Source organism: Camelus dromedarius, chromosome 4 (genome assembly GCF_036321535.1).
Source record: "Camelus dromedarius isolate mCamDro1 chromosome 4, mCamDro1.pat, whole genome shotgun sequence".
Lineage (NCBI taxonomy): Eukaryota > Metazoa > Chordata > Mammalia > Artiodactyla > Camelidae > Camelus > Camelus dromedarius.
Window position 1 is genome coordinate 10,080,911 of NC_087439.1, and position 143,172 is coordinate 10,224,082.

The following is a 143,172-nucleotide window of genomic DNA, read 5'->3' on the forward strand; positions in this document are numbered from 1 at the left end:
CATTTGGCTAAGAGCTGAATTTCTTAAGAGATGCATTTGCATCCATATTTTCCCAAGGATTTTTTTTTTTTTGGAATATGTATACGTACTTTTAAATAAATAAGAGTAGACTCATCTTACACAAATTGTTTTTGCAACTTAGCTATTTCTCCTCACAACACGAAATCACAGTATTATTTACTGTTTATCATTGTTTTACTTTGTTTTTAATTATGACTCGTGAGACTGTTAGCATTTCTTCTGGGCGCACACTGTTCACATCCCTAGTCCATGCCACAGTTGGCTGGTTGTGGGTACTCTCTGCACAGTGTCAGTACCTGCGAAATGAAGGGCAAATAAAAGAGAAGGAGTATTTGGGGGCCTTTGACGAACTGAGGGTGGCAGGCATTCTGGGGTTGGGGAGCGGGGATGGTGGCAAAGGCTGGGACGAGCACAGGTGACAGGGGCACAGGTCTGGTTTGCAGGCCAAGAGATTGGATCTTGTTCTGCAGGAAGTGGAGGGTTCTGTGCATGGGACCGGCCCAAGTGGATGTGACTTCTAGAAAGATCTGTGCATCCTCTGGAGTAGGGTGATGCACAAACGGTGCCTTGGCCAGTGAAATGCTAGCTAGCTTAGGTACCAAACCAGGAGGCCAGCAGAGGCTTTCCAAAGCCCCTTTCATCTGAAGGAAGTTTGAGATGGTGGAAAGCAAAGTTCTGGAGAACTCCAGAAAACTGGCCATTGGCGACGGGGCTGGACTCCCGCCCTAATGGGCATCTTTCATTATCATTATCCCCATTAGCACTTCATTGTATTAGTTATAGCTAATTTCCATTTTACTGAAGCATTGAAAACAGATTGCAGATGTTTGGAAACAGATGTTATCCTAATGTTAAGGCAAAACCATGAATATTTATGATGATTATTGCCGGGACCGAATTACCTTGCTTAAAGAGGGAGGTGTGTTCGAACAACTTCAGCCGGGAACCTGGTGAGGGGAGACAGTAAAGCGCTGATGGACTCTCGGGCACACTTCAGTTTTCCTTCACGGGGGGTGCACTTTTTCTGCCTTCCTGTGGACCTGGGAACAGAGACTGGCTGTTATGGGATCCACTTAGGGATTTTCCTGCGGCTCATATTAATTGGCCAAGTCAGGATTTTCCATCTGGCTTTTTCCACCCTCTGCTTGGAGAAGGGTGTGCCAAGCCGTCTCCAATCTAAGCCGCAGTGGTTACTTCCCAGGCTGCAGTGGGGAGGCCTGGCTCCCTAGCCTTTCTTCCTAGCCACCTGCCACCAGGGGCCAGGCTGGCCCTCCAGAGCAAGTGGAGTTTGCAAGGGCTGGAGGCTGACTTGCTGTCCCAGCAGGACTCACTGGCCATCCTGGCAGAAATGCCAAAAACGGAGCCAGTCCTTGGCAGTCTTCAAGAGACTCCTTGAGACATAGTAAACAAACTTATGGTTAGTGGAGGGGGGAAGGGGAAGGGAGTTTGAGATTTGCAGATACTAACTGCTTTATATAAAACAGATAAACAACAAGTTTCTACTGTACAGCACAGGGAACTGTATTCAATGTCTTGCAGTAACCTATAACGAAAAAGAATACAAAAATGAATATATGTATATATATATGTATGTATGTGAAATACTATGCTGTACATCACAAATAATTGACATATTGTAAACTGATTATAATTCAATTAAAATATATAAGATAAAAATAAATAAAAATATCTGTTCAAGTGAAAAAAAAAATAAGAAGAGCCTCCGGGGGTGCCGGGGCCAGTACTGGGTGAGCCGATGGATACGTCTCTGTCCACATGGTGAGACTTGATGGGAAGACAGCTGTTAGTACAGATAATAAATATGGAAACACATCATAAATACTTAATTCCAAGCTGTGATAAATGGAAAGGCAGAGGATGCTGTGAGAGCCCCTGGTAGGGAAAGGCCTGGGGACGTGGTCCCTGGGCTGAGAGTGAAGGGAACCAGGAGTACCCAGTGAAGACGGTGGACTGGGAGCCCTCAGCAGAGGGGCAGCAGGTGCAGAGACCCCTGGGGGAAGGAGCTGGGTGTCCTGGAACTGGGAGCAGGATAGCAGGACTAGAGGAGGGGTGGGTGGGAAGCCGAAGGGGCTGCCCGGGGCCGGATCATGCAGGGCCTTATCATGGTGCCGCGAACTTGGTCTTATTCTGAGAACCACCAGAAGCCTTCAGATGGAGCTTCTCACACGGGGAGAGGCAGGCACAGGCTTGAACTCCAGAGCCTGAGCTCCGTTTACATTTTCATGCTTCTAAGGACAAGGCTCCGGGGGCAGATCCCTGGGTGAGGTCCCAAATAGGAAAGAAGGCCTGACTTGGGCTCAGCGTGACCCATTTCTCTGGACACTGGACAAAAATCAGCAGAGGACAGAACACCCAGGTTTACCAAGAACAGAAGTTTTCAAACTTGAGTTTCTGGGACTGGGCAGAGAATTTCCATGTCTAAGTCCCCAGGTGATGGTCTGGGAGCTGTGATCTGGAAGCTGTTGGTCTGGGAGTACAGTTTGAGAACCACTGTCCTGGGCCATCGCTGAGCCCACCCCAGGGAGCACCCGAGGTGCCCTTGGGAACCCAGTCTTACAACAGAGTCACGGGCACAGCAGCAGCCCCAGGGGAAGGCGGATGCTCTGCTGGGGCATCAGCCAAGGCTCAACCCAAAAGCATAATGGGGGGCGATATGGGTATATGTTAAGGGATTTATTACAAAGAGTTGGCTTACTCCATTTTGGGGACTATCTAAGCAAGTCGAAAGTCCTGAGGCCGGTGGTCAGGAAGGGCCCATGGGGAGCAGGCGGGACCCCACAGACACCAGCCGAGGCTCGTGGTCCCAGGCAGCAGCCAGGAGCGAGGGCTCAAAGGAAGGGAGAGCAAGTGCGGACCCCGCTGTGGTTTGGAGTCTCTGGGCCCAGGGATGCCTGAGCCCTCCTAAAAGGCATCTAACTGATTATGGCAGGCCCACCAAGGGAAAAAAGGGAAAAAACCCCAAAAACTTTTGATTAATTTAATATCAGCTGACTATGGACTTTATCCCATCTGCAGGATTCCTTCACGCAGCCCCTAAATGAGTGTGTGGTTGAACAATTGGGAGAAGATGTGTATATGTTACCAAGTGGCCATGCCCTCTTCTGTGCTTGGAGAGAATATTCCTTACGGCCCGGGGTGATGAGAAGCAAACCATAAAAGGCATTCTGGGAACTGTGGCCCAGCCTGGCCAGGCAGGGCTGGCACAAAGCCTGCATGGTGGGGGCTGGGTGTCCCAGCCCTCAGAGACTTAGCTCAGGCCCTACCTGAGGCACGGCTTCTAAGACCTGCACCATCGCTTGCATAGTTCCCCATCCTTTGGGATGTGCCTACTTCCCTGGCCTCGTGTTTTGTAAGATAGCTTCCAAGGTGGCAAGACTTTGTCCACAAGGGTGGAGCCCATCCTGCAAAATGCTAGCAGGTGAGACTGAGGCATGAAGATGGAGGGTCAGGCTGGCTTAGAGCACGTGGGGGGAGGAGCGCCCTTCCAAGCTGGGGCACCGCCAAGGGTGAGGATTTCCCTCTGGGCCCCGGGGTTTTCACCTGGACACTGAAGTGTGGGAATCCATGATCCTTAAGGACAAGAGAGAAGATTCTTGGAGCTTCTGAATTTAAAACACCCGATCAGGTCCCCAGGAGTGAGAATTTTGGTGACATTCGACAGCTCTGTGTAGCACTTGGTGCCAGAAGGAAATGGAGCGGTGGCGTCAGCTTGCTGGAGCAAATTTACCTTCAATCTAGAATTCTTTACCCAGCCAAATGGTAGCTTAAATGTGAGGGCAGAACAGAATTATTATCAGCCTTGAAAACCTCAGAAAATCCAGTTCGCATCCACCCTCTCCAAGGACACTATTAGAGGATGTACTTAAGCAAAAGAAAGTTCTCGACTGATAATGAGGAGGCCATGGGGGAGGGGTCTTGAAGCAGGGGAGCGGGGCAGAGGGGACCCAGCTGGCAAGACACCTGGGGATGCCCGGTCCAGGTACAAAGGTGCTGTTAGAACTGGGCTTGAGTTTGAAAAAAACTATCGACCAGCGCGAGTGACAGGCCTGTGGAGCATGTGAAAAGGGAAAGAGCAATAAGCCCTCAAAAAATGAAGCCACTGAAGAAGCACGTCAGTTATTAAAGAAGAAAAGATGTTCAAAGAAAGAAACAAAATCACGCTCTGCCGCAAATAATATTTATATGATTATAATGATGTGAATAAACACCGTTGACTTAACTCGGAGTAACGATATAATTACATGAAGGAGGTGGGGAAACGAAACGCTTCAGGGTGGAAGGGAGCTAAAGACTCAGCCGTCCTAATAGGAAATCAGCACGTAATGCTGAGATGGATCAATCAAGAACCTAGATCGAAGCATCTCATTAACAATTAGGTTGTCAGCACCATAAGAAGCAGCTAAGAGAGTCAAAAGCAGTTGCCTTGTGAGGGGAAGGGCTGGAGGTTAAGGGACTTTTGTGTAAGCCTTTCAGTAACAGTTGATTTCAAAACCGTATGCATATATAATTTTGGTGAAAGATAAAATTAATTCTAAAACAATGAAATTAATCAAAATTTTAAAAGTTGAGGAAATGAAAAATGATGAACTCCATATTGTGGGAGGTTGGCCATGACAATACCCGGTCAGGCCATCCCTCAACCTCCCCATCCTAGTACCATTCTGCCAACCTCCCCTTCTAGTGTCTGGGGAAACAGACACACAGCAGACTAGAGCTCTCTGGGAGGGGCTTTTTGATGTTTTGATTGTTTTGGGCAAACAGTTGATCTGAAAGAAAAGAAAAAACTTTTCAAGAGATAAATAAATGCTTTAGTGGATGATCCCTTCCAAACACTTAAAATAATGACTCTTTGGTTAAACAGTCCTGCCAGGGACTCGGATAGGTGAGAATCTGGTAGCAGATGGCTGTGTAATGTAAGTAGCAGCAACTTGTGAAGTGCCTCAGTGCATGGCTTAAAAAAAAAGCAAGCAGCTCTGTTTACAGATCAACACAGCGATGGGACTGAGTTCAGGAACTTCACATCATACAGGTACTAAATGGGCAGGCAAATGTGCTGCCGTGGGCTCAGTAACTGTCAGCGCTGTGCGTACACAGCTAGCTGCCATCGTCACAGAGCAAGTAAAGGTTGCCGGTTGCTAGCTATGCAAACAGTTATCCTTGCGAGAGGCTGTTTGCTGGTGTTCTGTGTTTGTCTAGCTGGCCCCTCTATTTTCATAGCAGGGGCGTCTCTGAAAAGTAAACATAACATGAGGATGCTTGAAACCAGCAGAGGTAGCTCTCAAACACAGCCGCTAAGGAAGTTCTGCAGGTACAGTCCATCCTCATTCTTTGCAGAGTCTATATTTGTGAATTTGATGACTTGCTAAAATTAACCTGTAACCCCCTAAATCAATAGTCACAGTGCTTGCTTTTGGGGTCATTTGCAGACACGAGGAGAGTGGCATAAATCTGAGTTTCCTGATGCGCAAGTTCCCAGCTGGAGTTGAGCAAGGTGAGGCGCTGCATTCCTGTTTCAGCTCATACCAGAAGCAAATGTGCTTTTCATGATCTGCCTAATGCCGTGATGTTCACATTTGTGTGCTTTGTGTGGGTGATTGCACTGTTTAAAGCAGCCTGCCAGCATAGTGCTGAAGTGCTGTCTAGTGTTCCTAAGCACAGGAAGGCTACGTGTGCCTCACGGAGAAAATATGTGTGTTAGATAAGCTTCATTCAGCCGCGAGTTACAGTGCTGTTGGCCATGAGTTGAATGTGAATGAATCAACAGTATATATTAGATGAGGTGTCTTTAAACAGAAAGACTCAAGGTTCTGTATTTATTGGCTGACAAAATTGTGGTAACTAGAGGCTCACAGGAACCTAGTCCTGTATCTTCTCCTAGGAGCGATGGTTCAGTGTTCAATAACTCAAGCGTTTACCGTGGCACTCTAGATTGTAACCACCTAGAAGAATTAGAACCAACTCTAGTCAGTTATATTTAGTAACAGTCCTTGTGGTTGCCTCCCTCCCCCATGTGGAGCAAGCAACCCTGAAGTTGGGTGGACTTAATATCACCCCTAGATCCTGGGCTGGATCCTGACTGGTCTAAGCAAACCCTTGTTACCCCATTCCTCCTGCGGTAGTGATTTGGTTCAAGAACAAGATCATGTTCTAAGTTGATCCAACCAGAGCCAAGTTTGTCTTAAATTAGGTTCCCCAAAAGTAGGGTTGCCAAACACAGGACACACAATTACATTGGAATTTCAGATAAACAATAAATATTTTTTAACGTAAGTACGTCCCAAATATTTCATGGGACATACACTAAAAATTAACTTGTCGTTTATGTGACTTTAAAATTTCACTGAGCTTTTATTTATTTTTATTTTGCTTTATTATTACTAATATTTATTTACATTCTAATTATTATCTGTATCTTTATTTGCTGAATCTGGCAACCCTGTCCAGACGCAGACCCTGAAACAAGGATTCCCTTCCAAGGGCCTTATTAAGGGAGTGCTCCTAGAAGGGTTCGGGGGGGAATGGGGGAAGCTAAGCCAGGGTGTGACTTTAGGTAAGGCCCTGCAGAAGGTAGCTGGTTCTGCAGGGAAGCTCACGTGTATGTTACACTTCACCTGAAGCAAGGGAGATGGGCTTTCTGAAACTCACATTAGGCAACTCCTGGTAAAGGACTGCTCCCTAGGAATGCAAACTCTCATGTACCTCCAGTTCTTCACATGAGCCTCTCCAGTGACCCAGGGGAAGCCTCTACAAAGAGTGTTAGGTGCAGGCAGTTAAAGGCAGAGGCACATAGAATCAGTGAAAAGGATCTGGGAGGTCTGAGGAGACCACCGACAGTTCTCTCCCTAGAGCTTTTGTTGTATAGTTGGGAAGACAGCTGCAGTCCACCAGGACCTGTATCCTCATTTTTTACTACAGCTTTCCTGTATCTGAAATGGCAGGCAACTGGAGTGGGGTGAAGTGTTCCCCAAATTCACCTGGCACCTCAGAATGTTGTTAAGAAATATTGGGAAAGAGGGTCTCTGTAGATGTAATAAGTTAAGATGAGGTCATACTAATGGAAACAACCTAAATGTCCATCGACAAAGGACTGGATAAAGAAGTTGTGGTATATTTATGCAATGGAAAACTACACAGCCATAAAAAAGAAAAATCATGCCATTTGCAGCAAACATGGATGGACCTGGAGATCGTCATTCTAAGTGCAGTAAGCCAGAAAGAAAAAGAAAAATACCATATGATATCACTCACATGTGGAATATAAAAAAAGAAAAAAGAAGACATTAATGAACTCATCTACAAAACAGAAACAGACTCACAGACATAGTAAACAATTTTATGGTTATTGGGGGGAAAAGTGGTGGGAAGGGATAAATTTGGGACTTTAAGATTTAAAAATACTAACTACTATATACAAAAATAGATAAACAACAAATTTGTTCTGTAGAGCACAGGGAACTATATTCAATATCTTGTAATAACCTTTGATGAAACAATATGAAAATGAATATATGTATGTATATGTATGGTTGGGACATTATGCTGTAAACCAGAAATTCACACATTGTAACTGACTATATACTTCAATTAAAAATTTGTTTTACTTTTAAATAAAATTATGAAGAACTAAAAAAGAGATGGGGTCATACTGGGTTAGGGTAGGCCCTAAATCCGATGATTCTGACATCCTGATAAGAAGAGAGTACATAGAGGGAAGATGGAGGCAGAGGTTGGAGGGGTGCAGCTACAAGCCAAGGAACCGCAAGGGTTGCTGGGAGCCACCAGAAGCTAGAAGAGGCAAGGAAGGATTTGACCCAGAGTCTAAGGGAGCACAGCCCTGCCGACAGCTGCATTTCAGACTTCTAGCCTCGAGGGGGCGTATAGTTCAATGGTAGAGTGCATGCCTAGTATGCACAAGGTCCTAGGATCAATCCCCAGTGCCTCCATGAGAAAAATAAATAAATATTACTTCCCCCCGCATAAATAAATAAATAAATAAATAAATAAATAAATAAATAAATAAATAAATATCTCTATATCTATATATATGTATATTTATATCTGGGAGAGAATAAATCTCTGTTAATTGAAGCCACTCAGCTTGTGGTCATTTGTCACAGTAGCCCTAGAACACAGACATAGCAGCCAAGGATGAAGCCACATGAAATGGAAAGCATCGTCGTGGAAATGCCTGCGCTCTCCAAGCCTGGACCAACCCTCATCTGAAGTCAGCCCTGCTGGGCCTTTCCAGTTGTAGGAGCCAATGAATTTCACTTGGTTGTTTCAGCCTGGTGGAGTTGGAGATTCTCTTAGAGCTGAAAGTACCCTGACACTTTTTCTCCCAAGTACCATCTTGGGGAAGGTGCTAGAGCCAAGCACAGGAGGCACGTGCCAAGCTGCTGGTGCCAGATTCCGCGTGAGCACCAAATCAGCTCCACCGACCCAGCGGGGGCCACTCGCTGGGGCCTCCACCTGCCCAGGCCGGTCACGTGGGGCAAAACTCATCTTCTATCCGCTGTGAGAATCTGAGCTCACCAAGTGGTTCTGGTGCTTCCATCGGGAGAGGGACATCTTTGAGGCCTAGTTTTTTCGAGTTAAGTGGGTGACACTATGAGAAACTGAAGAGTGGTTCTGCTGTTTCATTGTTTGAAACTACAGCTGTTTCCCTGTATAACTGGCCAAAGTGACAGATCTGGGTGACCCTGGGAGACACCAGACTTGCAGAGTCCCCCAGCTTGGTGCTTCCCTCCACGCCCCCACCCCCGGCCCAGTGCTCACAGCTCCTGGTGGATCTGCAGCTTGACCAGCGGTGGCTCCATTTGATGGGGGGTGGGGGGGCAGTGGCAGGCGGGGCAGGCTCAGAACCCTTGGCCCCCACGACCCCCGTGGCCGGCCCAGGGCTCTCTGCATCAGACTCCCATGGGCACTACTTTCTGGAGTCTACTGCTTCTTTGCCTCCCAAATTCATAAGCAACATTTATCCAGAGTCTTCAGCTCACAGAGCCCTCAGCGAACATTGCATTTTAAATGGCATCACTAAGTAGCAGCCACAAAGCGTCTTAGCAGGTAAGTAAGCCAGCGGGGTTCAGCCCTGACAGACTGCATGGACGGTGGATGAGCTGCCCCGGGAGACAGAGCAGGAGGCCCAGATCAGTCGCCTGAGACTCTTCTCTTGCCTGCAGTGCGTGCCAGGCGAGAAGTCCCCAGTGCCACATCCACGACGTCCCAGAACTTGCTCAGGGAAATACATGACGCGGGGCTCTTTTCCTTTTCCTTCTGCAGACCCGAATGTTCTGAAATATTTATACAGGACCAAGAGCAGGATATTTCTGGGGAGGGAAGGTAAAGAGAGCTGGATTCCTGGTGTTGCAGAAATATGCCGAAACAACCACCTGTTTGCCTGTTCCCAATTGAGGCTTTATCGGCGCTGATTTACACACAGAATTCTCTTTGAAGTCCACAGAATGTAATCAAGAGATTTTCAAACTTTGAGTTTCTTAAAGTTTTCCTCTTGGAATAAAAGTGGTTTAAAGAGGCCTGGAATGTTTGGGAAGGGCAGGAGGGATGGGATTTCCTTTTGATTCTGCCGCTTAGCAACTGCACGACCTTAGGCAGGTTAATTACTCTCGTTGAATCGGTTTCCCTGTCTGTAAAGTCAGCATGATAACTCCAGGAATCACTGGACTGTCGTGGAGCTTGCAGGAGCTAATTAAGGAACAGCACCACTTCTGCGATGCTGATCTCTGCAGGGGCTCAGGGTCCCGAGGTGATTTCAAATTTTTCATATTTGTAACTGAGGGTGCTCGGGGTCTGGCCTTGGATTTTATTCACTCTTTTCCTCTAGAGCTGCGTGAGCTCAGTGCAGGCTGTTGTCCACCTCTAAGTTAGCGAGAACCCAGAGATCTTTTCGCCCACCTAATGGGGTGCTGCCCCTCACACAGGGTCATCCATCCCTGGGTAGACCACCCACCCCAGGCGGAGAGCACAGTGGTCAGGGAACCCTTTTCTCTCAGCCTGAGTTGAAAATGGCTCCCCCACCCCCATCACTAACACCTCGATCCTCTGAAGAGGCGGTGCCAATCCCCTCTGCCACCTGCCAACTCTTCACCCCTTTGAAGACAGTCATGTGCCTCTGTGGAGAGTTCTCCCAAGTGCTGGAGTCCCCTTATCCCCTTATCCTCCTGGGAGGCCTGTGAAATGCTGGTTCCAGGCGCTAAATTTCATGCTGACAGATGCAAGTAGACAAGGGCAATTCTCCGTTTGAAGCGTCATTTAATTTCATTTCTGATGCTGAGCCGCGTTCTGTCTGATGGGTCCTAGTTTCCTTGCAAGTAAACTGGGTCAAAATCAGTGATTTCTTAGCCATTGTGGGTTTAAAACTTCATCAGTTTAGAATCCTCCCCCGCCCCCACCCTCAACCCCTTGGGACAAGGATGAGTTGGGGCAGGGAGAAAATATTAAATATCATGGGCTGCATCCAAGAATTGCTACACTCCTCTGCTCCCTTCTCTTCCCCAGTTCAGAGGACTCTATCATGATCCGCCCCCCAAATGTCTCTTTGTTGACAGTCTTATTTTTATTTAAAAAAATGCTCAGTCAACCCCCTCTTTTTGGTCACTTTTGGAGCACCTATTATGCACCAGGACTGGGCTGATGTTTCGTACACACTATTCTTACCTTTTCACAGCTCCTGCAAGACAGATGTTAGGTCCACCTTGCAGGTGACAGCACTGAAGCTCAGAGAGGGGTGGCACCCTGCACCACGGCTGGGAATGCTGTGTGGTACTCATTATGCATCTTGCGCTGGATGATGCATTCATGGAGACAGAGACCTTGCCCTGAATCCAGGGCTTGGCACAGAATAGAAGCCTGTCACTGTCTCCTTGCAAGAGGATGTACTGAGCAAATGCAGAGGCAAGCTCAGATGGTCAAGAACAGGAAACCAAGGACAGCTGATGTGTCAGAGAACTGGAGCCGGGGAGTCAAGGGTAAATCCCTCTCTCTCTCTTTCTCTCCCACTTCTACCCAGCTCTGCAAGGTCACTTTATCCTCTCTACGGACCAACTTCCCCATAGTATGCGTGGTGTCTGGCTGACCACGTAGGAAGTGCTGTTCAAACCCCTCCACGTCATTCATTCAGCCCAGGTGCTCAGGGCCTCCATGCCCAGCTGACTGGCCACACTGACCTTGATTTCACCCTTGGTCAAGCTGGTTGTAGCCAAGAGATGGGGACCTGGCAAGGGGTGTGGGCAGGCAGGAAGCAGTGGGCATTCCTACCCCCTTGCTCAGGAAAGAGCAGTTGTGTGAATCCCACTCAAGGTCGCTCACCAGTAACTAGCGGACTGGGGACAAGTGCCAGTGCTCACACCTTTCCCTGCAACACCAGACAGCTGCCCCATGATTGCTTTTGCTGTTTGCCAGGCAGATCAGCTCTATTGGCAAATGGCCGTCTCCATATCTGGACCTGTTGACCAAGTCCACACCTTCCCTGTCCCCTTTGCAATGACACTTCCCTCCAAGCCCCAGGATGAAGCCCCTGTCAGGTTAAAAGTTGTTCATATGCAAATCGTTGTCTTGAAATGGCAGAATGTCGCACTCCAAGGGCTTCCAGAAAGGACAGTTCCGGGGGCTGAGTGGCAGGTTAATTCTGATCCACAAATTAATTTTGTCTCTTTGTATATCAAGGGTGTGTGAGACTTATTTAATTTGAAATAAATGTAATTATAGAAATGAATGAGCTATCAAAATTTTAAACATATGATCCATCAATATTGGCATGATGTGAGTGGCTGGTTATTATAAATAAAACGGGTCTTTGGCAATATGGAATCCAATTTCCCCCACAGTGTGTCTCATTATGTCTTGACATCTGGGTTAATGCTAAATTACAATCCTTAATTTCTAAATCGGAGCTTAATTTCTAACTAGGAGGTTAACAGAAATAACCTCTCTAGCTGTGGGGCTTCTGGGGGCTTAGAAGAGAAACTTTAAGGCAGAACTGAATGTGGTTTTGTGCAGTTATCTGCCCCACCAAATTCTCTCCCAGAAGTCAAGGGCTAGACTAGAAGCAGAGGCAGAAACCGTGGTGGCAGCATTTTCTGGCTGCCAGGAGTCTCTGTGGGATCCATCTGTTCGGTGTGATTGCCCGAGGCAGTGGAGAGTCTCTAGACAGAGCTGCCCTGGTGCCTGTGCTCTTGTTGCAGCAAACTGTGTTACGGCTCAGTGTTCTCAGTGTTACAGCTCAGTTGTGACAGAAAACTTGATCCAGGCAAGAGACCAAGCAGCACTCGGAGAGTTGGAGAACTCAGGTTTATTATGCCAGTGGGCCCCGAGGAATTAACACGCCAAGCTCTTGACCCTGTCTGCAGGTTTACACAGGCTTTTATAGGCTACCAGTCTAGACTTTGCAACATTTTGTAACATCATATGCAAATAAGGTATAACAAAGGTGACTAATTAGGAACAAGCTTTGTAGAAATGGACCAATCAGGAGTGAAGGAAATGGACCAATCAGGAGTTAGCTCAGGGAACCAATAGAATCTTAGGGGTAAGTTCAGCTTTCCTAGAAGTAAGCCGTTTCAGAGTTTAAAAAGCGAGATAATGCCGCAGGGCCAGGGGACCGGATGGTGCCGGCAGGAGAGTCATGGTCCTGCCTGCGGGTCCTGCTGGTCTTTTTCATGGGGCTTCCCACCTCAGTCTCAGGGCTGGAACTGGGACTATGTCCATCAGTCTGCACCAACCTGTCATCCAAGTGGGATTTATCCAGTCCTGCAGCCCACGGGACACAGTGGGAGAGGACAACACATCCACCCTGCCCACTGAACGTCACTGAAGGGGATGGAGAGGGACTTCATAACCCACATCCAAGGGTGAGGTGAGAAAAGTGGACTTTCTATATGAGATCTGGGGGACAAGACTGCAGAGTGAGAGAAAGCCAAAATCATTCTGACAGCTCAGAGGAAAAATGCTCCTAAAAATGGTTCACTGCAGGAATAAGGATAAAACCTCAGCAAACTGTTTGGCAGCTTCAAGAAGATACAAGGGACTGTTGCCGCAAAATTGAATTGATAGCAAGATTGAGACTTGGAGGCAGAATTTTTGGGAGAATCAGAAAAGAACAGCTTTATTGCTTTGCCAGGCAAAGGGAGTCACAGCAGGCTAGTGCCTTCAGGACGGCAAATCCATCTTGGGCTTGGGGTCTTGAGGCTTTTATAGAAAAACTAGATGGAACAGAAAAGGTGGTAACAATCAGGGCATTTTACAGGGTGCTACATTCCTCTTAACCTCAGTGAATCCTCCTGGCATACTGGAGGAACTCCGGAGAGTCTATCCACTCTTCTGAGATTGTCCACCCACTACCTCCTTCTTGGAGCATAGCCTCTGGGTTAAAGCTATTCTCGGTAAAGAATGTATAGGGAGAGGAGAGTGTAAGGGAAAAAGTTTAGGGGTTGTTTAGCACAAAAGCAGTAAGGAGAAAAAGCAAGTTGCAGGATTGCTTAGTCAGAATCAATCAGCAAATAGTTTTAGCATCAGGCAACCAGTTTGTAAGTTTGTTTTCTACTCTTTCAGGACCATGGCCTTGACAAAACAAGAACCGGAACCTGGAGGTGGCGAGAAGCTATGCTGAAGGTGCAAAGGAACCAGCATGCACAAGGAAAATTAAAGTCCCCACCAGAGGCAGAAAAGAGCACAAGGGACTGGGAAAAACTGAATTGATGGCACAGTGGAAAGATTAGGCAAGTTCTCCCAGATTGCTGGAAAAAGGGGGAAAAAATAGAAGCAAATGATAAAAATTTAAAAGCTACATATTGAGGGCAGGAAATAGATCCACTTTCACTATGAACTAGAATAGATATTCCTAAGGAAGGAAGAGGCTGCTGCTGAAATTCCACCCCAGCCCCCTCACCCCCCAAGCCAGGCCTTCCCCGCCCACCACATTCTCCACCCCCTCATGCTGTTTTATTATACTCCCAAACCCTGCCTGCTGCTGCCAGGAGCTCTTGTTTATCATTTTCACTCGTTTATTGACTGTTTCTCTCATAATATGCAAGCTCCCCGAGGGCAAGGATTTTATCTTCTTCACTGCTGTATTCCCAGTGCCTGGACCTAGGTCCTCAATAAATAGTTTTTGAATCAATGAACATGTGGATCAAAAAAGGATCAAGAAAGATGTTTATACCCATATCTCACAAAACTTTTGGAACTAATTTTGAAGGAAAAAAGAACTACTTAAGCCACTAGGTGGGAACATAAGAGCTGTATCTCAAGGAAAGAGAACGGAGCTCACCACAGAGTTCTGTTCTGCTGTTTCACATGGCAGAAGGCACCTGAGCAATGGACAGGCAGTTCTCAAGGTGAAAGTTCACAGCCTGAGATGTTACACCCAGAAAGATAACCTGGCACCTGTGAAGACAACTGAAAAATTTGCAAGAGCTCAGACCTCTAATCCATGTGCCCTATAGAAGGTAATCAGTCAAAGACATGCCATCTAGGTCACCCCAAAACTGGGAAATCGAAGAACTTAAGAATGAAAAAGTTGTGTTTAAACACCAGGTGAGGTGTCCCCAGAAGGCTGGTCAGCTCAGCAAACCTCACTTTGCAGCAGGCACATCCCTGTGGTTACAAGAATATGGCAGGGCTGGTGCCTCCTTCCACAATAGCCTCTGGGTAAAATGTAAAGCATGAAATTTAGTTATGAGGGTGATAATCATCATGGTGAGGATAATTCTGTAACTGACTGTAAAATAATCCACTGGAAACTCCCCTGGGGGCGTCTTTTAATAGCAATCTCAGAAGTTCAATTAAAGATGATTACAGCTACTAATAGTAACAATCATTGCTACAAACAAACAACATAATCATTATGGTCAAAACAGTAATAATAACAATGAGAAGAAGGAGGAGGAGGAAACAGAACAACTAACACTGAATGAGCCTTCAATGTGCTAAGTAAGAGCTTTTTATTTTATTCTCACCATACCCTTTTTAGATCAGTGGTATCATCATTTATTCCCATTTTATATTTGGAGAAACTGAGGTTCCAGAGAATTTATATTTATGGCTTAAGTCACATGACTAGTAAGTCACAGATGTGGATTCAACTCTGAGTAGTCTGCAAAATACAAGTTCTTCCTGAGTGTGTTAGCAGATAGCGAGACCCCTAAATTAGGAGGCCCACCAAAGTGGGGCTCCTTGCCTCTGGCTGTGAAAGATTTCACAGCAGAGGCAGAGGAACAAAGTGAAAAAGCAGCTTTATTTCTCAAAAGAAGAAAAGAAAAGAAAGTGCTCCAGCAGGGAGAAGGGAAGAAATGTGTTTAAGCAGGGAAAGGAAGCACTTGAGTGGGAAGCCATCAGCCAAGATAGCTGGTAGAAAGAGTTTCAGCCCAGGTGAGGCCACATGGACTTCTATGAGAGGATTCTACCATCATGTCCTCGTTCCAGGTGTGATGGAGCCAATCAGTCCTTGTACGGTCTTTTCAGTCCTTGTATGGGCTTTTCTGGTTGTTGTCATGGCAATTATCAACTGTCCTGGTGGGTGTGTCATTTAGCATGCTAATGAATTGCAGTGAGTGCATAATGAGGATCAGAGTCCGCTGGAAGTCAAATCTTCCGCCATTTTGGACTCTGCTGGTTCTAACCAGTTCTTGTTTCTTCTCATTGCAACTGCCTCCTGACACTTGGGAGAGAGTAATTGGTTTCTATTCAGGGGAGGAGGAGGGGTATGATCCTGGGGGCAACAGCCTTAGTAACAAATAGGAAAATTGCTTTTAATCAAAATGCCTACAATCTGGTGGATCCAGCATCCCCCGCCAAAAAACTTTTCCAAAGATTCTGTTCAGCCACGAAAGTTTTAAAGGGAAATGAGGGAGTAATCTCAGTTAATCATTGAGAGAACTGGTCAAAGCCATTGCCATCCCCCAATGCCTGTAGGCTTGTCCTAACTGCTTAAGCCTGATCCTCTATGACGTAGGGAGGGTAGGGAGACTTCAGTTTTTCTGTAAACAAGAGGCAGAGGTTGACAGGGGGGACCCACAGAGTCCTGCTCAGTATCGAGTGCATATGAAATGTTCACAAAGATAGACCAATTTGGTAGATCATAACATAATTCTCAATTAATTTCCAAAGATTGCAATCTTATAGAATGTGTGTTTGACAACAGTAGAATTTAATTAGGAAGCAAAAAAAAAAAAAAAAATTTAGGAAATTCCAAATTTGTATATTAACACATTTATAAATAACAAATAGCTTACACTTCAAAAAATCACAAGGGCAATCTAAAAAAATTTTAACTGGATGATAATGAACACATAGCATCAAAATTTGTAGCATGGAGCTAAACTGACACTTAAAGGTAATTTTCTATAAGAGACCTATATTTGAAAAGAAGAAAGGTTTAAAATCAATTATCTAAGTTTTCATCTAAAGGAGCTAGGAAAAAAAGTTGATTATTTGATCAGGTAAATGAAATTGATAAGCCTCCAGCAGGAATGATCAAGGGGAAAAAAATGAGCAAGTAGAAATTACCACTGTGAAATATAAAAAATGAGCAATACTGCATAATCCACAGACATTAAAAAATAAAAAGTGAAATATTATGAACAACTTTATGCCAATAAATTTGACAACTTGGAGGAAATGGACAAATTCTTTGAAAAACATGCCTTACTAAAACTGACTCATTAAGAAATAGAAAATTTAAATAGCCCTCTATCTATCAAAGAAATTACATTTATAATTTAAAAATCTCTTAACAAAGAAAATTTCAGAATGGTTTCATGGTGGATTCTATCCAACAGGTAAAAAGAGATAATACTATTTTGAAACAAACTCTTTTAGAAAACAGAGGAACAGAAAATATTTTCTAACTCATTTTATGAAGCCAAACTAATCCTGATCTAAAACTGGACAAAGGCATGAAGGGAAAAGAAAATTACAGACCAACATTCCTTGTGAATTTAGACAGAGAAATGTCTCTATTTGCCTTGTTCATAATTTGCCCTATTTGCCTTGTCAACATATCCACATAGATTAGTAGATTTTTTTGCAATGTTTAAAATATTTGTTTGTTAATTAATAGTTGATTCTCCCACCCGGTTCCACAAGAGATTTGGAATAGCTGGCAATAAAAAAATATCTCTTATACTTTGTATAAGTAAGTGTTGTATAATTATATAAAGAGGTTTCATTTTATTGTGGCTATAAAGTAGAGTTGTTTCTTATGCTTTTTCCTCTTTTTTAAATTGAAGTATAGTTGATTTACAACGTTGTGTTAATTTCAAGTGTACAGCAAAGTGACTCAGATATATATATATATATATTTTTTTTTCAAATTCTTTTCCATTATAGGTTATTACAAGATACTGAATGTAGTTCCCTGTGCTGTACAGTAGGACCTTGTTGTTTATCTATTTTATATATAGTAGTTTGTATCTGCTAATCTCAAACTCCTGGTTTAGCCCTCCCACCCTACTCTTTCCCCTTTGGTAACCATAAGTTTGTTTTCTATGTCAATAGTTTTTTTTAATGACCATTTGAAAGTAAGAGCTGCAGACGTCATGACATTTCTTACTTAAATACTTAGCATGTGTCTCCTAAGAATAAAGACATTCTTCTACAAAACCATTCATTTATCACACCTAAAAATTTAACAGTTTTCTAATATCTTCTAATACCTGGTCCATATTCAAATTTCATCAAAATTCCAAAGTCCTTTATAGCTTTTAAAAAAAATGATTTCGGAATCAGAATTCAATCAAGGTTGACACTTGGTTGCTGAATCTCTTCGGACTCTTTTAACTAAGAACCCTATGGATTAAAGACTTTGAATGAAAGACCAGAAAGCATAAAACTCCTAGAAGAAGACGTCAGTGGTAAGCTCCCCTACATAGGTCTTGGCAATGATGTTTTTAAATCTGACACCAAAAGCAAAAGCAACAAAAGAAAAACAAATGGAACTACTTCGAACTACTGCACAGGAAAGAAAACCATCAACAAAATGAAAAGGCAGCCAACTGAATGGGAGAAAATATTTGCAAATCCTATATCTGCTAAAGGTTAATATCCAAAATATGTAAAGAGCTCATCCAACTCAATAGTAAAAGCAAAACAAAACCAAAAAACCTGAACAATTTGGTTTAAAAGTGGGCAGAAGTTCTGAGTAGACATTTTTCTAAAGAAGACATACAGATGGTCAGCAGGTAAATAAAAAGATGCTCAACATCACTAATCATCAGGGAAATGCAGTCAAAACCATAAATAGCTATCACTTCACACTTGTCAAAATGGGTATCATTAGAATATAAGAAATGAGTGCTGGCGAGCATGTGGAGAAAAGGGAGCCCTTGTGCACTGTTGGTGGAAAAGTAAATTGATGGAAAACAGTACGGAGAGTCCTCAAAAAACTAAAAATAGAACTACATATGATCCAGCAATCCCACTTCTGGGTATTTATCTGGAAAAAATTAAAACACTAACTCAGAAAGGTATCTGCACCCCCATATTCATTGCAACATTACTTACAATAGCCAAGATATGGAAATAATTGAAGTGTCCATTGATGGATGAATGGATAAAGAAGATATAATGAAATATTACTGGCCATAATACATAATAAATTTTAGCATTTGCAACAAAATGGATGGACCTAGAGGGGATTATGCTAAGTGAAATTAAGTCAGACTGAGAAATATTTGTATATTGTGCAATCTCACTTATATGTGGAATCTAAAAGAACCACCCCTCCAAACAAAAATAAAACACCCTAGTCATAGATACTGAGAAGACATTTGTGTGATTGCCAGAAGCCAAGGTGGGTGGCACAGAGAAATGGGTAAAGGGAAAAACTTCCAGTTATAAAATAAATATGTCCTACGTTGTAACGTATAGCATGGTGACTACAGTTACTAATATTGTATTGCGTATTTGGAAGTTAAGAGAATAGATCTTAAAAATTCTCATCACAAGAAAATCAATTTTTTGTAACTCCGTAAGATGACATATGTTAACTAGATTTATGTAGTGATTATTTTGCAATGTTTACAAATATTGAATCATTTTGTTGTATGCCTGAAACTAGTAAGTTATATGTCAATTAGACTTCGTAAAACCAAACTTAAAAAAAGTCTCCCCTTTTTCTCATGGTATCAGTTTCCTAAAGAGCCAGGCCAGTTGTCCTGCAGGTGGACACTGTCCTCTGTGCCCTGGGACGGGCACAGGCTGGGCAGTGAGGGGGCTGAGGAGCTGGCAGGCAGCCTCGAGGGGCAGGGGTGGGCCGCCCAGCTTGACGCAGCCCTGGGTCCTCATTCCCACCCACTTCGCCTTCTCGCCCCTCGGCAACGCAGGTTGATGATTCGCACTCATTCTTTGGGAGGTTTAATCTGTTTTTATTGAATTTTCAGATTCTCAGATCAATATCCATAATAATGCCCAGCAGAAATAAAATCCCACTCCAGGTAGTTTGCCAAACAGAGTTGATATTTACACGTAGCTGGGTTCCCTGGACGGCTTCGAATGGCTCAATAAGTCTCAGCACAAGGCAGTTTATCACCTGTAGCTGCCTGGCACGGGAGACCAGGAAGCTGCTCGCTGCTGCGTTCCAGGGGCCTCACTCCAGGGGAAGGCAGGGTGGGGACCACAGGAGCACGGGCCTGGACTTGAGTCTCCAGGAGCCACCTTCAGTGGGTCCGCATGTAAGTTTTGAAACTCTTTACAATCTCCTCGGTTGTAAAAAGAGGTACCTAATAATAATAGCATCTCCCTGCATTAGGACAGTTATGTTCCAACCTGGCCCTTAGACCCCACCAGGGCGACTGCTTGACCACAGTGGGGTGGATCAAGGAGAGACAACTGGGTTGAGGCACAGGGAACACTGTCATCCTCTGTTTTTCTCTCTGGGATTTTGAAGCAGGAGAAGTTGCCACTCAGCAGAGGACCTGGAGATGGAGAAGGTCTTGCAGGTGGGGACTTGCAGGGGATGCGGCAGGCTGATGAGGAGGCAGGGGACTAGGCCTGGAGAGAAGCGGGAGAGGGGAGCTGATCAGCTTAAGAGGAGGCAGGAGGCCCAGAGGCTCTCGAAACACACCATTGTGAGTTCCAGGCTCTTTGAGGCGCAGCCTCTTGTCCACTTGTCCTTGGAGAGCCTTCTAGCCCTTACAAGGGCTTCCTTAGTACCTGGCTGGTGGGGGAAGGTGAGGACCCCTCTAAATGAGAGGACTGGCCCTCCTGGAAGATTGTTGTGAGTCTGAAATGAGGAGATACATACACAGTGCCCAGCACGGGGTTTGGCATGTAGAGGGCAGAGAGTGCTAATGCGGCCCCACATCCTACCAGCAGGGCCTGCTTGGATGTGCAGGTTTGCAGCAAGGTTCACATGCCTGGGAGGACTGGAGGGCAACCCCCAGGCTTCCAGATGTCTAGCCATTTTGTGGTTCTCCATTCCTTGGCTGAGGTCCCCTCATGAAGGACTGGTCACCCTTCCCCCTGCCCTCCCCTCTCATCCAACAGTAATTGGTACTGGGTGAGGTTGGAACAGAGTGAACACCAGGCACCAGCTAAGATACACCTCAGGGTGACTTGGTGCTGGACAAGCAAGGACCCTGGCAGAGCCCAGTGTGACCTGCAGGTGTAGGTTGGCTAGCGTCTTATGTGCCCACATTGTAGAGAAGGATGAGCTCAGGCAAGTGTCTTAGAGGAAAGGGGGATGTGAACTGGGCCTTAAAAACAAGGAAGGCACGTGACTGAGCTGAGGGCTCTGGGGTCCTGAGAATGGCTTGTTGGTGCTTCTGGAAGGCCAGGAAGGGGCTCTCCATTTATCTTCTCCCCTTAGCAGAAGATGCTGTGAAGTTAAGTGAGGCCTCCTTAGGACCAAGGGCAGGGGGTGGAAGGGGTCCACTCTGGGTGCAGGCAGCATGGGGCTGCGTGGTCTATGAAAAGTATAAAAGCAATAACAAAACAGATTGAGTTGGTCTGCTTTTTACTGTCACCCTGCACTAGTGATCGAAACAATGTCAGTGATAGCGTATTTTTTCCAGAAAAAACAAAACAAAACACTTTGTTGGTTTAAGTTCTAAATAATTGCTCTGGTTGAGTTTTCATAATATATTTGTAAGCTTCAAATGAGCACAATTTTATTAGTTACCCTTTAATAAACATTGGCTTCTACATGGATGATCATTTGAGAACTCTCCTTCATACAGTCAGCCCCTGACACACACGAAATTAGCGGCACGTGTTACAAGGGTGAGTTCCTTGATTTAGAATCATTCAAGCTCCTTTCAGGCTCAGTACATGTTTCCAACCCCCACTGGAATAAACTGCTCAAGTCCAGTGATTAAAGTGAGAATTCCAGAACTTTAAGTGCTCATTAGCATTCAAAATTGAATGCAGTGGAGCCGTGCAAACTGTGAGGTGTAACGTTTTTGTTAAGTAAGTGCAGATTTTAGCTCACGTATGAACTATTTGGCAGAATTTGAATAGTCCCTTTAAAATCTAAATTTATATTTTTTACATGTTCATTGGTTATTTTAGAAAGAAATAATAAATCAAGAAAATAAAACATTACCTCATTGCACGATTCAGTAATTGCCTAAATTGTACCCTTTGCAGAGGTTTTTGCTTTATTAAAAGTCACTGGCTAGTTACAAGATAATTATTTATATAAAATATTGTTACCTCAGCTTGTAAGTAGAGGATCAAAGTGCAAATTGCTAGGTAGATATGAAAAGTATTGAAAAAACAGTTGAAGTTTTTCCTTTGAAGTACTATAATATTTGATTTCTTTTCCTTTTCTTTCAAGTTTTTCTGAATTTTGTGTGTGTGTGTGTGTGTGTGTGTGTAGTGCTAGCAAGAGAGATATTTCACTATCAGTGTACTTTTTCTGATCATTAATATTTTTCTGAAACTTATGGTTACCAGGGGGCAAGGAGGTGGGAAGGGATAAATTGGGAGTTCAAGATTTGCAAATATTAACTACTATATATAAAAGTAGAGAAAAAACAAACTTCTTCTGTATAGCACAGAGAACTGTATGTAATTATATCCAATAACTTGTATAACCTATAATGAAAAAGAATATGAAAATGAATATATGTATGTGTACGTATGGCTGAAAAAATATTTTTCTGTGACAAGATTATTACTGAAAATGGTTTTGTCATCTAGAGGAGGGGCTGGTACAGATGACCCACTAGGGTGTCGGACCACTCCGTCCGTCACAGGGAGGCCCTCAGAAGCCAGCACCCTGCCTTGCCAGACAGGCAGTGCTCACTGTGTGACCTTGGGCAGACAGGAGACCTCTCTGTGCCTCAGTTTCTCTGTCTGGAAATGAAGATAACCACCCTCTCAAGGTGACTGGGAGCCCCCAGGTGATGTGTCTCCAAACCCGAGCTGGCGGAGGTGTGAGAAAAGCCCCGTGGGAGCCCTGTGGTGTGAGGCCTTGGGCTCCAGCATTTTTGCAGAAGAAACATAAAAAAGATAAACCAGAACTAAAGAGATTGTTAGGGGGTGGAAAGAAGGGGTTTAAAAAGGAGCATAAAGAGGGATGAAATGGGAACAACTACACCTCAATAAAAAAACAAACAAAAAAGAATATCTTGATTGAATATTGTAAGGCTAAAGACCAAAAAATAGCGTACACCAGTACTGAAACCTGGTTATTAATGGGTTTCTTTCCAGGGTATGATTCGCAATTCTGAAACACTTTATGTGTACGCTAGAATTGAACAAATAAGTAAATAAATTGCAGATAATGAAAGCTGGGTTTCTCACTGTTGGAGAAGCTACAAATAAGGAAAGGCGGAAGTCTAAAATAAACCCTGTAGTGTTAAAGTTTGAGATAGTAATTTGAACTTATGGCATTTAATAAAAATGCAGAAATAAATACACACGTGTGTGTGCATGAGCAAGTATTATACACATATTTCCTGGCTCTATCTGATGGGAGGATCTAGAAGCAATGGCACCCAGTAGCAGTAAGCACATGTAGGGGCCCAGATCTTGGCTTGGAAGCACCATTCTCCAATTAGAAGAACCAAGGATCCACGGAGAAATGGCTGATTCCAGGGCTGAGGCAGGAAAAATACAAGGAAAGTCTGGTAGTGCCAGAAAAGAAGTCCTTAAAACAAACAAACAAAACATGGGGGAGGGCATATGAAAAGAACATAGGAGCCTACCGCCAAGAGCTCCCGATGGTCAAAACTAGAATCATTTGAACAACAAAATGAATGATAGTGTCAAATTTTAACGCAAAGGATGAAATAAATATTCACCTGCCTATACTGATACAAGTTTAAATAACCAGATAAACACATAAATGGGAGAGAAGAGGCAGCTCTTCCTTACAGTAGAATTCCATTAATAAATGTAGGAGAAAAAAAGAGAAATTAGACGTCTCTATCTATCACTAGCTCCATCTCTATCTCTGTATCTATATCTATCTAAGAAATCCCAAGATTTGCAGTCAGCAAGCTGGAGACCCAGCAGAGCTGACCGTGTGGTTATAGTCTAAGTCCAAGTCCAAAAGCAGGAGATGACCAATGTCCCAGCTTGAAGGTAGGCAGAGAAAGCAAATTCTCCCTTACTCTGCCTTTGTGTTCTTTTCAAACCTTCAGTTGATGAGACGTGGCCCATCACATTGGGAAGGGCACTCTGCTTTACTCAGTCTGTTGACTCCAAAGTTAATCTCATCCAGAAACACTCTCATATACACACCAGATTAACATTTAATCAAATATCTGGTGTTCCATGGCCCAGTCAATTTGATGCACAACGTTAATCAACTCAGAAGGCTCTTGGGTTCTTGCCTTAGTCAACTGGTGAATGGTGGTGCCATTTACTGAGATGAGGAAGACTAGGGGAGACAAAAGTTTGGGGATAAATATTAAATTGACAATGCTTATAAGACCTCCAGATAAGTTGTTAAATATTAGAGCCTAGAGTTCGTGGGCGAGGTACACATTTGAGAGTCATCAGCACGTAGATGGGGTTTAAAGCCTTGAGGTGGTGTGAGCACACCTGGGGAGAGACAATAGAAGGAAGGGATGATGATTGAGCCTGGGACCCTCCACCACTCAGAGGTCAGTGGGATGAGGAAGGGAGAGCAAAGAGACCAAGAAGGAACAGCCCTGAAGCCATCCACCCACTCTTGTTTTCAGCACTGTCTGGGATGGCGGTTCACCAGTGGCAAATGTACTTAAGTGGACAGTCATCCGACCCACAGTTCTCTGGTTTGTTCAGCTCATCCCACTCCAGTAACATTCCCAGGTGCCTCCTATGTGTCAGGGCCCGAGCTGACACAGATGGGGACCTGCCAACAAGAGGCTCACTGTCTAAAGGGGAGGCTGGCGCTTGGCGGATGGCTTCAGCACCTGGGGAGACAGTCCTCACTTACTGAAGCATGAATTCAATGACCACTGACCGAGTCCTGGCTTTGGGCCAGTTGCAACTTAAAAGAACCAAGAATGTGAAGTCAAATGAGACATGGCCCTGCTTTCTAGGAGGAACTCACCGGCTAGCGGGAAGACAGACCTGAACCGAAATTTCAGTAAAAGATGGCAAATTCTCTCATGGGAGACTTTATCAGATGCTATGCTAAAAGCTAGACCTAACTAGAGGGAAAGGAATCCAGGTTGATTTGGCAGGAAATCGACCACCATCTGCGTCCCTGCCTCTCTCCCCAAAATCTCATGGTCAGTGTGTGATGCAAAGGCCATCTCCAGGAGGAAATGAGTCATTTTATTTCATTTTATTTTTATAACCAGCGTATTTAACGGAGCTGTTCCCATTTTCCAATACCTGGTAAGTCAGGCAGACGAAGTTGAGCAGATGCAGACATAGCTACACAGGCAACACACACACACACACACACACACACACACACACACACACACACACACACACACACACACACGTACACACACACGCGCGCGCGCGCCTGTTTTCTGGCTTCCAAATTTCTTAAGTGTTAGGTCATTTTCTTCCTTTGCCAAATGGCTGTCTGCCGAGTGCTGGGGAGGCCCATAAATCGTCCCGCCCGTAATATAAAACACAGCCCTTATTGACAGCAGGCCTGCTCGTAGAAGCCGTGCTGCCAGCTCATAAAGCGGGGCCCAGTGTCATTCCCACCGAGCCGAGGCAATAAAGGACACGGGGGAATTACCTCGCACTCCGGCAGCTGGCCGCGCTGCAGGGACGATGGCAGTGGGCCTAATGGGTCTTCCCTCCCCCGCCCCTCCGCCACCTTGTAAAGCATTACAGTTCGACATCCTTCCTCCCCTGCCCCAGAGCAGTTTCTTTCAGGGAGAGAGGCAGTTCCCTGAAAGAGGCTCTGTCCCCAAATCCCAAGCTGGCACTGGAATCCAAAATGCCCCCACAGGAGGGAAGTGACATCTTTGGCTCCCTGGCCACAGTGGCCTACAATGTGTGGCTAGGGCTTGTTTCCAGAAGGCTCGCTGCTGCCACAACCCCATGCCCCTCCGCCCCACCATCAGACCTTCCCAACCAGTGCCAAGGTGGGTGACCCCAGCTCAACTTGCTCTTTTCAGATCGCTGAGTGGCACAGCCCTGCCAGAACAAGACCCCCCTGGGGCGGACGGTTCCCCCATCAATTGGTGATCACCCTCAGAGGGTCCTCAGGGACAACTCACTCCCCAGTGACTGACTATCCCAAATCTTCTTCACTTTTCTTGAGCTCCTCTGCCAGCAGACCACCTCAACTCCTATGTCAAGAGAAAGAATAGAAGCTCTGTTTTCTTCTTAGTGCCAAACCTACAAGCCCACCTCCATCTGTTAGCCTCCTGTTCCCTTTCCTCTTGTTCCAACAGAGATGCCAGCCCTCCTGCCATCTCAGGCTAGTCCTCCCTCCTTGCTGCTGCCCAGGTTTGGCCCCCACCATGCACACTAGTTAGCCCCACTCCCCCCTTGTCTATTGGGCTCTCCCTCTCAGCTGGATCCCTCTTGATGACTCTCCAACATTCTTAAATCTCCTATTTAAAAAAAAAAATCACATGGGGGGCATGGATATAGCTTAGTGGTAGAGTCCAGGCTTGGCATGCACAAGGTCCTGGGTTCAATCCCCAGTACCTCCATCCAAAAAGAAAGAAAGAAAGAAAATGGCAGAAAAAAAAAAAGTATGCTTCTAAAAAAAAAGCTAAAAATAAATTTAAAACAAAGAGCAGGATGTTAAAAAAAAAATCACATATAAACCCTCTCCAGCTATTGTTCTCTCTTTCTCTCTCCCCCTCTCCCCTTAGCTGGCACACTTCTTGAAAGAGTTGTCTCTCATCGTCTGTCTTCACTTCCCACCTCCCACTCTCCTTGCCCGCCTCACACACCGACACAGCTCCTGCTCCCGGGGCCAATGAGCTCATTCAGCTGGTGTAAATTACACTGTGAGCGTGATGCTCACTTGTGCTGCAGGGGAAAGACTCCAGCAAGTGAGGCGATAACAACCGGGGAGGGGGGCGTGTATAATTTTAAATAGGGTGGTCAGGTCAGCAAAGATCTGCAAATGTGAGTCATGTGTATATCTGCGGAAGAACATTTCTGGCAACTGGGAACAGCCAGTGCAAAGGTCTGGAGGCAGCATGTGCTGGGGGTGGGTGTACGTGGGACAGCAAACAGGCCAGGGTGGGTGAAGCAAAGTGATGGAGGGAGGAAAGACAATGAGGTCTTAGAGAGCCAGGTGGGCCATAGGACTCAGGCTGTGTGGGAGAGGGGCACAGGGTCAGTGCTAAGGAGAGAAATGACGTGATGTGAAATACCGCCTCAGCTGGAGAATGAGAACAGCTGGTAGGAGACAAGCGTGGAAGCAGGTGGACCAGTAAGGAGGCTTGAAATAAGGGGTGGATAAAAGGCAGATGCAGCGGGGAAGGAGACTGCTGGTAAACCAGCTCTCCTTGAGGGAACAAAGCAAGCCCTGATGCGGTCATTCTTGGTGAACCACTTCCACCATAGCAGAGTCACTACAAGTGGCTGGTACTAAGGGACTCCAGCACATCACAGGGACCCTGGGGATTGTGGTGAAAAGTGAACAGTTTCTGGATATTCTCTGATGTTAGAGCCAGAAGGAGTTCCTGATATGAGAGGTGAATGAAAGGCCTAGGATGATCGCAAGGCTGCCCGGTTTAACGGTTATCAGGAGTGCTCACCGCTGTTGCCACCCCTCCCTCCTGGAAAAGCTCTTCCCTGCATTCTGGAGCATCATCCCTCCCTCTGCCCTGGCTCTTGTGGTCCATCTCTTGCCATTCTCTCTAGACTCCCTGGCAGCCTCAGCCTCCTGGTTCTTACCCTTGATCGCTGGGGTTTTGTAAGTCTCCTTTCCGGGACCCCACCTCTCTGAGGATCCACTGCTCCAGGTAATCTCAACCACAGCGCCCGTGACCACCTACGTAGTTTTGACTCACAAGCTGGCATCATGGCCCTGGCTCTCCTCTTAGCTCCAGACCCATAAATCCTCACACCTCTTGGGCCTCTTTCTTGGATGTCTCAAAAACACATCAAATTCAACATGTGCAAATATGAACTCACTGTGCCCCCACGCCACCCCCACCCTGCCCCACATTGTCCCATGCCGTCACATTGGCCCTCACCCAGTTCTCCCCATCTCAGGGCCAGATGAGTCAGAAACCCGCAACTGCTTCCGAATGCCTCCCTCTCTTACTTCTCACCTGGAACCATCCCTGCACCGAGTTCTCTGGATTTCACCTCCCAGGTTGTCTGGAAGCCACCCCCCCTTTGTCCATTTCTACCATCAACCCTCCCTGGTCATCTCTAATGGCCCGGTGCCTGGGCTCCTGGCATTCCATTGTGTGTCCTGCCAAGCCCCTCCTCATCCTGCCGATAGAGTTTCCAACATGCAAGTCTCATCATGTCACGCCCTTGCAAAAACCTCTCTAACGCTTTCTGATGCTTTTAGGAGGGTCACCCTGGCCTACAAGGGCTTGTATTGTCCGCCTCTTCCAGCCCTCACCGTGTGCCCTTGCCCTCCGCCAGCCACACCAGCTTTCTGTTACTCTCTGTACCTCAGGGCCTTTACATATGCTCTCGCCTTTGCCTGGAGTACCCTTCCCTACCTTTTTTTGTGAGTTAGCCTTCAGATCGAGGCTCAGACACTGCTTTCTCAGAGATGTCTTCCCCCACCTCTCTGGCCGGGTCAAATCCTGCTCATTATTATCTTTTCTCATAGCACCATGTGCCTCTCCTTCATGATTTGAAAGCTGTAGTTGTCTGCTTTTTTTGTGCAGCTACTTGACTCGGGCAGGTTTCCCCCACGTGTCTTGTAGCCCCATTTTGCCTGCCACTGTCTCATCACAGTGAAGGGAGGGCACTGGTATTACACTGAGTTTGAATCCTGATCTGGCAATGAGTGGCAATGTGTTCTTGGGTAGGTTATGTCACTTGACTGGAGATAATAGTAAACCTGTCTTACAGGGTTGTTGTGGAGACGACAGGGCTCAATGTCAACGACCTAACACACTGCCTGTCACAGAGGAAACACTGGGGGTGGGACATCTTTGGTTCCAACTCTTAATCCGTGCCTGGCCTTGGCCTCTTTGTGGGCAAAATGAATTTCATTGCCCTTTTGATTCCAAGTCTGGCCATGTGACTTGCTCTGGCCTGGAATGGGATGGAAGTGACGGCATGCCAGTTCCGAGTCTAGGCCTTAAGACACCTTGCAAATTCCCATTTGTCCTCTTGATTTTCTGCCATTGCCACAAGATAAGTAAGTCTCCGAGCCAGAAACCCCAGGGAAAGGGAAGTGTTAAGCCCAGTTAAGATGACACATCAAAGCTGCCACACCTGAAAAGCCCCCCTCAGACTGATTTTTAGGGCAGAAGCAACTGATTAGATGAGTTCTTGCAAAGGAGGGACTGAGTGTAATCGTTTCCAAGGGTGTGTGTGTTTTGAGTCTATTCGCTACATGACTGTTATGGGACATGGATGTCTGGGAGGCGTGAAGGAAGTCAGTTTTGTTCAACACCTACTAAGGGTCAGGTAACTTACATATTTGGTCTCATTTCATCCTTAGAACAATTTTTGAGGTGGGTAATTGATCAAACCTAGCAGACAGATGAGGAAATTGAGGTTCATAGCCTCATCCTTCCCCCTAGACAGGCCGAAGCTTCAAAGGAAAGTGAAGGTTTATCTTCGCTGTATGGAGAAGAGGCAGATGAAAAGCAGAAGGCTGTTTCCTGGTTTGGAAGGAGGCCCGGCAGGGGGTGAGTCTCAGGACACTCTCTGAGCTGGGAGAGGAGGACGGCACTGTGAAGATGCAGCAGGAACACGGAGGCCCAACACAATCGGGGTTCTGTTAGACGGGAAAGAGGTAATGGCTTGGGAAGGCAGCCAGCAGGCTGTGTTACCAGCACAGGTAGTGGGGTGAGGAGCCGTGACATTTAAGTGGTTCTGTTTGGCAGTCAGATAAGTGGGGGCATCGGGTAGAAAAGGTGGAGGAGAGGGAGGATGGTCTGCAAGATGGTGATATGTCCTCTGTCTGCATAAGGGGCTTTACTTCCTCTAAATGAGGGCCAGCAAGAAGCCAGCTGGGACCAGACGGCTGCAACTGCATGGTATCAACAAGGGATACCTAACCGGACATGACTCAGTGCTCAGTGTGATGTAATCAGCATTGCGGTTTAGGCCCCCTCTCATGGGTTTTCCTGTGCATCATAGGTAAGGACGTGCACAAAAGAGGGTGGGCAGGACTAAGCGCTCCAAGGGCAAGAGCTGTCAAGAGACCACCCCTAAGCAAGGGTATAGGACAGGAGGGTCAAAGAGACCACTGCCATCCTCCCTTGGGTCAGCCCATCTTCTGCTCCTGGAGGTGTACTTTTGCTTTGCTAATAAAATCTTTTGCTACACAATGCTTTTGTCTCTCGTCTGGATTCTTCTCTTTTGGGCAAGACAAGAACTGAGGCATTCCCCTTTTGGGGTAATCGTTCTTTCCGTTGAGTAGCTAAGGTAGAGGATCCAGAGGCCTCAGTTGCTGGAAAGGCATCCATGGGCACTGTCTACACCAACAGGTCTGGACACCCAGGCTGGGCAGATGGGTAGGAAGGTTTGGAACCCAGCCGGGCTCTGGGTTTCTTTAGAACCATGTGCTCTGAGCCTGCTGCCAAGAATAGGTCATACTGTTGCATGACACGTGGATCACTGGGGCTGGAAGCCCTCAGAGACAGGAAGACCATCAGTTCGTTCCATAGGGGAGGAACCAGGAGTGGAACTGGCCTGAATTCAGCATTGCAAGGATGGAGGTGTGTGTCTCCCAGCCCTGCAGGGGCTCAGAGCACTTAATGTCCGTGGCTCCTGTTGAGCACCTGGCTAGGCTGCCAGAATGGTTGTTTTGGTCATTATTTGTACATTTGTTCTGCCAACTGGATGGATTTCCCCTACAAGGGTACCAACTCTTTGAGGGCAGGGTTTTTCTCTTCCACCTTTATTTCCCTGCCTGGATCTGTCCCACCTTCCTTATTCCATCTCCATGACCAGAGCCTCCAAGCTGGCTTCTGGCTTTAGTCTAACAAACTCCTTCAGATCTAGTCCAGGAATGGAATGTAAAGTAGTGGTTCCCAACTTTTTAAACTTTTTTTTCCTCCCTTCCTACTTTCCTTCCTCCCTATTGCCAAAACACAGCCTCCATACCCTGCTTACTGAATTGAGACTTGAGGACGAGTTTTGGACGAAGTAGAAAAGGCAACTTTATTTCTTTGCCAGGTAAAGGAGGCCACAGTGGGCTAATGCCTCTAAGACTATGAGCCTGCTGGGGAGAGAAGTCAGGGGGTTTTATAGTAAAAGATCAAGAGTTCAAGGGGCAGAGCTAGTTTCCATAGAGATCACATACAGGGTAATGGATTGTTGGCAAGTTTTTCTTGTTTTTGCAGATGCAGTTGTCCCTACTGGGTATGAAGTTCATCTCCAGCTTTGGGACTATTAATATTCTCGTACCTAGAACAAAGGATGTGCAAGAAGGGGCTCCATGGAAAAGAGCTCTAGAGAAAAACTTGTGCAGTTTAAAGTCAGGTTGATAAATGCTTTTAGCCTTTTAAGCAGGTTGAGGCCTAGAACATCCTGCTGCAATTGGAGGCCTGCAGCTCGAACAACAGGATACAAGGAAACCACTGAGGCAAAGAGGGAGGCACTGGGGTCAGGAGCAGGGCACTGAGCATAAACCCTGCATGAAGCACCAGCACCACAAGGGAGGTGGGCAGCTCACCCAAGCCTCCCTCCTCTCCAGCCTAATCCTAGTCAGCAAGAGCATGAGGAAAACCCTTTAAACCATAATACACTTAAGCAGTTACAAGCACCATTACAGATATCAGATGGTCACCAATGATGACAATAGGGTTCTGCTAGGTCACACTTCCTTCCTTCCTTTCTTCCTCCCCACTCTCCTCCCCTCTCTCCTCCTTCTTCTTCTCCCCTTACATCCTCCCTCCTTTCCTCCTTTTCTTTCTGATGTACAGTTATATGAATTTTAATAGCTGTAGATACTTGAGTAATCACCACCACAATCAAAACAGCTCTCTCATTCCAAAAAAACTCCTTGTGTTACCTCTTATAATAATACTGTTTCCCCACTCGCACCCCTGATAACTACTGGTCTGTTCTCCATCATGATTGCTTTATTCTTTCAAGAATGTCATATAAAACAAACCATTCAGTATTTAACCTTTTGAGACTCAGCATAATGCCCTTGAGATTCACTTAGGTTGTTAAAATGTATCAATATCCTTACCTTTTCACTGCCGAGTCATTCCATTGTATGGACGTACCACAGTTTGTTCATGCATTCATTTGCTTCTGGACATCTGGATTGTTTCCAGCTTTTGATGATTATAAATGAAACTTCTGTAAATATTCATGAATAGAGTTTCGCCTTAAACGTACATTTTCATTTCTCTAGAGTAAATACCCAGGAGTGGGAATCCTGGGTCATATGGTAACTCTATGTCTAACTTTATAAGAAAGTGCCAAGCTGTTTCTGAGTGTTTTCCAGTGGCTGTGCCATTTTGCATTCCCACCAGCAGTGCATTAGCCCCCCAATGCACAGCATCTTTGCCAGCACTTGATATTTTTACATTTTAGCATTCTAATAGTTGAGTGGTTGTATTTAATTGTATTTAAATTTGTATTGCACTAACGGCTAATGATGTTGGACATCTTTTTGTATGCCTATTTACCATCCATATATCCTTTTAGTGACACATCTATTGGAGTCTTTTGCCCACTTTTAAATTGGATTATTTGTTTTTTACTATTGAGTTTTGAGAGTACTTTATATATTCTGGATACAAATCCTTTGTTGGATATGTGATGAAAAAAATTTCTCTCAGCCTGTGGCTTGTCTTTCATTCTCTTAACAGTGAATCTTGCAGAGAACACAATTTTCATTTTGATGAAGTCCAGTTTCTCAGTTTTTTCTTTTATGAGTCATGTTTTTGATGTCATGTATAAGAACTGTTTGCCTAAACTCAGATCACAAAGATTTTTCCCTAAAACTCTTACGGTTTTACATAAGTTATTAGATCTATGGTCTATTTTTGTATGAGCTTTAGATGGAGGTCTTTTTTTTTTTTTTAGTCTATGAATATTCAATAGTTTTAAAACCATTGGTTGAAAAAATTACCCTTTCTCCATTGATTTGTCCTTGCACCTTTGTCAAAAATCAATTGGTCATATTTGTGTGGGTCTATTTCTAGACTCTCTTTTCCAGGGATTGGCAAACATTTTCTGTGAAGGGCCATATAATAAATATTTCAGGATATCTTGGCCATATGGTCTTTGCCTCATTTTTTTTTTTAAAAAACAATCCTTTAAAAATGTAAAAATTAGTCTTAGCTCATAGGTCATATAAAAATAAACCTCAGGGCAGCTTTGGTTGGGCTCTATTTTGCAGACTCCTGCTCTGTTCCATTCCATTGATCTGTGTCTCCCTGTCACCAATACCACACTGGATTGTCACAGCTTTATAGTAAGTGTTAAAATCAGGTAGGTTGAGTGCTCCAACTTTATCTCTGTCTTTTAATTGGCGCTTTTAGACCATTTTCATTTTATGTAATTATTGATATGTTTGGACTCAGTTCTACCGTCTTATGCTTTGCTCTCTCTGTTTTATTGTTCCTTTTTTCCCTTTCCTGTCTTCCTTTGGGCTGTTTGAACATTCTTTTTGGCATTCTATTTTGATTTATCTGTTATGTTTTTGCATACATACCTTTATTTGTTGATTGCACCGAGGAATACAATATACGTGCAGAACTTTCCTCCATCTCCTTGTATTCAATATTTTACCACTTAAAGTAGAATGTTGTTTTCTAGCCCTTTAAGTCCCTTGGCCATCCCCCTCTTTAAGATACATCTGTCTTATGACATTTACACACACTGAAAGCCCCATCAGACAATGTTATATTTTCCTTTTTTTTTAAAACTTTTTTAAATTGAAGTATAGTCAGTTGACAATGTTGTGTCAATTTCTGGTGTACAGCACAATGCTTCAGTCATACATGAGTATATATATATTCATTTTCATGTTTGTTTTACCATAAGCTACTACAAGATATTAAATATAGTTCCTTGTGCTGCACAGTATAAACTTGTTTATCTATTTTATATATATCAGTCAGTATCTGCAAACCTCGAACTCCCAATTTATCCCTTCTTACCCTCTTCCCCCATGGTAACCATAAGTTTGTTTTCTATGCCTGTGAGTCTGTTTCTGTTTTATAAATAAGTTCATTTGTCTTTTTATTTTAGATTCCACATATGAATGATATCATATGGTATTGTTCTTTCTTTTTCTGGCTTAGATTCACTTAGAATGACCATCTCCAGAGCCATCCATATTGCTGCAAATAGCATTTGATTCTTCTTTATGGCTGAGTAGTATTCCATTGTATAAATACACCACAACTTCTTTATCCAGTCATCTGTATTATACTTTCTGCTTCAACTGTTAAATGTATTTTAAAGAACTCAAGAAAGAAGAATGTTCTAATATTTACCTACATACCATTTCTGTTGCTATTCCTTCCTTCCTGAGAGCCATTCTCTTCTGGTATCATTTCCTTCTTGCCTTCAGACCAGTTCTGCTGACAGTGAATTCTCTTCATTTTCCTTCATCTAAGAGTGTCTATTTTCACTTCATCACTGCAGGATATTTTCATGGATGCAGAGTTCTGGGTTGACAGTTCTTTTCCTTCAGCATTTAAAAAAATATTCTCCTTACTTCTGGCTTCCATGGTTTCTGATGATAATCTCCAGTCCCCTCAGACAACCTCCTATTCATCTCCAAAACCTAGATCAGGTCTTATTTCTCATTCAAACTATGCTGATTTTATGCAGCTTCTCTCTGCCCCAGGATACAAGCCAATCACTCCTTCCGTTACACGAAGGCATGGTACACATCATTGTACGCTGCAGTGATCCAATCACATGTTGGGCACACCCACTTGTTCTTTGTCGTGTTCACCGAGGGATGGGAGAGAAAGAAAGGAAGGAAGGAAGGAAAGAGGAAGAAGATGAAAGAATAGAGAAGATGACGAGAAGGAAGAGAAGGAGGAGATTAAAAAGAAGAAGCTGAAGACTGATCATCTCCCAGGAACCTCAGATGACCTCTGAGTTCAGAGAATGTTTCTGAAATTGAACTAGTTTGTAAATGGGAGCGCCCTGTCTGGAAGAAAACCAGTGTGCAACCACATCGTGGGTCTTCCGTGCCTACCCAGCTGCGGGAAATTCCCAGGTGGTTCAGGAAGCAGTTGATGAGGGCTTGCAATGTTCCTGTGGACTCCTCCGTGCGTTCCTTCATTGTTTGACTATCCTGGGCCACACTGGCATCGTTTTCAGCAGACTTCAATGCTTACACCCAGGGGAAACCTGATTCAGTAATCAATTTTCTTGAACCGAGGCAGGCCAGTGGAGAGCATTTTGGAGATGGCAGGGCCCATCAGAGATGCTCAGCTCACAGTAAAAAGACCGTTATTGATTCTACAAGACTCTGGACCAAGGCCTTTGGTCTCTGCTCAGCCCCTGGGCCTGCTAGATCACAGCTTTCTTCCTCTTCCTCTTCTTCCTTTTTCTTCTTCCTCCCTTCTCCTCAACCCCTATCCATTTAAAAAACAAACTCCAATATCGCTGAAGCACAACCTCCAAGTTTCTATAGCTTCATCTCTGTGTTTAGAATTCTATGTAAGCATATGTGAATGGGGCCTCATGTCCAATTAATTCTGAAGGGCCACTCACAAGGTCCACTTTCCACCCATCTCTCAAAGCTTTGTTCATTTCCCCCTCTTCTATGAAGCTTTTTAGAACCTCCTGATTTGGAACTAAACTTGGCAGAATGAATCAAAACCACTGGTGGGTTCTCATGTGCTGGACACAAGAGACCACGTAGATCAGGCACAGCTCACTGACTCCCAGGGCCAGGAAGAAGACCAAGGACTGAATTGTACATATGGCCTGTGCTTGTGTTATCAGAGTCCTGGGGGAGCCACCTTGCTTCTGGAATTCTAGAAACAGCAGTCCTAACTCTTTCATAACTCACTCGCTTTTCCCAGGCCTCAGTTCATTTGGTGCTGAAGCAGAGATTTGGTTTTCAAGCTCCATTCTGTGGACCCAAGTCTGTGCTGCTTTGGCTGGGTGCAGGGGTGGCCAGGGGTGGGGGGGGGGTATGGAATGTGTGTGGGTTCTGGGTCTCCTGCTCCCAACTTTAGCCAGATCAGCTCCACTTTTATCTGCGTCCTTTACCTTATATAACCAATTTCATTTGAACAACAGATTGCTCAACTTTTAAAGTTTGAAAGTCACTAAACTAGGTGACCAAAGTAGCCATGGCACTCTGGACTCACAGGTTTGCCACAAGATGTGGACACAGAAACTTAGAAAAGATCTCTGGGCATATTAGGCTATTGGCAACGCACAGTGCTTGAGTATACTCTTAGATACACTGGCAACTGTTTAACAACCAGTTTTCTGGGATTGAGAGGAGGAAGCCCTGATTGGCAGTGTTTGCTGATTTCCACGGTGTAAATTCTCCAACATGGCCAATTTCAAGTTATCAATGTGAAACTCTTTGAATGCAAGAGATGCATGTAATAGGCTCACGGGCTGACTTTGGTACATCACTGGTTACAGAGCAACAATTAAAGACCCACCTGTCCCCCCTTTTGGGTTTAGAGCCAACTAAGATACAGACTCCAGAGACAGGTGGAGGCTCCAACTCAGTCTCATTACAAGCAAAGCTGGTCAGATGTGGTAGGTTGGATTATTGGCCAGGTACCCGCCGGCACTAGTTCTGGAGGAGGTGTGCTTCCTTCTTCCGTATATTTTGGGCTCAGGCATGTGACTTGCCTCCTGTTCCAAGCCTGAGCCTTAAATGGCCGCGTGTGTTTTTACTTGCCCTTTTGAACTTGCGCCATCCACATGAGATGTCCAAATAATGCTTTGCGTCCAGGGGAGGAGGCTCCAGAGCAGCGCGGACCCCCTCAGCTGACTTGCGGATTCCTGAGCTAAATAAATGCTTGGTGTTTTGCGCTTCAGGGCTTTTGTGGTTTTCATCAGACGGCATTTCTGGTGCTTATTCAGAAATTGGTACCTAGGATGGGAGGCTGCTATAACAAGTCTTAAAATATGTAGCCTAGGTTTGGAATTGGGTGGTGAGGAAATTTAGAGGAGGTTGGAAAAAATGGCAAAAAAAAAAAAAAAAGGGTGACCTGGGCTATGTGGTGAAGAAATATTTGGTAAAATTATTGCCTATGGTAATTTGGGAGGGAGAAAACATTCCTATGAATTTGTGGAATTTGGCAGGCTGGTTTCCAGGCAGAATATTGTAAACAGGAGCTTCTTTTAGATATAAATGATAAAGTGCGATGGTGAGATGAGTTCAGAAAGGAACCAGCCAGTTTACAGCAGAATTTAGAAAATAAAATGATTCCTCATCGCCAGTCTCTTCAGCCACTGAAAGATTTTTTTAAAGCTTTTTTTTTTAAGTTTATTTTTTAGTTTAAATTTTTTTTTCTTTTTTTGAGGAGTAGGTAGCTAGGTTTATTTATTTAGTTAGTTTAATGGAAATACTGGGGACTGAACCCAGGACCTCTGGCTTCCAACTTCCTTCAGCCAGGAAGAGGGTGGAGAGGTTGCTGTCCAGGTGGGCATCCTTTCCAGTGCCCTCTTCAGAAGCTGGGAGGTTGATGGAAAAGGAAGAAACCCTGCCCCCTACTGCAAAGTGGAAGCCAGAGCCACGGAGCACAATAAACTGGGGAGTCGCTTAAGGACCATTCCACCCCAGAGCAGGGCCACCGGCAACATTTGCCCAGCAGGTCTTCAGATGCTGTGGACCAGTGGCTGAGAGGAGTGGCAACTGCAGTGATTCTAGCCCAGTTCCACACTGTGTGCCTGGTGGGGTGGGTGTGCCTGGGGGACAGAGAACTCTTTTTAATTCGTGAGTCTCGAGGTCAAGAAAAGCCACATCCAGAAGAGACGTAGACCATGTGATTGTAGATTTTGAACCTGAAGATTGATTGGATAGACTGTTGGGAGTCTTGGGTGAATACACTGTGCATGTGGGAGGCACATGCATCACTGTCTCTGTGAGGGCAGACTGTGGGAGATTGTATTATTGTTGAGAAATCTTCACTCCATCCCTCTCGCTCCCATGGAAGGAGTACACTTCCCACAATGACTGAGGATGGGTTTGGCCACATGACTTGCTTTTGCAAGAATGAGGTGAAACTGAAGGTGCACTGGGTTTGAGCAGAGACTTAAAGAGGACTCGCATTCTTCTGCTTGCTCTCTTGTGCTTATACCATCACCACAAGAAGGCAGTGCCCAGGCCAGCATCCCGCTCTGGGGAGGAAGATGAGTCACACGGAGCAGATCCAACCTGTTCCAGCCAAGCTGGCTAGATTAGAGGCTCCCAGCTGAACTGCAGAGCTGCCCAGCCCAGCCCAACCTGAATCAGTCAATTCTCAGTGAACCTGGATTCATAAGCAAAAGACGCTGTTAATACGATGCTGAGGCTTCACAGTATTATTATGCAGTGTGATCAAGGCCTTAGTTAACCAGCACAGAGTATGTGGCTGAGTTGAATGGCTTCATTGGGCTTCTTAACACTTTGCACATCTGGTCTCAGGCAGCACCAGACAACTCTAGGCCTCCCCTTGGCCCCAAAGCAGGGCAGAGCTGCTTCTGGAGACTTAACGTGATGAAACCGAGGAGGTGCGATGCTTGAAGATGGGCTTGGAGAGGCAGAGGAAAGGGCCCAGCCAGGCATGGACAATTCCTCCTCTCAATCAGTGGAATGGGTCCTCCCCAGGGAGGGGCTCCCCGGGGTATGATGCTCTGTAGTCTTTCCACCAGGAAGATACGGCCAGAGAAGGGACGGTTCCCCTAACACACAGCAAAGACTCTGGGACGCCTTCAGAAAGGAAACCCGCTGAATTCTGTTTGCCTCGGGGGGTTCCTACACGTATTTCCCAGAGAACGCCTCTTCGGATCCCTCGGTGACATCCCACGGAACTGGTTTCGAGCTGAATGCCCTCCACGTGGCTTTGGCTTCCTATCCCCAAGCTGGGCCACAAGGTTTGGCTCACGGAGAGGGGGGAGCTCAGGGGCCCAGCATACCTGGCCCTAGAGAAGGTGCCTTCTACCTCTCCAAACTGGTCCTGGCCTCTCCTCTCCAGTACTTTGTTCCAGTTCCAGAATTCATCCCAGACCTCATGCCCCCCTCACTGGTCCCCCTGAGATTCACAGCAATAGCCTGATCCCTGTTATCACAGGCAGGCCACTGGCCTCGAGACCTGGGCCCTCCCTGTGCACCTGCCAGGGCCGCTTCCGAGGGCTCAGGCCCTGCATGTGGCTGCTCCCCATGGGCCCCTTCGCACAAGGCTGGCTGCTGGGTATCCTGGGGCTCCACCTGCCTGTCCTGACTCTCCTTCTGCCCCAGAGCACAGGGGTCCACCTGTCTTCTTTCCCTCCCCCGCACCACGACTCAAACACCCTCATCAGACTGCCTCTCAGACAGGAAATTTGGACATGAGGCGGGCTTGGGATGACAGCTGCATCTGGTTCTCAGCAAATCCACTTGGATCTGCCCACCAGCTGGCTGGAAGAACAGCCAGATACCCACTGTAACACATCAAACCCTGCCCACCCCCACTCCCCCTCCCAGCTCCCAAGGCAGCAAACAAACAGCCACTAAATGCCTCAGCATTAAACATTTCTTGGTGAAGGCGGGATAGTCCATTTTAAGGCTGCTTAGAAAAAATACAGCCTAATTTCCGTTCAAATGCACCAAATTTACTGCCCTGGTTTTCATTAACTACTGTCAAGGAAGAAGCAGACAGACAAAATAAATTATGAAAAAATTACTTTTTTAATGTACAAAAAGACTTATTTACAAGTTGAGCATGTCATCTCAATTCATAGCATGTAGAAAAAGCTAAAAATGTTTGGGAGATATAAATTTGACTGGGTGATTCACCTACAGTGTTTGCTGGGATGATGGCTTTTGTACAGACTACATACAGGCGGGGGGTGGCTAGTGAACTCCTAGCTCAGGGAGTGAGCACGCACCACACAGAGCCCAGACCTTCGGGGGTGTCCCAGGGCTGTTATGTGAAGTTGCCCTTGTCTTTGGACCTGGACCAACCATCTGATGTTCTGGGATGTAGAGGCCCAAGTGAGGTTTTGGCCCTGTCCTGGCTGAAGCCAGGGTCACAGTCCATATCAAGTTCCTAGTGGTGCAGCTGGTTTGGGTAAGGCTGCCACAAATGCAACACGGGAAAGGTGCTGGGTGTTTGTATATGTATGTGGTGGGGAGAATACATCAACTCACGCTACTGTACGTTCAGGAACAATGCCTTCTGACACCAGTTCCAAATTCCATTCCCGGGTGGGGCTTGGTCACACCGAATAGGAAAATTCAGTGACGGTCCCTCAGAGTTCCAAGAATCAAGCCCTTCACCCTCCCACCCCCACCCCTACCCAAAACATCATGCATGCCATTGTTCTCTGTGAAATGAACAGGAGGGCAGAGGCAAAGGAATCCAGAAGATACGAGGCCTGCATGTTGTGGCTTGGGGTAGACCGCTGGGCTGCCGATGAGCAGACAGCATGGCCTGGAGGAACTTGGGTAGAAGCTGCCATCAAGCCCCAGGGTTTTCCAAGGTTGAGTGGGTGGAGAGTGCAGGGTTGGGTAAACATGCAACTTCCTCTTCCTACTGGGAGACTTCTAGGGAGGCCGGAGGCTGGAACCTAGATGCCCAACTCACTTTATTAAGGCCCCAGCCCACGCCGATTCAGCTCACCTGGGTCCATCCCTAACCCACAGCAGCTCCAGCAGCCCCGAGGTATTTAGAAACGTGTTCTTTTCAGGAAGGGCTACATTCTACACGCATGAATACTGTAAACATGGTCTGGATAGGCCAGGGCAACTTCTGGGCTTGCCCTGAGGATGATACACTTTTTTCTTTCCTTTTTGGGGCAATACTTCCATACTTTCTTCCTTCACATACACTTGGACAGTCTGCAAACTTGGCTTTGCGGGGTAGAGATGCCAGCTCTACCAAACCTGGAATCAGGATGTCCTCTTCCAAATCATCCAGGGAAAATCTTTTTTTCCCCCCTCCATGGCAAGAGAAGTGTTAAAGGCCTCAAGAATTAAGCTTCATAGAAGAAATTCCAGTGGGCCAGGAATTCCTTTAACTCGCAGGCTCCAGAATAAGAAGCTTCTCTTCCTGGATTAGCATCTCCAGTATGGCTTTCAGATTCAAACCCATATGTGGTTCCTCTCCCCTCTTTCTTCATGGACTTGGAAGGCCCTTGGCCAATGCAGTCCTTCATTAGCCAAATGACAGCGGTGACGAAGCCAGAACAGAGTGGTCCTATAAACATCAAAGGCTGGGAAGCACTGTGTAAACGAGTTTTTCATTCCTGCCTTGACTTTCCCATTGAGACTTTTTCCAGTATTCTGAAAAATAATCTACAAGAAGACCAGATAGGAGGCACATGAACATGCCTTTAAAGCATCTGTGGCCTGAACCAGCCACTGGCCAAACTCCCTCAGACCTATTTAATACTTTTTTGGAAAAAGATGAAATGGACAAAAGCCCCATCCTCTGGGAAGCGATGGTCCCTCCGGGTCCGCTCAGCACCAGGGGCTGGGGCCTTAGGTCATCATGTTCAGGAACTTGCTCTCCTCGGCCAGGCTGGTAAGCATGGAGCTCATGTCCCCAACGGCCATGTTGCTGATGCCCGTGGGGATGGAGGGCAGCGTCAGGGAGTTCCGGGGGGTGGTGAGGCGGGAGGAGTTCTGGGAGAGGCTGTGCAGGAGGCTGGGGCTCAGGGCGCCTGAGAGCAAGCTGGAGTGATCACCATCATCCATGATGGCGTCAAAATCAATCTGGGGGGCCTCCAATAGCTGGGAGTCCACAGTGCTGGACACCTGGTTGACCCCTGGCGAGGGCAAGGGCTGGGGCTGGATGCTGTCCGGGCAGGCCTGTGGCTGTGGTGGCTGGGGCCGCATGACCTGGCAGCCTACCTGGTTTTCGAGGCCTCCGTTCTGCTCGTACATGTGGATCTGGCCATAGTAGTAGAGCATGCTGTGGTCCTGGGCCGCGCCTGTGTCCTGCGGGGGTGGCTGCGGAGGCAGTGACAACATGCTGCCCATTGTTCCCTTGGGCACAGACTCTGCCGTCTCCTGGTTGGCTAACCCTGCAGCCATGGCATGACTAGTGGCCCTGGCATAGGCCAGCTGCTGCCCAGCACGCACCCCACGGTGGCGGCCAGCAGGGCTGGGCTCGGGAGGTGGCCGGGGTTGCACTAGGCCAAAGCTTGATCCAGCCACCCCCACTGTGCCTTGCTGGGGCTCCATGAAGCCAGGCTGGTGGGAAGGCAGGAGGTTGGGGCCTTGGCGGTAGCCCTCCTGACCCATGGCAGTTGCCAGGTGATGGCTCTGCTGTGGGTAGCTCTGGGCTGGGTGAGGTGGTGGCATCCCAGCCAGGGTGGAACTGGGGATCCCAAGTTCCCTATGGCTGCTGCCCATCATGGTGGGGACAGGAGCAACCTCCATTTGTTGGGGGAGCCCTAGGTGGCCTGGCTTGGCTGCCATGTTGTTACAGGATCGGGGGAACTGGTTCAGGGCCCCACCCATAGTACTGGGGCTCAGCTGGGGGTGGGCCTGGCTGTAGCTGGTGTGGGGGCTCACAGCCATGGCCATGCTGGGACACTGGCCACCTGGGCCTGGCTGCCGAAGCTGCTGAATATAATTAACCCTGGGCGCAGAGGGGGCTCCGCTGCAGGGCTGAAGGTGTGGCTGCGAGCCGTCCAGGCCCCCGGGGCTTGGCTGCAGGCCTTGGGAACTGTAGCCTGGATACTGGCTGAAGGCTGGTTTCTGCTGTACCACAGCTAGGTTGCCCTGTGTAAAGGGCTGCGGAGGCTTCACCTGGCTGGTCAGGGCGTCCATGGTGCCAGAGCTCACCTCATTCCACTGCACAGGCATGCTGTTTTTGTTCAGGCTGGAGGGAGCACCATAGCCCAACTGGCAGCCGCCCAGCGCAGGGTTGGAGGGGCCCACGTTGGAATCTGCAGCCGCTATTCTGCGCTGGCCGTGCAGCCCTGGGCTGGGCAGTTTGGGGTTCTCAGAGAAGCAGGTGCTTTCCGGGGGATATACCTGCGGGGTGCCCTCATCCAGGGCACCGCTGGCATGTGCCTTAATGTACTGCACCACGTCATCGGGCAGCACGAGGTCATCCTCAGGCAGCTCGAGGCTGACTTCGGGGCCCGTCCCGTCCGCCCCCGCCGCCAGGGCCTCTATCGCCACATTCTCGCTGATGCTGGGCGGCCGGGGAGAGTAGGCGCCGCGGGCCAGGCCGCCGTCGGCGCTCATGTGGCTCTGCAGGCGGAGGCCTCGCCTCTCGGTGCAGGGTGGCAGGGGGGCCGGGTTCACGTTGTGGGCGCTGTGGAAGCGCTGCACCCGCGGGGGCGCCAGGGTGTCGGGCCGCCTCACTGGATCACTGGCCCGCCGCGCCCCGCAGCCCGGCGCCTCGTGGGGAAAGGCGGGTGCTGGCCCGGCGTGGCCGTAGGCCGGCCCGTCGCTGCCCCGCCGTGGCCCGATCGGGTGCGGGCAGGTGGCCGGCAGCGCGCGCTCGGGCGCATCCAGCAGCGCCAGCCTGGTCCGCAGGCTCACGCGCTCCAGGCCGGGCAGCGGCGTGGGCGGCGGTCCGCCCGTGGCGGCCGCGTACTTGGCCCGCAGGCTGTACTGCTGGGCGGGCGTGAGCTGGAGCAACCCCGAGCCGGCGCCGCTGCACTGGCTGGCCTCGCTCGAGCGCCGCGACGCGTCGGTGGAGATGGGGTCGTAGGAGTCGGCGGAGCTGGCATTGTGCGGGCGGCCGGCGCCCAGGGGCGAGGCCTCGCTGGAGCGGCGGCTGGAGAAGTAGGGGGAGATGCCGGAGGAGCGGCGGCTCACGGTGTAGGCCGAGCTGACCGTGCTGGTGGAGCTGTCGCGGCGCTCCTGCAGGTGGCTCAGCATGGTCACCTCGCTCGCGGACAGCTCGGACAGCCGTGGGTTGGGAAGCAGCCCCGCCGGCCCGCCGCCCCCACTGCCGCCGTAATTTTCCAACATGGAGCCTGCGGGAGAGGAGAGGGGTCAGCTCTGGGGACAGAGGGCGGTGCTGCGCCTGCTTGAACCGTACCAAGTCTGCAGGGCCCGGAGCCCTGGAGTGGGGCCTGGCCCACAGCAAGCACTTAACCAATGATTTCTCAATGAAAGGACGGAAGGAAGGATCAGTAAATGAATAAATAATGGTACTTATTGCTAGAGTGGGTTAGGGGAAGTCAGGGGGCTTGACCTCAATCGTAGCTGCCGGGCTGACCCTGTGCTCTCCTTATTGTCCGATCCTCAGTTTCTCCAGCTGTGGATGGAATGTGTCTCTCCCGTAACACTGGGTTCCTGAGAAGGGCCCAGGACGGCACAGAACACAGCCTCCCTGCACCCTCACCATCCATGGATGAGTGTTGCTAGTTGGGCTCCCCTGGGACTGAGTTTACTAGGCAGGCTGTTTATAGGGAGTGTCCTGAGAGCCACAGCCAGGGAAGGAAGGGGCGGCAGCAGAGAAGGCAGGGGAGAGAGTTGCATCGCAGATCCATCGACAGCCATTGGCTGATCTCACAGGGAGCTCTGGTGATCAGCCAGAGCTGATGTGGACCACCCCAGGAAGGTGTTACCTTGGGTGAGGCAGCAATTAGCACCCCAAGTCATCTCTCTAGTTGAAGGCCATCTGCCAGTAGTTCCCTTAACAGCTGGGGCAACAAATCTTCCCTCTCTCAACATATCTCTTGAAGAGAGAGCTGGCTGGTACCTCTCATCGTCCACCTCTCCATAACTCAATCCTACAGTCCATACTGGGCCGCCAGTCCCTGAGGGCAGCCTAGAGGCTCAGTGCCCCAGCGTGCCTGGTGTCCAGCCTGGCAGAGTCCACATTTGATAAGTGCTTGCTGAAGACTCCTTTCATCTTAAAGCCTGGCCAACACCTCCTGAGATTGACAACAAGGCTGCCTCCTCCATGAGGCCCTCCTGCTTTTCCCCAGCTGGCGGGCTTTCTCCCTGTTCTGCACAGCATTTCCTTGAGCTCTGCCCTCGGTGCTACTTGGCTCATCCTGCATCTGGCGGCATGGCCTTCTAACTAGAGGGATTGGGAATACAGTGCTCTCCTGCAGAGGGCCTTGTCGTGGTACCCATAGCAGGTGCCTGATAAACCAGTGAATGGGTCGTGAAGAGGATGATGTAAGCAGGATCTGTCTGTTTCTAGGGGTTATGGGGATACAGCATGGTATAGCTGAAGGAGCATGGGCTTTGGAGCCACTCAAGCCTGGGTGAAGTCTCAGCTCTGCTGAGGGAAGCACTTTACCTCTCAGAGCCTCAACTTTCTTGTCTGTGCAATGGGCTCGTAAGATCCATCCTATTGTGGGCATAATTGAGACGGCATAAAGTGCTTGATGGGCATGAACCTCATTGGGCTGCCTTGGGTTCCCTCCCACCTCACCCGCACGACCGGGGCCTCCACTTACCACTTCCTGGGAGGGGAGGCAGCTTGGAGTTCCGGGTGTGTGGAGCCGGCCCCGCCCATGAGCAGGAATCCTTGAGCGACTTGAGCTTCTCCTTCTTGAGCTGCTCGAACCTGTGCACGGTGGTCATGTGTTTGCGCAGCTGCAGGCCACCGGCAGAGGGCGCTGCCAGGGCAGAGGCGTCAGCCCCTGGCGGCGTGTCATCCAGAGCTGTCAGGTCAGCCAGGCTCCCCGGCCCTGTGCCTGGCATCTCCACGCCGCTGTCATTGTTGGGGGCACTGCCCAGGGGAGAGGGCTCGCTGCTGCAGGAAGACTGAGCCCCAGGGCTGGACTGACACAGCTGCAGGGGGCGTGGTGAGAAGGCACAGACTCAGAGGGTGTCAGCACCTGCCGGGCCCTGCACCCACGCTGCCCCCTTGCACACCCAGCAGTGGGAAGGAAGCTGCTGTGTGCGTGAAAGAGCTTGCAAAGCATCACTTCTCTGAACATCGGCTTCCCCAACTAGAAGCTGGCCCTGAACTGTCTCTGGGACAGAGTTACTGGATGGATGGAGACCACCCAGCACATAGAAGGCACCGAGTGATTGTCAGGCACCCACTCCCACCCAGCCCCCAGCCCCCTGCCCTGCTCCTAAGCTCTCCCAGCCAGTGTGTGGGCTGGAGATCTGCCTGTTGCACTTGCGGTGTGTGGATGCTTGTGGACACTTCGAAGCTGTGCCCCACAGAGACCGCTGCAGCCGTGTAAAGTTGACACAAAAGAGGGAACTTAAGCATCTCAAGAACTGCGACGTGCCACTCCATGAACAAGGAGCGATGAAGCCTGCTGACCTGGTGCATGCTCATCAGGCCAGAAGCAGGTTGTTAGAAAGGGAAAGGCTGACCACGGAGGGTGGCATTCCTGGGTGCAGCCTTGCCCCTTGCCTGAATGGCCACCCTAAAAGGCCTGACCTCCCTCTGAGTCAGGGTGAAGTGGGCTGAGAGCTCACGGCACGCATGTACCATGAGGAACCCACAGAACCTAGGCTACCTCCACTTGACCTGGGATCTCAGTCCAGATGAGGCTCACCTTGGATGCAGCATCTCTGACTCCCTCCTAGCCTGAATGCTCCCAAATTCCAGACCTTTCCTTGGGAAGCTGCACTGCTCTCTCCTGCCCCCAGCACCACCCACATTCCTCACCTTGGCACTCCAGACCTTCTGTAGGTCAGATCTTCCCTCCTCTGCAGCCCAGATTCACACCCCCACTCTGCCCTGTCCCTTATGCAGGTTTGGTCCCCAGCACTTCCTTCTGCACCTGTAAGCGTGACTCCTGCTGCCGGCCTTTGCTGGTTCCGATGGCCTCACCTGTAGTGCCTGCGGTCTGCCTATCCAAACCCGTCTTCCTGGGCCCACGAGGAGCCTGGCCAAGCACCCGAGCCCCCCTCACTCATGCCAGCCCACCCATATCCCCACCCTGCTCCTCTGCTCACCTCAGTACCGTCTATCCTTAGGGGAGGTACAGTCAGGAGAAAGAGGTGGAGACAAAGAACAGGTGGTTAGAACAAAAGGAGTGGAGGCCAGAGGGGCAAGGACGCAGAGACAGGACAGAGGAGTGGGGAGCAGCTGTGGCGCCTGGGCGCTGGGTGGAGAGGCAGACACCAGGAACCACCCCGTCCCCTTGCAGACCATGTCAGCTTCCATGGGAGGCCCAAGGTGAAGGGAGGAAAGTCAAGCCGGAGAGAGGAGGGACATCACTGTGCTCTTGGAGAGGGGCCCCGGGACAGAGCCCACAGCTGCAATTGGGGGTCTGGGCCCCGGGCGGGGCTGTGGAATCGCCCTCATGCCTCTGGGCTTGGCCTCCTGGGGGTGGGGGCATGGATGGGGCCCCGCTGCCCAGCTCTGCTTACCCCGGAGCTCTCCGTCTTGATGGCTTTGACGTGCAAGCAGTCCTCCACAGCCTGGCTGGTGCTGCTGGCTTCAGCGCTCTCCTCGGAGCCCCTGCTGGGCTCGGCACTGGCCTCGTGGTCTCCGTTCTCCTTGAGCAGGGGGGCGCGGAGGTGCACGTCATTGCGCTGCTTCTTGGTGACATGAGCATCTGGGCCGTGTACCGTTTTCACGTGCTTCCGGAGAGAACTGGGGTCCGTATATCTCTTGGTGCAGCCTGGGATCTTGCAGATGTACGGTTTCTGGGAAGAGAAGAGGCCTGTGTTACAGATGGGATGTGAAGACAAACTTTGAATGGGAGCGCTCCCCATTCTCCTGAAGCCATGCCGTGTCCTTTGATAGAGCCTGGCTGGCATAGCTGGAAGGCACTTGGCCCATTTGCAGCCAGTGTCCCCCTGGATGGAGCTGTCTCAGCCCAGCCTGCAGGAGCCTGGCCCTGCCAGCCTTGGCTGCAGCATCTCTGATTCCTTCCTAGCCTGAATGCAGGTAAGCATTGATTCAGGGAGGCCCCCACCACAGACTGGGGACATGGATCAGAGACTATGAAGGAAGGGGACACCCCATGCCTGGCATGATCATCAGCAATCAGGGTCCTGGAATTTTTAATATCAGTAGTGAGTGTATTACCTTGTTATTTATCTGTGAGACAGCGCTAATACCCTGATCTCTCTTGTGAGGAAAGACAGGTTCAGAGAGGCAAAGAAATTGGGTAAAAATCACCCAGGAATGGAATGAAAACCCAGGGTTTTGAAACCTCCATCCTGAGCTTTATACACACACCTGATATCCACATATAGACATACTCCCTCACATCCACACACACATGCACACATACACGTACACACACACGTATATGAACACCCACATGTGTACACAAACTTACAAACACATATGCATACACCCCACACACATAATACATACATCCACCTCCACACATATAGCAACACATATCCCCACATGCACATACATACCTGCAAACACACATACCCACCTACACACACACACACACACACACACACACACCCCTCTCCAAGACTAGCTCTTGTCTCTAGACACTCTGAGGGGTTCAGGTGCCTTTGGGAATTCCTTGCACTTCTGACAAGCACTGCAGCAAGTCCCTTGTGGGTCCAAAATGGATCTGAACTTTTAGAAACATTCTTTCCTGAGTCCACCTGAGCCACAGCAGTTGAGTGGCTGGTGGGGCCTGGGAGGCGGGTACAGCAGACACTACGGGTTTCTGCCCAACTTTTCTCCCTGGGCTCTTTCTGCCCTGCCAGGGGCTCTGGCTGCCTGGGGAGACAGAGGCTGCTTTGTGCCCCATCGGCAGGGGGCTGACAGCCATGGCAGGCCCAGGCAGCACTGGAGGCTTGAGCATGTCATCGGCAGCTGTCCAGGCTGTGGGGATGGGGCTGCCGCTGCGAGCTGAGCTGGACAGCAGGTCAGTGAGGGGGGCAGGTGGGGATGCCTGGCACCTGGCTACCGAATGGCCTACAGATGTCTAGAAGCTGAGGATTGAGAGTGATGCACTTATGCATGTGTCTGCGGGGCCCACACACACACCCACGCCCACCCCGGCCGGGTACCTCATTGGAGTGGGTGCGGTTCTGGTGCTTGGCGCGGTCCGAGGCGTTGGAGAAGGCTTTGTTGCACCCCTCGTGCTCGCACACATACGGCTTCTCCCCGGTGTGGGACCGAAGGTGTGTCTTCAAGTTCTCCAGGCGAGAGTAGGCCTTCGAGCAGCCCTCAAACTGGGAAGAGGAGGGTTCTGTCAGTAAGGGCCCCCCAGGATCCAACACAAAGACCTTGAATTTGGGCTGACCCGCTGCCTCCTCCCGACCTTGTCTGCTCCACCCTGCAGGTGCACCCGGGAGCGTGTATCTTAATGATAACATTTGTCTTCCTTCCTGATTACAAAAATGACTTATGGCCAACTTTAGAAAACTTGGAAGGGTCTGAAGAATGCAAAGAGGAAAATGAAAACCTTCAACTGCCCAAGGACAGCCTCTGATGACATTCAGGCAAGTCTCATTCTGGGAACTTGGCAGTTCAAGCCTGCCCATTTTTTAAAACCCAAATTGGGAACGTTAGTATTGAGTGTCTTATTCTGCTTGGTAAAGTCAACAGCACATTGTGAGATTCTTCTCGTAGGATTAAAAACTCTTTGTCAATATTATTTTAGTCTGTTCCCCAATGTCCTTCCCTCATTAGAACTTTTCTTTGCATTAATATGTGCTGAGAATAAAATCCAGAGTTCTCTGATTCCCTGAGTGAGCTGGTCACCTCACCCTCTCTCCGGCCACGATGCTCTCCTTTCTGGTCCTTGACCCCACTAAGTTCTTCCCAGTGAGGGGCCTTTCACACACTGTCTCCCCTGGCTGGAACCCTTCCCCTGCACCCACTCACTCTGGCCCTGGCCTGGCCCCCTCCTTTTAGGCCATCTCCTTTGAAAGCAATTCTCTGATATTCTTCATTATAATACTGCCCTTTTCCCTTTACACTCCCTAACACAATTTAGAATTATCTTAACCATTTTGTTGTCCGGCCCTTCCACTAGGATACAAGTTCCGTGAGAGTGTGGACCTTCTAGGCTTTATTCATTTGTGCTCCCAGTACTTAGTGCCTGATGAAAAGAAAACTGGGGGGCACTCAAGAAACATTTTAGGAAAGGAAGAAAAGAGGGAGCTAGAGCGAGTGGCAGGGAGGGAGGGAGGGAGGACCATTGCAGGAGGCGCCTATTCCAAAGATACTGCAATTGCATCCAGTGTAGCTGTGAAAACTGGCCCCAGGATGGCATGTCAACCCCAGCAGGAACCATCTCATTCTTCACATCCTCCCCTTATTCCTGACAAATCTGACCGAGCACACTTAGCTCCAATGCCTTTTATCTGTTTCTTGAACTTACAGCTCATATCAGAGGGCTCTAGTTGGCTAGCACTCAGGATGTTAAGAAAATAACTTGCTGCAAAGGACCCAGAAAAGCCAAAACAATCTTACAAAAGGGGGACAAATTTGGAGCACTGACAGTCCCCAATTTCAAAACTCACTACAAAACTACAGTCATCAAGACCATGTGTGGTACTGATGTAAGGGCACACATAGTGATCAAGGGAAGAGAACTGAGAGTCCAGAAATATAGGAATCAACAGGTGGCCTCTGAAACACACCAAAATTCATATGGCTAATGGAAGAGAGTTCAGAAATAAACTCAGTTGGTTTTCAATAAGGGTCCAAGTCCATTCAATGGGGAAAAATAGTCTCTTCAACAAATGGGATGGGGACAACTGCATAACCACATGTGAAAGAATGAAATTGGACCCTTACTGTACACCATACACAAAAACTAACTTAAAATGGACTAAAGACCTAAACGGAAGATGCTATCTTATTAAAAAAAATATATATATATTTATATACTTATAGAAATAAAATGATGTATCTATCAACTGTAAAGCTCACAGAAGGAAACAAAGGGGTAAATCTTTGTGACCTTAGATTAGGCAGCTTTTTCTTAGATATGACACTGAAAGCACAAGCAATTAAAAAACGAGACATTGTGAAAAATTAAAAAACGTTTATGCTACAAAGGAAACTATGAAGAAAATGAAAAGAAAACCTACAGAATGGGAGAAAACATGTGTAAACCATATCCAATCAGGGTCTATTAAAACTGCTACAATTCAACAACAGAAAGACAAATAACTCAATTTAAAAATGGGCAAAATATTTGAGTAGACATTTCTCCAAAGAAGATACACAAATGGCCAATGAGCAAGTGAAAAGATGCTTGACGTCATCAGTCACTAGGGAAGTGCTCATCAAAACCACAATGAGATGCAGACCCACACACACTAGGATGGCAAGGTAATAATCAAAAGACAGGTAACAAGGTGTGGTGGTGAGGATGTGGAGAAATCAGAACCCACACACATAGCTGGTGGGCACGTAAAATGATGTAGCCTTCTTGGAAAACAGTCTAGCAGGTCCTTAAAAAGTCGAAAATAGAGTTACTATATGCCGACCAATTCCACTCCTAGGTATATACGTAGAAGAACTGAAAACATATATCCATACGAAACTGGTTCATGAATGTTCATAGCCACATTATTCATAGTAGTCAAAAAGTAAAAAAATGCCAATAGCCACCAACTGATGAATAGATTAAAAAAATGTGATCTGTCCAAAGTGGAAAATTATTGAGCCATACAAAGAAACGAAGTCCTTATCCGCGCTACAACATGGATGAACCTTGAAAACATGCTAAGTGAAGGGAGCCAGACACAAAGGCTACAACATGGTATGATTCCATTTTTATGAACTGTCAAGAACAGGCAAATTCCTAGAGACAAAAAGCAGGGTAGTGGTGGTCAGGGGATGCAGGGAAGGAGAGAAAGGGGAGTGATTGCTTTTGGGGACAGGGTTTCTTTTTGGCGGGATGAAAGTATTCTGAAATTAGCTAGGGGTGAAGGTTGCACAGCTTTGTGAATACACTCAAAGTCACCCTTTTTGGAAAAGGGTGAACTTTATGGTATGTGAATTTTATCTCAGTTAAAAAAAAACAAAAAACAAAAAAAGCCTTGCCAAAAAAGGGGGTATGTTTATTGAGTCCTGGACACCACTGATTAAATTGAAGACTGACTGATTTCGGAGACATAAAGTGAGAACAAAATGTTTGTCTCAGAATCAGTGAAATACTGGTCATTCACAAAAAGAAGTGCCCAGAGGCCTCTGTCACAGCCACATAAGTGCATCACAGGATCATCTCTCCTTTGAAAGAGGGAGCGGTTTCTGTGTGTTTAAAAAAAGCTTCACAATAAATAAAAATAAATAAATAAATAAATAAAAGAAAGAAAGAATGAAAGAATGAATAATTTTAAAGAGGTCTCACCAAATAAAGTCAAAAAGCCTGTTGACTCCTAAGGGAGATTGTCTAAAAGGTCTTATCTTTGAGTTAACTTTTTCTTAAGAAACTCAACCAAAGTGAGTTTTAACCCATCATTGCTCAATCGATGGGTCACCAGTGAAATTCCTGTCTGTGCAGGGGACAGACTGCAGGGTGCTACCAAGCCAGGCCCTCTGCCCAGGGTCACCCAGCTGAGTCAAGGTACAACTATGCTTTGGGGCTCCTGGTCATGCAGATACAACCACAGAGATCCCAGAACAGCACAGTTATCAAGATGAACACACTTGAGGGAGACTACGTGGACGGTCTGGGGTCCAGGACCCGAGACAGAGCAGACAGGATGACCCATCGGCAAGACCTGCCCTGACGGCTGTTCCACCAGGTTTGCCCGTGGTCAGCCGCATCCAACGTGACGCACATCACCTGGCTGACGGGCTGGCAATACAGATGCGGCCGTGAGGAGGGGCGGGGCCCCAGGACCACTCACCGTGCACTTGTGGGGCTTCTCGCCCGTGTGCCGGCGCATGTGCACCACCAGCATGTACTGCGCCTTGAAGGGCTTCTGCTCCCGTGTGCAGGCCTGCCAGCGGCACACGAATTCCTTCTTCTCCCCATGGATGTGTTCATTGTTGATGTGCTGCCGGGAAGAGGCCCACGGAGAGGGGTGAGCCCGGCCAACCACCCCTCCAGACCCGACCTGGTGTGTGCAGACACCACCGCACAGACCAGCATCCATGTGCCAGCCCAGGCCTCCTCACGAGCTATCCCGACATGCAGATCTACTGTGTGCTACTTGTCTCCCCTGCATTTTCCAGTTAGCCACCAATGTGACCATCTGTGATGGTCAGAGCCAACCCACTCATCTCCTTCTGGGCTCCAGGCTCTGGTCTGTGGGACATCGGTGATTATGCTGATGCTTCCAGGCTGCAAACAGTAGGCACTCATTAACTGCAATGAGGCACACATGCACACGGTGGGTGTATGAGAAGCCTCTCCCAAGCTTGCCCCTCCACTGCTCCAGAAATGTTTAAACACCATTTTCATTATAACAGAAATGTGAAGGCATCCTTGTCTCTGTTTCTGACAGTGTCCCATGAGATGGGTCCCCTTTTCACAAAAGCCCAGATTGCTCAAGTGGCCTGCCCAGGATGGAACTGGAGTCTGACCCTGACACTGGGCACTGTGGGATGCTGGGCCCGGGACAAAATGGCCCAGGAGAGCAAGGTGGGACAGCCAGAGACATTGGACTGATCCTGCTCTGGCAGTGGGAGCTCTGCTCCTCCGTGCAGGCGGGGACATTTTGGGCACAGCTGGGAAGTGCACTGGCAGTAAGCCTGCCCTGGACGACTGGTCCTCCGACCCACTGCAGTCAGCGCTGCCCTGGGCCAGGAACACGGGGCTAACTTTTCTCTTTTTCTGTCTCCACACCCAGGTCTTCTGGCCTCTGCCCTGGGCCCATCACCTGTGTGCCCCCTGGGGCAGTCTCCCCTGTGATGGGGAGCCATGGGCCACCCATGTTTTCTATCCCAGGTAACAGAGCACACTGACTTGAGTAGAACGTTCGGTTTTCAGTTGCTTGCTTTGATTATTTAACCGAAGGATGCAGCCCTCCCTGGAGCAGAGGTATTACTGCTTCTGAGCTTGGGTTGTGTTGAGATGCGTGTAGGGCCCCCAGGAATTTTACGTCTTAATCTTTTGAGTTGCTTATTTGACTGGGCAGTAGGAACAGGTAGCGTGAGTCAGTCACTCAGCTGAGTGAAGTATACTGGTCCCCTCCCACTGGGGCTTCTCTCTAAAGGTCAGCAGGGAGCCTCTTCGGGCCCCACCAAGAGCTCATCCATGTCCTGCCTGGAGCTCGGGTCCACAGGAGCTGGGAGGGTGGCAGTCAGGTCTCTGAGGCACTGTTCTCTGCCCTGCTCCAGCCCCATCCTCTTTCTCCTCTCAGTCCTGAGCTCCCTCCCCTAGCTTTCACTTCCTCCCACAACCTCTGGACCCGCACTGTCCCATATAGTGGCCTTTCTCCACTTGTGGCTGCTGAGCCCCTGAAACGTGGCTGGTCCCAACCAGGATGGGCTGCGAGTGTAAACCACACACCTGTTTCAAAGACTGAGAATGAAAAAAAAAAAGGATGAAAAAAATCTCAGTAATTTTCTTTTACACTGATGGCATGTAGAAATGATATTTTAGCCAGGGAGGGTATAGCTCTGTGGTAGAGTGTGCTTAGCATACACAAGGTCCTGGCTTCAATCCCCAGGACCTCCATTAAAATAAGTAAATAAATACATCTAATTACCCCTCAAAACCAAAAACCAAAACATAAAGAAATCCATCCAAAAAAAAAAAAAAAAGATATTTTAGATATGTTGGGTTAAACAAAATACGATTAACATTACATTAATTTCACCTGTTTCCTTTTACTCTTTTTAAATGTTCTTCTAACTAACGTAACAGTACATGCATGGCTGGCATCTGTGGCTCGCGATGCCTTTCTCCTGGACAGCGCTGCTGTAGATCTTTGCAGCCTACAAGGCTGTCCCAGAGCTGAGCATCTAGGCACTAGCAGCCCCTCACCCTGCAAGACAGAAAACCGCTGGGCCCTCAGGCTCTGGGTAACAGGCCACACTGCCGTGCATACAAATGCCGACAGCAGAGCAAGCAAAATCTACAGCACTTTGAACTTCCAGGGAAATCTTATCATATTAGCCTCACTTTCCATTTTGAAAGCTTTTCAAATGATAAAAATGCTTCCTGACAATGCCCTTCATTTTTTCTTATTGGTTTACTTAGCAACAAATTGTTAATAATTGACTGGGGGCTCCCGCTCGCGTGTGCGGCTGCGCCATCCATCTTCCCAGGGAGCAGAGAGACTGGGCAGAGCAGCCTGGCTTCCCTCTCACAGGAGCCTGCTCCTTCCAGGGCCAGGTGGAGGTGGTCACCTACAGCCACAGGGACAGCCCTGGGCTCAGCTGGAGCCCTTCTTACCACGTCCGGAGCTCTCTGCCTTTATCTGAGGAATTCCCTCCCTGTGCTTTGGGGCCAACCCACTCCCTGCCAAACACATCTTTTCCGTCCTCCCCTCCACCCCTCTCCTGGCCAGGATGCTGTTCTCTTTCTTCTCTTTTAATCTAATCTGATTTATTTTACAACTCAGCTCCAGCGGTCCCTACTCCATCTCAGACTTGTTTACCCAAAGAGGTGGTACAGGCTGGAAAAATTATGTTCGAGTCCCAGAGGGATTAGATAAGACCCTGCTTTACAGGTCCTATGTCAGTGGTTATGGGTTTGCGGGTTCCTAGTCTACCGGGTGAGAATTTAGGGAGGAAAACCCCAATGCAAAAGAAACCTATGGTATTTGAGAGCAAACGGCATGACTGGAAGCAGGGGGAGTGGGTGGTGTCTTAAATGTTGATTTCACAGAGCTGGGGAGAAGGAGACCCCTTTGGGATGACTTCTGGATGTGAACAGCGTGCGCACACATGCGTGTGTGTCCCTACTGTACCAAGCAACTGACCTGCTAGCTTAGCGTAGGTTCATCTTTATAGACACTCACTCGCCAAGGAATGTGTGTTGGGGTTGGGGCGGGGGGCTTGTTCTTGAATTGAAGTTCTTTTCCGGATAGAGAAAGCAATCCTCAAGGCTGGCTTGGGGGACAGGGAGGAGGAGGCAGGAGGAGCTACTGTGTATGGAGTGTTGCTCTCTGCTCAGTGCTTATGCTGGTATTACGTTCAACCTTCACCCCCCTATACGGGGTGGGCTTCACTTCCCTTTACAGGAGAAAAAAACGGAGGCTCACAGGGGTTAAGTCATTTGTTAAGAGCCACTTGGCTAGCTGTGGTGGAGCCAGGTTTGAAGCCAGGTGCCTCCTACCTTGAGCCCCTGTTCCTGCTTTTCCCACTGCACAAGTGACCCCTGACTGCTGCTATAGTGGCTGCTGGTGTAGAAGGTTTAGGGGCACACCCTGAAGGGCACACCCAGCTCCCATGACCTTCTCTGGTCTCTTGACCTGTCAGTACCCAGGCATTTTAAAGCAGCCCTCTCCTTGACTTAAGTGTAAACACCCAACTTCATCTGTGTACACTGGGTATGTGTGAATGGTCTCCAAGAGCAAATTGCCAACTCCTTCCTCCAGGGGAGAAACCTCCTTCAGGTTTCAGGCTCAGGTTTGTTAATATCTTGTGGATGCTGGCTGACTTATGTAACCTTATTTCCCTCTTTGCATTGGATGCTAGGAAGCTCAGGTGGAAAAAAGGTTTATATGTGAACCATAGCTCATAGTACTTGGTTTTAAATACTAACTTCACTCTTGGCTTTATTTTATTTTTCCTTTTCTTCTAATTTTCTAATTTACCTATTATTTTTAATCTCTTATACTACAAATGTATTTCTAAGCCCCCTTTTAGAAACAAATAGGGCATAGATAAATAATCATGCCTCCTACTTGCACAGGACATGGCCCAGCCATCTCCTGGAGCCTCTTTCTCCAGCCCCTTCTATCTAGCAGAGAGCCTGGAAGGCTCAAGACTCCGTACGGCTGGGGCTCCGCCCCCAGCGGGCAGGCCCTGCTTCTCCGAGGCTTACATGCACCAGCTGCTCCTGGGTGTCATACTCCTTAGTGCAGTCTTCCCAGTGGCAATTGGTCTCGTAGATGACCACCTCGGCCTCCTGCTTACAGTCGTCTCTGTCCAGGTCTTCCTTAAGGTCAGCCAGCTGCTCCTGGAGAGGGCAGAGCACATCCATGTGAGCCATGTCTAGCCACCTGGCCCGAGGAAAGGTCACTATCAGCCCCATGAAGTCTATGCCAAGGACCATGGACTGGTCTACGTGTGGACACGCACATGCACACATACTTGTGCACGCGTGCACACACAAGCACACACACACATACGCCCTCATGAGTTCTCTCCTCAGCCGGTTCCTACCCAGTGCTCTTCTGGTCACACGGCCATCCTGGCGCCCCTCCCTCCTCTCTAACACTGGCTTGTCATCACCCAGGTGTCCTGTAGCATCCTGGGTCAACAGACATGGCAAGGAGAACAGGAGAAAGGAGCCCGGTGACTTTCGCTTATCTGGGTTGGTTTCTGCTGGGGAGAGCCGGGGTGGGCCCCCCAGGCTCAAGGGTGGGGATATTTTTATTTATAGTGTGGATGGGGTCTACTCCTGCTTGGAGGCAAGAGAAAACAGCGTCAGCCTGACCTTATCCCTGCATTGTCCCCTCCTCCCAGGGGCACACGCACACCTGGGACAGTGCCTAGGGCTGCAAATCACTCTGTGGAGTGAAGGCACTTGGCATACTCTCCCAGCATCAGTTTTCCCTGCAACAGCCCTAAAATGTGGGCGTTTGTATTACTGTATCACAGCTGGGCAAACTGACATTCCAGGAGAGGCTGACTGGCTCCCTCCAGAACTCAGGGAGTTTGTGGCCACCTAGATCTGGACTCACGTCTCCCAGCCACGATGGGGCCAATTGGTGCCTTTCTTAGGAAAGGCCCCTGAGATGGGCCTTCCACTGATCACAGGCCCCCAAAATTCTTTTCAAAGAGGACAAGGGTTTTTACTATCAAACCAGCAACGGTCTGAGAGTAAACTCCACAGGACTGCCCCACCCCAGCAGATGCTAACACACAGCTGGCCAGGGCAGCCTCCAAGCATGGGACAGGCTGGGTGGTACCACGAGTGGGGCAAGGGGGAGAGGGACAGGCAAGGAGGCTGGGAGGAAGGCCCAGCAAGGGCCTCCAGAACACATCCAGGACCCCCCAGTGTCCCCCTGGGCAGGCTTGGAGCAAAGTCAGCCAAAGAGGCAGATGTTAGAGTGACTTGCTTTACTTTCAAACTATTTCCAAAATGGCAGGAATGTTCTTTCTTTCAAAAGCGTCTCTGGGGAAAGCATGTATAGCTCAGGCTAAGGGGTTCACCCCTCCCCGGTGTTAGGAGCCCCCGCCCCGCAGACTCCTGAGACTCGAAGGAACAGGGGCCGCAGCTCCCACATCAGCCTCCCGCCTCCCAGGGCTGAGTCCGTTTCTAGGAGCACAGAAACCGGCCTCATGACTCCCCGCGGCCAGCACAGATTCACACCCCTGGCTGGCTTTCCACTGGAGCTGCAAAGGGCTCCTCCAGGGGCCGGGTTCTGGTTGTTTCTCAGAGTACCCTTCAATGAACGTGCGAGTTCTGGACAGGCAAACAATGACACGCTGTGCAGTAAGTTCCTCGGGCAGCACTGGTACACATGAAAAGGAGGGGCAGGAACACCTCTGCCCCAGATCTTTAGCAACGGGAGGGTTGTGGGGCAGGGGCCTCCTAATGGCCTCTCTGCACTTGCAGGAAAACCAGAAACAGATTCCACAAACTGCACGCCCTGCTTATTTCGGAGAAGACTTGAAGAAGCTGCGGGCGGAGGACAGCGCAGGCGCAGTGGGTGTGCCTGGGCCTCCGGATCCAGGGGAGTAGCATCCTCACCCCCAAGTCTGAGGGCTTAAGCAGAGAGCGGATTCATTATGTGGCATTTCCTGCCAAGAGGAAGCAAGCCCTTCCACTTTGCAGAGGAGTCAGGGAGCAAGGGAGTCAAATCACTGAATCAGGACAGAGTGACACAGTGACAACCTCCTCTTGATAAATGACTTTCCACTGACGGGGAGCCAAGCCGGGCAGGAAGGAGGACTCTGTGCAGCAGCCTCTACCTGCCCACTGAGTTGAGGGGGCGGGGCAGGGGGCTCCCAGGTGCTCAGCGCCCCCTAGCCCTGTCCTCGCTGCTCCAGCAGGCTTATCTCCCCTGGATGTGCGCTGGCCTCATCAATTCCAATGGCCCCCGATGATGGCCGGCCGCGTGGCAATCATGCATCATGCAGAGATGTTTGGGTGTCAGTAGGGGAAGAAGAATTTGTCACTAACCCCTGTGTTTGCCTGACAATAACAGAACCCAGTATTTCATGAAAATTAAGTGCCCAGAGCATACCCAACGGTTTACAGGTTTGATAAAGGATGGTCCAGCAGACGAGGAGATGGGGACAAGAGGCCCCAAGGACCCTTGGTGTCATAGCTGGTGATTCTGTAGTCACAGATGGAGATCAGGCCACCGTGAGAGGCCTGCCCCGGAGGTCAACACACACTGCCCCCTTCCCACGACAGGCCTCTGCTTTAAGAATTGGGACTATGTGTGCCTGCTGGCTTGGAGTGTTGGAATAAGTGGCAGGATCTCCAGAGAGAATGCAAAAGGGTCTCAGCCCCGCAACAGACTTGTTCTGAGCCATGGGCTGTTCTGATCCTCAGCTTCCAGCCAGGAATTGTACCCCCTTCCCTCCCAAGCACTGAGACACTGCCTCCCTCAAATGTGCCCCGAGTCATTAGCAAATACTATCTCACAGCTACCAAGCACCAGGCCCTGTAGAAACCCTGGGGACGTAGGGCCAAATTAGGTACTTCTCCTAAAGTGCCACCTTTCCAAAGCTTACTGTGCAGTCCTGGAGACTGATGGAGTGACCCAGACACTGGGGTGGGGCATGGAGCTCCAGGGAGAGTGAGCACTTGACAGGAGCCTGAGCCATTCAGGGGATGCGAGCAACTCAGTTTGCCTGTGGTTTGGGCTGCGTGAGGGTGAGGTTCAGGAGGGAGAGATGGTTGCAACCCACACATTCTTTCTTTCCTGTATTATTTTATTCAGCAGGTGTTTGATGAACGTCTGGTATAAGGGGGGTCCTCAGAGCTCACTGTGTGTCCACACTGCTCTCTTTGGTTCCCTCAGTCACTCATTCATGCAGGGAGCCATCGGTCACTCCTTGAGTCACAGCCTCAAGTCAGCTGACTCCAGGCTGAGGACCGCGAGGATGGCCAGCAGGTTACCTGTGTCAGGGTCAATGGGGAGGCTGGCTGCAAGCCCTCAGCCTCCGTCTTGACCTTGCTGCGCTTGTGAATGACGATGGGGTTGACAGTGCTGCTCACAGCTGACTCACTGCTCTGCTGTGGGAGAGGGGAGCACAGGAGAGCCCATCACAAGAGGGCAGGTGAAGATACCCCAAATTCTGTTTGGGCTTGACCCCTGGGACCCTCCCCACAGAGACCGTCTGGGCCAGCACTGGTGTTCGCAGTTTAGGAAACTGAGTCCTTCCAGCTTGGTCCAGGGGCATGGCCAGGAGAGAGCCCAGGGCTGGGCTTATCAGCACCTCTTCCCCACCGTGCAGCCCCCACCTCCATGGAAATGGAACAGAGATCCTCTCTTGGAGAAATACTGGGGACCATCACTCCTGACTCGGTGGCCTCAACTTCTCAGCTCTCCGGGGCAGGGGTGGCTCTGGGTCTGAGGACAACAGGGCCGGGCCAGCTCAGAGAGCAGGAGAACAGGCCTGGTTCCTCAGGACAAGAGGGTTAGAGCTGTGGCGTCAGGTGGTGTGACAAAAGCCAATGGCCACAGTCGAGGGGGAGGTGCTAGGTGTCTGCTTGGAGCCCTGGGATGGCGAGGGTGACATTCTGGAAGAGGGCTGTGAATTTTGGGGTTTCTCCATCTACTCATTACGTTTATTGGAAAGGTGACAATGGGCACTTGCCCACAGTGAGGGTGGTGTTAGGACCCAGCCCAGGTCTCCTGACCTGGCATCCAGCCCAAAGCCCTTTACATGGCCTCTGCCCAGAGGCACCCCAACCAGCTAGATTCGTGCCCAGATTCCTGCCACAAGTTTCTGGCATGAGATGGCAATGATCGGCCTTCACTGGGCCCAGATGCGTATCTGGTGGCCCACCCACTGCTCCCTGCACCCACCTACCTGGTTGGCATCGCTCAGACAGTTGCTGTTGCTACTGAGCTGGGTGGGCGTGGCATTGATGGAGGCGAGGGCCATGGGCTGCTGGGCCAGGAAGGTGGGTGAGGGCTGGATCAGGGGTGGTGTGTGTCCAAAAGCGGAGCCCAGGCCCCTCTGCTGGCTCAGGATCTGCTGGTAGGCCACGGGGTTGATGGGGTGGGGGAAGGTGAAGGCTGGGCTGCAAAGAATAGCAGACAAGATAATGGAGTGGAGGTGCGGGTAGGGGTGAGGGCAGGGCTCTGTTAGGCTAACGCTTCTTGGGCAGACAGGGCCCTGCCCGGGGATAAGGATGGGCATATTGCTGATTCCCATCATCATGGCTTTACCTCACTCAAGCACCAGCTGTGGCTCCCCACTGCCTGCAAATTCAGGCATCACCTTCTGGGCTGAGTCCCCAGGCCCTACCTCAGGATACAGCCTTTGCCCCTGGTAGGTTGGTCCCCAGGACATGCCAGACTCCATCTCAGTCCCATATCCTGGCCTTTCCTTGTTCTGATGCCTGAGTACACCCTGGCATCACTGCTCCCCCTCTGAAGCCCGTTTTAATGCCCCCCCACCCCATTTAGGAACTGTGCCCCGAGCCCCCCAGCTCACACTCTCCTCTCTCTTCTTTAACTCCTCCTGCACTTCTGAGTTCAATCAAGCCACCCGTAGATGAGCCACTCTTTCCAGATCTGAGGGATCTGAGGCAAAAAGGTGCTCTCTGAAGACGTCCTCCTTGGCTTCCTCCTTGCTCTCTCTCCGCTCACTCCCTCTAGGGGCGGGGTGGGAACAGCGGCTGCCAAGCTGTGACGATGCTCAAGAAGCTGTGTAGAGAGGCTCCCGTGAAGAGAAACTAAAGCTTGTGCCCACGGCCCTGCGGGTGAGCCGTTCTGGAAATAGATGCCCAGGTCCAGCCACGTCTTCAGGTGACCACAGCCCTGGCCGACATCTCGACGGCAGCCTCTGAGAGACCCGCCACTAAGCCAGTCTCACGTTCCCAGCCCTCAGAGATGGCGGGAGATAGAACGCGCTGACTGCCGTTTTAAACTGCAAGTTCTGGAGTCACTTGTTATGTAGCAAAAGATAACAGAGATGAAAGATAACTTCTTGTCTCCGGGCCCTAGAGCTGAGTGGTCCCATAATCCTAACCCCTCCCGGCCTATCTCAGGAGGGCCAAGGGAAGGCGGAGTTCCGGTCAAGTTGGTTGGGCTCTGCGTCCTTTGCACAATCAAGGGCTGCACGGAGGGGACAAGGTGGACGGTGATGATGAGCTTTGGGCGTGCTGTGCAGTGACCACGGTGGGAGGCCTCTGCCAGCCCAGAGACATGCAGGCCCAAGTCAGTGTCACCCCTCCAGTGGCCCCAGTGCTGGTCAGTGACCAGCTGCTGAAATATGAGGAAAGTGGCCTTTGATTTCAGGATGGAGTCTTTCAGGACAGGCCTGGTAAGGGTGACTTATCACATCAGAAATCATTTGGTGGATGAATGAGTAACGGGCACATGAAGACATACTCCAGTGCTGGCGCATTCCAATGTCATCACTACTGAGTTTGAATTCAGGAAATGATCGCAAGTAGGCTGATGTTTACAAGTACAACAAGTCCTGTTTCTCCCCTGGTTGCCAGCGCAGACCTTCCCCGCTGGGCCCCAGCCCAGCGTCTATTCTCGGTACCCCCTGCCCCCAACTTGCAGGCCTGGCTCACCTGAGGGCACCGGCCGACAGGTGCCCGTAGGAGCCGCTGGCGGCCGAGCTGCTGCGCGAGTTGTTGATGTAGGCCACCAGCGAGTTGGGCGAGGTTCGGATCATGCGCTGCAGGTCGAGGCTGGCATCCGAGAGCGGGGAGATGGACAGCGCCCGCTTGCGGCTCAGGCGGGGTGTCACCCGGGGGCTGGAGAAACGTGACACTGCGGGAGAGCCAAGCCAAAACAGGTCAGCGTTACCCTGTTCGGAGATGGGGACAGGCTGGGAGGGGGAGACTTGGTGGGGTGGGGACAGGAAAAGCCTGGGAGTACGGTCTGATGGGAACTGTAGCTCTGCTGTCATTTTCCAGCTGGGGGCTCTTAGCCTCTCTTGGCCTTAGTTTGCTCATCTGTACAATGGGACTGACCCATACCTGGTGTGGTGCGGATTTGCAAAGCACAGGTCAGGTGCTTCAGTGGCGGAGCAAGAGCACTGAACGTGTATTAGCGCCTTTCCTCTTAGGTATGCAGAGCCCAGGACTGGATCCAGCAACGCTTAAGGCAGCCAAGCTACAGGCTGTAAGCCAATGGCTTGGTGGCCTCTCACAAAGTGCAAAGCCAGCACCAGGCTAAGAAGCAGGCACAGATAGCGCCCAGCAGCCCCTCTGCCCCTTTGGGCCCACTACGGCAGCTACTATCCTGGCTTCCGACACTCAAAACAGTTGCCTGTTTTGAGTATTTGCTTATTATGTAAATGGAATTATAAATGCTTTCTTTTCTTGGGGAGTGTGTGTAGATAATTAGGCTTATTTAATTTTTTTTTTTAATTGGAGGTACTGGGGATTGAACCCAGGACCTCATGCATGCTAAGCATGTGCCCTACCACTGAGCTGTATCCTCCCTCTAAGTGCTCTTTCTTATCCAGCCTCTTTCATACAACAGTATCAGCTTGTGGATGGATGAGATTTCTCCACGCTGTTGTGTGTGGCAGTAACTGCCTCCTTTTTTATTGCTGTCGGACATTCCATCGGGTGACTTTGCCATAGGAAGGGGAGTTAAAGGAAGCCTGTGATGTAACCAGGATTGCTTTAAAATGACCCTTGGTTGGGCATTCGCCAAGCAGAGGCCTGCATGGCTGTCCTGAGACTCTTGACATGATGCCTGGGCCTTTGGCTGGTTCTCCAGGGCCGCCTGGTGAGGCTGTCGATGGGGTGGGGAGGATGCTGGGAGTGGCAGGGAAAGGCAGCCTGGCCATATGCAGATGGCTCTCCAACACCGAGGTCCTTCAGTTCTGGAGTTGCTTGAGCCTCAAGGAAATTGTTGCCTTCAACACACATGCATGCACCTCCCCCCAACCAATCTGACTGCCTTGGATATGCTCTCCCTTCCCCCATCATATATACATAACTATGGGAAGGTAGGAGGGCCTGCCCTAGACCGGGCTCCCTGCACCCGACGGCCACAGGCTCTCCTGCCAGGGCTCCAGGTTGCTCCTTACAGCCCCCCTCCACCAATCAGGGTTCTGGGTCAAACAGTGGCCTCTGTGTGACCTCTGGACAAACAGGGGTCTAGAAACAGTCTGATAATATCACTGGGCACCTCTTCACATGCCAAAGTTTCCACCCTGTCCAGACCTTCCCTGAGCCCGTTTCCTCATCGTAAAGGGTCTGCTAGTGCCGACCTCCAGGGCTGTGCTGAAGGGTAAATCAGGTGATGTGTGGGACAAGCAGGGGCCTTACTGTGCCCCTGAATCTCTGGATACCTGCCTGGAAGAACCTCTTCCTGGGCCCCCTGCTCACCCATCCTCCCTCCCATGGTGTCCAGGTGAGTTGGGCTGGAAGGGCTGCCTGTCAACAGCTGTAGCAGCCTCTGCTGCACACGGCCAGGCCCAGCTGACTTCATGCCTGTGACTGGCTATTCCTGGACTTGCGATGCCTGAGTTCTTCCTTTCTGCCCTCTCAGACCTGCTCAGACCCCGTAGGTCCTCCTATTCCAGGGAGACGCAGGCTGTCCTGGCTGCAGGGTCAGTGGGTCAGAGGCTTGCTTCCATAGCTACAGGAGCACTGAGGGCAGGGGTGATGGCCTGTGAATCTCTGAGCATCCCCAGTACCAACCGGCTCCCTAGAAAACCCACAGCCACCAACTGAAGAAGTCTCAGCTGAGCCTCTGCCACACTGCCTCCCGCCCGGGAGCGACCACGCCCGGCCCTCATTAACCCTCCAACTATGGCTGACAAATCCGGGAAGCCCTTTTACTGCTGGGCCACCAGGAGAAACACCTCTCTGAGGCTGTGGAGGAGGACAGAGGAGGTCCCAGAATCCTCAGGCGGGGAAGGGATTCTGGGGTTTTCCCTCCTAATCATCTCTTTTGTGGATGAGGGAGTCTGGGTACAAGGACAAAGACCTACGCTAGACCAGGGCCTGGGGCAGAGAGGTGGAATAAGGGTGCATACAAGGCACCTTGGGCTGGGACCCTGTGTGTGCACGTACAAGCCAGTGCACGGCTTAACCTGTGCAAGACTCAGAATCTTCATTAACGACCTGAGTATAAAAATGGGCCTCCGCCAGCACCAGGGGATGACATCGTGATCCAATGGGATGGCAGACACTGAGGTGACCTGGGCAGTCTGAAGTGCCCCACAATTGTAGCTCTTGTTTAACCACATACTGTTTTCAACAAGAAGGGTCAAGCATTTGTAGGAAAGCTCCCAGTTAGAGGAAAAAGTTGAGTACTCAGAATATTCTTTTCTTTGAACTTCTGTGTCAGCTAAAGTGTTTGTTTTTGGCTGTCGGTTTATTTCATTGGGTTCGGAGGACTGGGGCTTTTAGATTTTTTAGCAAACAGGGCAATGGTGGGTATACAGATGGTGCTCTGCAGATGCTTTGGGGGACACTGGCTCACTCTGCTCCACAGAGGGGCCTGGGAGCACGGCTGGCATCCAGGCCAGCAGGTGACCCACTCAGACAATGCCACCTTTCTCCTGCGGCAGGAAAGATCCCACTCACACGCCTCGAGACCCAAGGGAGCCCGACCGCGACCTGCCTCACAGGGCCCGGCGGGACAGGGCCACTCCCCAGCCTGCGCCTGGGCTGTGCTGCAAACGCAACCAGCCATCCGAACAAGCACCCCAGGAGACAACAGACACCTCCTGGCCTGTCAGGGACACTGTGTGTCCCTTTGGGGTGGTATCTGGATAAGTGCCTGCTTCTGAATTCTGGAGTGACTCCTAACCCAGCGACAGCCACCTCTTAGTGACATTTAGACTCACTGTTGCAATAACAGCTACCACTGTCCTCCGAGAGGCAAAGCCAGCTGTGCAGGTAAGAAAACTAGGCTTTGCAGCAACATGGAGACGGTCATTCTAAGTGAAGCCAGAAAGAGAAAGAAAAATACCATATGACATCACTTATATCTAAAAAAAAAGACACAAATGAACTTATTTACAAAACAGAAACAGACTCACAGACATAGAAAATAAACTTACAGTTACTAGGCGGGGGAAGGGGGTGGGTGGAGGGATAAACTGAGAGTTGGAGATTTGCAGACACTAACCACTATATAAAAAATTATATAAAAAACAAATCTCTTCTCTACAGCACAGGGAACTATATTCAATATCTTGTAGTAACCTATAACAAAAAAATATATGAAAAGGAATATATGTCTGTATGTGTATGACTGAAACATTATGCTGTACACCAGAAATTGATACAACATTGTAAACTGACTATACTTCAATTAAAAAGATGATTAAAAAAAAGAAAGCTAGGCTTGGGGAGGTTAGTGACTTGCCCAAGGGCAGGATTCAAACCCCGGCCCAAAAGAGCCCTGATGTGAGGCTTTTCTGGGCACCCAGGGTCCTTCAGAGAGGTGGGGAGAGGCAGGACCAGGAAAGACGGTCTCACCACCAATAGCGTCACACCCCCCAGGTTTAGGTGGCTCTGGGGAGTGAACTTCCTGACGGCCTGCCGCCTACCTAGCCTCCCATGTCCGAAGGGCAGCCCCAGTTCAGCCCACACGGCCCCACACTCCCCATCTCCTGCAGGGCCAGGCTCGGCGGGCGCCCACCACCTAAACAGCAGCAGAGCAGGGAACCCAGGAGATGGCCTGACGCCTCCCCTCCTCATCTCCTTCACAATGGAGTCTGCTGCTGAAGCCCTCCCAGCCCAGCCCACCACCACTTGCCCGAGCATCCCAGGGCCCTTAGCGAAACGCTGTCCAATCCACATTCCTGACAGCAGCCAAATCAGATCATGTCCTTGCATGTGCCCACCTCAAATCTTTCAAAAGCTCCTCACGGCTATTAGGAACAATACCGAAGTCCTCAGTGTGCGTACACGGTGGCTGTGTGGATGCCCTGCCTGCCTCTTCAGCTTCATCTTGCCCCCCCTGCACAGGGCCTTTGCACAGACAGCTTCCTCTGTCTGCAGCACTCTGACCTCAACTGAGTCATCACTCTCCCCAGAAACCAGCGCTGACCTCCTCGAGTTGGGAAGGTCATCCCCTGGGGATGCTCTCAGAGCACTGTGGTCCCCTCTCTCCAAACAGGTGCAGTGCTGGCGAGTTCGCACCCACTGGCGTGTTGTCTGATTACTTCTGCTTCTCCTGCTCCCGTGGATGAGGGACGCAGGTCCTCCCCCTCACCATTCTGTCCCAACACTTGGATCCAGCTGGCTCGGTGGCGAGCCCAGTGGGAGATGCTAGATGCTTGAGATGCTTGGCGTGGGGCACAGGCGCGGTGTGTCGAGGAGGAGCAGACACTCAGCTGTCAAGTCAGTGTTTACTGGGTGCCACACAGGTGCTCGGGACTGTTCCAAGCACTTTAAAGTAGGAAGTAGCTTAATCTTTGCAACTGTCCCGTAAGGAAGGGACAATCATCCTCATTTTACAAAGGACAAAATGAGTAGCTTGCCCAGGGCCACACAGCCAGGGGAGGCAGAGAATGATTGGGAGGCAGACAGATGCACATCAAAACCGACACCACGCTGCCTCCGCTCAGGTGGGGAGGACAGGTATGGGGTGGGGTGCTCCTGGGTGTGGGAGCCGGGGTGGACACACACACACACACACATGATGTAGGGGCACACAGACAGACTGAGCTGCTGGCCAGACCAAGCCAGATGCTCAGTGACTGCCCTGAAGCACCCTACTCAGCCTCCTGAGCCTCTCTTTGCCCACCTGTACAATGGACGCAGGGAGAGCACCAAGGACAGTGCCTCAAATCCAGCAGGTCTTCCAAAACGAAACTGAATTCACACAGCTTCTTTCAGGGCTAAGAGGACTGCTCTGACAGGCCAAGTGAACCTAGAGCTAATCATGGAGTAAAGGGCAGCAAACCTGGAAAAGATGCCTGGGCCACCCAGGAGGACACCTGCCACTAAACACTCACTCATCCGTCCATTCAGGCGTTCTCTAAGCTTCTTAGTTCTTCTAACTGAGTTCACTCCTTGTCCATCCTCACTTTAAAGGAAACTCAAAAGATGTACAAAGGAATCTTCCAGAAGACTTCCTACTTACGAACTGAGTGACAAATGGGAAAATACAAGAGAGGAAAGATACAAAATCATCTAATGTAAAAAACACACACATCTTTGTGATATGTTAAAAAAAAAAAAAGATTTTGCTTCTAATATTTGGATTCCCACCCTCTCGCGCACCCCTAACAAGAGGAAACAGGCCAAATCTGACAGTGATATTCATCTCTGTTATTCCCACCCCTCAAGGGAAATATGTTTATTAATGCGCCTCTTCCCTTGATAAATTACTAAATAGAAAGAAAAGCCTGGCACTCATTTCCCGTGGCTTCTCCTGTGATTTATGACCAAGATTGGTGGAGTCGTCATGTCCATTCGTCTGTGGACGCGCCAGTTCTGAGAGCCAACAGCCGCCGGGGTAAGCAGCCCCCCGCCTGCCCTCACCTGGGCGAGTGCCAGACGCTACCCATTCCTGTTGTCACCTGCATCTGGACCCTGTTTTCGTCCGCTAGTTCGTTCTGCTCATTCACATGTTTGTTCATGCGCCCATCAGACCCTCATGCGGTGCTGATAATTTGCCAGGCACAGGGCAGGATGCCGTGGGGACCAGAAGCAAGGATGCTCCGCCCCCACCTCCTGGAGCTCACTGTCCAGGTGAGAGATGACAATAGTCACTGCAGCTCCAGGCAGGTGCCACCTAAGCAGGGTTACCCCACGTAATCTCAGAGTGCTCAAGGGGCTGTCACTTTCCCTGGGGCCGCCAGGAAGGGCAGGAGATGCAAGAACAGGCCCTCGACCCAGGCTGACCCAGGTTCCAACCCTGCCTGACAGCTCTGAACTGGGCGGCTTTGGGCGGGTTGCTGGACCTCTCTGGGCTGGTTCCTCAGCCAGGAGATGGGTCAACAGCACCCACCTCAGGATCGCTATGGGCTACTGATCAGCCTGTCATCCACAGCTCTAGGTGGGCCTCCTGGGTTGAGTGCTGCAGGAGGGATGCGGGGGGCCAGGACCAGGGAAGGGCAGGCACTGTCCTGGCACGACATCCCAGGAGCCCTCTTTGTGCCTGATGTTGTCCTTGGCAAGGGGGTGGGCCACGCCTGCCCGGGGGACAGCAGGACACAGCCTGACGGCAGAGTTCATAAGCCTTGCATCCCCAAGGTTAGGGAGCGTTCCTGCACAGCCCCGCCCCCTCCCTCAGGTATTTTCTGGACTCCCTGAGGAGATGCTCTAAAGAAATCCAGCTGGAGGACCTCAACCTGCTCCACACTTAGCTGCCCACAGCCCCCTCATCCTCCTCTTGTAGGGGAGTAGAAAGCACCTAGGCTTTGGAACCCAGAGGTCTGGGGCTGAGGCTAACAAGCACATTTCCTAGATCTGTGATGTAGACAAAGAAACTTAGGGCTCTGAGCCTGAGGTTCCTCACCTGTAAAGTGACTTCCTGTCCTGAGAGACTATTTGCGCAGGTCTACCAGATGACCCACGCACCCCATTCGGCACACACACCTGCACGCAGCATCCCTGCCCTCTAGGACCTAAAACCCAGTCGCCCCTGCCTCAGTCTCCCTCCCGTCAGCAGGCTGGGTGCGGACTCCCTGCCCGGATGGGGCCTCCGGCAGTCCCTCCAGCAGCTCTGCCTCTCCGTGGTATGATCAATATAATTGGTTTCTGAAACCCCCCTGGACCGGCAGGCAGTGTAAAGAACGGGCATCAGAAGGGAGGTGACATCCGAGTCAAATTAGTGTCAATATGACAATAAAATATACAGCTCAGAGGAAATATGGGCTGTAAACAGACAACATTTCAGTCGGAAACATTTCAATCTTCTCAATGTGGTGGGAGCGGGGGCGGGAGGGGGTTTGTGAATGCTGCCGCTCTGCTGTTAAATCACCAATATTCAGCAGCTTAGCACAAGAAAATTCCATTTTAGGGCCCTGGTGACAACCAGTGAATTCGCTGCTCTCTAGAGAACCACTAGGCAGAATGATAACCTTGGATTCCCTGACTGGTTATCTATTACCGTCCAACGCCGCATCACTCCTCACTCTTCCGGTTATAAATCAGCCTCCTTTAAGAACAAGGGGCAATGGGCCTTCATCGACCACCTGGAGGCCAAGAGGCTCCCAGCATAGGGAGGGTGGGCTTCCACAGGAGATGCCCCTTGTCCTGCCCACAGCCTGGTCCTGGGCCTTGGGAGAGATGGAGGACTTGGCTTTTCAATTCAACAAGAATCCACGAGCGGCCCCTCCACCTCCAGCCTCTCCTCCGCGACTGTGGCATTTCCCCCAGCGTAGGCGGTACACACGATCCGAAGGAGACCATCTGAGTCTTGACGGAGACAGAAACAGGGACATCTTCCTCAGATATGATCAGGTTTCCCATTTCAGAAAAAATTATTAAGTTCTATTTTAAGATCGATTTGTTTAACCTTAAAAGGCGAGTCTGTTAAAAATATAACGTTAAATAAATGATCATGAAGCTGGCATTTGGTGAAGGTAAAAAATTGTGCTGGTGTTTTGCCAATGAGTAGGCTGGGGACCCTGATCTGCCGGATGTGGACCCAGGTGGCCTTTCTCACATCCTCTCCGTGGGTCGCCTCCCAGCCTGGCAGAGCTGGGCTCAACACCTCAGCTCAACATTCAAAGCCTCTGGAAGGTTGTCTCCCCTGTAGTTCTGCCTCCTTCCTCTTGGAATGTGAAGAGGAGGTGCTGGGAGAGGAGGCTGGGGGAAGTGGGGTGGCCTCAGGATTGGTATTCCTTGTCCAGCAAAGGAGTTTCCACAAAGCAGCCCCACTGGAAGGTAAGCACCATGAGGGCAGGACTTGGCGTGCTGAGTGCTGCTGTGCCCCTAGCCCCTAGCACATAATGGGTGCTCAAGAAATACCCTCGGAATGCATGAGGAGAGTGAGTGAGTGTGTGTGTGTGTGAGACAGACAGACAGGCACACACACACAAGTCTCCCCAACTTCTCACAAGCTCTCAAGACCCCTGTACCCAAGGAGAGCTTACATGTCACTGTCATGTTTATGGACAGCTTCCTAACACAAGCACACACGTCCTCAGAGGATCTCGGGGCCCTTCCACAGGTGGTCCCTGGAACCGCGATGCCCGGGCCCCAGGCCTGCAGAATTTACTCTGAGCATCTGAGTGAAAAGAACCTTGATGAGAAGACCCACCACACCTTAACTGGGCAGACTGAAGCTTCCTGGGGGTGTCCCTCCCCAGATCCGTGCAGTCTCAGCCAAAGACACCGGAGCTGGGGGGCTTTCCGGCTCCCATGTGTCACAGGAGGGGAGGGACCAGGGACATCCCAGAGATAGGTCTGGGCTCAGCTGGGCACAGGTCTGGGCCGTAAGCACCAGCATCTCTTAGGGTCACACATGAGCAACACATCCATGTAGGCATCGGAGCTGCACAGAAATACCTAAAACTTTAAAAAGTGGAAGCTAAAGTTCTGGTTCTAGTTTAAACTGGTTTGGGAAAAAAAAACTATTAAGTGATGACCAATACAGGAAATCGTGCTGGACTACAGTCTGATTTCCTTGGAGCATAACTGATGGGGAACAAAGGAAAATAAAAAGTCTGTTCCTGAAATCCACCAGGGTTCAGAAAAATCCCCCACCCCCACCCCACGCCTCAGCCAGAGACACTGATGGCTCTGTTCAGGCCAAGGCTGGAAGTGGTGGCGCTTCTCTTGCACCCTGAAGCCAATCACAACCTCAAGAGGCGGAGAAAGGATGTCCTGCGGTGAGCTGACTTAATCGGAGGCAGCTCCCACACCCACTGGTGACGGGTGAGCTCACCTCCTCACTCCTCCCAGCCTCCCATGTCTCAGATGCTCAGCCCCCAGATGCTGCCAAATGCCAAGCGCCCCAAGAACAAAGCTACCATGTTCCCAGCCCCCTTCCAGGCTCCCTGCAAGCTGGCAGCTGCTGGTCCCACACAGTTTCTTCCCTCATTAGTTTGCATCTTTCTATCCCAGGTTCTTTTGTGGCTGCGCTCCCTCCCTCCCTCCCTCCCCCTACAAACACAGAGGCCCCTTGGCAGCCCTGCTCCCAGACCTGCCTGCCGGGCTCATGGGTTTGTTAAGACAGAAGTACCAGCCAGTCACAGTTGAGGCGCCTTGAGTCCCACAGGTGGGTGGAGGGAGGGGCAGGAGCCCCAGGGGAGCTGATGTGGTCGGGTTAGGCCTGGATTTAGGTGGTGCCTCGAGAGAAGTGTCAGCTGACCTAGTCCTGGGACCCTGTGCAGGATGGAGCCAGGCCAGCCTGTGGGGAACAGCACTGTGGGTGAAGGAGTATGGGGACTGTGTGGGAGCCAGCAGACACTGTGGGGTGGCACTGGGCAGGGTGGAAGTTGGGAGTGACAGGCTGGAGGGAAGGCCACTCCGGCCACCTTGTTAAATTTGGATTTTACCCGAAGGGTGATGGGAGCCACAGGGGCTGACCGCAGAATGGCAGAGGGAATAGACGAGAGGCAGTGCTGGGACGGTGGCCCGGGACTGGATGGCCGGGAGGGTTGACAAGCGGACTTGGCAGGACTGGGGTGGGCTGGATGGGGCGGTGGAGAGGAACAGGTGTCCAGGAGGAGCTGTGGCACTGGGCCCAAGCACGAGGTGGACAGCGGTGCTGACGACTGATGAGACAAAATCCTACAGGAGGTGGTAGTTTCGAAAGAGGGAAAGGATACTGGTGGAAAGAGATAGGGACTGGCATTAATGGAGCACCTACTGTATGCTAGGCACTGAGCCGGGTTCATACAGTCCATCTTACTCCCACACAGCATGCAGGGCTGGGGATCACTGTCCAGACCCCCTTCAGTCCCAGCACCACCTCCATTGGAGAGGACACAGCTCAGGCAGGCAAGGTCTACATCTGCCCGCAGCTCACCACACACACTTTCTTCTCACCACCACCCCTGAAAGCACCCCCGGCTCCAGCCCAGCTGTTCAAGCCCAGTGGGCTGTCCCTGAGGCCCTGGCTTACAGGGCCAGTTGGATGTGCAGTCCTGCCTGCAGGCGGTGTGCCTGAGGAATAGCCGATGATGCTGGTTGAGAAACAGAGTGGGGCCTGGAACCCTGACTCCCGGCCTGTGCAAGTCACTTGCTTGCTCTGGGCAGAGTCATTCCAGCCTCAGAAGGTGGCTGAGGGGAGTCACAGGGGAGAAGGTATACAGGCACAGGACAGAGACAGAGCTCAGTCTGATCCTCTCATATGTGCATACAGCAGGCGCTCACACTTACTGACTTGGCCTCTCCTGCCCTCTGGGGACACCTGCCTGACCGGACCCCTTGGCATGGTTTCTCAGTGTCTGCCCACCGTCCAAATGGCCCTGGTGCCACACACCTTGATGCATTGCCAGGCGGACATCACTTGGGGGAAGCTGACATTCAGACGTGGCTGTTTGACACAATGGCGGTGACCTTTATGCATTGTATTATCATTGTTGCCTGGTTTCTCATTTTGATGAGTAGCAAGTACACACGACCTCACTGGAGCCCTCCCGTCACCCCTGCTGACAACCCTCCTGCTCCTTGTGGGGGTGTTAGGAGGAGGAGAGAAGGAGAGCCTGAGGATGTGTGTACTCAGGAGGCTGACAGGAGCACCTCGTCCTGGACAAAACACCATCCTGGGAAAGGCACGGGTGTGGAACAGACCCTGGGACTAGATTCTGGTGATGTCCCTTTGCTATGCTGTGGGATCCCCTCGGGACACGCAGAGGGTGACATGGGACAATACCCAAGAGAGCTGGCCTTGGGAGGACTGCTGTGCTCTTCCCCAGGAACACTCTTGGTGCGGGGGCATCCAGAGAGACTTCCTGAAGGAGGTGAGGATCTGAGCCAGGCCTTAGGAAGTAAGGGACTTGGCTTTGCTTCAGCTAGTAAGGTAGAGTTGCAGGGCTGGTGTGGACAGGAAGTCCAGGACAGGAAGTACTGATGGGTTGAGGAGAGGCTGAGGGGTGCCAGGTCCCCCGAGTCTTGTAGCCCTGCCTGGCCCCACGGGACTGCCTGCAGTCCAGCAGGTCTCCCTGCAGGCCTCTGTCTGCTCCCTGCCATCAGGGAGGGAACAAGCCATCCGGGCAGGGCTTGCGGATGACAAATCTGCAGGAGCTGCCTGCCTGCCCCTTGCTGTGGTTTCCAGCTCCACTGCCTGGCCTAGATCCCGGGGTATTTCTGGGCTGAGCTCCAAGACCAGCAGGTGGAGCCGCACCAACTAGGGGCGGGGACTTGGGGGGAGACAGGTGCTTCGCTTTCTCCTCCCTCCTCAGCTTTCCCCCAACAGGGGCTCCATCTGACTCCGGGGGCTCAGGGTCATGAGCTGCAGGCACCCCTGTGGAAGCAGCTGTGAGGATGGCATGGGGTGGGAGGGAGGGACTTGGTATCTCACGGGCACCAAGAATTTCATCTCCCCAGAACACCTGATCTCTCACCCCACAAAATGTGCCCGGCCTGCAGCCTCCAGGCTCAATTCCTGACAACTCCATCCTCCAGCTGCTCAGGCCTGAGACCCTGGTGTTGTCCTCAATGCCTTTCTTTCTCCCTAATACCACATCTGAGCTGGGAACAAATCTTGGGGCTCTACCTTTAAATCTTCTACCACTTCTCCCCACCTCTGCTAACTGGATGCCCTCCCCCCTCCCCCCCGCTTCTATGTTGCCCCTAAATCTATCCTCAGATCAGCAATCAGAATGGGATTCCTTTTAAGAATAAGTCAGATCTCATTACTTCTCTGTCCAGACCTATCCATGGGCCCCAAGTCCCTCTGCATGAAAGCCAAAACTTTACCAAGCCCTGACTGGCCAGCATAACCAGCCCAAAGCTCTGGCCCTGTCCTACTGCCCCTTTACGTACAGGTACACTGGGCTGGGCTTTTGTTGATCTCAGCAGGCACACTGCTGCCCCAGGCCCTTTGCACTTGCTGTTTCTCCTACCTGTATCATTCTTCTGGCTTATTTCTGTATGGTTCGCCTCTTTCAATTCTTTGTTTGAATTTCATCTTCCCAATGAGGATTTCTTGACTCCCTCATTGAAGACTGCACCCCCTCTCCACCTAGTGCTTCCTACCCTGTTCCTGAATGGTCTCTCCCCACTATGCTGTAAGTTCCATGAAAGCAGAGATGAGTGTGTTTTGTTCCGTCTGCAGTTCCTACAGCACTTTCTGCCCTGTGGTGACTCACTAAGTGTTTGTACCTGTTGTTCAGACTCGAGCCTCCATGGACAGCAGTCAGAGCAGAGACTGGGGTAAATCACAGACCCCACCATCGGGCTCCTCACCCTCAAAGGGAGGAACAAGTATCCTCCTCAGTCTAGGGGGCGGGGGACTGTGAGCCCCTGGCCCACTCCCTGCCCCCACCCTGGCCCAGCACTCACCATCCACTGGATTGAGGTAGTCATGGAGATGGGGTGCACTGGCAGCACCCCCGCTCTGCATCAGCAGGTCCCCATATGGCGCGGGGTGGCCCGCCATGAGGGTCATCTGGTGGTAATAGTCTGAGGGGTTGGTGCCTGGAGCGGGGAGGCCAAACAGTCCCCTCTCCTTAAGGTGTTCGTGGGCCACTGTGGGCGGGAGGGAAGGAGAGAAAGAAACCATCAGAATCTTTAAAGAAAAGAGAAACACACACCTGGCCTGAGGGGCCCCCTCAGTGCCCTCTAGTCCATCCTCCGCCCCCTGGGCCCCCGTGTCCCCTCCCCCTGAAGTCCCACGTGGGACTGAGCTGACAGCTGGCGTAGGATGTGTTTCTGCTGATGGAGAGGCCAGATCCTAGCCTGCACATTCCTCCATTTCCTCAACCCATAAACAGCTGCTTCCTCTTCCCAGTCTAGGCCCCACAGAAGCCCAGAGCTCCAGGCTGACGGGGGCCACAGGCCAGCAGAGTCTTCAAAGGACAAAGATGATGCAAACAGGTGCCATGGTGGCCAGACAGTAGGGCGCCAGGTCAGCCTCGCCTTAAGTGGGACTGCAGGTGAGCCCTCGCCCGGGCCTGGCCTTATAGATAAAGCTCCCACCTGTCCAGCAGCTGCAGAACCAGGAGCCGGCTGCCCGCCTCCAACCCCGCACTGAGCCCCGCCGGGGGCTTAGCAAAGAGGCAGGGAGGACGAACTTCCGAGGATCCTGAGGGGGCCTGGCCCTCATGGATGAGATGTCAGGGAAGGAACAGGGGCTTGGAAACCAAACATACCCAACCGGAGTCCTGGCTTTTACCAGGTGTGCAAGCTTGGGAAGGTGCCATCTCTCTGAGCTGCCTCAGTTTTCCATCTGTAAAATGGGGGTCATAATACCCGCCCCCTCAAGTGACTCCTGAAAGGGACAGTGTCAGCCACCGCTGAGCTGAGCGTTCGCTGGGTGTGCGCAGCCACAGTGCCGAGGGGAGCGCGTTCACTCTCTGACTTCACTCTCACCTCCGCACTGTGAGCTGAGGACACCTGCCCCATCTCCTCAGCAGATCGGGCCCCTGGCACTTAGAGAGTTAAAGATCTTGCCGAGGCTGCACAGTTGGGAGTTTGAATCCAGAGCCCAGGTTTCTAACTGCTGTGCCACGGCCCCTCTGCTGTAAGTCTTGGCAAATTTGAAAGGATCCCACACGTGCTGGGCAGAGAGAAGCAGCCGGTCAGTGGAAGCAGCCCCCCTCCCTTCTCTTCCTCTCCTGCTGCATCCTCCAATGAGAGCCCCGGCCTGCCTGCAGTTGGGCTGATGCCCCACGGGCCGGCCATTGACTGCCCCACCTGTGCCTGAGATGCCTTCCCTCCCCATTCTGGCCTGTCCGCCTCTTCCCTGAAGCCTTCCCGGGAGTGCCCATCTATCCTCAGCACGTGCACGGTCTGGCAGACTCTGCCTCGCATGGCTGATAAACTGGTACAGCTGCTATATGAATCTGACATGCTATCTCTACTCGGGAGTTTTGTCTGGGGGGCCAGCGAGGCCTTCGGGTATCTGGTCCACCCCAATGGCCATGCAAATTAGCCAAGTCCCCTTAGGCACCAAAGCCATCCTTGCTGTCTCAAGGGTCTGGGGCTGGGCATTTGGATGTGATGGGAACCACACGCACGTTTATATGGAAATCAGGCAGAAAACCAGTGCTCTGTCAACTGCAAGTCTCTCCTTCGAGGGCAGCCCTGTCTCACCACTTGGCCCTTCACGGGCCACACTGCTGTCAGGGAGACTCAATGTCCTTGAGTCACAGGCTCTCCAGGAGGGCACTCTGTTCCTTGTCCCTCCTAGACACCTCTCAGGGCCCTCTCTGACCCAGGCCTCGGGAGAACGGCCCTGTTAGCATTCATTCCCTAGGGCTGCCTGGAACCAGTGAGTACCTGCAGACCTGGTGCTAACTGCTGTTAAACAAGAATTTTATTCTCTCCTAGTTCTAGAGGCTAGAAGTCCAAAATCAAGGTGTCAGCAGGGCTGTACCCTCCAGAGGCTTTTAAGGGAAAACCTGTTTCTTGCTGCTTCCAGCTCCTGGGAGTTGCCAGCTTCCTTGGCTTGTAGCCACATCACTCCCATCTTTGCACTGTCTCCTCATCTATGTGTCTCTTCTGAGGATACTTAGCATTGGATTTAAGGCCCGCGTGGATAATCCAGGATAATCTCTTCAACTCAAAAATCCCCAACTGAATCACATCTGCAAAGGCCCTTTTTCCAAATGAGGCCACACTCTCAGGGTCGGGGATTAGGACTGGGACAAGCCTTCTTGGGGGTGCCCTTCAGCCCCACTGCTCAGCGGGTGAACTTCAAGGTGGGGGCAGCACTTAGAACCTGGCCTTCATCATCAGAAGCGGTGTGGAGAAGGCCGGGCCCACTTCCCAGGAGGCAGTGGCTTGATGTGGAGGCAGCTCCACCCTTCAGGGCACCCTGGCTAGGACCCACACAGAGCTCAGGGCTGGGTCCAACCCTGAGGGGCCGCATTCTGGCCTGCCAGGTTCATGTCTCGTGGCTGCAGCCATTCAGCTTGTCTGGCTTCTCTTCAGTGAAGCCAAGGCCAAGTGCAAACTGCACAGCCAGGAAGAGGAGTCCCTATGCTTCAAGGAGCCTGTCTGTATATTTGAAGGCTGGGACCCTTTCATCGTGAAACCCTAGCCTGAACCTTCTCTAGTCCAGACCTCGGTTTTAGCTCCCGGGCAAATCTTAGGAAGGACACATTCCCCTTGGTGGGGATGGAGGTGGCAACGAGGGACCCACTGGGCCATGTTTCCCGGAGCCTGTGCCCACAGGCTCATGAGTGCAGGTTGCAAATATTCTCCAGTCTGGAACTAACTGTGGGCTGAGAGGGGTTTCAGTGGGCAGAGTGTGAGAAAATACAGCCTGGTTGATTTGGAAGCTGACGGCAATTAGCATTTAACCACACACCGTGGGGGCAGCGTGGGGCCGCTGACAATGCCTGCTCCTTGCTGGGCGGGGAGGGGAGCACGTCCCAGGAAGACAGTGCGTGTGGGGCTGGCTCCCCAGTGTTCTGACGGCTGTCCAGGGTTGGCGCGTGCGTACATGCGCGCACGTGTGCACGTGTGCATCGGTGGGAGCTAGAAGGGTACAACTGTAGACCTGAGAACTGAATTTGTACCATGGGGCTCTGCCCTTTTCTGTCTCAAATTAACTGGAGAGGGCGGCCATCTGACTCTGAGCTGGGCCAATCGATGTCCTCTCAAGCACCTAATCCAAGAAACATGAAGCCACTGGGGCTCATCCCTGGAGCCTTGGGCCTGGGGTGCCATTTGGAGGCCATGGGTTGATCTGCAAGAGAAGCAGACAGAAGCCAGCCCAGCTCTGCCTTTCTTCTGCTCTGGAAACCCTGAGTCACCCCGATACAACACCTCCTCTGCTTAACGTCAGCTTCTGGAGACTTTGGCTAATTGAGCCAAGCAATTCTCACTCAAGAAGGACCTCCATGAGTAAACAGACCTTACCATTATTATTATGTAATTTGCATGCCAAAGGGTGTTTATGAACAGTTCTTTAATGAGTGCAAAACCCAATGCACTCCTGGTTCTCTTGGCTTTGACCACTCATTTATTTAAAGATCTGTGGTTGAGGGGTGATGGGGAGGAATGCCAGCCAGCTCAAGGACAGGGGCTGAGGAATGAACCGAGTGAGTTAGCAGCCCGGCCCCCAAGTGCCCCAGGTCCTACTCACCGTCAGCGGGGCTGAGGCCCCTGGCCGCAGAGATGGTGGGGAGCGTGGGGCTGCCATGCACGGCACGAAGGTAATGTTCCATGTGGGGGCTCACGTAGGGGTGGGGGGCGTTGAAGGGAGACTCCCCAGGGCCAGCAGGGTGTGGGGAAAGCCGGATCAAGGAGATATCAGAGATGACAGGGCTGCCACTCAGGGCAGGAGGCCTGTAGAGACAGAGGGGAACCATCTTAGAAGAGGCACACAGAACCCCGTCAAGCAGCAGAACCAAATCTGGCAGCCTGGACTTTTCATTTTATACGCCCACATCCTTTGGTCACCCTTTACATAGAGTCTGAATGCGTGTACATCAGCCAGTGAATGCAAGTGGAAACTCCGTGGGCTGGTGCGGCCGCCCACCCGCCAGTCTCGTGTTGGCGATGGGATGCTCCACACCCAGGACTGGATCTGCTGGACAACAGGCTCAGCAGACCACACGCCTGTGTGTCTGGTCACCATTGCTCCTCTGGTGCCTGCTCAGGGCTGGACACACAGCATTACCAAGGAAGTCTTGGTCAAATGTACAAAAGCATTCAGGCTACAAAAGCAGTAGGAAAAACAGACCAGGAAAATGCTTCCACAAGGGGAAGGGTGCAAAGAGCTCATATTCCTAACAGGACTGAGGAGAAGAGGAATCCGGAAATGCCTTGAAAGTGGAGAATTTGGGGCTGCAGTTGGACCATTACTGGAGGAAAGCGCTCAGCCCCGGCAGGGTCAGCTAAAAAGGAAAAGACCAGGGTTCAGGAAGAGTTTTGTAGTGGTGGGCTGCAACGAAAATTCTGGAATATCGTTTTAAGCTCTCCTTCCGAGATTCACAGAGTCACCCTTCTCTGAGGCCCACCAACAACCAGGCATGCACCCGGCTTGGGCCGGCTTGGCTGGGGCCCAGCCCTTCAGTCAGCTCTCCATAAGGTGCCCGCTCTGCTCAACAGAAAGACAGGCCTGCTCCCTGGGAGCCTCCAAGCAGCCGTTAGCATCTTCACTGCAGGGGTGTTTCCAGGTCATCTACTCCAAAACTCACTCGTTAAAGAAAAAAAAAAAATCAGACCAGGGGGAAGTAACTGCGGAAACCATCACTAAGTCACTGGGAACCAAATTTACCAAGAACTAATTTTCAATTTTTCAGTAAATAGGAGCCTCTCTGTAATTTGATGTGGTGCAAAGAAATGAGTATGTGTTTGTTTTTTGGTTTTGGGGGGGACTTTTGGTGGGGGGAGGTAATTAGGTTTATTTATTTATTTTGATGGAGGTCCTGGGCCAGGACCTTGCGCATGCTAAGCCTACACTCTACCACTGAGCTATCCCCTCCACCTGAAAAGAACATGTGTTTGAATCAGACCAGACCTGCATTAGAATGTCAGCCTTCATCAGCTCAGTCACACTGAGCAAGTAATTTAACTCTCCAAGCCTCAGTTTCCTCCCCTGCAGTATGGAGGTAATGACAGTATCAATGGTAGAGGGCTGCCGTGAGGATGCAAGTCCCCCCAGTGGCACCTGAGACACAGCTGTCAGTCAATAAAGGAGAGCTGTTATTACCATATTAGTACCACACTCTGAGGGCAAAATCCAGGCGTGCCTGGCAGGCCCTCAAAATCTTTACGTGGGACTGATGCTGGATGTGTGAAAAGGCACCGTTCGAACTGGTGCCTTCAGAGAGGGCACGATTTGTCCACTGGCTGGAGCAAACCAGGCATAATTACCGATTATGTTCAACAGTGCATGGAAATTGCACTTAGAACACAGCGTGAACCAGGACCCAAACAGGTGACATCCAGATGTCTCAACACGTGGGTTACACAGACTCCCCCATTCAGAGGCTGCTCCACTGGCCGGCACGGAAGCATTTTGCTATACTGTTTTCTGACTTTGGCAGATGTGATTACAGTGCATGCGCAGATCCCGTGGACCCACCAGGCCACTCCCATGCTGCTGAGCTTTGGCTCACACTGATTCTGCCTGCACCCTGTACCTTGTTGGGGCGATTCCTTTTCCTCTTAGTAAGCCCAGGTCGGGGACCCTCTCACTGGTGCCCTTCCTGAAGCCCCTTCCCCTGGCACAAGCCCTCTGCTCACTTCTCCCTGCTACACCCGGGGTCACGGTCAGGTCTTAGGTTGGCAGGTCTACCTCCCAGGTAACCAGGTTCTATCTGGGAGCAGGGCATGTCTGGATGTGTGTCCAAGACATCTCTGCAGGCCAGCGCCAGCACCTGGGAGGGAAGCATCCTGCAGGCGTTTAGAGGTATTTTCAGAACCAGTGACGGCTACATGTCTGTGAGCCAGGCACTGAGCTTGGCAGAAGGGAGCCTTTGCAGTAAGTCACAGGACACCGCTAGAGGCCAGGCCTCTGTGAAGCAACTGCACTGAGTGCCAGGGACTTAAGAGATGGCTTTGCTCTGGGCAGGGGATGCCATGTGTCCAAGGGAGGGAAGAAGAGCAAGCCGTCTCCTGCCCTCAGAGCCTTGGTCCTCCCCCAGACACTCGAGGCAGACAGATTCCAGGGCACAGGCTGGGGTTGAGGTCAGAGGAGCCTGTGGCCACTGAAGCTGGTGGCCCTTAGTGGCTTGGTCCAGGCCTCCTTGGCACCAGGTCACCCTGTGGGGTGCATGGATCACAGCTGAGGCGCCACAAGACAAGCTGGTGACCACACAGGGGTTGAAAGGAACACATTTAGGGCAAGGGGCAGCCCCAGTCTGTTCAAGATGCTCCCCTTCCCACTGCCCAGGCAAGTCCCTCCCAAGCAGGAGGCTGGATGAGGTCTCATTGTGGCAACATGCACCCCTCTGTGGGGCTGCCCTGGAGGGGCTGGAAGCCAGTCCAGTCTTAGCAGTTGGGTGCAGAAGTGGCAGGTGGGGCCTGAGTCTGGGCACGGAGGAACTGGGATTTTTGTCTCCACACCCCCATTACCACCTTCTGGGGGAGAATGAACTCTGCCACCCTCTTCCCACCACGTTCTTCATCAAGAAACGGAACTCAAGATTCTTTCAGGCCACCCTCCTCCCTGTCTCAGGCCCTCCACTGCTTGCAGGGATGCTCTGCCAACCTTGGAACAGCAGCCCGTGAAGGAAGCAGGGGCTGTCTGGCTACCAGGCGGACACATGAAAACTCTGGCACCGATAATCGCACTTCACCCATGAGGACCCTGCGGGGAAGTCAGCCTTCTGTGCCATGTGGCCAGAGACGCAGGCCAGGATTCAACTCAAGTTGGCCTCACTCCCAGGATGGTGCTGCCCTCACCCCAGGGGTCTCCCTGTGCCAACAGAGAACAGTGCCAAGGACTCCCTATTCTCTTGGGGTGACGGGGCAGGAAGCTTAGAGAAGCCATTGCCCTAGCCCAAAGCCGATTCAACAGAGGATGGCTATGAGATGGGTCAGCGCTCAACAGGGCTGATGAAAGGGTGCCCGGAACAACCCCTTGCTCTTCCAGCACCAGCACTGGTGCCAGGCCTGGAAGTGGGATCTGGGCTAGCAGAGCCTTCCAGTGGAGACAGAACAAAATGTGAGTTCCTGCACACACAGAGCAGGACTGGATCCTGGAGGCTGTTCAAGGGATCCAGGTCAGGGCTTGGAAGCAATGGGGCAGGACCTTGCATCTGGACCTTGCTTGTGCCTTCAAGGAAACTGAAGCCAACCCTGATCCTTTCCACCTAGCTGGGTGGTTGCAGTCAGGATGCTGTCCCTCTCTGGTGCCTCAGCAGGGTGGTCCACAGAGACCAGTGCTAAGTACGTGGTAGCAGGTTAACAAGCATCAGGTCCCTTCCCTTCTCAGCAACAAGTCAACTTGGGGTGTGGCACATCTATAGATCGAGGTACCCAGTGCCCAAGACTACAGGCCTATCAGCCAACACAGCTTCAGACTGACTATCCAGACACCTCCTCTGGGAAGCCTCTCTGGATTTTATTAATCTAAATAAAAAATTGACACAGTAGGCAGTTTATGCCCATTTTTACAGATGAGAACAGGCCCTGAAAAGCTAGGTCCCTTGCCTATCACTCAGATAGCAAGCACTGGAACCACAACCAATCCAGGCAGGTCTGGGCCTGAGCCTGGGCCTGGGCCCATCCCCTTGCGGAGACCCCATCACCACACACAACCCAATCCAGCTCGCATGAAGGAGCTGGAACCTCTCCCTCTCACTGTGTTGAGAATGACTGATAGGATCCAGGTGCACGCATGTTCCAAGAGATTGTCATTTTAACAGACCAAACAAAGCTAAAGGAATGAATCTTAAATGGCAGAATTCTAAGTATCATTAATGCATCTGGGGGGTTTGCGGGCTTCTCAGCAGCCCTAAAATTACACCAACACAGCTAACCTACAAGGCTGGTCCTCTCTTAGACACCTGTGCCATCCCAGAGCCCAGCTGAGAGTCCCCATGCAGGCTGGGTGCCACCAGTGCCAGCGAGCTGATGACAGCGCCATTGGACCTCACCAGGAAAGGTCAGTGAAATCTGCGCTGCTGCTTCAGGCCAACCCAGCCACACCCTCTGTTTCTTCTTCCATTTCCACGCTGTTTGCTGTGGGAGCCCGGCCCTGGCCTTAGCTGTGGCCGATCCAGGCCTTGAATTCTGGCAACTGGGCAGAGACTCAAGGAGGTGGCCTTGAGGATGGGAGGAAGGACCAGATGCGTAAGCTCCTTTTCAAAGATGGTCACATTCTCCTAGGGAGGAGGTATGCACACTCACACACTGGCAGGCCGCAATCAACCAGACTGGCAAGGTCAGCCTTTCTGCAGGCTGCTCAGCTTGGACACTACTCTCATGCATTGCCTTCTCCCCTTCAGTCCAGCTCGGAGCTCACCTGAGCCTAATTCTATCAATTGTTTCTTTGTCAATCTTCCCAACAAACTTGTCCCAAGCACTTGCTCTGTGCCCAGGGACTTGTAGGGAGCTCAGCGTCCAAGTGGAAGGAGCAGAAACATGAATTACGTAAGCAGTTTGAATAAAGACTCCAGAAGAGGAACAAATCCCCTAATCCTGCAAAGATTTCTCAGAGGAGGTGACATTTGGGCTGGGTTCTGAAGGATGAATAGGAGTTCATGGGGAAGTACATTACTAAGAAAGGAAGAGCACGTGTGAAAAGGCTGGAGCAGAAGAATGTGTGAGGGAAGGTGATATTCTGGGGGGAGAGGTACAGCCCACAGAGAGCTTTGGGCTAGATCTGTATTGGACCACTTTTCTTCTGCTGAAGATGGGGAAATGTGACCTGAGCCCAGGTGATTAGAGCATTCCATATCCCCAACCACCATCAGGGATGGGCATGTGCCCAAGACAGCAGCTTTCACTGAAATCTTTGGGAAGAAGTGTGCTCTGTTCACAGGGATTGTAAGCAGGAGGCAAGCGTGGAGCCTCTCGGGGCCTCGAGGGAAAGGCCAAGAACGGAGCTAACACACAAAACACCAGAGCTGAGAGATATAAAGCCAGTTTCTTAAACTGAGCTCATGGATACGGACCTGGCTTTGCTGGAAGCGAGTACCTTTTCAGTTCTCTGAGCCAATACACTTCTTTGCTTTTCGTTTGTTTTTTTTGGGGGGGGGTTAATTAGGTTTATTTATTTATTGTTATTTTTTCTTTAATGGAGGTACGTGGGGATTGAACCCATGACCTTGTGTATGCTAAGCACGCACTCTACCACTGAGCTACACTTTCCCCACTTTGTTTAAACCAGTTGGAGCTGAGTTTTTCTGTCTTAGGCAACTGCCAAGGCCTGACGTGGTGAGCCTGGACTCACGCAGCCTCTCCCTGCCTCTCCCTGCCCAGAGCGATCTGAGCCTGGCTGCCTGCAAGGCAGACCCAGGTTGTGGTTCCTCGGGCTTGTCCACCATCCCACTTGCAGGACTGAAGGGGAGGGCTGCACACGTCCTGCCCACGGCCGCTGAGGTGGCGCGGGCAGCTGTGTTGGCCCTTCCGTGTCTGGGCAAGAGGCACAAGTGGGGGCTCTGGCACGCAAGCCTGTGCGTGTGTGCGTGCGTGCGTGTGCAACTAGCAGCAGCAGCCCACGGCGGGGCCCAGCTGCATCGGGCTGCTTCTGCTACAGGAGAGGAGTCCCACGCTTTCTCCCAGGGTCGGCACGGGCCTGCTAGCCGGGCCTGGCTCCTCCGCCCCGAAGGCTGGCGGCTGGCCCAGGAAGGGTGCCTCTGCTTAGCAGTCTCTTTCTCTTCCCTCTTTCCCTCCCCACCTCTTGGAAGAGGGGCTGCAAAGCCCCTGAACAAGATTTCAGGGCCAAGCCCAGATATCAGGGTGGTGGCTGGGGAAAGAAAGGAGGACAGAGAAAAAGAGAAAAGGACAAAGCACGCGGAGACCTAGCTGGATGGCTGACAAGTGGACGCTGCCAGGGATGCTGCCGCTGGCAACGTTGCCAACAGTCGCTGGCACCGACTGTGTGCAACACCTCCAGCAACTCCGCAAGGTGGGTCTTATTACCTCCATTTCAAAGAGAAGGAAGCTGAGGCTCTCAGGGCAGTTAGGAGCCTCGCCCAAGGATACAGGGCTGTAAGTGGCCAAGCTGGAATGGAAGCCAGCCTCTCTGGCTCGGTACTTTGACATCTCCAGCAGTGCACGGAGAGGCAAGCTTCCTCCGCAGCCGTCTCTGCCCACAGGAAGTCCGGCCTGGTGTCCCTGTGCAGGCATCACCTCTGCTGGTCCTCGCGCCAACCCTGGGGGTGGGGGTGCAGGCTGAGGGGAGCTGCTCACATTTGTGGGTAGAGCCTGGACTTTCTGGGTTGGAATTACAGCTCTGCCACTTACTGTAGACCTTGGTCGTGCTGCCTGCCAGCCCCTGAGCCTCTGAGTCCTCGCCTGCAGGATGGGGTGGCTGTGAGATGGAAGGAGCTCAGTGTGGAAAGTATGTGCTGCATTACTGGGCGCTTAGTAGGTGCTCACCCTGTGCCCCCATCACTTTTCTTATAGTTAATAGACGAGCAAATGGAAGAAACTCAGAGGGTGGAGGAGTAAACCCAGCCTGTGTCTCCCAGCGTCTAGCCCTAGGCCTTTCTCCGCGTGCTAGGGCAAGATTTTTGGAGGGAGACGAAAGGAAAGGCCAAGGCGATGAGAACCCCGCACGTCCATGTGTACCTTAGCGCCAAGCTGGCTGGGCCTGAGCGAGCACGCCTAGACCCTGGGAGACTGGCACATCCCTGGGCCCGGGCACAGCGGGGATGCGTTCCTAGAGGGCGTTGGCTTCCCCTGGGCTGGGCGGGGAGGAGTAAGACTTTGCTGACAGGAGGAGAAGGGAGGGTGTCTGACCTACGGCATAGGGGCAGGAATCAACGTGCTCCTTGATGCAATGAGAGGACAGGACGGAAGTGCAGGGACTGGGGCCCCGGGAGCCCACCCAAGGCGCCTGTTTGGAGAGGCAGAGCAACGCCCAGCTGAGGGGTGCTGACTCACCCAGACTCAGCACGAGACGTCGGGGGTCAGTGGCTGGAAGGAAGGACCCTCGGCCACCCAGAACCCGTTCTTCTGACGGCTCTGTTCAAAGACCTTCTCCTGGGTAAGTCGGTAGGGCCAGAAACAGGCAGGAATAAGCCCTTCACATCCCATTTCACAGACAGCGTGACCAAGACCCAAAGCGACAGCGGCAAGGCCCAGGTGAAGTTGGCAGGAGCAGCAGGACTGGGACACTGGGACGGAAGGACGGGTGCACCGCCCTGTCCTAGCCTGGTCTGGGGCCTTTGCTGAGGATGAGAAAGGAGAGGTCTCGTCACTTGGGGCTATAGGCCAACAAACCTCACCTCTGGCCTGAGCCTCTCAGCCCATGAGCCTCTCAGCTCCACACTGAGGTCAGACCCCCCATCAGCTCCTTCCCTGGACCCTGGCTGGGCACTGGACACCTGCAGTGATGCGCTCACACAGGGCCTGTCTCCCCACTGGACAGGCAGCCCCAAGGGAAGGCCCCGGGGCCACTTCTGCTCACTCACTTTCCCAGCACCAGGGCCCGTGCCCTCTGGGTGCGCACACAAACTCAACTGGTTGAATGAATGAATAAATGGATGGATGGATGGATGGATGGATGGATGGATGAAGCAGTGAGTGTGTCTAGTGAAGAACACAGGCACTGTAGTAGAAGACCGGGGTTCCTCAACTCACTCCTAGCTGTGTGGCCTGGAGCAAGTCATATACCTCTCTGAACCTGTTTCCTCATCCATACAGAACAATTACAATAGCGCTCTTGCAAACATTAGGGAGGAGCAGAGAGGTAAGTGTGGGAAGCTGATAGCGTCTCTCAAAGATGCACCAACATCTTAATGCCCGGAACCTGCAAAATTACTTTGTCTGGAAAAAGGGATTTGGCTGATGTGATTAAGGGAGGGAGGTTGAGATGAGGAGATTATGGGTTATCAGAGTAGAGGCTAAAGGCCAGCACAAGTATCCTTGTAAGAGAGGCGAGGCAGAAGGAGACTTGACACAGAAGAGGAGGAAACAGTGTAACCATCGGGACAGAGGCTGGAAGAGGCGAGGAAGGGTTCTCCCCTAGAGCCTGCAGACGGAGCAGGGCCCTGCCCACACCTTGGTTTCAGCGTAGTAATAATGATTCCGGACTCTAATCTCCAGAACTGCAAGAAAATAAATTTCTGTTTTTTTTTTTTTAAGCCACAGACTTCGTGGTAACTTATTAGGAGCTAGTAACGATGTGATGTGTTCTGTGCTGGTGTGGAGTAGGCCCTCGGGAGACGGCAGACATGGCTGCCATCATGACCATTACTTTCTTCACAGATGTCGGCTCTTAGAGAGCAGGGCCCGAGTGTTCTTTCCTGGAGGAGCCCAGCCCCAGTAGGTGCTCCCTCCGTGGCAGGCTGGCAGGAAGAGGAAGCTCCCCTCCAGGCAGGGAGGGCGTCTGAGCGCTGCGTTCCAACTCCCTGTGCTCACAGGGCTCTAGAGCGTGTCTTGCCTCCTGCCACCTGGATTACACGGTCACCAGCTCCCACTGGCTGAATGCACACCGCACTCATCCCTGACACGCCAACCTTTCCTCCTGCCCAGGACCCGCTTGTTTGCTGCGTGCACTGGTGCTGCCTTTGGGTTGAGATGCTACCCCCCACCAGGATCACAGGGCCCTGGGCGGGGCAGCCGGGCTCAGAGTGGGGAGGCCATGCCCCCTCTGCAGTGGCTGAGCTGCTCAGGGGCCAAGCCTCTATTTTCTCAGAAACACCGGGCAGGTGGCCTCAGGTCCACTGATGTGCCAGGAAGAGAATGAATTTCCCCAAAGCTGGCCTCATCAGTCTGAGCTGCACTCTTCCCCAAGCTGGGGAAGGGCAGGGCTGGCTTTCACATCCCTGCGCAGCAAGGCCACTGCCCTCGGCCCATGAACAGATAAAAACAGAGCTCAATCTCACCCTACTGAGCTCAATTTCAACCTCCTCGCCAAGGCTGTTGTTTGTTGGTTTTGACTTTGTTTTTTCTTGCTTTCCTAGTTTTTTTTTTTTTAAATGTGAAACTGCACATAGGTAAGCTTGCTTACTGCTTTTACATACATTAACTTAAAAAGTTCCAGCGATCAAGTCCTTTTCAAAATATACAAAGGGAATTTCCAATTGTAAAGAGACGTACAGTGAATTCTTTTGGAAATCACTGGAGAACTCTCTCTCCCCAAATCAAAGCCCCATTCACTTTCCACAACAATCTGCACATGCCAGTGCATCTGGGTTGCACGCTGTCCATGTGGGGGAGGCTCTAGAAACCATCAAAAAGGACACCTGTACCTGGGCTGGGACCACAGCCACCAGCGACTCATTGATTTGTTCATGTGGTCATGCACCATTCTCTCTGTCAGCCAACGTTCACTGAGTGTGTGCCCCTGACAACACTGAGCAGGGAGAGCTGGGGGTCTGAGGATCTGAGGAAGATTCGGCCAGAACCCCACATCCAGGAAGTGGCGCAGGTGGTTGCAAACCTAAGTGACAAGTGCTGAACCAGGGGTCTCCCACACATTCCCATGGGAGCAGACCGGGCACAGACAGTGAGAGGAGATTTGCAGCACAGATAACCAACCACAAAACAAGTAGCCTTAATATATAAAATGCTTAGTCAAATCAATAAGAAAACTTCATAGAAAAATGGGCAAAAAAGCTGAACAGGCATTTCATGAGAAGTAAACATTATTGGCCAATAAACACATGAAAGCATGCAGTCAGCTTCATTAGTAATAAGGGAAATAGAAAAATCGAATCACAGGAGATGCCATTTTGGCAAAAATTACAATGTTGATGATAAGGACGTGGAGTGAGCTGAGCCCTCAAACCCCACTGGAGGGAGTGAAGGTTCGGCAAAACCACTAGGCAAAAGTCTGGCAACATCTGTGAGCAGTATTACCCCATGACTCAGCAGTTTCATTCTCAGACACACATTTATTCTAAAGAATGGGTGGTCAATGAGGCCCGGAGGACGGGAGTAGAGTGTACACTGCAATAATGTTCAAAGTAGCAAAAACCTAGGTGCATCCAGATGCCTGTCAGTACAGACCGCTTCAGAGTTGTAAGAACTAACAAATGAAGAACCCCACGCACCAGTGGGATAACTCTCTGGAACATTTCGCAACTTATGAAAATCAGGTTCCCAAAGAATCCATCTGCAATGATTCTATATATAAAAGCACACAGAGCAAAACTAAACAACGAGTTATACGAATTATTAGGAGAGTCAGACATCGGTCGACCTGTGACAGATGCAGAGGGGTGGTAACTCCAAGTCCCACAGTGGAGGGGCCCCTGGGGCCTCAAAGGGACTGGTACTTCCCGGGTCCTTAGGCAGAGCAAGGAATGGTGGCCATTTATTCCTCTTTATATCTTAACCATGCTTTTGCCATTCTTCTGTATGTCTTCAATATAATAGGACCAAATGTTTTCAAGGACAGCTGGGTAGAAGTTGGCCCCTGGTTAGAAGCTGGCTGAGTGGATGGGGGTTCTGGGGTGGGGAGCGAAGCTATGTCCAGGGTCACCCAGTCGCCTCATGTTGGCTGCTCCATCTCTCTGCCCAGGCTCCCTCCCGGCCAGTCCCAGACCATCCGACAGGCCTGCTCTGCGGCAGACACACATCTGTATACACAAGCAATCCTGCCGACCCTCCGCTCACCCCGTTCCCCTCCCAGACCCGCTCACTCCACCAGACCCTGCTCCTCGCTCAGCTGTCACTCCCCGTGCACAGCAGACCCGTAATAAAGAAATTACTGTTTTCAGCTGACAAAGAGCAGATTTCTTCCTAAGTAAACACTGATGTTTTGGTAGGGAAATTAGGTTATAAAATTGAGCCTACAAAGGAGGCCATACAGATGGACGTGGTTAAGATCTAGCCACACAGGCAACAAGGGTTAATTCCACCGCCCACCTTTTATCACATTTTTTTTTCACTCCTTGGAGCAGAAGGATAGGAAGGGGATCAGCTTTTTTAAACATTAAAATCTAAAAGCATAAAAAATAAATAAATAAATAAAAAAGAGGGATGTATCGAGGAGACTTTTTTCCTAGCAAAGTGATGATTTGTGCAGAGCTGATGGGTGTGGGCAGTGGTGAGGGTGGTAGGTTGTCTGGGGAGCCGGGAACCCAGCTGGCCCCCGGGGAAAGGGCCCTGAGGAAGCCATTGGGATTAGGCCCTCTCCAGTCACCTGGGTGTGGGTTAGCCTCTGGGTCTGTGGGTTCCATGTCTGACAGAGGCTGAGCACAGCTGAGCCGAACCTTCCAGAAAGTCATGGCTTCATGGGGACGGTCATATCACAGGGCAAATTCAGGGGGCTGAAGGAGAGCCATGGGTGGGAATGAGACACGGGGTCTTGGAGTGTGGGAGGTCCTCTGTAAAAGGAGGGGCTTCATTAGACTTCACTGGGGGGTCTAGGTCTAAGTGAGGAGAAAGGGCCTGGGGGAACAGTGGGCTCCATTTAGGGAGACTCCCCCACAGTGAGCATTCTCTGACTCTGGCCTGACCTGCCAAAGTGTATGGAATTTCTTTTCCTGGATGACTGTCAAAATTAGATGCATAATCCCAAATAGTTTAGATAAAACGTTTTCTTAGAGGTGGGTGTGTTGCCAATTTTTACCAAGCTCTTGAGTCCTAAAAGAACAGGATGCCTCTTTCACACTGGCATCAGTGTCTGCCTGGAAGTCGGGGCCCCTCAATGGGACAAAGCAACCCCAAGAAGGCCACGGAGCCCCGCCGGGCAGCCTGGGGTTAGGAGTAGGGGTCACGGGGCAGGCCTCCCATGCCTTGCTGCAGATAAATGCTTTCCATTCCTGGCTCCCTGGTGCTCTGGGTTCCCCCAAATCCCCTTCAGGCACACCACTCTGGAACTGCCGATTTCTCCTCCTCTCCCTCCCAGGCCTTGAGATACCTGTGAGCAGCAAGACGGGACCTCCCTGGGCCCGCATCCCCCATACCTGATGCCAGGCTGGCACATCATAGGCACTGGGTGAGTGTTGTTGAGTGAACAAGTGCTAAGAACTTCCCCTGAGTTAGGCAACAATGAAATGCTACTTTGCTTGGGCGGGACAGGTCAAGTTCACATTTTAGGAATGCAGCTCCTGAAAGGAGACAATGAGGGAAGGGGATCCCACTGTCCCCAACATATTTCTTCTCCATGGATACCAGGACACATAAGTGATACAGCAATGCTGGCTGTGGTGATGGAGGCTTGGAGAGCAGGGCAACAGGACTCAGGGGCAGGGCACTGCTCACGACTTCCCCCAACAAATGTTGACTAAGGCTGGCAGGAGCGACCCCAGGTGACAGCACTTGAGACAAAGATAAATCCAGCAATAATAAATTAGGCTCAACAAATGGATGCACTGGGGGAACTGACATCAGCCTCAACCCTGAGTGAACGACATGGACACGTGAAGCGGGGAAAGACCCTCCCACCTCAAAGGCCAATCTGTCCATCAACACCTGAAATTTTACTCTTAGTGATTAATTCCTTTGGGCGGATTACTGTACTATTCCCATGCTTGGCACCACGACTAATACACTGCAGCTCTAAGATCTACAATGAAATGCCCCTTCTTCTCCAAGGACAGCTTAGAGAAGGGCTTAGGCTTGAAGGTCAGATCTCACTTATGAGCTGAGTGATCTTGGGAAGCTCTTAAATTCTGGAATTTTCCAATTTTCTGCTCTATGAACTAGGAAGAATATCACAGGGCACGGAGAAGACTAGACACAGTGCCATGCGCTTAGCACCAAGCAGAGTGCTGTGAACGAAATGTGGATTTCCTTCTGGTGTCAACAGGAGGGTGAAAAGAACAAGTCATTGTCGCACGCTCACATGGTACCAGGAGCTGTTCCACATACTTCATATACACTCAATCACCTAATTCTCACAAGCACCCACTGTGGGGCACTGTTTTGTCTCCATTTTAGAGACCGGGAAACTGAGGCTGCAGGAGGTTAGACAGCCAGCCCAAGGATGTGACCCTGTTCTGTCTGCATCCTGGAGGTGTGGGATTGGAACAGCCCAAGATGATGGAGGGCCAGTGGGACAGGAGAGGAACCAGGAGGATCACCTCTCAAGCCTGCAGGACCTTTCCCCTGGACAGCCCCTCCCCATGCCTGCTCTGCACACCCTCTCCTGCTACAGACCCGCCTCATTTCTGCACATCAAGATTTGTTTCACTCCTGGGGTCCCTCCTGCCCTCGGCTGACCACACAGGTTTCTCTGCAAAGCCCAGAATCAGGCAGCTCCTCTTCTGTGAGGGCCAGTGTTCAGGAAAGATCAAAGAGCAGGCTGTCTTATCAGACACGCTCCTCATTAAACTTTTACAGGCAGATTCCATTATAAATGAGCCGTCTGTCCCATGCCGCAGAGCACGTTCCTGGAGACGGGGATTTGAAGCTCTCAGAACAGAAGCAGCTTTAGCAGAGGGGTCAGGATGGAGAGGAGGGCCTCTAGGGTCACACGGCCTGGGTTCAAGTCCAGCTGTGCGACTCACTAGAAGAATATCACTAAGACAGCAGTCAACGTCACCGTGCCTCAGTTTCCCCACATATCAACCAGGAGTGACAACGCTGCCTGCCTGGTAGGGTGCACGTGAGGGTTAGAGGACGTAATCCAGAGGGCTGGACACAGGCTGCTGTGACTGCACCCCACCTAGTCTGAGCCCAGCATCCTGCCACCCAGAGCAGGGAAAGGACCTGCCTAGACAGCTCTCTAATGGCCACTCCCATCACTGTGAGCCAAGGCCCCACTCTGTTCGTCACTCAGCCCTCAGACAGCCCTGGGAGGAGGGGGAGCTGCCCTACAAACTGCCTCGTCCCGGGGTTTTCTGAGCTCCATGTCCACCTGCCATCCAGTTGCTCTGAAGAAGTGGTCAGCCACGCGGGTTTCAAGCAGCACCTCCTGAGGACGGATGGGCAGCGCGATCCAAGAGGGGAGGAGGAACCGGGCCCACCCAGCATCCTGGCCTGGGAGTCAGGCAGACATGTCCTGCAGAAGATTCCTCCTTTCCACCAGTCTCTAGAAAGCATGCACATTTGCCGAGGGCAGAGAACGTTCTTGGCGAAACACAAACAAAGCCAGTCCTCTATGAAACGTGAACCTGGCATGCTGCATCCAGAATCAAAAAAGAAAATATTCGTGTATCTTTCTGCCCTCCTTGGTGGCTGGCTGAGGACAGAGCTGTCAGCTGGCCAAGGACAACGCAGGAGTCACAAGTCGAGCAGACCTCGTGTTTATTAATCTCACAACAAGCCAGTGCAGTCTTTACGGGACGCTGACCTTGGAAAAAGCCATCTTCAAACCCCCCCAGACTTGTAAGTTCATGAGCTCAGCTGGCAACAGCAAAGAAACTGCTTTCTTGAGAGAGGCACACCCAGAGAGGGGCTGAACATCCCCATTAATATGCGGTCGCCAGGATGAGGTACGGTTAAGACGTCCTGAACAGTTCTCTCAGGGGGACTCTGGGCAATCTGCACACATGACAAAGTGTGCAGATGATGGTGGGAGGTAGATGCCTTCGCACCCACCAGCTGGCGTTCCCGTGCTTTCCTTAAAGTACCTGGGCCAGTGAGTTGACTTTACATGAATTGATGGCTATGCCCCAGAGCCATCTGTCCCTAGCAAGAGCCCCCCACCCCCCACTTTCTCCCTGCCAGGTGGCCTTGGGCTGTGCTCACCAACTACAGCTCAGAATCAAGTGATCTGCAGGAGAGCAATTAGTGGTGGCCAGGTCAAGGATTGATGCAGGTTCTAGGGGTCATGGATGTCACAGGTCAGGTATGGAGCCCAGCAAGTTGAGAGAGAAAGGGACTGCCCTCCCTGTGGTTGAGATGTTGCTGCTCTCCCCTTTGCACCCCTCCACCCCCACCACCAATATGCTCATGTCCTTCTACAGGCTGAGAATATGAATAGACTTAGGTCAACCTGTGGGCAGTGGATCTGTGAATGGGTGATGCAAAGGAACCAGGTGTGACTGAAGCATTGTGCTGTACACCAGAAACTGACACGTTGTAACTGACTATACTTCAATTTTAAAAAAAGGAGGTTTAGCTCAGTTGTAGAGTGCATGCTTAGCATGCATGACATCCTACGTTCAATCCCCAGTACCTTCTCTAAAAATAAACCTAATTACGGCCCCCACCAACCAAAAAAAAGGAAGAAAGAAAAGGAGCCAGGGGATTTTTAACACCCATATTTCAGTGTCATTATCACAGAGAGTAAAGGCCTTAGAGCCTGCCAGCTCTGAGACTCTGGACAGCCAATACACAGCTCTGGGCCTGCTTCCTTCCAGGGGAGGGGCTGCAGTGGTCCCCAAACTCTGGCCTGTGGGCACCAGTAAACGAGCAGTTTCCCAGGCCTCACTTCAGCCTGAAAGAGTCAGAACTTCCGGGTTCCAGCGCCTAGGAATGGGCGTCTTTGATGCATCCTATTCAGATTTGTAGCCAGGTTTCAGAACTGCACTGTGAGATGGTCTCTATAAGCCATCTGGGCTGGAGGCAGCTGGAATTGGTCCTCCCTGAAGCCTCAGGGCAGGGCTGAGATGGAAAGGACCCCACCAGCAGCTTGGGGAGTTGAATATTGATCCCAGCCTCCTGCAACGGGAACATAAGCTTCTACCCTCCAGGACATGAATTAATCCTAACCCAAGGCACTCCTACTTGTGTGACTGCACACACCGAGGAAGTGGGGAGCACCAGCTGGGGCTCCTGCCATGTCAGCCTCAGCCCTGGTCCCCACAACACCCAGAGAGACTGTTTCCAAGGGACAGGGGTGTGAGGGGATCCAAAGAGCTCCTCTTTCCTGCTAGCAGTCACCAGCTGATGGAGAGGCTGCAGGACCTTCTCTTCTGCCCTTGAGAATGGACTCTCGGAGCCACAGGAGTACGTCTCCATGGGCGGAGCAATCACAAGAGAACCACACGTGACCAGCAAAAACACTGTCCCCCCCAAACGTTTGTCACCCCATTACCTATGGTTTACACAGATAATAGATGCTGCACCAGGAGTCCATGTGCTATTTGCTCTTCTGGAACCATGTGAATATTAGTAAGCTGTGCAAGTCCTGCCGTGGGTTTGTACGTCCAGGTGACTGGGAACGAGTAGGGTGCGGGTGTCTATGAGGAAGCCATCCACGTGGGTGGAGCAGGTTGGGGTTTCCACACTCTGGACCCACCCCTGACTCCTCCCATGGGGAGCTGCCTGTTTGGGGTGCTGTGTGACCAGCCCAGGCCCGGTTCCTCCTCTGCCCAGATCACAATGACAGCGCTAGCAGGTCTCCCTACCATGATCCCCCACTTCTCCTGTCCAACCTCTAACAGCTCCTACACTTGCTCTGAAAATAAATTGGACCACTCCCTCCTGCTCCTGGTTGCCAAAAGGATAAAATCCAAATCCCTTCCCTGGGGGAAAAAAGGCCCCTCCTCCCTCCATCCCCAGTGGTATTTCTTCAGCCCCATTTCCCACCTTCCCATGGCACAGCCACCAGTCAGCATCCTCTTCCAAGGTCACGCCGTGGCCTGCCTACCGCATGTTTCCAAACTGTGCTAAGTGCTTGATTCATATTACCCTATTTATTTTCAAAATAACTCCATAGATGGGGGAGGTACTGTTATTGTGTGCTTTTATAGATGAGAAAACTGAGGTTTACACATTCAGGTTGGTCGGTTGGTCACATCCCAAGGCTAGTGAGTTCAGCGCTGGTAGCCTGGCAGGGCAGGTGACAGGGCCCAGGAGGGCTGAGTTGGAGACTCCGCCCGGAGCCACGCCCACTGGGGCCGTGAGAGCCAATGGGCAGCAGTCCTGGGCGCCTGAGCAGCCCCAGTGGCTCTGACTAGGGCTGACAAGAGATGACACGGCACCTCATTTGCTGTGCAACGTTTGTGTAATTAGACACACTTGGCGAGGAGGAGCGAGCTATGGCAGGGGCATGATGGATTGGGTGCTCCACCAGGCTCCTGATCACATTAATCACGGAAGCCACGGCCAAGGGGCCCATGTTTCTCATAGGCTTTATCCTGTTTCCCACCTGGGGCACCCACCTTGGGTGATGGAGGGATGGGAAGGGTGGGCTCTGAACACTCACCATGCCCCCGACTGTCCCTAGGATAATGTGGAGCCACTGGAAGCCCGCCCCAGCAGGAGGCAGGCTCTGGAAACACAGTGCCGCTGCCCATCACTGGGGTGTTAACCAGGTGATCCACTCAGTGTGGGGGTGAGGGGCTGTGCAGCTAGGCTCCTCAGCCCTGGAGAAGCAAGCAGGCCCATTTGCTTGAGCACATGAAAGTCAGTGCACCTCTCTGAACTTCAGCCTCTGCATCTGTAAGATGCGGATTAGAACCCCATTTCACAGGACAATTGGGAAGGTAAACTCATCCAGCACACCAGACTTCAGCTCCCTGCACAAATGACTGCCACCCTTTACTGTCTTCTCCTGGGTCGGCCAGGCTTCTCACTGGGGGCTGAGGTCACAATGAGCTGAACAATGACATCCAGAGATGTCTGTGTCCTAATCCTTGGAACCTGCGAATGTTACCTTCTATGGGAAAAGGGACTTTGCAGATGTTAAGGATCTTGAGACGGGAAGGTTATCCTGAATTTTCAGGCCCAGTCACTGCTGTCCTTATAAGTGAGGCAGAGGGAGGAAACAGAAGGGGAAGAAGGCGCTGTGAGAAGAGAAGCAGGGAGTAAAAAAGTGATGTGGTGTGAGGCAGGGATGCAGGCTGCTTCCAGATGCTAGAACAGTCACAGAAATGGATTCTCGCCTGGAGCCAGAAAGTTCCAGAAGGAAATAAGCCCTGCCACACCTTGATTCTAGGCTCATAAGACTTACTTCAGACTCCTGGCCTCTAGAACTATCTGAGAATATTTGATTATTTTAAACCACCAAGTTTGAGGCAATCTGTTACCCCAGCAAACTCTACACAGCCATTAGGTACCAACTAAAGAGCCATCCAGAAGGCCATTTCCACAGGCCCCTGGCCTGGCCAGACCTCCTCTGCTGCTTGCCATCACTGCTGTGTGCTTCTCTGGGTGGTCTGCCTGCATCCCGCCCCTCACTGGCCAGGAAGGAAGCAGGCCCAGAGAGAGAAGGGAGGTGACCTAGAGAGAAGGGAGGTGACCTGTGTCCAACCCTGAGCCGGTGAATGGCAAAGCCTAGGGAAGTCTCAGGGGCCACCTCCTGGACACAGCTCTCCATTAGCCCAGGGAGCGACAGTATCAAGGGCCCCCTAATTCAGTGAAAGTTGCCGCCTGCAGCAGAGCATCTCAAACCCGAGCCTGCGGCAGTATCATCCATAAGATGTGTTAAACACAGATCGTGGTCCCACTCCAGACTCTCGCACCCAGCAGGTCGGGGCCAGGGCCTGAGACTCTGCGTTCCCAGCGGGCTTCCAGGCAGTGCTGTTGCTGACGGTCCAGAGGTTTGGGGAACCACTGTATTAGGGGACAGCACCCTCACAAAGGGCTATCATAAAGCTTTCAAGAAGGAATCGTCTGGACCTGTGCAGGGGGTCTATGGTCACAAATATGCTCCCAAACGGGAGGCCAGTGTGTAGCCGAGGGCCGGGGCTCAGGAGGCCATGATTAGATTTCTAACTCTCCCAATCCCTAAGTGGGTGACCCTAATGATTAGTGATTTAACCTCTCTGCTGCTTCAGTTCCTTCATCCATAAAATGGGGATGATATGAAATGCTCATCTTACAGGGTTGTGAGAGGGTTAAATAAGATCAAACACATGAGGTATTTACAGCAGAGCCTGTTCATGAGGTCAGTTATTTCGTGAAACAGCAGTCCTCAGCGATGGGGTCTTCTTACATCTCTGTTGCCCCTAGATACTTGGGGATATGTGAGCCAGGATGTTTCCTTGCAGTGACGCAAATCTGCGTGGACTGTCCCCCAGGGAGCTCTCAGCATTGCCTGTGTCTCTGACCGGCATGGGTCCCCTTGCAAGGGGGCACTTTGCTGCAGGCCTGCTGTGCCCAGGATGTCACGGAATCAGTCAAATATTTCTCAACAACAGAGAAAGAGCAATTCCAAAGCCTCCGGAAAAGGGACTCAGCTCCCTTGATACTCATAGGATTTTTGGATGCCACCAACTGAGCAATTTCCAGGTGAGCCACTAGCTCCAGGATCAGCACCTTCCAGAAGCTGCCTGAGCTGCGGGCCCAGCCACCTGCAGCGGGAAGAGCCCCAGAGCTGGGCCGAGGGCTGAAATGGCCTCACCACCCACCAGGTGGATACAAGCCTGCCAGCAGCAGGTCTAGTCAAGTGAGAACCAGCCACATGCACCAAAATAAAAGGCAAGTTCCCAACATGTCACAGGAGACAACCTGAAAGGGCGCCCAATGCCCAATGCCCAACTCTGGGCTGGTTTAAACAACACAACAGTGATAGCCATAGAGTACATAACTCACAAAGTAACACAGATCTCATCTACCTGATATAAATAAATGATAAAATCAGTTAATGGAGGAGAAGAGACGGCTCTTCCTTAGAGTAGAATTCTAATCAACAAATATGGAAGGAATGATGGAAATAGAAAATTATTTGGCAAATACTAGCAGTTACTGTTTCAGGGAAGAGTCATCACTGGATGTGAACGTTAGTGGATGAAAATATGATGAGAAACAGGACATTTACATATTATCAAAGTACTGCCCCACCAGATACGTATTAATTACAAAGGGATGAAGCCCAGCCGACCTCAACCTTAAGCAAGCGATCAAAGTTACTAGCATCTCCAGGGATGAGAAGTATTGCCGTCATGGGTCGCCTGACACGATGGACTAGGAGGGCACCACACCCCTTCTATGGTAGTTGGCCCCCAACTGCATCGTCTGAATCTAGGCATCAGGCAACCCCAGGCAAACCCGAATCGAGGACATTCTATGCAATAACTGGTCCTTCCTCTTCAAAAGGGTCAAGGTCGTGAAAGACAAGAAAGACTGAGCCATGTCCTGGGTTAAAGATGTCTAAGGAGGGATGACAACTAAATGCAAGTGCTAAATCCTCAACAGGGGACCTCAGCAGGCAACTGACCAAATTTAGACAAGCTTTATAAGTCAGTTAACAGCACTATACTGGTCTTTGGTTATGTAAGAAGTGAACATTTGGGGAACTGGGTGAGGGTAGACAGGAAATCTTTGTATTCTTTTTGCAACTTTTTGATCATGTCTGAAATTATTGCAAAGTACAAGACATCGTGATGAAGAAAATAGAAGTCCCAGATTTGCTCTGTCTGAGGTGGGCAACGGGTACCCGGAAATAGGGAAATAGGTCACCTGCCTCCCGCTCAGAGGTGCTGCTGTCCAGTCTCTACTTGTGGGTACTGAGAAGCAGGGTCCTGGGCATCCATGTTACTGGGGCAGATCAGAGCAAATACAGTGCTTTGCACATAGTGAGTGCTCTGCAAGCTTTTACTGACTTTATTCCAACGGGAGCTGGGAGAGGCTCCCTGGCAGGGTTGGTCTTCAATGGGAGGGATCCCGGGAGAGGGTTCTCCACAGCAAATACTGATTGTGAAGCTATTACAGCTACCATCGAGGTGGAAATCAGAGGAAAGCTCAGAGCCTGCTGGCTGGCAGGTGTGAAAACGGGTCATTCTCATGTTCCAGTGTGGGGGGAAACCAGGGAAGGGACCTCCTCAGTGTGGAGGATACCACGGCCCCTGGGAGGAGGTGGCACCTGAGCTGAGGGTCTGGAAAAGGCGGCCTGGAGGAGGGGACATTCCAGGCAGGCTGGCAGCAGGAGCTGAGGCTCAGGGACATGTGGTAGTTGTGTGTTCGAGAACCATCGATGGCGACTTGGTATGGACAGGTGAGGTGGCTGGGTCAAGAGGGTTCTTGGGGCCTCTTGATTTTTCCCAGGAGGTCCCCTCCAAGGTAGGTGGGGGGAGCAATGGAGATATAGGGGGTGGGGCGAAGGTTTCAGCGTCTCTTCTGGAAGCCAAATGGATGCGTAGCAAGAAGTCAAGTCTTTTGAGTCATAAAGACCAAGAAAAGTGATTATCAGCCATGGGCTCGGAGACCTCAGGTGGGAATGAAGAGGGGCAGGGGCAGGTTTAGTGTGACACACAGGTGACACACTCCTTCACGTGGGGGCCTCAGAGCAGGGAGTAGGGGAGGCTGCAAAGTATAACTGAGTTTGTCCTTATCAGTAGGGCAACCCTATCATTTATTGTCCAAACTGGGATGCTTGAGAGTGTGAAAGGGGGTGCTATGAATTATTATGCTGGGACAACTCAAATCTAAAGTCATGGTACTTATGTGAGGACTTTGGCCTGGAGGGCATCCCCACTGCCTGGGCAGGGAAAGAGCCTCAGGACACTTATGGATACACCGGGTCAGCCTGCAGCCTTGGAAGTAGTGATGTGTGAGGCCATTGTGAATCCCTCTCAGGTAACCACAGGGAAGCTGGGGTTCCCATCCCACAGCTCCCATTCACACAGGGTCTAGCGTCAATGCGCTCTTGGGTGACAAGTGTGACTGTCAACTCCGGAAGATGAAGATCAGGAAGTCCAAACAGAAAGAGAGAGGCAGGAGACCACTTGCCAGGGCGGCGGGCGGCAGGCGGAGGGCGGAACTTACCCGTGTACGCCGTGGACAGAGGGAGGCTCGTAATGGTACCTCCCCTCCTGGTGTCTCATGTCAATCGGTAAGGGAGCGTGGAACGGTGGCAGAAGATGCGGCGGAACTGCGGAGGGGAGAGAAAAACAGGACTTCAAAAACTTTTCCCCTCCCTCGAAAAGCAATTTTCAAAGGGCTTTAAAGCTCCGTGAATTTCAGAGCAAGAGCAGTCAGGACAGGGGGCTCCGCGGTGCCTGGCTATCACACACCCACGAAGAGGGATGAATAAATAATCAAAGTCAGCCCGAGATCAGCCCGAGAACCCTCCATCTTTCACATAAAAGATCCCCAACCGCGCTCTTGACAAAGACAAGCAGCTAAGCGCTCTTTGAACTCGCAGAGATGACAGGCTCGGCCGCAAATCAGGGCTGACAGAGCCGGCAGGCTTCTTGCCCATCCCGGCCTCGGCTGTAAGTGGCCCGGGCAGCCCTGGGTCCGGACGCTGCAGTCACACAGGCTGGAAATATTTACCGAGAGCCATCTGTGAAGGCAGGGCCGGCTCCCGGCTGCGGCCAGCCTCAGGAAGTCCAGGTCCCATGAGCCGCCCACCCCGTCCTCTCGGCATCCTCCAGTGGACACCTATGTGGCTCTGTTAATTCTCCAGCTCTTAATATTAATTACTGACCCCAGGTGCGCTGGGGAGAGTGCCTCTGAGGTGCCAACACCAACACGTGAGTGTTGGTTTCCGGAGTGTGTCAGCCTCCTGCCTGCACTTGGCCTGCCCTTGACAAATCATCATGATAATTGTAGGATGCTCTTTGCTTATTAAAAAAAAAAAAAAAAGAAAATTCCTGGGTACCCTGGAGGCAAACATAATTACAGGCTTGAGGAAAACAAGGCTCTTTAGAAAGCAGTTACACTGGGAAAAGGGCTAAGAAGTGGACATTTCTCAGTCAACTCTCACTCAGGCTGAGGCCACAGGCCGGGGTGGGGGGGGGAGGTGGGTGAGTGTTGAGTATGAATTGCTCAAGAGTTTAAAGAAGTCCAGGGAGGAGGTTATACCTCAGTGGGAGAGTGCCTGCGTAGCGTGCACAAGGTCCTGGGTTCAATCCCCAGTACCTCCGTTAAGTAAAATAAATAAGTTTAATTAACCTCCTCACCAGCCCCCACAAAAAAAGTTTAAAGAAATCCAACGGGTTTGTTTTCTATGTGCACAAATAATAATATGTAATAAATAATAATAAATAATAAATATAATAAATGCTTACAAAGGATGCTGTTTCTGTTTTCTGGTACTGTATTGTAAGTGTTATGAATTCATTTTTTATTGTGTAAAATATATGTAACATACAACTTACCATCTTAACTATTTTTAAGTGTCCTTTCTGTCTCTACAGATTTGACTGCTCTAGGTACCTCGTATGAATGGAAACATACAGCATCTGTCATCTTGTGACTGGTTTATTTCACTTAGCATAATGTCCCCAAAGTTCATCCACTGTGACTTGTGTCAGAATTTCCTTTTTTAAGGCTGAATAATATTCATTGTATGGGTATACCACATTTTGGTTATCCATTCCCCTGTCAATGGACACTTGGGTTGACCACTTATGAATTCCTAACAAGAGGAAACTCTCCCCCTGACATTTTAATCTTAATTTTATGTATTCAGTTATATCTTCCTAATTCCACAATACTGACGCCTTCCACGTGGACTGGGAATAAAGAAAGCAAATCCTCTCAGCCTGATTAAGTCAATTTACCAAACACAGCCTCTACAAATCTTGGGGTCCAAGGCGACATGACACAGATGTGTTGCCCCATCCCTCTGGTCAGGTACTCCCTTCCAGAGATGGTGATTTCTGCAACAGCCACCCTCTTCTCCCTGTAGGTCTGTGTCCCCTGAGGAGATGAGGCACACCCCTGAGGGTGTGCAGCTGTGACTCTGAAAACAGTGTCAGGAGGACCAGGAGGCCCGTGGGAGCCAGAGACCCAGAGAGTAAAGCTATTGCTTCCCAGCTGCCTGGCTTTGAGCAAGCTCGTTTACCTCTGTCTCCCTGTGTCCATCTGAAAACAAGTAACATGTATTTCTCCTACCGCTCTGTTAACTGCTGTGAATGCTGTGTGGTGTGTGTTCTCCTCTGTTACTGATCTGTAAGCGTGGCAATGTGAGCTGAAGCCGATGGGTTGAGGACGTGGACTGAGCTTGTGGTGTGCTTTGCAGGAGTACTTGGAAGCAGAGTTCACCAGTGAGCTCGGGGTGTCTCAAAGGAGGGTGGAAGTTCTTTTTTATTATTATTATATTTTAAAATTATTTTATTTTGGCAGGGAGGTAGGTAATTAGGTTTATTTATTTTTGGAGGAGGTACAGGGGATTGAACCCAGGATCTCCTATGTGCCAAGCATGCGCTTTACCACTTGAGCTATACCCTCCTCCCCAGGGTGGAAGTTTTAATGTCTGTTAGCTATGCATAAGAAAGCTGTTTGCTGTAGTTCTGGGCCCTGTGCTTGGATGCTTTTTATAAGAGTTGTCAATGTTGGAAATTCTTAAATAAAACTGATTTAAATAATATGTCTTTGTTTTGCAGCCCTAAACGCAAGAAATTTATAGCAGTTAATTCCCCCCCCCCCTTTTCTTTGACCCTTTTGAGATGGAACTTTCACAAAGTTTCTTGGCAATCATTTATTTTGCTTCAAAAAAACTTATTTGAAAAGTTAAAAAAACAAAAAGCAACAAGTCACAGTAACTACCGTGAGGGTTGCCATGAAGACAAAAAGTTCCTGCGGAGAGGTACTGGGCCCAGCACCTGTGCACACAGACGCACTCTGTATGTGTTACTACTGATGACGACAATTATCACTAACATTTGGAGCCCTGCAGCCCATAATCAAACCAGGACTGCACCATTTACCAGCTGTGGGGCCTGGAACAAAGCTGCTCTCCGCTTACTGCAAACCCTGGGGAGCGCAGAGGGCTGGGGCTGGCCTGCTTACACACTTGGAGACAAACTGGGCTTCCCCAAACCCCTAGGGGAGTCAGCGGGGAAGCAGTAGTCACTTCCCCGGATATGTAGGAAAGGGTCTTTATATGTGTGTGTTTTTAATGTGGCCAGGCAGACCAGATTACAGTATTGTTAACAAAATAAACACGGTTTGCTTTCTGAATAGACTTTCTGAAGGTTTCCCTGCATCTCCAAAAGCCCTCTGTGGCAGCCAGGGTAGGTGTTAACTGTGCCCATTTCACAGATGAGGAAATAGAGGCCAAGGGTGATTTCAGCCCGAAGTCACAGGGCTGAGCAATGGCAGAGCCAGGAGGAGAATCCAAGGCCCTGGACAGCTGGTCACGGACTTTTCCCTGCGCCTAGCTCAAATGAACACTCAGAGGCAGTCCCTGTGTGCAAGGGCGATCCCTGGGCCCTGCCCCCACCTTGCTTACATGTTATATTTCACAAACGCTCACACAGTACCAGGCCCTGCTCTCAGTGCTTTGCAAACATTAACTCCTGAGTCTTCACTGCAATCCCAGGCTGCATTCACCCTAGAATTCCTAGTCTTCCCACTGAGCATCCCCGGTGCCCCGGGGTACTCCTTTCCCCCATGATCTTGCACCTGCAGAGGCTGACAGGGGTCCCCTGATGCCACGAGAGCCCAAACCTTCCCCTCCGCCTCGCCAGGTATGAGTGCTCTTCTCAGGATGGATGCAACTTCATCCAGGTCTTAAGAGGAATAAAATCTACAGGAATGATGTGCTCATGGTAGTTACTGGGCAAACATGAAACAGGGGTGGCACGGGGACTGACCCGGCTGCTGCACAAGACCAGGCTGCGTGTGCACACGCGTGAGATTTGGGGGGAAGAGGAGCCTGGGGCTTCCTGGCAGAGGCATAAGGGACGGCTTCCCAGAGCCCTGCTGCAGCTGGGGCTGCTCCCTCTTTTCTGCCAGGTCCTGGGGTACAGGCTGTGGAGGTTACCAGGGCTGCAGGTCATGACATCCCCCAGCCAGTGCTGCTCTCTGGGCAGCTGACATCCATGGAATGATCAGGTGGCAGGGGCTCTGGCCACACCCCTGCATCCCCATCCTTATCCCCTTAGAATCCTCAGGGCCAGCCTGAGAACATGCGTCAGAGGTTCCTCCCATCCCTGTGTTAGGTCGGCCAGCCGCTGGAGTGTGGCACTCCCCGCTGGGTCAGGAGAGGAAGTGCCACAGATGCTCATTTTTAGTGAGGTCAGCTGTCTTGCAGGGATCTGCTTATGGTTCAGTTTGACCATCAACCCTGTTCTTATCCCCATTTTCCAGGAAAGAACATTGAGGCTCAGAGTGGTGTGCCTCTACTTCTAGGAGAGTAATGATCAGGCAGTTTGTGATATCGTTGTGCTGGTTTCATTGTCTCCCTACTCGGCCCCACGACCCTTCCCGGAGCCTAGCCCGGCCCAGCAGCCAGCACACAGCAGGCCCTCAGCAAACAGGGCCCCTGAGCACTCCCAACACAGCAGCTCCCAGTGCTGGCCCAGGATCAGCTAGGAAGGAGCAAGGAATCCAACCCTGGGACCTGCTGTCCAGACCCCTCTGCCCACTCTCAGAGAATGACACAGTCCATTCACATCAGGGTAGCAGTCACTGTAGGAATAGCAACTCATTCATTTGTTCATTTATTCATTCATTCATCCCCCTCGTGTCAAGTGCTTGCTGTGTAGCAGGCACTGTCCCAGGTCCTGGGAGGTGTATAGTGACAAGGCAGCCCTCCCTGCTGCCGCCACAGAGCTGGAGAGCTTCCCCGATGAAAGGAGACAGGTAGTGAACAAACCAGAAATACACTTACGACATCACATCAGGGGTGATGAAGTGAAGAAGGAAATGGAGCAGGGTGAGGGAACAGAGGGGCCTCGGATGACGTGCAGGAGGAAGTCAGGACTCTCCGGAGGACAGGATGCATCTGGCGGGGGTGGGGGCGGGGACCGTCAGTGCAAAGGCTTGGTGCCTGGCATGGGGAAGAGCTCAGTGATTTCAGTGCCCGGGCTACCTGGGCTGGAGCAGAGGGATGGAGCTGGGGGAGACAGAGGTCTTACAAGACCGGCAGGCTCTGGGAAGACTTTGGGATTTTTTTTTCTGGGAGATTTGGGAAGCCCCCTGGGCCACCCTCCCCCTTTAGCAGGGAGTCACATGCTCTGCTGAAATTTTTCAAAAGGGCACCATGTGGGGCACGGCGTGTACTGGCCAGGGATCCCAGACTGGTCCTGCCACTAGGTGGCCCTGGGACTTTGGGGAAACTGTGTCCCCTCTCTGGGCCTCATGTTATCCTTCTGTACAGCGGGAATTAGATGAACTCCAACTTCCTTCCTACCAGAACAATCCTGCTGTTGTGAATGGCCAGCAGCTCCCTCAGGTCAGAGCCATGCTCGTCCCAGCCCACGACACACTGATTGAGGAGGGACCCTGAGCAGGTCACAGAGGGGGCTCTGGGTGCAAGTGTTCTTTTGTCTTTACAGCCTTATCTGACCTAGTGGCCCTTCTGAATCCACTCAGACCACCAGCCCCAGGCCCTGTCACCTGATCCCACCTGTCAGACAACCTTCCCCCAACCTGGGACTGGCTTTGCATCCTCAGGTAAACTGAGGGATGAAGGTTGACTCTGGTGGACCTTTTCAGACCAGCACCATCCCTGCTGGCTCTCACAGGCCCCTGCCGGAAACATTCAGAGAGGAACGCTTTGCTTAGAGCCCCTCGGCCAGGCTGAGGGAGGAGGAAGCCCACTTTGGACTTCTGCAAGAGATCACTGTAGCCCGAGACCGAGGGCAGCACCCAAAAAACCTAGGAGGGTAAGGGACAAGGGCGGCCGCCTAGTGATGTATGGAAGGAGATCCTTCCACACATTGTTTTCATTGTGGGCTCTTTTTTCAGCTTAAAAAAAAAAATCCAAACTAAATCATGTTCTTCCGGCAGAGGGGGAACACACACACACACACACACACACCATATGCCATTTCAAAGAAATGGCTCTCTTTTTAAGTTTCTGAGAAAGAAACTCTAAGATGGGAATTTTCTATGGCTCACCCTTCCCCCTCTAAAAAAAAATGCACATTTGTTTTTGATCCTACACAGAAGGCCCAACAGTTTGAGAAGCTGAGGATGGTGACATGATGGCAAAAAAAAAAAAAAAAAAAAAGGAAAAAATCAGAATTTTTCTGCACTAAGGTTTAAACGCCAAATGGTCCTTGGCTGGTGGTCCCAGGGGTGAGGGGATGTTTGTGTCGGTGGTGTCCTTGGTATAAGATCTCGCTGTGTGAGTGAGTAGGGCACTGAAAGGGGGCAAGGAGGGTCTTCCCTGGAAGCCCGGCTCTAGTTAATGCCCCATTAATGACTCTGGTGAATTACTGCTGGAGAGGATGGGGTGGGGGTCAGCAGAGGGTCCAGACAAAGAATCGGAAAAACTGGGTCATCGAAACACGATCAGGCAGCCAGGTCAGCAGCCACAGGAATTCTCCTAGGATGAAGTTATGTGTTGCTACAACGTAGAGGCACTGCCCTGAGACTGGGCTCAGAGAGGGCCCGAGAGGCTGGCCCACAGATGGAGGGGCCAGCCACGGGGAAGAAGCCATCGCCAGGAGAGACTGGACGTGTCGGGGACACCCTAGCCCCAGAGGGGGCTATCCAGTCCCTAGAGATTAGCGCAGTGTCCAGTTACTGTGGTCGTTCCGATCAAGACTGCAGGAGAGAATGAGCTCCGAGCACGTGGGCTCCGAGCCTGGGACCAGGGGAGAGAGGGGTTTGGGAGACTGGGGGCCCGGACAGGGCATGGATCCCCGTCCTTCTCGGGCGGCTGACCAGGCCCTGGGGTCGCTGTGAAGGATGATGGTTCTGTGGCTCCATCATGGACACTCTGACAGGCTCCAGGTGGCCTCTGAGAAGCTGAAATGGACGCACTCCAATTTAGCATGGCTCTGGAGACCAGGAAAGGGCTTCTTAGCCCCCAGTTTCTCTTGAAGCCTGAGGGACTCTGCTTTGGGATTCCCCATTCATGATTAATTGAGCACGTTCTTTCCCCTTATAATTCCTTGTATCTTCAGTAATATCCAGTGCAGCTGTGTCACTAACTTTCTTAGAAGAAAATGGACCTTGGGAAAGTCACAGTAACAAATTCACACTACTGTACGGATGACTAACCAGGTTGCTTTCCCCTCAAGAAAGGACCAAGCAAGAAACAAGCAAGTCTGTATCTTTGGAGAAGGAAGGGGCTAGTGTGGCGGAGAACAAAAGAAAAACAAAACAAAACAAAACAAAACAAAACAAAAAACCAGCAGGAGACTTGAAGTCAAGCACAGAAAACTTTATAGCTGGACTGAAATCCGCCTTGCTCCTGAGTTGTCCACCTTTCAAATGACAGTCCTAAGGGGGTGACCTGTTCCCATGGCCGGAGGAGCTCAGGATAGGCGTAGAAAGCATGCGAATCACAGATCCAGACAGACCTGGATGTGAACCCCTGTTTCATCATTTTCTAAGCAAGTGATGAGGCCTCTGAGTTTCGGTGTCTTCTTCTGTAAAATAGGATGACATAAACTCAACTGTTGTGCAGCAAATTATAGTGTCTGCGCAGAGCGGAAGCTCAGTAAGTGGTAGCCCCCTCCCGCATCACTGTGAATCTCAGGAGATGTAAACAAGGCTCATGACCGAACCTTTTCCCCATCCTTGGGGTCAGGGGCACTGAGATGTCTCAGGCTGGATCTCAGATGCTCCATCCACCACTAGAAGTGCACACTACATGGACCACTGTGTTACAGAGTGGGGATGGGCAGAAATGCCGGGTCATGGGCTTCGGGGCACTGCAGGAACATTCTGCTACAAATGTACCCCAGCTGAAGCCACTCCATTCCCACAGGGCTCACTGCCGTGAGGCTCAGGCTGGAGGCTCCAAACGCCAGTGGTCCCCACTGTTCTTTTCCTACTCTTGGTGCTGCACTGGCCAAGGCAAAACAAGCAAGGGAGGAGGGGACTCGCAGGTGGCCTGATAGTCCAGTGAAGGCCGCTGTAAATTTCATTTAAAGGTAGCTTTTAAAAACAGCCATATCACCCTGGGCTGCAGCAGCTCTTGGGAGAGTCAGTGGCAAAATAAGCCCAAGGTCCCAGGCAGGTGATGGCTCCGTGTGCTGGAGGGCGGTGGTTCAGAGGATGGTGATCCCTTTTATGATCCAATTTCCTGACATCAAGCCCAGCTCCTCCCTAGAAAGCGGGTGGGATTGAAGGCCCAGATGCGTGCACCTCTGAGGAGGGCTCTCCCATCAGAGGGAAGAGCGTTCCTCTCCATGTCACCCTGAATGTCTCTCTTGATTGATTAAACTGTTGACTCATGGAGGGGAGGGTATAGCTTAAGTGGCAGAGCGCATGCTTAGCATGCACGGGGTCCTGGGTTCAATCCTCAGTACTCCCTCCAAACAGAAATAAATAAAAAACCTAATTACGCCCCCCCCAAATAAAAAAAAAACAGTTGAACTCTTTGGGGAATGAGAATGTGAAGGTGCTTTGTAAAAGAAAAAGTATTAGTTTTGGGGAAGGAATGACATCTGTGCCTCAATTCACGGAGAAGATCAGCCAGCCCCTGAGCTGATGCTGGACACTGGCTCATGGCCTGCACGGTCAAGGTCTACATTTCAGCACTTGAAGCTGGGCTCCTCTCCAACCTCACGCTCTCTCCCACTTCTGGGGAGACCCCAGGCTCACTCCTCAGGGAAGGTGGAGCTTCTTCCTCCCCAGAAGATACTAGAAATGACGGCACCAGCTCCAGAGAAGACACTGGATGCTCCCTCCCTCAGCGCGCAGGTCTGACCGAGGGACATGATGGCCCCTCTAACAGGGCCTTGACCTGCACAGGCTGCCGCCTCCACCAGGTCCAGCTCCTCCTCCTGGACAAAGTAACGGGCTAAAGCATCAGAGCCAGGAGGGAGGAAGGTGTAGACGGGTCCAGGAAAGCCTCATTCCCAGTGGCCAGGCAAGTCTGCATCCAGGTCTGATGCAAATGGCACTAATTTTTTTTAAAAAATTCTTTTGGGAGGTAAGGTAATTAGGTTGATCGATTGATTGATTTAATGGAGGCACTGGGGATTGAACCCAGGACCTCATGTATGCCAGGCACGCACTCTACCGCTGAGCTATATCCTCCCCAGCAACTGGCACTATTATTCCCAATAATAAGCCCCAGGACGGGCTGCTTCCAGAGGCCTCTCCTGATGCCCAGGCACTGCCTCACAGGAAGCACTTAATAAGAATAATCATATCCTGAATGGCATTCTAAGCGTGCAATTAAAAAGCGTTTTTGTCTCACTTGCGGGAGGCGGTGGGGGTGGGAATAGAAGGGGAAAGTTAAAATCAGACAGGAAATTCCAACACCACAAGCTGGCTGGTGTCCGAGGGGCTGAGGTCCAGGCTGCTCTTGCAGCCAGACCTGCCCCCACACAGAGCTTGGCAGGACCAGGGCCGCGGCTGGGCCCGCCCCACAGCCACAGGCTAGCCTTTCCAAGAAGGTGTTGCTTGACAAAATATGACAAAATAGCTGCTGGAAAGAGAGAAAGCCGCTGGGCTGGGGCCAGGGCAAGCCACTCCACCGGGGGCAGTGCTCTGAGGCTGGTCTTGAGGGCGGGGTGGGCAGGAGGCAGAGAGGAGGGCGCATTCCACAGCTGGACCAAATGCCACAGGGAGAGTCCCCACTCGAGTGCCACGTGGCCCTCACAGCATGAGAGCCTGGGCAGTCCTGGGACCTGTCCCTCTCTGCTATAGAATGTTTCTGTCACCCCTACATTCACATGTTGAAGTTCTAATGCCTGATGTGACAGTATTTGGAGGAGGGATTAGGTTGTGGGGATGGAGCCCTCATGAATAGGATTAGTGCTCTAATGAAAAGGACCCAGAGAGCTCCCTGTCCCCTTCCACCATGTGAGGACACAGTGGGAAGTGGGCACTTTATAAGCCAGGTAATGGGAAGTCACTTGACATCGAATCTGCTGGTGCTGACCTTGGGCTTCCAGCCTCCAGAGCTATGAGAAATAAGTGTCTGTCGTTTGAGCTGTCAGTCTGTGCTACTCTCGTTACACAGCCTGAGCTGACTGAGACACTCTCAGAGGGAGGTAGTAAGATAAGGGAAACAGGCCATAGGAGGCAGATGGGACCTGGGCCAGAGGCCTCGGGTCGTGAACAGCACTGAGATGGTAGCTGCTCCTCTGGCCAAGCCTAGCCCCACCACTTATGCACTTAACCTCCCTGTGCATCTGTAAAATATGGGTAGTGACAGGACCCAGATCAGAGGGAGACTGTGAAGCAGAGATAAGCTAATATGAGTCAGAGCTCATGCAGGCCAGGCACACAGTAGGGCCCCAGCAGTGCTGACACGGCCATCTCCACGGACCTCCTGCCCCTTCAGTGAGGTCTGGGAGATTGGGGGGCACTCGAGGGGGACACTGGGGAGATCCCTGCCATCATGGGGAAGGGATGAGCTGCCCGTCTGTTAGGATAGGCAAGTGGGGTCCCACATTACAGACTCTTAAGACCAAAAGAAACTTGGGAGAAGGTCAAGGCCGATTAAATTTGAAAACTGTCTGGGCCACAGAATCTGTTCCAAAGAAAATAGGACGCCAAATGTAGGATCCCCCAAAATCTACAGATTTGAGGCCCAGGGGACTGTGGCTCCAAAGGTGTCCCCCACAGTCCTCCGAGGAACCTTGCAGAAAGCACAAACCCAGCCCGGAGGCCTGGAGCAAAGAGTGCCCGTGTCTCTGTGCAGAGGCCAAGGTGGGCAGGTGGCCTGGGGTGGACATGTGCCCTCCAGCGTGGACCCAGCACTGCGCAGCTTTACCTGCACAGACACGCCCCTGGGTCTTATTGGCCTTTGACAGGCTCACCTGCCAACTTGCACCAGCAGTTCCACGCTCTCCCATCACCATCCAAAACGCCCACTTGTCACGGGGGCATTTAGCTCTTATAGGAACATGCCCGTGCCACTCCTCTTCCTGTTCCCCGCAGGTCCCCAAGGTGTCACCTGCTACCCTGCTTCCCTCACCAGCATCTGCAGAGCTCTAGCAAAAGGTTTCCCCAGTCTGGTGATCCGGCCCTGCCTACCACCTTCCTGAGTGCACCAGGAAAGCCTGTGGTCACTCGGCTGTGGTTCTGAAGGGGGCCACGGCATTCCATCCCCACCAGGGACTGATGGCGCTTTTCCGGGATGGCTAAGACCTTCCCTGACTCCAGGGTGTGTTCTGAGGCAAAGCTAGACAGTGAGATTCTAAACCAGGCGGCAGAGTCTGTCATGAGAACAGCCCTCAAGCACCTCCAAGCACTGCGGGCACTTAGTCAGTGTCCCACAGTTGACATTTCATTACAGATCCTTTTCATTCCATCAATGAAGCAGGACTCCTAAGGACCACTTCTCTGGAACCCTTTGTCAGTATGGTCTTGATGACCATATGATACTCAAAGGGATTCTTTTCCCTCAAACCTTCTCTACTGAAAACGTCTGCTCTGGTTTTCTGCCAGCAAGTACGGCCCTGACCTAACAGACGTACGATATGGGCCACCTGCTATTTTAAATTTTCTAGTAGCCACATTAAAAAAAAAACAACCTAAATAAAAATGGATAATCATTTTAATAATACAATTTCATTGCCCCAGTATATCAAAAATATTACCATTTCAACATAAAAAATTATGAACGTGATGTTTTCTTTTTTTTTCTCCTGAGTCTTCAAAGTCGGTTGTGTAGTTCATCTCAGTTCGAACCAGCTACATTTGAAATACACAGCAGCCACATGTAGCTTGTGGCTGCCTGACTGAACAACTCAGGTCTAACCAGTTATGATTATTGAATTTCATTCTTGAATTCCAGCTAGGTTAATAAAATTCCCATCGATACATAAATTATGGTGATAGGGGTCCCCCTAAACTTCAGTCTTTCCTCACTTTGGAATCTAAGCCCCCCACCAACTTCTATATATGGTCACTTAAATTAGCCCATTAACAAAGAGTTACTATTTCTTCCCTCTGATACCCCTTCCTTGCATCTATTTAAGTCACAAGGGCTCCCAGGGTCGTTCCTTCCATACCCTGACCCATCAGGGCTGAGCAGAGCATGTCAGCAGGGTCTCCCTGAATTCTGCCCTGGACTGCTGTGACCTTCTGACAAATGACAGGGTCCCCAGAAAGCAAAGCGCACGCAGGGAGTTGTGTGGGCAGGACTGCAGAGAAATGCTTCCAGAAGCCTGGCTCCCTGGGCAGCACTGGTTCCATTTAATTCTGGACTCAACTGTCTGAATGATGATCCCAGCACTACCATGTCCTCTGCCCCTCCCCCGCGCCAGCCCATGACTTCCCACTGCTGGTGGCAACAGTGATTCTCTTATCGGGGGATGCTGAAGGTCCATGCAGCGGGACTGAAGACCAGTCCACGGAACCCTCGGGAAAAGCACTTTCCCACTATTTCACTGGTGGAGAAACTGAGACACAGAAAACATGGCCTCTTAACCCAACCCGCTAGCCCCGAGCAGGGCCCAGAATCTTGTTTCCTAGAATAAGACTGCATAAAAGGGGCTAAATAGAAGAAAAAGAAAAACAACTCCAAAGGCTTCCTGGACATCAAAAAAACCTCTTGCAAAACAATATTTTGATGAGCTAAGCATATGAATTAAAAGCAGACGGGGTCTACTTCCTTTCAAACAAACAGGGTTTAAAATCTAAGGGCAGACTCCCACACACAATGTGTTTGGGGGCTGGAGAAACCAGAGCTGCCCTTCCACAAACCTAAGAGCATCCTGGCCGCTTCGTCCCATTTCAAGGTGCCATGGGCCCTGCTCTGTGGGCCCAGCTCCACCTCAGCAAAGGGGACGCAAAGGAGGGATCTGAGGATTGCTTGACAGGTGGCCTCCAGGTCCTGTGGTCACTGACAGAGTGGAGCCCAGAGCCCAGCCTGGCTGCAGCCCTCTCCTGGTCCCGCCCCACGCTCTGCCCCCTAGGAATGTCGGACAGCTTGTAAACCCCAGGAAGCCCTAGTTTCACCCCTCCCAGCCGGCTACCAGCACTCACCCTGCCCAGAAAAGACCTCGCCACCAAGCCCAACTTCTTATCATACCAACTCGTACTGTCCTAACGTGTCTCGTTGACGTGTGCCTGCTGCTAGGACACTCCCTGGATCTTTCTCCTGCCCTCTCCCCATTCGGGCAGAAGACACGCCCTCTGTACCACTTCCTCCAAGCCAGAGAGTCCAGCACCCGGCATAGAGGGGGTGAGTGAATAGATGAAGGGCTGTGTGAGTGAAGGACTCTTCTCACTATTGGAAAAGAGACCTTGAGTATGACCAATAGCTACCGATGTTCTGCGTAAATTAGTTGTAACTTAGAGAAAATCCTGATGAACAGAGTGCTAGCAGACAGAGCAGCAGTAGCAGACAGAGGCTCCCCTGAGCATGTGGCATTTATTAACTGATTTAATCGTCAAGGCATTTTGCAGATGAAGAAACTGAGGCACAGAAAAGTTCAGTAGCCTGGCAGGGGTCAGTCACACAGCTAATCAGTGTCATAGCCAGGCCTCCCAGCCATTCACAGAAATTCCAGACATGTTCTTACAGGCAGGACAGGGCAATGAGAGCTCTTCTGGGACCATGAAGATGAAATGTGAGGCCAAGGAGGAGGCTCAAGATCCTGTCCTGGGCGCCCGGCTTCCCGCTCAGCTCAGCCTGGGATGGGGCTTCTGAGAGATCGGAGCCATGGGTGTGTGACGGAGGAGCGAGAGGCACGGTGACCTGGTAAGGTCTCCGGAGTTGCAGGGCTGCCCAACTCCAAGGGACACAGGGCTGAGTTGGTATTTCCACTTTGTCAGGGGCCTTTCCAAAAGTGAAGTGAACCCCCTCAAAATGGAAGGGATATTTCCCACAGCAGCTTCCAAGCACTGCCGAGGATCCAGCAAAGTCAGGGGCAAGTCTGGGAGGGACCCGCGGGAGGGGGTTATCTGTTTTCCCCAGCTGTGTTCCCAGGGCCTGTTAATCACCCCCATGGATCATTCTGCCTGGCTTGGCAAACGAGCTGGCTGGCATTAAAAATGGGCCCCTCCCCTGCTGTGGCTCCGAGCTCCCGCAGCACATGCAGGGTGCTCGCAGTTAGCATGCTGCGTGTGTAATTAGGGTGGCGAGGATGGCAAAGGGCCCAGCCCAAGTCCCCAAGAGCTACTGCAGTTCCAAAAAAGCACCCACCTGTTTTTGTGCTGATTAATGATGCGCCCCACTAATAGCCCTGCTTAACACAGGAGTTTGTCAAGATTAAGTAATTGCTTTCAACAAAAAAGTGTATTATCTTTAAGGCCCCACTGATGAATGACTGGTGCTGGGAAATGGGGTGATGGATGGCTGTGACTCCCTGCCACCATCCCTCCCCCATTTGCATCAATTAAAGCACAGCCCCTGATTAGGATGAGACGCCCCTGCAAACCTGCCAAGGGACAGGGTGGCTGAGGGCCCAGTCATCACCTCTGCCTCAGGCCTGGGGGTCACTGACAGACCCCGAACTGCCTGTGAGCATTGCAAACTGCTTGGATGGGCAAGGCTCCACTGGCAAGGGTGGGCCAGATGCCCCGTGGCATTAAGGCCGGACAGGACGGCTGGCAGGAAGAAACCACAGCACAGGGTTCGTCAGTGGTCCTGAGGACAGCCAGAGGGAAACAGAAACACTGCCCCCCACACGGCCAGGCCGGCACCGTGCACACACCCAGCAGGCCTGACGTGGAGAAGCTGTCGCTACGGCTAAAGCCATGAGCTATGTCAGAAAGCTCTGCTGCCACAGGGATACGGACTAGCTGGTGGCCTGGGAAGAGCCGGGATCCCCGTGTGCAAAGTGGGTGTAAATGAAATGGCGTGGGGCCAAAACCAACAGGGCAGGGCTGGCCAGAGATTGTGACCACCAGACAGGCAGCTGGGAGGGGGAGCAAAGCTTAAAGTGGGGGGACAGTAGGGACACATTTGGGAAGAGGCCAGGGGCCCAGGCAGACTGGGAGCAGCAGGCGGGCTTCCTGAGTCTGGGAGGCACCTCCAGGTGATCTCCCCGTGGGACCCTCATCATCAAGTTGGCTAAAAGGTAGAGGATGTGTTTACTCCCAAGAAGGAATGACAGGGATCATGTTGCAATCCCGCGGTTCACGGTGACTAGGGCATGGGGCCGGGGAACCTCACAGCCACTCTGCTGGGGGTCAGGTCTTCAGCACAAGCCATGGGTGACAGCGCACCCTGACTCCTCACGCTAGGCCAGAGAAGTCCTTTCAGGGCAGAACTTTGGCACTAACCTGAAACCCGCGTCTCCCTGCATCTTGCTTCTGCGGGCAGAAGTCATGCAATGCAGTGCTCTACCCGGGGGTGGATTCGCCTTCCTTTCTGGGCAAAATAAGAGTCCCAAACCAAACTCCACCCCAAATCTGCCTCTGGGCCAGAGCAACACCAGCCCAAGCCAGGAGCTGTTCCCATAACATTGGTTTCCCCTAAACCACAGCTTGAGGGCAGACGCCATGTGTGGCCCGTCGGTGGGCCTACCCAAGCATGCTCGCATGAGTTACCCTGAGACCCACGACCAGGCTCCACGCTCCGGCTGGGCCGGGCCACCCCTGCTCCCGTGGCCAGCCCCGCTCAGGCCAAAGCTGAATGGAGGCTGAGCGGACAGGCCACCAGACCAGGGCTGGGTCCCTCCATCATCACCACTGGATGATGTCCCACTAGAGACGTCCCTGCTCACCCCACAGTGTCGTGGGCCAGGTTGTCACGTGGCGCCCTCCGTGGATGAGAGGCTGCAATGTGCTGTCCACGCCAGCCTCGCCACACCCCGAGACCATGGAAGAAGATCAATAAATGCCCATGGGGGCAGCAGCCTCCACGTCCGCATTGTTCACTGCAGTAATGATAGCTTTTCCATGCCCGGGAGTCCAGTAATAAAAATAAAAATTGAATGACGTGCAATAACAAAAACTGTCTTGAGCGCTATGCCAGGCATCATTCTGTGCTCTGGATATTCATGTTTCTTTGCTTTTCACAACAACCTTATGTGTGTTTGGGGTGGGGGGGCACTACCGCTAACCCCATTCTACAGATGAGGAAACTGAGCCTCGAAGAGCATGTAACCTGTCTAAGGTCACACAGCGAGTAACAGGCAAAGAAGCATCTGAAGCCTTTTCTGTGCTTCCAGAGCCCGAGGCTTAACCACTCTCCCACTCCGCCCGTCTGCGGTGGCGGCTTTCCTATTACAGTGCGGTTGGCTGGGAAAATGGAAAAGCACAAGTTCCCGGATGCAGAAAACGCACTCCCCATGCTCTTCCCAAGAGAGGCCACTTCCCCTCAGAGGCCTTGGGAGTGTCTAGCTCCCAGTTCTGTCTTCTCCACTGTACAACCCATGTCTTAGGTCCCGGGTCCAGGCTCTGCTCTGGAGATGCGGGAAGGGAAACAGACCAGTCCTGGTTTCAAGGGTCTTCCAGCCAGCAGGAGACACACAGGCAACAGGTGAGCAGAGGAGAGGGCCAGGAGGCCCAGAGATGAGAAACAGCAGGGTGCTCCACGTTGTCACAGCATCCACGGCAGGGGAGTGGTGAGGGGTGGGGCCAGGGCATGCCACGTCTTACACAATGTTAAGGACCCTGGACATTAGCCTGCTGGTGATGCAGATACACCAGGAGGTTTTATGCAAGCGAGTGATAGATGATTTGCATTTTCCATCCAAAGACAAGAAGGCTGTGTGGATGATGCTGGAGGCAAGAAGACAATTAAGAAGCAGATCTAACCTTGGAGCAACGGCAACACTGCTGAGGGAATGAGCATTGGAAGAGACCATGACCGATGCAGGGCCAGCAGGACGTGGTGCTGAATGGGTGTGCAGGTGACTGAAGACTGAAATTGATTCAGTCAAGCATTCTGAGGCTTAGGTGGGTGGTGGCGTCCCCAACTATGAGAGGACACACAGGAGGGAAAGGCCATTTTGAGAACCAGAAAATGGATGGTTTGTGACCTGCTGAGTTTGAGATGCCCACGGAACACCCAGTGGCTGTGCCCTGGGAGACTGGGCAGTGGCTGGAACCCTAATGAGAATGAGTTGTACGAAGTCAGTGTGTAAAGAGAGGTGGGGGTAGGGGGACAGAGCAGGAGCCTGGGAAGCAGGGCTCTTGTCTGAGCCATATTTTGTTCACCTGGCCCCATGGACTTTCTGACACTGAAGTACAGTCTGTGAGCTGCTGGCCTGGGTCCTGGGTGCTCTGCTCCGGATCCAGCCTGCCTCGATCCAGTGAGCCTCCTCACCCACGTGGGTGTGGGTCAGGAGAGGGGAAATCAATTGTGAGACATCACCCCCGTCTCCCCGATCAGAGCTCAGGAGCCCCTGTCATGCCTACGCCTCACCTGCTCCCACCATGCTGCTGGCGCCAAGGCCCTGACCTGGCTCCCAGGGGACGCCGCTGCGGGAGGCTGAGCGGGGAGATGGCTCTGCCCACGATTAGTACAGCCACCTTCTCAGAGAGAGGTGCGAGCCCTTCTCTGGAATGCACACCTCCATCCAAGCCAGCAGCGGGCTCATATTCCTTGTGTATCCTCCAGTTGGCAACTTTGAGTGTGGAAAGGCTGCTCACCCAGGGGAAAAGTGTGCCAACAGCCAGCTCAGGCATGAGGTTCCATTTCTGTGAGTTCACTGACTGCTCCCAATGACCTTACAAGAGAAGTAAGGTACATGGGCTGAGGCTCAGAGAGGTTAAGTGACTTGCCCCAGGTCACACAGCTGGTAAGTGGCAGAACCAGGATTGGGAAACCAAACCCTTTCCTTTTCAGGACACCCAGAGGAGGGAGGTTCAGTTCTCATTCTGTTTGGAAGCTGGGTCACTGTTGGAGGCCCGGGCTGATCTGGGCAGGCCTCTCTGCCTACTGCCCCTGGGGCTGCTCCACAGCCTGGGCTTGGGCGCAGCTCAGGTTGAAGAAGTTAACATAGGCTGACTAGGGGGGTGCGGAATGAGCTATTGTACTGACCACTTGGATGGAAACTTGGACGGAATAGGGGTGGGAGCATCCCACTCCGCTTCAGTCCCTGGGAACCTCAGAGAGGCAACACCACCCAGTTCACAAGCAACTGCACCACAGAGTGTGTTCAGCACTACTACGGGTCTCAAAGGGGCAGCAGAAGTCTGAGCCTGCCTTGAAAACCTCTGTTCTGGGGGTTGAGCCAAGACAGCGGAGTAGAGGGACTCACAGCTCACCCTCTCCCACAAATACACCAAGAATCACATCTATAAACCCACCGAATTGCACAGAACACCCACTGAACTCTGGCAGAGTGCCTCTCATTTCGAAATACAGGAGGATTCTCACAAAATCGGATAAACAAGTTTATACCGTACAGCACAGGGAACTATATTCAACATCTTGTAGTAACTTATGGTTAAAAAGAATATGAAAACGAATATATGTATGTTCCTATAAGACTGAAGTATTGTGCTGTACACCAGAAATTGACACAACATTGTAAACTGTACTTCAATAAAAATATACTAAGAAAAGAAAAGAAAAGAAAAGAAAACCTCTGTTCCCACTGAAGATGCCGGCAGGAACCCTTCCCTTCCTCAGCCTGAGCTGCACCCAAGCCCAGGCTGTGGAGCAGCCCCAAGGGCGGTAGCAGAGAGGCCTGCCCAGATCAGCCCGGGCCTCCAACAGTGACCCAGCTTCCAAACAGAATGAGAACTCAACCCTCTGCTCTGTGTCCTGAAAAGAGGAGGGTTTGGTTTTCCAATCCTGGTTCTGCCATTTACCAGCTGTGTGTGCTTGGACAAGTCACTTAACCTCTCTGAGCCTCAGCCCATGTAACTTCCTTCTCTCGTAGGGTCATTGGGAGCAGTCAGTGAACTCACACAGATGGAACCTCATGCCCAAGCTGGCTGTTGGCACACTTGCCCCCAGGTGAGCAGCCCTTCCACACTCAAAGTTGCCAACTGGAGGATACACAAGGAACAGCACCCACCGCTTAAACCATGGGGTTGCCGAGCTGAGGAGCCGGCGCTTTCCCCACCAGCACTACCAGCAGCAGGCAAGGCTGAGCTTCCCCTCCCCTTCTCCTTCTTTCCCTCCCTCTTCTTTTGCAGGAACTAAGAACCCCTTTTACAGCCCCTTGCGCCGGTCCCTGGGGAGCCTGGGGCTGGCAGAAATGACTGCTAATACTTCCAGGCACATTTACTGAAACCTTTTGACACGGAGGATATTTTTATGAGATAAGTGCCCTGTGTCGGTATCAACTGGCAAGTTTCATTGCTCACATTTCAGTCCTGCAAAAAGCCTTTTTCAATCACTGTCCGTGGCAACGATAAACTTTAATGGCTGGGGGAAAGCCTGCAGCTCAGGCACTCTGTCCTGCTACCTCCCCGCGCCTCACAGGCCAGCAGACCTCCCCCATCTCCCTGCTGGGCAGAGGGGCCCAGGCAGAGGGGCAGAGGAGGCGATGCCATCATCCACCCCTCTGCCCCGCTTCCCCACCATTTCTCAACCTCAGGGAATCACAGCATATCAGAAACACCAGGGAGTTTAAAAGGCCAGGACCTGGAGATCGTCATTCTAAGGGAAGTGAGCCAGAAAGAGAAAGAAAATTACCATATGAGATCACTCATGTGTAGAATCTCAAGAAGACACAAATGAACTTATTTACAAAACAGAAACAGACTCACAGACAAAGAAAACAAACCTATGGTTGCGGGGGGGGGGGGCGGGGGGGGGAAGCGGTGGGATGGGATAAACTGGGAGTTTGAGATTTGCAGATACTAGCTATTATATATAAAATAGATACACAACAAGTTTCTTTTGTACAGCACAGGGAACTATACTCAATATCTTGTAGTAAGCTGTAATGAAAAATAATATAAAACAAATACACGTATGTACATGTATGACTGAAACATGATGCTGTACACCAGAAATTGACACAACATTGTAAACTGACTATACTTCAATTAAAAAAAAAAAAAGGCCAATATTCAGCCCAGTTCTGGCCAACTGAGACAGAACTTCTGGGATGGGGTCCTAAACATCATCATTTTAAAAAAGCTCCCTTGGGGATTCCTGTGGGCAGTGGGCCTGAAGAACAGCTGTGCTTCTTCTGGGACAGCGAGTCCTGGGTCGCAGCCCTGTCTTCCCCTGGCAGCCCCTTCATCACTCACGTGTATTCACATGACACCCCATCCTGCAGCCAGGAGGTGCCAGGCATGAGGTTTTCTGCTGATGGTTCTAGAAACAAACCCCAGAGATCTTGAGTTCACACAGAGAGCCAGGAACTGACCTGCCCACAGAGCCCAGGCCCCTGCCCTTCCAGTCTGAATGAGCTGTGTTTGAAATGAGCATCGGGGTAGAAGAAAGGTCCAGGGCTTCCACCCAGCCAGCAAGGTTAGCGTTCTGGTGATGCAGAATGAATGAATGGCTTCCACCAACAGGAGGCCCACTCAACCATCTCAGTGTCGTAGGACACTGGCAGGGACAGTGCTTGGTGTTCCCCAAATGCTCACTTTCTAGAAGCACCTAGCGTGTTCCAGAACCCAAGGCAGCAGGGCCTCCATCTGTCCTTATGGTCACTCCTGGCACCACTTACAGAGCTGTGCCTACTGCCCACAGCTGTCTTCACGGAGGAACCAGCCCCTGGGACTAAGGTGGGCTGAGGACCTCCCCACCCCTGTATCACAATGCAGGCTGGCCACACACCACCCCCTTCAACGTTCCTACCACCTACCTCTCCCCATCCTCAGTTTCCGCCAACCCTACACATGCCCTGCCTCTGCGGGCCCTTGACTTCCTGGCCCACGTGAAGCCTCCCCGGTCAGACTGTCTCCCACCAGCCCTCTCTCAGAGGTTCTTCTGTCATTGTCCCTCCGGAGCCTTTGGGAGGAGCAGATGTGGGGTCAGTAGGAAAGAAGCGGGCAGGAGGCAGCAGCCAGGAGCGTCATGGGGTGGTGGAAGGCTCCCCTTGCCCTGACCATCACTGCCAGCTCTGCGGTGTCTAAGATGCAGTCCTCTGTGTGTCTCGAGTGTGGGCAGAGACTCCGTAAACCCATCCATGAAGATACACGTGGACAGGAAGACATGAAATGAAACAGAGAACCAACAAGGGCTGGACTCTCAGAGGCTACTCTGTTTCTCACGAACCCTCAGCCAACCTGTCTTCTCAGGCTGCGCCAAAGTCAAAGGTTCGAGGGCAGAAGATTGTGGGAACAGGCCATCAGAACTGGGGGTTGGATCTCAGCTCTCTCACTGAGGCCTCTGACGGGGAGGGTCACCAGCACCCAGCACCCACTACCAAGAGGCTGGTGGCCAGTTTAAAGCAACCATCTGAATTGCCTTTTCAAACCAAACCAAACCAAATCAAAACCTGAATACTTCCCCCTGGCTGTCTGGCCCAAAGTCAACCACGGAGAGCTGGCCTCAGCAAGTCCCTACTTTGCCATTCATTTCTGGCGTTTCAGTTCCCTCCCTGGCCTCAGCTTGAACCATTTATTACACAGTCTCCAAATGAACAACTTCTGCAACTTTCAAATACACTCACAAGCTCCACCTGTCCTCCCCCAGCCATCAAGGCAACAAAACTCACTTCTCCTTGGGAGATGAAAAAAAGCCCAGCATTGGGGACCAATTAAGCACTTCCTTTGAAATCATGCGAGCTGCGCATTGCTGAGGGTGAACTCCAACCTCTGATGAAATAGGAACCAGATGCCAGGACTGGAGGTGCACAGCATCCCGCCACCACGGCCCGGCCCCAAGAGGGGTGGGCAGCACAGACCCTCGAGGGGCTCTGGCTAATGTCATAGCCCAGGTTCACGGCACCAGCTGGAATCTTAATTTGAGCCATCACCTATGTCAAGAAATGCGGGCGTCCTGACAGTCCCTTAAAACACACCGTGCCTCCCAGCCTCTAATTCTCCTTCCTCTGTGTTTTGCAGGCTCTGGGAGATCTGGCTTAAGCTCTAATTCTTCCTCAAAGTCTTCTTTGAATACTCAAGCCTTTCTCTCCCACGCAGGGACCAGGGGGGCTGTAAAGATATAGCCCTTGATCACTGAGTGTCAACTACTGTTAACCAGCACGACTTCTTCTGTAACGAGACTTAGGCTCTTCTTATCATGCGTTTTCTCAGCAAGCCCTCCCTAACCACGTGTTAAATGGCTGCAGTGGTGTGCTGATCAGGTTAACAACCAATTCTCGCATGGGCAGGGGCAAGCAGAAGCCCTGACATGTAGCATTTGTTAATTTCCATGGTGTAAATGCTCTCACTGTGGCTGATTTCAAGCTACCGATGAGAGATCACGGAACCGGGAGCTGGGAGACATGCAGGACTGGGCTCTCGCGAGCTGCTGTGAGCTGGCTCCAGCAAGGCACCACCAAGCTGGGTCTCTACACTCTTCAGTGCTTCCTTTAGCAAGGATTGTCGTCGTCTTCTTTTCTTGGTTGGGGGGGGGGGTTGTTTTTTCCTCCAGAGCCTTTTTTTTTTTCACTTTTATTTTGGGCAGGGGATGGGAGGTAATTAGGTTTATTTATTTATTTTTTTAATGGCGGCACTGGGGATTGAACCCCAGGACCTTGTGCATGCTAAGCATGTGCTCTACCGCTGAGCTATAACTCCCTTTTCTTCTTCTTCTTTTTTTTTGGGAGGGGGGACAAAAACATCTTGATTTCCTGAAATTTAAATAATACTATTTCCTACCTTTAAAAACAAGCAAGATTTTTTTTTTTAAATGAGACTACCCAATGCTGGACAGGGTGTTGTAAGGCACTCTGTTGCAAATGACTGTTAGAAATTATTTGGGAATACAGCTCAAGAATCATACCCTTTGACTCAGGTCCCTCGCCTTTTTACTCTACTCCAGGGTAAAAACCTTAGCAGTGAAAAATGGGGGCAGAGAGATTTTGATCACAGTAGAACTTATAATACCAAATCATTGTGAGCAACTTAAAAGTTGAACCAGGGAGAAGTGGTTAAACGAAGCCTAAACTCCACCTTCAAGATGATACTACAAGGATTTTTATTATAAACCATAAGAAAAAGGGCAGGCTCGCTGTTGGTGCCCCTCTGCTGAAGTCAGGTTCCGTGTGCATATCCCTTCTCCCACAGGTATGGGCAGACCCCTTGCTCTTCTGGTGCTCACTGGAGGTCTAGCTGGGGGCTGGGGCCGTGAAGACCCTCTTGGCAGACACTGCATCTCCACCAGAGGCCTGAAGTAATGGGTTGGCCAAACAGACGGGATAAATCAATGCCAAGGACGCTGTCACCCTGGGCAATCCTGCACCACTCCATTTTCATGTGAATTTAGCAGCTCTGCATGGTTTTTAAGAACCCAATTGTATCCTGACACTTTTTAAATGATGCCTCTTTACATCCAGCCATAATTTATCCTTTACTTAGGAGCAGCTCTACTTTCATAACCATTTGGGGGGGACAAAAACCCCACAGCGACTTCCCTTAATTTACAAGAGTCCACACTCAGTAAAACACAGATGACAGAGGTTTGCCAAAAGTGAATTTCATGTCAGCCACTCATTTTGGTAAAGCTTAAGTGGCTTTATTTTGAAAGAAAATACACAGTTAAAAAAAATGTTTACAGATTCGAGTGGGAGTGAGGGTAAGTGTGTGGGTGTGTGAGAAAGAACTCACGCTGGGACAAACCCCCAAAGCTAAGATTTGTACTCATCAGGCAAAGGTTCTGGTTTCTTTTTTTTAACCTAAAAAAGAAAAGTCAAAATGATTTCAAATTCTTGAAAAGTCCACAGGAATCAGTGACCAGAGAGATGCTCTGATGAGTCGTTGCTCAAGGCATGATGCTGAACCTGGACTTGGGGGTCAGCAGATGTGTGGTCACCCCCGGGCCTCGTCCACCAAGCTGGGCAAACCACCCAATGGCTTCCACTCTTTTGATACAACTATCGCCACACATATCTCTTGGCTATTTTATCCAGGGGCTGTGAAAGTAAAATAGTCAAAGGACAAACAGCAAATAATGTCCACCTTGAGCCTCAAAGGAAGCAGGCAATGTCCCCTCGTCTCATTTAATACACACAGTGTCATCCCTCAGATTTACAACCCCAACTGTACAGAGGGGAGACCTAGGCAGCGAGCATTCAGACTCTGTACGCTGGGTCACCAAACTAGGGGCTGAGTGGTTTTGAGAGTTCCTGGAGACAGTGACAATTGGGTTCACCAAATAGACATGACTTTAAAATCTGGAAACTGCCTGTCTCAGGCCTTGCTACTCAAAGCATGGTCCAGGCACTAGCCGCCTGGGCAGCACATGGTATGTGTTTAAAATGAAGACTCCTGGGCCCCAGACTGACCTACAGATTCAGAAGCTGAAATTAGCAAGATCCTGGGGTGATGCAATTTGAGAAGCACTGGTTGACGGGTTTTTTTCCACTAAAAAAGGAGCGAGAAAAGGCAGGAAAGAAAAGTCAGAAGCAGCAGCAGCAGCAGCAGCAGGACACACCTGGATTCTAGCAGTGAGGGCAACTGGGCAGCAAACAAGCCAGGGCCCATTTTGCATCCAGCTGCCCGGCCCCGCTGGGAACTCAAAGCAAAGCATGCTCCACCCACGGTTAGTGTGGCCCCTGGGAGCAGGCGAGAAATGCACAAGCTTGGGCATCACCCCAGACCTAGGGAATGAGGGGCTGGGGACAGAGCTCAGTGATGTGCATTCAACAAGCCCCCGGGTGACGCTGAGGTGCTGAGAGCCAGGGCACACACTCCCACAAAGGGCCCCTGTCCCTTGCAGAAGCATTTCCATTTTACTGTGGGCCAACACCTGGGTTGGACACCAGTAGGAAAAACAGCCTGCATTTGTACTCCCTGTGCAAACTCATTTCTAAGGCATATTTTCATCCAATACCTCATTTAACCCTCACAGCAGCCACAAGAGAGAGGCAAGGTGGGCACCAGCGTTCCTGCGCAGAGGGTGGGGAACCAAAGCCCCATTATTTACAGGTCCAAGTGGATGGAGCCTGAGCAGAAAGCAGGTCCGTGGGATGCAAATGCCTGGGCTCCTCTGTCTGCTACAGTCACACAATTGCCCTCAGTTCACTACAAGTTGCATCCATGCAGCAAAAGAGGACTTTCAGACCCCAGGAGGGATGCTGACCCCACACTGGCCCAGCCAGGAGCACGCTCGGGTAAGAGTGGGGGGCAATCAACCCATCCACCAGCACTGGCCTCCCACAGCTGCAGCCTGGGGAACAGTGAGGCTTGGGGGGCGGGTGTGTGCGCATGTGCGTGTATATGTGTGTGTATGTGTGTGTGTGTGTGTGTGTGTGTGTGAGTGAGAGAGAGAGAATACATTTCCAAAAAAGGAAGCCCTCTGAAGCAAACCCCTGAAGTGAGAAATATGTTCTCCCTCCTATCCTAGGGTGTTTGCTTCTGTATTACAGGGATCTGCAAAACCCATCTCCCACTGAGATGCCCGCTTGTAAAAGTCAAAGGCACAAATGAAGCCCAGCTGCAGTTTCACTCACAGCGAGCCCAAGGCCAGAGCTGTCCTGGGGGGTGCAGGAGGCTTGCCAGCTGGTAGAGGTTCCAGTTAAGGCCGCCGTGTTCCTTGAAGAGGTGTAAATGTGTCCACAGCTAGGCATCCTCCACCGGAGAGAGCAGAGAGGACGACTCTCGCCCTGGCCTCCAGCACCCTTCCAGTCTGCCCAGGGTCTGGAGGGGCCACGAGCTGGCTCTAGGTTAGCAGAGCGCTGCGCTGGCCCACGTGCCTGCGCTGGTCCAGCCGCTGGCGCTCCCGTCCTGGGCTGGGGAGAGAGCCGGCTGCACCGACTGGTAGCTGTGTGATTCGGGACAGGATTCTTTCTCTCTCTGAGCCTCAGCTTACTCATCTAAAGACTGGGGCAAGGACTGGGTGGTGGAGAAATGAAGCTCTCGGTGTAAAATGTCGAGCCCACAGTGGATGCTCCATAAATGCTCATTTCCCTCCCTAAAGCTGGGTTCTGCACTCCACGCCGGGGAGAGAAAACAAACACACCCCAGTTATGAGCAAACACAGGAACGCACGCCCCGAGTTAGGAGTCCATTCATTTGTGCTGACTGACTCCCGCAAGGGCTCCAGTTTTAAAAGCCTGACATTTATTTAGATATTTATTTTTCACTGTAAATACAACCTATGTTTACAGAGATATTTATTTTCCCCTGTAAACATGGCAAACGTCTGGTGAAAATGTAATCTCAAACTCAGAGGACTGGAGTGATTTTCTTTATGATAACCACTTAAAAAAAATCTGCTATCGCAGTGCATTATGCTATTGAATTTGACTCTAATTTCGAAGGAGGGGGTGGGGATGGAGACCGCATCACACAGTAAGAGAAGAAAAGATGACAGGTAAAGGGATCCTCGTTGGGAAAATAACATTGCATCTACTCATCTGAATGGCAGAAGCTGGAAAGGTAGAATTCCCCAGGGTCAGCACCAAGACCAGTCTAACCAGACATGACGTTGACACTGACCACATAATAAACTGTCACTCCACTGCGTGGAATTATTGGACGATTTCATAAAACTAGGTGAGAAAAGTCTCATAAAATTTTAGGGTCCTAAAAAGATACTCGTTTTATATATATATATATATATATAAAATATACATTATTGGTTCAACCTGGGAGATTATCAGTCAAAGCCACTCATTGTCTCAACAGGGAACCTGAGGCTCCAAGATGTCACTTGCCTTCCTGAGATCACAGATTTTTTTAAACAGCTTTATTGTGGTATGGTTCCAGTAAACTACAAATATTTCAGATGTGCACTTTGATGAATTTTGATAGACGTGTACAGCCATGAATCCATCACCACAATCAAGGTAGTTAACACTTCCATCACTCCCCAAGAGGTGCAAATTTCGAACTCCCAATTTATCCCTTCCCATCCCCTCTACCCCCTGGTAACCATGAGTTTGTTCTCTGTGTCTGAGTCTGTTTCTGCTTTGTAGATAAGTTCATCTGTGTCCTTTTTTTTTCTTTAGATTCCACATATAAGTGATATCATATGGCATTTTTCTTTCTCTTTCTGGCTTACTTCACTTAGAATGACGAATGAGATCACAGAGGTTAACCGCAAAGGCTAAGGTAGTAAATTTCCTTTGTTGTTGTTGTTTTTTGTTTGTTTTTTCCAAAATAGAGAGGGTACAAAACTAAGATTTTGATTGGCTTTATTTTTTTATATAAAAAATATTTTAATCTTTTATTATTTCTTTATATTGAAGTATAGTCGATTCACAATATTGTGTTAGTTATTATTATTTTAAACTTTATTTTCCCCTCTTATTAGGGAAGTGGAAGCCTTCAGGCTCCCCAGTGTGAGAGGCGCAGCTGATAGAAGACATGATTTGCTAAAACTGCCAGGAATCTGGACAAGTGAAGGAGCAGAGCCCATGTGATTTCCAGGTGGGGAGACAGACCGAGGACCCAAAGGATGGAGCCCTATTTCCCCTTCCCCTCACAGGAAATAAACCCCAGGACCTTCCTCCCCGAGGCTGATGCAGACAAGATCAGGACGTCTGGATGTATTTGTGACTGAGAGGTGTGCGACGGAGCAGCAGTGGGAGAGATGTTTGCAGGGCGAGGGTGGAGGAGCACCCGGATTTGGGGTAACATAAGGGAGGAGAGCTGTTCTTCCTAGAGCTTCTGGAGGCCTCTGCCCACAGGACAGCCCCCAGGCGAAGGCGCCCCCCATCCCTTCCCCCTCCTTGCTCACACAGGCCACCTAGGATGGAAGCAGGGACATCTTCCCCCCAGCTCCCCCACAATAGCACTGGCCCCCACTTTGACTTGTTAAATTTTTATTTTATGATCCTTTAAAAAAAACCCAACACCTCGGATCTCCTCTTCTTTTTAGCCTAAGCCATTAAACTACCTATGTAGGCATTTTTGGAGGCTGCCCCCAGCACCACATGGGGTAAGAATGAATAAACAAACCTCATCAAGTTAACTCTCTGTGACTCCTGAGTGAGTGCTTAATACTCAAGCTGGAGATGCCTTAAGAAAGAGAGAAAAAGGGACAAAGCTTCAAAAGAGTTTTGTATGTGTGGATTTCAAAGGAAACAGAGATCTGTTAACACTCCCACCTTTACAACAAAATGCCAACTGTTGGTGATGCAATTTTGCCCTGTGACTGCTGTAACCATGGCACTGGTGTCGCCTGCCTTTAAAGCCTCAGCCCTTGGAAGGGAAGGCCACCTCCTTTGTCTCTGTAAGTACACGCCCCACCCCAGCTTGGTCCTCTGACCTGGCTGACACTCACATCTCTGCCAGGACCCACCTCACCTCAGGTAGGGAAGACAGGACCCCTCTGGACAAACAGCCTTCCGATGTCATGTCCCCATGACTCCCCTGAACCTCAGCTCCGTGAGGGACTAGGCCTGGGGTGGGTGGCAGCTGCCTGCAGGCAGTCCTCAGCAGGGGACAGAGAGGGAGGGAGGGAGAAATCTGAGCCACATCTAATGCTGAGAGTTGTAAGACCAGTGAGGCCCTCGTCCAGACTCACCCAGGGAGGGAGACATGGAGACAGGAAAAATGAGACATTACCACTCTTGGCTTGATTAGGAACCACAACCCGAGAACCCGTACCTAGTTTAACCACCTTCTCTTGTGTGCTCTCTCCTGACCTCAGTTTCCCCATCCGTGTAATGGGAGGGAAGAGCCCCCTCTGTCCCACCAGGAGGTGATGAAAGAGAAGGAGCAATAACGACCTTTAGAGCCTTTGGCAAATATCAAGTTGTCAGAGCTGGAAAACCCTGGCAGCCCCTGAGAGATCAAATCCTTCATTTTAAAAACAGAGAAAGAAAGGGGTGTGTGAGTTAGAAAGGGTAGGGGGCTGAGTTATTAGAAGAAGGTCTCCTACCTCCCAGAGCCATCACTTTCTTAAGGACCATCTTCTCTCACAGAAACTTCAGTTAGAAACATGTATTTTTTTATTGATTAAATTTTCACCCCACTTCTAAAAAGATAATCACCTTCTTCCACTCCTAACATTTGACTGATCTTCCCATCAATCCATTCAGTGCCAAGTCCAGGAAAAACTTTTCTGCTCCATATTTATAGCCATTTTCAGGTTTTTTTTTTTTTCATCATTACCATTGTCTTTTTCCTCCCAGTTTCCCAGGAGGCATCGCAGCTCAGGCGGGCCTGGGGTTGGGGAGGGGGTGTCCACAGACTTGTGGCCAAAGCCCCTGCTGGGGAGCCCTTTCCTCAGTGTCAGCCCTGCCCTTAGGGAGGTGCCCACGGAGGCATGAGAAACCAGGAAAACTGTGCTTCTCCTGGAGGAAGAAGCAAAATGTGGGAAAGCAGATTTATCTGTGTGGGGCTTGAAGCCAGCGGATGTCCCCCAACCCCTACCTTCTCTTATTAGCAGTCTCTGAAGATGATGAAATTCCTTCCCCTCCAATCCTTACCAGAACAGATTTAGAATCACTGAGATCGGAGCCCCCGGCTCCTACCCCTTAGCAGTAAGGATTGACCCAGCAGCAATGATCCTCTAGGAAGAGGGAAGGGAACAGAATGCATGAGCAGGAACAGAGCAGGCGCTTCTGACCCGCTTCTGAGAGCTAGAGATTAAAGGCCTTCAGGGCATAGTTAAAACCTAGCCCTTGTTAACCCAGCCATCACGTGGGCACCAGGAAGCTCTCCTTTCCAAAAGGGAGGGACATCTGTCAGCAAAACTGCATTTCAAAAATAAGCAGATGAATTTTGCGATCAAAAAGGGTGCAGATTTGGGAGATAAACAAATGCCTGGGAAGAACCAGGAAGGCAAATTAAGCTCAAAAGTAAGACTCAAACCCTTTTCAGCAAGTTGGGTTTTCAGCGAGCCGTCAAGAGAAAGGAAACTTGAATGACGCCCCAAACTCAGCTAGAGCTGCCACAAAGCCCCAGGAGGACCCCGGCCACCCCTTTGAAGACTTCGGTCCCCACAATGGGCCTCCCTCGGGCTTCAGCCTTCCGCAGTGATTAACATGCAGCGGGCTGCGGAGGAATGTGAATTTATTCTGCAGGGGAGGCTGAGAGGTGCAGGGGGTCAGGTGGCTCCTCTTTAAATCACTCTGCTGTCAGCCCCACACAATTCCTCTACCCTCAGGCTCGGTCATTACTTGGGTTTATGCAAAATAAACAGCTTTGCTAAATATTCTCCCTGGATGGCCAAATGCACCCAGAGACCCACAAAACTGTCTGCCCTCTGGTTCCACTGCTTGGGACCAGGAGTTTGGAGGTCTCCTGTCCATCTTTCCTTAGTCCGCTTCAAATTTCCTTTTTTTTTTTTTTCCTTTTTGGTTGGTTTTGTGTTTAGCCTTTCTTTCTTTTTTGGTAATGCCTCCCAAGACACTGCCATGAATACTGTTAACTTATTCCTGTCTGGCTCTAACTCATTCCCTTTTACTTTCTTTCTTGAGCTACGTAAGACTTAACAATCTCCACTTTTCTATAGGGGAACTGAGCCATGAGAAATCTCTTATAAACGCTCCCAGAAAGGAACCCAGCTCTTAGAAGATCCTTCGAGACAGGCTCAGTGGTGGGGGCTGCGGGCGCCCAGCAAGAATCCTAATTGTCCCCGAGCCACACACATACCCCAGGTGGGGGAGGGGAGCCGAGGGGCAGGCCCACCAGGTTTTGAAAACTACTCTCCCTTTCTTGAGGAGCTGGGTTTACTTATTTACCCTGAGCCCACCTTCTCCCTGACACCCCCCCACCCGCTACTTCTATCCACCAGCAAAAACAAAAACTAAAATAGAAAAGTGAAACAGGAGTTCTTACTAGCTGTGGCAACTCAGCCCTCCTCCCAAACTACTTGAGGAGAGGCGGGGCTACTGACACGTCGGAGATGGTCGGCCTAAGGCTCCTTAGTTACAAAACTAATAACTGTGCGCAGTAGCAGGATCTGGGCTAAGCACGGGTCACGGCCCCTGCTCTGCACACGAGGAGCCTGAGGCATGGCAGACCTTACTGACGGTCCATCCCACCTGACTTCAAGTCCACGGTATCTGCCAGAGAAGCGGCATCAACCCACCTGAAGTGGACCCGGAGACAAGGATGTGAGTGCAAGGGGTTTATTTTGGAGGGGACAGGCCACCTGTAGGGCACCAGGGACAGGCAAAGGAAGGAGGCTAACCAGGGGCCTCAGCACACTCCCTGCCCTTCCAGGAAACTGGCCCTGGGGCAGGGACACTCTGGAAGCAGCGTAGACCTGACCAAGGGTGAGGGAGCTGGGGCACTGATACACCAGCTCTGCCTTGCCGTTTGTGAGGCAGGGTTGTTGGTTTCAGGTGTTCACTTCCTGCCACCAGGCCAGCAGCAAAAGAAAGCCCTCAGGCACAGATGTGCCGGGGCCAGGACCCACTGAAGTCGCCAGGAGTTAGCAGTAAGTGCAGCACCCATGTTCTCTGCCGCAAACACTAATGATGCCAAGCTGACAGACCCGCGCTAGAACTCTCCCTTTGGTGGGGCCCCTTGCTAGCTATGAAGCACAGAGTGGACTTCATGCACCCACTTGCCTGAGGTATAAACAGAGGCCTGTGGCCTGCCCAAGGTCCCACAAGGTTTTCCTGACTCCCAGCACCGCAAAACCAAGACTGAATGGACCCCGTGGTTTCATGGCCTAGACCTCAGCCCTTCCAGACCTGGGGGGGGCTATAGTCCATCGCCTGCAGAAACCTTTCCTGAAATGAACTTCCCCCTTGTGACCCAGGAGAATCTTCAAGAGGTCAAAACCAAAGAGAGGACATCCTTGGGACCTGAGCAAAGGGATCAAATCCTCCAGTCTCTTCTCTCAGCCCTCAGTGGGGGGACAGGGGGGTTGGAAAGATACACACAACAGGATAATACTTTAATAAACACCACTCAAAGTGTTGGGTTAAGTAGTCCAAGGAGGTGACTACAATTTGCATAGGCAAGCAGGAGGTCACAAGGTGAACAGTCTTGCAGGATGGGGAGGGGAGGGGGCCTCAGTGGGGTCTGGAGCTGGTCACATATGGGGTGTGTGGTGGAAAGAGGGGGCCCCCAGCAGAAGGCAGCCGGACCCCTGCCCACTGCTGCAGAGGCACCCAGGACCTGGGCTCCCTCCCTCTCCAGCCCTCACTTGTCCCCTCCCCCCTCTTCCTATGGCCCAGGCTTCGACCACATTTTGCTTTTGCCGGTCCCTCCATCAACATGTATTATTTTATTTATCAAACATTTACACAGCACTCACTATAGACCAGGCACTCCCAGAAGGCAATTTGTTTAATCTTCAGAACGATCCCTATCAGGTAGGTCTCCTTGTCCTTGGTTCACAGAAAAGGAAACTGAGGAAGTGAGAGGTTGGGCAGAGCCCCCACCCTACCAGCAGCCTGAGGCCGGACAGCTGATCTTACCATTTCTGTGGGCCCCGTACCCTTTCTGTGTACCTTTTCTGGGTCCTCCAGAAATCTCTGCTGACAAACGGATTCATCAAGGAATGAACACATGGACATGATCTTGGGAAGACAGTGGGAGAAAGCCATCCCCAAGAAGCAAAGGCAGGAGGTAGAACTGGCTAGACGTGAAGCAGAAGACACCCATCCTTGCTCCTCCCTCCTACTCGGCTCCCAGCTTTAGGAGCCCAGCCTTTGGGGACCCCAACCCCAGCTCTACCGCTCACCAGACTCCTGCAAGTGTACACGTCCCAAGGGAAGCTTGACCCCTCGAGAAACACAATGCTTGCATCCTGAAGAAAAGAGCGACTGAAGACACATGACTTAATTCACGTTACATTTTTTAAGCTAGATTTCTTATTTTGAGATAATTCTAGATTCAAATGCAGTTGTAACAAATAACGGGGGGTGGGGCAAGGGTAGAGCTCAGTGGTAGTGTGTGCTTAGCATGTGCAAGATCCTGGGTTCAATCCCCAGTACTTCCTTTAAAAAATAAATACAGAAATGAACCTAATTACCACCCCCCCAACCAAAGAAAAAGAAAAAAAAGAAAAAAGATTTGTCTAAAAATAAAAAAAGAATAGAAATAATAGAGATCCTGTGTACCCTTTACCCAGAAACTATAACGCAACATCAGAACTAAGGTATTGAAAGTGATACCATCCCTCCACCTTGCTCTGATTTTCCCAGTTGTACTTCTGCGCATGTGCGAGGGTGTGTATATACATGCGTGCTTGCACAGGCCCGTGTATCCACCACCTCAGTGAAGATACTGAACAGTTCCAACATCCCAAGGATCCTTCATGTGCCCTTTACAACCACATCCACCTCCCTCCTGCCCCTGCATCACCCACAGTCTTTCACCCTAACAACTACTTCTCTGTTCTCCACTGCTAACGCTTTGTCATTTCAAAAATTTCATCTAAATGGAATCAGTTTGTCAACTTTGGCTTTTTCATTTAGCATAATTTTCTGGATTCATCAAAGTTGGTGTGAATATCAAACTTGCTCCTTTTGCTTGCTGAGTAGTATTCCATGGTACACATGAACCACACTTTATTGACCCACTAAAGGACATCTGGATTGTGTCCAGCTTTGAGTTATTACAAATAAAGCTGCTACACTATATACAATAGCCAAGACATGGAAACAACCTAAATGTCTATCAACAGATGACTGGATAAAGAAGCTGTGATATTTATACAATGGAATACTACTCAGCCATAAAAAAGAATAAAATAATGCCATTTGCAGCAACATGGGAGGATATGGAGATTGTCATTCTAACTGAAGTAAGCCAGAAAGAGAAAGAAAAATATCATATGATATCACTCACATGTGGAATCTGAAAGAAGGAAAGAAAGAAAGAGAAAGAAAGAAACAAGGAAACAAAGAAAGAGGAAAGAGGAAAAAAGAAAAGAAAAGAAAAGAGAAAGGAAAGAGAAAGGAAAGGAAAGGAAAGGAAAGGAAAGGAAAGGAAAGGAAAGGAAAGGAAAGGAAAGGAAAGGAAAGGAAAAAGAAGACACTAATCAACTTACCTACAAACCAGAAACAGACTCACAGACATAGTAAACAAACTTACAGTTACTGGGGGAAAAGGGGGTGGGAAGGGAGAAATTGGGAGTTCGAGATATGCAAATATTAACTACTGTACATAAACTAGGTAAAAAATAAATTTCTTCTGTGTAGCACAGGGAACTACATTCAATGTTGCAGTAGCCTATAATGAAAAATATGAAAACAAATATATGTATGTACATGTATGACTGAAGCATTGTGCTGTACACCAGAGATTGAGACACTGTAACTGACTATACTTCAATTAAAAAATTTTTTAACTAAAAAATAAAGCTGCTAAAAACATTTATATATAAGTGTTTGTATGAACCTAAATTTTCACTTCTCTGGGATAAATACTCAAGAGCGCAAGTGCTGGATCATATGGTAGTCACTTGTTTAATTTGCTAGGAGCCTGCCGGGCTGTTCTCCAGAGTGGCTGCTCGGCTTACCCTTCCCTCCAGCAATGTATGAGTGAGCCAGTCACTCTCCATCCTCTCCAGCACTTAGGGTTGTCACTAATCTTTTACCTTAACTGTTCTGATAGGTGTGCAGTGGCATCTCACTGTACTTTTTGCTCGCATAAATGGCTAATGAGGTGGAACGTTATCTTCACATGCTTATCCAATGCCATCTATATACATCCTCTTTGGTGAAATGTCTCTTCATGCCTTCTGCCTGTTTTCTAATTGGATTGTTTCTTTTGTTACTGTTGAGTTTTGAGAGCGTGTTTTATGTTCTAGATACTAGTCCTCTCTCAGATACACGGTTTGCAAATATTTTTCTCCCAGTCTGCGGCTTGTCTTTTCAGCCTCTGAACAGGGTCTTTTGAAGAGCAAACCTTTAAAATTTCGGTGAGGTCCAGGTTATCGAGTTTTGCTTTTGGGAATCATGCGTTTGGTGTCAAAATCTTGCATCTGGCCCTGGATCCTTAAGATTGCTTTTCTCAAAAAGTTGTGTCGTTTTCTGCTTTACCTCCACATTGTGTTTTATTTCTCATGCTTTCCTCGGGTAAGGAAACTTTCCCTCTCTGAGTTGGGTAGTATTCTTATTCCATCTCTCCCTGCCAATCCCCTCTGAGGACTGGTTGAGGTGGCTTACAAGTGGGTAGGAAAGATGAGATGCAAAGAAAGAGCCATTTCAGCTTCCTTGGAACATCTTAACAGGCTAAACCAGCCCCACATACCGTCTGGCCTTGATTCAGCCGCCTTTACGACAGGCAGGACCAGGGCTTGAAAGAGGAGAGACTTTTTCTCCGTGCCCTCCCGAGGGCCAGGCAGAAGCCGAGTTCTGTCCCCTGGGGTCTCTGAAGACCCGACCTAACGATCCCACGTGGACCCCACAGCCATCTCACTGGGATCCTTTTCACTGTACCCTCCCCGCCTCGGGGACAAGGAGGCTTGGTCCCCCCCTGGTGCTGGGCTGGCAGCCCAACTGCCTCCATTTTACCCGTAAACGGAGAGAATGAGGAACATTCAATCCCTGCTAACTGACAGACCTGTGAATTGTTGGCCTCTCTCAGAAAGAAGGATTATTCATAAAACTGAGGTCCCAGCCAAAGCTGGCTCGTCTGCGTCACCTTGAGTGCTTCTCAGTGGGGGCCCAGGCTTTGGCTGAGACTCCTGGCCCCAAGCTGGACCCCTACAAGTGGCCTCTCTGAAAAGAGGCCCATTCGAGGAAAACTGGCATCAGTGACGACAGTCAACTTGCATCGCACAGTCCTGACTGGGACAAAAGAAAGTCCCTGCTGGTTCTGAATGCAGGCTGTGACTTTAAAAATCTGGAGGGGGTAGAGCATAGCTCAGTGACAGAGTGTGTGCTTAGCATGCACGAGGTCCTGGGCTCAATCCCCAGTATGTCCATCAAATAAATAAACAAACCTAACCACCCCTCCAAAAGGATTTAAAAAAAATTAGAAAAAAAATCTCACCACCTTCCACACCCAAACCCAACCCAACTGCAGGCACATTGAGACTGAACAGCGGGTGTCTTAGGGGAATGCGGGCCGTTGTCTGCCTGTCTCTAACTGCTGCCCACCCTCCCCTGAATCTCTCGGCACGGGGTGGAAGTCTTCTGCGTCTGAAGAGGAAAAAAACAATGACAAATTAGAAGACAGAAGTGATGGTGCTGCTATTCCCAAAGGAGAGATTCGGAAAACTTGGGTCTTACTCCTAACACTGGGCCGTGAGGTCCCATTAAGAGAAAAATGAATCACCACCAGGCGTCAGAGATGTCCCAGAAAAACACCAAAAATAAAACCCCAAACATTTCCTGCTTCGCCAAAAAAGACAGGACAGTGCTGGATGGCAGGGCATTTGGGCAACTGGAAGTGTTTACTCCGGGTTAGGGTGGCGGAGGATGGGGTGGCGGTGGAGGGGGGTGGGGTGGCAGGGGTGGAGGATGGGTGGGGCTTCCCCGTAGGGAGCAAATGCCCTCCCCCTCCTCCCCCTGGGCCACATCCCTTCTTCCTCCAGAGGCCCTTTTCAGCATCCAGCCAGGCAGAGGAAGGCAGGTGACAGGGCAGGGGCTTAAGGGAGCCCACGCAGGGCCAGACTGAAAGAAGGCCACTCCAAATCACTTTGGCAAACTTGAACTGCGCTGCAGGCCACCGGAGCTGGCAAAAAACCAAGAGCCCGCGGGCCAGGTCCGAGCCACTGCTGCCTGGCCTCTCCCCGCCTTGGAGTGGACTTCCCGGGTCCCCGTCTGAGCGAGCAATAAAAGGGGTCTGTGAATGCACGCCCCAAGCTTCTTAGCCGCCTGTCATATTGATCTAGCACTGCACCAGGAGCCGGCCTCCTCAAGGACCTGGGCAAACGCTGGTATTAGAGCTCCCCTTCTTCTGAAGGGTTTGCTCAGCAAGCCACTCCACTGTTTCCCAAGGAGGAGACCCCCCGACCCTGACAATCCATCAAGTGGATGCAAATTGTGGCCCAGACAAAACCAGGCAAACAGCACCCAGCTCCGGAATAATGGCCTCTGCGGGAGAAGGGCCCTTGCAACAATGATTGCTGTGTACACAGCCCACTAAATACCCAAACTTCTGATTAGCCTCATAATGATTTGTGTGTGCACCCGCCTCCTTTGAAATGCTCCCAAGTACATGGCACAAGTTGACTCAGGGCTAACCTCAAACAGTGGCTGTCCGGGGCTTCCCCAGCACCAGAGCGCAGGCTACTCGGAGCTCTCTCTCTCTGCTTTTGATCACAAGCCTTTTGGAAATCCAACACCCAGCCCAGCAAGGAAAGGAACACTTTGAGAGGGTGATAATCATCCCTGGCTAGATGCTCTCTGGCTGGCACTGATCTCATCTGCTGAGCATCCATCCAGGTTCCCTGGGGGAGGGGGGCGGATATTCCCGGGTGGCCCCTGAGATGCATATTTACAGAATGGGATGCCCCCTCACACTGGCCTTGGGGGCACTCGGAGGTCCCTGTGGCTTACACTGTCCACCACTTATGATGCGGGAGTTTTCAGACAGGGCTTCTCGGCACCTGCTTTCAACGACCACAGGGATCCTTCGGGGCCGGCTTCTAAGGTTCGTTTGAGAAGCTGGGCCTTGTCCTAAGGGTCACTGGCATTGACAGAGAAAAAACACGGGTGTGTTGAGTGCCTATCTTTCAGCGTGTGTTTCTGAAGCTGCATCTCGGGTCCACACCTCTCTTCTGGGCGTGGGACCGCTCTGTCCATCCCTGTCACAAGCCCCGGGCATCTTGGATGTGACACGTCCCACAAAAACAGAACTCAGCATCTCCCTACAGCCCCTCTCTCGGTGCAGGCACCGCCATCCATTTGGCCAGCATTGTCCGTCCTGGGTTCCTCCCAGCCCTGGAGTCTACACACCAGATGTGGTTCGGGGACAGCACATCTACCACCACAGCCTTCCCCCAGCCCCCGTTATCACTCATCTAAGTCTTAGCTGCCGCTTGAAACAACTTCCTTGTCTCACCACCTCTGCTCCTGCCCTTTCCTGCCCATCATGGAGGCTAGTGTGAGCTGTCCAAAGAGCAGGTCTGGCTGTGTCACTCCCCTTCACAAACTCTTTGGCAAAATGGGACTAGGAAGTCAGTCTCATGGAGTCAGTCTGAGGAGCACATGCTGATCGGAGTAGAAAGATCTAGCATATAACAGGTGCTCAGTAAACAGGCGTAGCGTCCCTGGTTCCTTTTCTTAGAGCCATAGAATAAGAAAAGTACAGATTTAGCTCACGGTCCTATGTGATGATAATGATCACTGAAATGTAATGACAATGGCCCACGTCTCAGCACCCGTCTCTCACATGTCCCAGTAGAACTTGGTGTTACCCGATTCTTCCTCCTCCAACTCAAAGCACCAAGGCCCTTGGCTTCCAAGGGGCGGAGGTGATTTTATTTTTAATTCTCCTCCGAGGCCGTAAGCCTGAGTCACTCTGTCCACCTGCTAGACGGCCTCCTGTGCCAGCAGCCACCTCGCGTGCTGTGTTTGTCCAAGTGGGCACTGGCCGCTGCCTGCTGCTACAGCCTCCACCACAGCCCTCTGAGGCAGCCAGTCAGGCAAACATGGGGTCAGAAAGGGAAGGGCCGGGAAAAAGCACGCTGCCCCCAAAGAGAACGGGGAGGAGCAGCGGAAGCTGCCCGCCCAGTCCAGGGACGGGAGGGGAGCGAGGCCGGTCGGAAAGAGCGGGTCGCTGTTTCCAAGGCTGTAGCAGGCAGGTGCAGGGAGGCCACCATGGCGCCGGTTATTTCAGAACCCAGCCACATAGAGGCCGGCGCCCTGGCTGTGAGGAGGGCTGTCTGCAAGTCTTGAGCCTGTCCTGTTTGCGGTGGGGGGCATTCACAAAGCCCGAGGGGGTTGGCAGTGGGACCACAACCTCACTCTCTGCGGCAGTGGTCTGACAATATGGTCTCATGGCCACGACAGTGACAGTATCCACAATAATGGGGGCCTTCTGTGGACCAGGCCCAGCAGCCACTGGACATAGAAAGACAGGCCTGCCTCGAGGCCCAGCCACAGAAGGCCGCAGACTCTAACAGGCAGCAAGCTCCCTGGAGGCAGTGCCAGTGGCTTTTACCTCTGCTGCCCTCACCGTTCCCTGAAGGGAGAGCTTTCCTTCTGGGGAGAGGGGAATCAGGGGAGGCTTCCTGGAGGCGGTGATGTTTAAGCTGGACTTCAAGGGCAGTTGGATTTGAATGGGCAGAGAGGTAATAGGAGGGGGTACGTAGGGGAATATGCTTTCCTCCTAGGAGGAAAGCCAGAAATGGGCAGAGAGGGCGCTGGGCAGCAGCATGAAGGCAGGAAGAGGGGTGCTGAAGAAAGGCAGAGTGAGTCCAGGAGCCGGTGCCAGAGGGCAGCAACAGGGAGGCTGGAGGATGATGGGAGAATATGGTGCAGAGATCCCTCCTATTGGCCTGATGGGGTGAGCAGATGTCAGGCCTCGCTCCAGCAGGGAGGTGGGACAAGGTTTAGGCCTGGGCGTGTGGCTGGCAGGATGAGTGCTGCCCACTCCAGATGGACCCCTGTGGCTGTTCTAATGTCACTTGGCTTAGGGGCAGGTGAACTGCAGGGACCCAGCCTGATTAAATCCACCATCTCAACCCAGGCCCACAGCTGTATATCTCCAGCGTGGGGGAAGTGACACCTCACAGCCTGCACACAGCTTCATTTCCGAAAAGAATGTGTGAGGGGGGAAGGTCAGAAGACAGGCACAGCCGTAAATTTGATGGAAGGTTTAGCTGGAAACGCCATTAAATCCACACACGGCTCAATGCTGGGCAATGTCCTTCCTCCGAGTCTGCTGAATGGGGCCAGGGAGGTGAGGGACTCACTAAGTAATGTCCTCATTTTTTGGTGTCTCCTATTACCCAGGGGATGGAAAACCCATTACCCATAAGGTTTAGTGGCACTTGGTCCCAGGACTGAGATATCGTCCTTTCCCTGAGCCCTCCCTTCTGGTGCCATGTCCATCGACTCCACCAACCGTGTGGACGGCCTTGCTCTGGCCCTGGCCCCTGCCTCCTCCAAGGTGGGCACCCCTTCCCCCATGTGGTGGGGCCTGGCCAGGCTCGGGCAGAGGGTAAGTGTGATCCCAGACAGGAAGGCCTGCTCTGTGTGGCCGTGAGCCCAGTTCGGGGCTGCCTGCTGTGAGCTGCCCAAGGTCCTTGGAGCGCTCCACCCCACCCCCAACAGGACCTCAAGTGATGATCTTGCAAAGGTACATCACAGAACACAAGGGGTGGCGGGGTGGGGGGGGTCGGGGGGAAGCTTGCAAGTCCCATTCCCAAAAGTCATGCCTCAACACGTGTCTCCAAGGGACGGCCTGAGGCACAGACTATTTTACCTGGAAGGAAGCCCCCTGCCCCTTGCCCCCCTCCCCCTGGAGACATGGGTCTAAGACACCTCCTTCTATTCTCTACCACCCACCAGGTGCCAGAGCCTCACCTGTCACTAGTAAGTAACATCTGTCCAAGACTCACAAAATACATGACAGAATTGGGTTCACATCTCAGCTGTGCAACCTTAGTGAATTACTGAACCTCTCTGAGCCTCGGTTTCCTAGATCTGTTCACTGGACTCACAGACTCACAGTAATGCTTATCCTCCCATAACTGTCGTGGGGATTTAAGGAGTAAGTGTAGCAAATGCTCAGCAAGTACCTACAAACATCACAACCTCAGTGAGGTTGGCATTCCAGGTAATCTTAGAGGCCTGACTAGAGAGTGTGGACTTTTTCCTCAGAGCAGGTGCAAATAGAAGGCTAACCCCCTTCCAGGGACTGAAGGGGTCCTGCCCCTTCTCCCTTAAAAGCCCCAACTAAACTTACTTTATGATACCATTTATATGATATTCTGGGCAAGGCAAAATTACAGGGATAGAGAACGTAACAGAGGTGGCCAGGGGCTGCGGCTGAGGTCAGGGAGAGAGACTGCGGAGAGACAGGATGAACATTCTGGGGAGAGAGAACTGTGCTATATCTTAACGGTGGTGCTGGTCACAGGACTGGATACCTTTGTTAAGTAAGATATATGGAACTGTACACTTCCAAAGGGTGAATGTTACTGTAGGTAAATCATACCTGAATAAATCTGACTTTAAAATAGAAAAAGAAGAAATAATGACCCGGTGAAGATCAAATGTGAAACCAGGTGTGCGACTAGACCAGGTGTTTCTGTCCTGAAGGTTAGAGAAAGGGTTGAGTAACGGGAAGAATGTCTTTGGGACCCACGAGGCAACATCTCAGAAGGCAGTGGTATCCCATTATCCGACACAGGACAGACAACCGAGGATGGCAGATGAAGCAGTGAAGGCACAGACCCTTGGCGCTCAAAGACAGCCCCGGGCCAGGCCTTCCCTGGGGGCCCTGATGGCTCTGCACTCTGACTGTGGTTCCTGCCCTCTCTCTGGTTTTCTCTCTGCCCCTCCAGCTGCATTTCACAAGTTCAGAGCTTCAAGGGACTTTCAGGGACACCTGCATTTCACAGGCGACTCCTGGAGTGGAGCCTGGGCCCCACGTCACCTCCCAGCTGGGTGCCCCCACCCTGAACATCATTCTCCTAGCTTCTTCCTTTGCCGCCTTCGCCCCTCCCTGGGGGTGAGGCATCCTGGAGGCCCACCGGGAGCGCCCACCCTGTGATGCCTGCCCACCCTTCGTCCCACCCTGGGCTCTTCTGAAGGTGTAACTTCTGGAAGGGACTCCAGGGTCGTCACAGACTCCTGCTTCCAGAGGTGAGTGCCTCCCAGGTCAAACTAACTGTGGGCAGCTACCCCCACCCCAGAGACCAACTGTAAACTCACAGTCAAGTAAAACCCTTGAAGTAGGTTGAGTTGTTTGATTTCCGGGCAATTGGGAAGGATCTCTCCAACTCTGTCCTCTGGAATCGACCTGCAGGGTCTTACTGGTCCCTTGTTACATCTCATCTCCAAGGGCCTGGCCTGCTGCAAGCTACCTTTGGATGAGCCTGCTCTCCCTCGCCACTCCGCATGTTTGTGCTGCCAGTTCCATCTGCCCTCCTTTCCCGCTCCTGTCCTCCCCCACCCTCCCTCCCACCTGCCTTCCCATGTCCAGGGTGCCCTGGGGATGGAGGAGGGTTGAGCCTTCCTCAAGCTGGACACCGTCCCGGCCTCAGCACTTCCAGGTGTAGCATAGGTAACTGACAGGGCATTGGGGAGTAGGGCCCAGAAGCTCTGAATTTGAGCTGTTTTTCCTGAAAGCGTCGCATTCAAGGTCTTTAGGGAGGAAGCGATGACACTAACGGGACATCTGTGCACTGGCCAC

At 50.9% G+C, this 143,172-nt stretch overlaps 1 protein-coding gene across 1 annotated transcript; it reads right to left on the reverse strand.

Moving 5' to 3' along the window:
* Positions 1-40,009: 40,009 nt before the first annotated feature.
* Positions 40,010-101,083, reverse strand: GLI2 (GLI family zinc finger 2). Its single transcript, XM_031451252.2, has 12 exons — positions 100,978-101,083; positions 78,947-79,149; positions 75,196-75,381; positions 62,380-62,581; positions 60,660-60,873; positions 59,743-59,859; positions 56,488-56,622; positions 52,397-52,546; positions 48,593-48,757; positions 46,973-47,251; positions 45,091-45,427; positions 40,010-43,650 (listed from the first exon to the last, which is right to left on the reverse strand). The coding sequence occupies exons 1-12, from the start codon at positions 101,034-101,036 to the stop codon at positions 41,192-41,194; spliced, it is 4,506 nt and encodes a 1,501-aa protein (XP_031307112.2). The 5' UTR covers positions 101,037-101,083; the 3' UTR covers positions 40,010-41,191.
* Positions 101,084-143,172: the final 42,089 nt, after the last annotated feature.

Excerpts from the sequence above, each read along its gene's own strand:
- GLI2 (XM_031451252.2), bottom strand. The coding sequence starts at position 101,036 with ATGAGACACCAGGAGGGGAGGTACCATTACGAGCCTCCCTCTGTCCAC. Across the intron at positions 52,547-56,487 it reads CCCAGGAGCAGCTGGTGCAT|CACATCAACAATGAACACAT; the intron begins GTAAGCCTCGGA and ends TCTTCCCGGCAG. Across the intron at positions 48,758-52,396 it reads AGAAGCCCCACAAGTGCACG|TTTGAGGGCTGCTCGAAGGC; the intron begins GTGAGTGGTCCT and ends TCCTCTTCCCAG.